Below are 111,703 nucleotides of genomic sequence, written 5' to 3'. Positions count from 1 at the left end.
TCACGGATTCCAAAGCCCCTTACAAACTATTACCTATTGATTGCATACTACCAGATTTGGGGTGAACAAGGGGAGGGCAGCCCGGCAGAACATCAGCTCAAAAGCAGGGCAAGGAAAGTAATTTTGTTTGTTTTTAACGAGGGCACTAGGCTGAAAGTATATTCTTCCAAAAAATCCTACCATCATGCAAAAGTAGACATCACACCCATTTTAAAGTGTTTTTTGAAAGAGCCTGCATCCCTCCATGTCAACTACATGGCATTCAGACACCCTTTTGTGCTATCCAGTTGTTTCTCAGATATTTGTCCCCAAATTTTTGTGCTGCTGAAATAGGTTTTCAAAGATTTGGTTACAAAGCATGTGCTTAAGTTCAGTGGAACTACTCACATGCTTGAAGTCGATATGTTTAAAGCTAAGCAGGAGTGCAGGTGCTTTACTGGATTGGGGCCATTGAGAACAGTTAAACAGAGCAGCTTCCCTCCTATTTAATGTGATACCCACTGTCCACATCGAAGCCTTTATCCACCATATGCAAGAAAAATTCAGCCGGATACTTCAGCGAGACAAATGACTTGGAGGGAAAAGAATTGTACCAGCAGGTTACATTATAGAAACCTCAAAAAGAAAACAGGGACTCGTAGCATTGTGAGCACCCATTGTACATGTATAAAACTTTTAGTAAACTGCAGCGAAGTGCATGGGGGACTCAAACAATAGGGTTACGAAGGCTGTTTCTGTATCCAATATGCTGTTCTCTGCTATAGACGTGTGCACTGCAAACACAGCAAGAGAAATGTGTTCACAAAGAAAAATTCAGCAGCAGGAGGTAATAGCTTGGCCTTTGCCCTCTTAGCCCACTGTGCTCTTGCTCTGGCCAACGGAGTGCTTAAGGAGGTCAGGGAGAAACAATCCGCAGTGGCATAACTAGCTGACACTTCTTCATCCTTCAGGATAATGAATGAGCCATGGATATCCACTGGATAGCTATGTAGCCTGTGCACAAAAGCATTAGTCTGACGTATGAAGAATGCATTTAGGGTTGCTGCTTTGTTTTTTAAACTTTACCTCACAAGTTATTTTCCTGCAGTCCTTGGTCATTATAAAAGCAGCAAGATAGATTTCACTTTCTGGGGAGATTATAAATCTGATCGCCTCTGATGTGCAGAAACCGATGAATTCTTGTGGTGCCTTATAGATGCTCCAGCAGGTGAGGACAATCAATGCCCTTTTTCAAGATGCTGATTCTATTGGTGGTGGCCTAATTTGTGTGCAGATGTATTCATCCTGCCTCCATGGGAATTGAGTTTTTAGGGGTTGCTAGGTAGGGGGTTTAAAATGTAGAGGTTGATCTTTCAGCTGGGGGTTTCTACTGGGTGTGGGTTACTACTCAGAGAGAATGAGGATTAATTCCAATCTCAGCTATAGGACCATTTAAATCCTGTGCTAAATGGCTGCATTAAGCTTAGCAGAGCTGTCCAAGTATTGATCCGCAACTAGAATTCCACCTGTTCAGCTTATTTCTGAAATACGAGTTTTTCTGACAGGAATGACAGGTGAGACTAAAGCATACCATAATCAACCTGGCCAATGAAATTTTTTCAGGGATTAATTGACTTGTGTTTTATGCCTGGGAGATGACTTTTATGAACGCTCTAACCATAAGAAAATACGAGTTGCCACTGATAAAGCACGACACCAGGGGTCTCAAACATGTGGGCCACATTTGGCGCACAGAGTTATTTCCTGCAGCCCGCCATAGGTGCCAACTCCACCAGCAGCCAAGCAACCCATAGCCCCTGTCCTCCCTCCCCCGAGCGCACCAGGTCCCCACTCCTCCGCCACCCTCCCAGTGCTTAGGATTTCCGAGGAGGAACCGGGGAGGAGCGGGGACGCAGTGTGCTCAGGAGAGGAGGCAGAGCCGGGGTAGGGATTTGGGGAATGGGTTGGAATGGGGGCAGGGAAGGGGTGGGAAGAGGCAGGACAGGACAGGCTTTAACTGAAGTAATTCTAAAAGTAAATGTGTGTTTTGCCATTTGAGTGAGGTGCATTACTGAGTGTTTATATTTTATTAAAACCCCTCTTCACATTACAGTTTTTAAAAAGTTAATACATTGACTTTTAATAGCACACTATTACTCTTCATTTTTTACTATACTTTTGTATCATTGTATGAAAAAGGTTTCAGTGATGCAGCCCTCGGGCCAATGTACTAGTCCTCATGTGGCCCTGGTGGTGATTTCAGATCTCTGCACTATGCTTAATATAGTCTGGAGAAGATACTCAGTTTTTAAGTACAATTTTTGGGATAGTATTTATCTGGGGTCCTATCAACAATGGTGGATCCATATTTTATATATGACACCTATTCGTCAACTTTTTTCATAATACAATTTCACAATATCAGCTTTCATAAATTGTACAAATATGGCTCCAATTCCTCACAGGGTGGGGATTGGCTCCTCATGACCTGACACTCATCCCCACAAAAGAGAAGTGTGATCGGTGTCTCCAAGCTTGAGAACTTGACTCAGTCTCAAAGTAAAACCTTTTTACTTCCTTTTCCTTAAAACAGAATTTTTTTTGTGGCCTGCTGACCTACGTGACTTACATCCTCAAATACAGGCTGCAAAACAAGAGCACACGTATAGTGCCATGAGGAGCGAGCTCTTCAGGTATTGAGCTCTGAATACTTCACACAGGATCTGCAAGAGTGAAAATAGACCCCAACTGCACCCTTTGGCTTTTCTGGGGAATCTGCTTCATCAGCTTCTTTCTCCTGCTCTGTGGTAAGACACTTCAGGTATGGCTACACTTGAGAGTTGCAGCGCTGGGAGTTACAGCGCTGGTCGTACGGCTGTGTAGGGAAAGCGCTGGTGTGTGGCCACACTCACAGCTACCAGCGCTGCAGTGTGGCCACATTTGCAGCGCTGTTGGGAGTGATGCATTATGGGCAGCTATCCCAGCGTTCAAGTGGCAGCAACGTGCTTTTCAAAAGAGGGGGGTGGGGTGGAGTGTGACAGGGACCAGGGGAGAGAGAGAGTGGATTTTTGGAGCTGACACTGTATCAGCTCCCTGCCTTGCAAAATCAGAAATTTTTCCCGACCTCTTACTCTTAACTGCAAACAGCCTGCAGACCAGATAAGCAGCTGCTCCAACAGACTCCCTTTCTCCCTCCTACCCCCGCTGTTTCTCTCCTCAAGCAAACACTCATCCCCCTGCCTGCCTCATTCACAGAAAGGTAGTGGGTTATCTCATTTGATTGTTCACAGTCAGTTACAGATTGATCACAGCAAACAGGAGCTGTGTTTGTTTTTTAGATAAGCAGCTCCCGGAGCCCCGAGTTCACAACAAAACAAAGAGGCATCATAAAACAAAGAGTAATTTAGTTAAAAGCATTCTGGGATATCTCCTAATACCCTGGAGGCCAATAACAGCGCTGGTGTGTGGCCACACTTTACGAGCAGCGCTGTAGCACCAGCGCTGCGATTGTTATGCCCCAAGCAAACCCAGGTGTACAGCCAGCGCTGCAGCCAGGGAGTTGCAGCGCTGGATGTGCCCTGCAGGTGTGGACAGTTACTAATTGCAGTGCTGGAAAGCCTCCACCAGCGCTGCAACTCTCAAGTGTAGCCATACCCTTCATCTGGGCTGCTGTTCGGTCATGGGAATTAAAGAAGAGGATCCCTTCAAAGCTGAAGTACAGACTACCTCTTTGCTCATCACTCCATCCTGAGAACAGAGATCCGCAGACAGCCACTTGCCAACAGTTCCTAGGATGGAGGCAGGGTGTTCTCACTGCAATGTGGGGACAAAGGTATTCATGGGTCCCTGGAATTAGCTTTCACCACTGGCCCATCAGAACCCAAGTTTGTTTATACTCCTGTGTGGAATGTTCCACCCAAGTTCTATATGGAACATCCCCTCAGACCAGCCAAGACCACTCTGAAGGCATACACAAAATACCTGCATGTATTTTAGGAAGTACAGAAAATAGGTCTCGATGACATCCATTAACCCCAATTCTAACCTCTTAGGGCAAGAATCAGTCAAAATGACTTCAGTGACTCTTAAAACGGTAGTGGCTGGCATCCTATTAGCACTGAACAGCTACATTCCCCCAACCCAGTTAGGCCAGTGGGTCCAAGAGCACGGCCTTCTATTTTTTACATTGTCCCATGTTGACAGGCCATTGAAACATGAAAGTGGTAAAAGGCCAATTCTAATGGGAAATGCCATAGGAAAGTGCCCACCCAAAAGTAGGAAACATCTCACTATCGGACACCTTCAAAGGAGAACATGTATGGGATAGTTGGACAGTGTGCAAAACCGATGGGAGCCAGCACCAAGGGAGCAGCCAGGTCCCACCACAAGAGCTGCAGACTCCCCTGTGCTTAGCACAGGCAAATGCAATTTTCCCCCCTTCTGTCCCAATGCACTTCATTCCATGGCAGAAGCTTACAATCTAAGGCTGTGTCTACACTACCCCGTAGTTCGGACTATGCGTAAAACCCAAGTAACTCCCCACTGTGGATGCTGAGGGCACAAACTAAAAGGTTCACATAAATGTAATCCTGTCTGAAGAGGACAATGTGAACTAGGAACCTTTCAGTTCACACCCACAGTTACAGCCTAGCACTTGGGCGCACACTTCTATTCACACCCCCACAGTACGGACCACAGGACAGTGTAGACAAGCCCTAAATTAAAATATTGAAGGGTTGAGACTGCGTGGCTTTCTCTACTCAGAAGTACACAAAAGGATTACATACAAAGGAAAACAGGGCAAGTCAGTCCACCTCCAAGTAACTTTGAAATGTGGACTAGAATGAACTATATACATAATAGATGAAGTAAAAGTCAACCCTCACTATGTGTAAGATTTCTTTTAGCAATGCATGTTATTCTGTAACAAGGATTCAGTACAAAAGAAACTGTAACGGGACTTTATCAGACTCCTAACCCTTGTTGAAAGCCTGAAGTAACTTGCCAAACTATGGAATTAATTTTTCAACATTAAATACAAACAAAACTAACAAATGATTCAGAAAAAAATGTGGGTAAGCTACAAAGCCATCATAATGAAAAGTAATTGCCATTCACTTACATGCAAAATGCTTTTGGATTCGTGTGCAGACAAGATCTGTAAGGATTATTTTTCAAAGCTTGTCTTATTTCAGGCTTTCATCTGCGGTTTACTTGTTAGTAGTTAACAAGAACTCTAAAAATAGCCAGAGCAAAGGCCTGCATTAACATGACCCTATCTCATATTATTCCTATACATTCACATATCATGTGCGTCTGAAAGGTAAGATAGTTTTCTTACTATAAACTTGCATTTAAGAGGCCATTGGTACTTAGTTCATAGAACCCGTACTGTATTCCTTTAATTTTTTTAATCAAATGCATGTGAAACTACAAATTTCACAGATGCATTGGAGATGGTTTGGTAGGAATCCTAAGGTGAATGGACAGCTAGCATGGATGATCTGTGATATTACAAAAAGTCAGAGTAGATGAACTGCTGATCCTTCGTGGCTTTAAATTCTATTAAATTAGTTAAGCCTAGAAAGATGTTCCAAGAGCTTGCACTAAACAGATTGTTCCATTCCAACAAGAGATGTTTAGAACACAACCTGAAAGCCTCCCACCTGACACATTACCTCATCAATCCCTTCTAGCAAATGTCTGAAACGTGCCCCAAAGGTCTGATGCAAACTCCTTGGAGCTGTATGAGAAGCCAGTTCCAGAGGACAAGGCTCCTGCTCCCACTTTCAAATCAGGAGCACCCCCATTTGATCTCAGCTGTTAAAGCAGTGAATAAACAGTGGTTCGTACCCAGGGTGCAAGCAATATGATAGGGCTTTAGAGATTACGGTGTGTAATTCTGCTTTGAGGTTGTGGAACACAGATAAGAGTACTAACATGCTATAATGAGAGTGTGTAAACTCAGAAGGGTACTTGCATGCAGCAGAATTCATGAATGATACATAGAAAAAAATACCTTAAGTGTAGGGTGACCAGACAGTAAATGTGAAAAACCGAGATGGGGTGGTGGGTAATAGGAGCCTATATAAGAAAAAGACCCAAAAATCAGGACTGTCCCTATAAAATCACGACATGTGGTCACCCTACTTAAGTGCTACCCCCCACATGTTGTGTCCCAATCTCAGCTCTGCAGAAGATGCCACCATGTTCTGCTGCAGTTCTGTGTATGAGAAGTCAAGGAATTAAGAAGCAAGATTATAAGGGGTTTGACAGGGCAGCATGGAGCTGGAATTCTTTTTTTTTTTCTTATTACACTGCACAGGTGCTGTGGATTTAGGAGACAAATTCAAAACAATAGGTTATATTGTAAACGTTACTTCTATGTAGGTCGTCTCACTCTTGGAGCAGCCAGTGCAGAAACATCTACGGGTCTTTTTATTGAGTTTCTCTTGTAGGTATGGATCCCAACCTCTAAAGATATTAACTTCTGTTTTATTCGGATTTTGGTTTGTCTTTTATCACTGCACAATACCGACTGACACTCCTGGTTCAGATGGCAACTTATGCTCTAGATCCTACACTTCTCTTGATATGGTGACTCGTCTGCCTCAAAACATGGTTCCCCCTGCTCCCCACAAAAAGGGGGGATATTGAGAGCTCCCAGCCCCATCAAAATGCAAACCAATAGGAAAACTCCCCCTAGAAACGGAGAACCTTCCCCCCCTCCAAAGAAGTTAGCATTAATAACTTTACAACAAGATTGGGCCTTTTTAGTACTGCATATAGGATTGTCTCTTCCTCCATGGAGCCAACAGGTCTTGCACAGGATCCAAACAACAAACAGAAGTGGCTGTAGTGGAATTTATATGCTGCCAGGAGAGAACAGAGTTGAGATTTGATGAGACTTTTACAAGGCAGCAGTCCCACAGGAGGAGACCAAACACGGTATGCATTACACAGAAACAAAAGTTGGCGGGGGGGCGTTCAGAATCAAGGGAACAGAATAAACAGTACTCTAATTCACCCCCTCATGTCAGGACTGTGTCTGCCTCCCAACCACCATCAAAAGGAAGAGGCGGTGAAGTGGGAAAATGTACCTTTCACCCAGGCCAGGCTTGCGCGTGCAACACACAAAACATTCGGTAAACCCCAAAAAAGGGAAACAAGAGAAAGTTAAAAATAACTACATCCCATGTCATGTCTAAGTCATTTTTAAGCAGTGCTGTATGATTCAACATTTACAACACTCCTTTCTAGTCATAATTAACATCAGGTCTGGAGTGCAAGACACTCCAATAGGTAATGAAGTCTTAAAACGTGAGACGTCATTAGATACTGCTGAGCTGTAGGTACAAGAGAATTGACTTTGGAGAGGGAAAGGCGTAAGGAATGGTGCTTGCAATATGCTGATCTTATAACTCATGCAGATAAGAGCAAGTTACAGACAGGGACCAGAAAGATTAAGGTGAAGGGCCTCTCCCACCAGTCAAGACTTCACCTCTTTCAGACCGTACAACTCTTGAACTTTGAGATATTTCAGTTATCTGGGGGTTTCCTGGATTCAGAGTTACTTCCAAATGGTACAGGGTAGGAGCTCCACTCAGATCTGGCCCAGCCATTCCTCCCTCATGACAGATAGGCAAGCTGGGCCAAATCTGAGCGAATATTGTAGTGACCTGGCACATGGGGTGGCAACACCACTCATGTCTGGCCCAGCGGCCCCTCCATCATGACTAGTTATGCTACAGATTTCCAGAGTGTGTTTAGAGCGTAATTCACCAACAGACCATGCAGGAGAACAGCTCCCCGGCTGTGGAGCAGGGAGGTCTGGTAAAAATCCAGGAGGCCCTTGAAGACTACACCTGGTGATCAATAGCCACATCCCTTAATCTAAAAGTTGGCCCTTGGTAACCAGAAGAACCACTTTTATTTGCAAATGTTAAAATGTTATTTTCATGGAACAGCTACCCAGTGATAGTGCCTCCTGAAAAGAGCAGCAAACATCATTTGGGCATCTTGGGCACCCGCATGTGGGAGCCAATCCCACAGTTCTCCGGGCTTTAGGCCCTTTCTCAATAATGGCGCAAACACTTTTGTCATTAAAAGATGACAAAGGAGTATAAAAATTGGGACAATCATTTTCAAACAAAGAAAGTTTACTCCAAGTTCTTCCATTATAGTCATTACAAAAAATACCAATGACATTTTCAGGTTTACTGAATTTTAAAGAATCATAATTTACAAAAAAAATAAATAGCTTTTATTCTAAGAAAAGACACTTGTCTAGTTTTAAGGTCGGCAACATAAAACTCCCAACAGTCCACATTTCCAGAGTGGTAGATATCTGGGTCCATCTGAACTCAAACTGCAGTCATTCAGCAATCTTTCTATAAAAAAAGACTGTATGGAACTTCTTTTCTTTTTCCTACTAAGTAAAAAACAGAAAACACTTGAGTTTCTTGGAACTAGACTCCATTGTGAATTAAGCTCTGTCAGGCTACTCTGGCATCCACGCATTAATAAAACTGTGTATATTTTGGGGAACAGTAAGAGCATTTTGCACAACAGTTAAGAATTAGCAGCAGCAGCAGCCTCTAAAGGTGGTTTCGCTGTTTCCGTAGGGCTAACAGTCCTGGATATGGCAGGGCTTCTGAATGAAATATGAGACAGTGAAATACAATAACCAATAATACTACAACCAAATGATAACTGACTCTGAAGCCTTCAATCAGGCAAATCGTTACTCAGAAGAATAACCCTTCCCCCCATTGGTACTTTTCACATAAATAAGAACCACTGAGTGAAGAGAGTACAGAATTGAGTACTTAATATTGAAATACATTAATTTTTGCATTCAAGCAAGAGTTTGGTGTTATAGTGACTGTTTTGATGATGATTGTGCTTTTTCACATCAATGAGATGGACACATTTCTGAAAACTTGCTGCTATAAAGTATAAACACATATGAAAACTTTAACATGATGCATAAAAGCACTGACCACATACAATAAGTGCCAAGACAAGACCTGGTACAGGACAGTATTTCTCAAGGAATAAAAACGTTGACTCATATTGCTATTCCATAAAATGCCCTGAGTGCATCCCACAGCAGATAGCTCTTAAAATGGTAAATCTCAACTGAACAAATTGTAAAATACTACCTAAGATTTTTCAAACAAAAAGGATCTTCAGAACATAAGCAACTCAAAAGGATTTTTCTTGCTTTCAGAAAACAAACATTTTTGGACTGCAGTTTCATCTTTTGCCTCAAATCTATCAAACAGGTCTAAGTTTGGTCTTTAACATAGTACATTCAGAACTTCTACTTCTTGCAAAATAAATCTTTAAGGAAAAAAAAGGCATTGCATTTATGTTACTTTTATCTTCTTCATGTTAAACTTATATTTTTCCAGGTCTGAGGTGGAAGCGTTTGGTTTGAGTAGCAGAACAAAGGAAGTCAGAATTCTCAAAATCCTCTCAATGTGTATAGTCAGTCAATTTCCACCCCTCTTTCCCATTTGTACAAGCTAAGTTCTTGTATTATACCAAGCCAGAATCTTTGGCCATACTATAGAAAATGCCTTTCTTCTGAAGTAGATTGGCTGGGGAATCACACTCCACAATTTCGCCTTTATCAAGGACTAGAACTCTAAAACAAAAGAAAAAAAATGGTCAAAATACTGACTTTTCTGGAATTTTAGCAATCTTAGCATAATACCTCAGCCACCAGGAAATAATGCAGGCTATTTGCAAGAGCTTTCACAAAAGGCAAAATTTATCCCCGACCTCACTAATCCTATCGCAGATACACAGATTTACTCTGTGCTTAGACTGCCTAAGCAAAGCAACCGTGTTACTGTAACATTAAGGCTGTGAAAGCAAGCACTAAAGTCAGGAAACCCAGCATTCAGAGTCGAAATGCTACCCCCAACTCGCTGACAGCTGGGAGAAAAATACTGCTAATGCCCCCAAGAGGGAGCACCAACCAAATGTGTGGGGCGGGTTCCGCTGCACGAATGGCTGGAGTGCCTGAATTAGTACTGAGTGACTGTTAACAGAGGTGCTGAACCCCTGCAAGTTTGGTGGGGGTATAATGCCCACTTCTCCCGCTTTGTCCCATCAACAGTGTGGCTCCCCAATCCAATTACAGGAGTCACAGAAAAAGTGGAAGAGTAAAACACCTGAGTCAGGGGCTTATCAAGTTTTGATTCCTACCCCGACTCAGAGAAGGAGGGAACATTATGAATCTACGTTTCAATTGTAAGAACAAGCGCTGCCATCAGCCACATCTGTGCAAGCATGTTGTAGACAATGGGGTTGCACAACATAACCAAGGACAGAACTTGACCCTCAGCATGCTTACGGAGGATACGGACACGCATGTGGTGATATGGACACACACAAAGAACTCATGAATTTCAGCTGATAACAGATCTAGCAAATATAAGGAAAAAATATTTGTAATAAGTTGATCAGTGTCCATTTTTGGTTAATATCGATTCCTATTCAATGTAAGATACGGACACTAAAGACCATTTTCCCTTTGCGACACTTTACCTTTCATAGTCCATAATAGTGTTTAGACGATGTGCTATAGTTAAAACAGTGCAGTCTTCAAATTGAGTCCTTATTGTTGACTGTATAAGGTCATCAGTTTCAAGATCAACAGCAGCTGTGGCTTCATCTAAAACCAAGATTTTGGACTTTCGAAGTAGAGCCCGAGCGAGGCACACCAGCTGACGCTGTCCGACACTTTGTAAAAAAAAAAAGCCGAAAAAGTTAACTGCAAGAAGAAACTTTATTTTGTTTCACATCCTAATTTTGTTACCTGCACAATCTTTTGTGAATTTTAGGTGCCAAGAGTCTAGCGAGCTTTAGATATGGAATTAACTTCAAATTCTGTGATTTCTTCTCTATAAACAGAGGGTGTCTTACTACAGCTTCTTAATGGTAAATTTTTTTTTAAGAGCTTTCGTTTTTAGGAAGATAAACATTACAAACAGTTTCCATGTAAGTACATCAGACTATAGCATTTAAACAGTGCAGACTGTAACGAAGTTTTGTATTTGAACTGGTTTGGTGGCCAATTTACAATCAGTAGATTGAATGTATTTATTTAGGATTAGTATCGCACTTATATTACAGCTGCATTATGAAACCTGCATTTGTTAGGTACAATTTTCTCTCCAAATTATAAGCAACTACAGCAGCCTGAAGTTAACCAAAAATTTCCCTACGATTGCCCAAGCCAATAAATATAAATCTAATATATTTAACTTACTATTTCTTAAGTATGTACTTTCACTTACATGGCTTAAAGCTTAAAATATTTTCAAAAACACCTGATTGTCTCGTTTGGCAATTTCACATTACAATTTCTCTGTTTCCTCAAGATAATCGGGTCTTATGCAGTGAATAAAAACTATGTTTGTTCATATTGTTAGGTCTGTTTTGATGTCTGAGATGGATTTTAAGATCCATGGGTCAGGGATCTCTCATGTTTGTACTGCACCAAATCACATCACAAGTAGTAATATTGACCCTGTAGTCTGAGGTAAAGTGGGAGGAACATACAAGCATATATTTCTCATATGCTGTCAAAAGTTTTAGCTCCAACAGTAAATTTTCACTGAAAAATAAGGCATTTTACTGTACCTTAGATTCTCTCCACCTTCAGAACACTCATGATTAAGTTTATTGGGAAGAGATGAAACAAAATTTTTCAAGTGAGCCAATTCCAAAGATGTCCAAATTTCTTCATCAGAGTATTTGTCAAAAGGGTCAAGATTCATACGCAGAGAGCCAGAAAATAATACTGGATCCTAGTCAGAAAATAACATGTACTCAACACTTCCACATACAAAGAATATGGCAAATGTTTAAGAGAGATTTCATTTAAATGGCAAAGGAAATGGTATATTTTGTAAGCAACCCAAGGAATAATTATAGCAAAAGATCTTTTGAGTTTAATTATTTTTAAATAAAGGTGACTCATTTCTTGCTTGGAAAATGCCTCAGCCTAGTTGCAATACCAAAGAATATATAGAAACATCTTCAATTTAAATGCCAAACCATCTTTTTCAAATAAAACGGCATGTGAAAAACAAACTTCAAAATACACTCCCACAAGATTCAAAGTCCAAACTGGCTGCATCAGTAAATGCATCATGCCCACAATCTACTTATTCCATTTCCTCTTATGGCAATCAGTGATAGCGAAGCCGAAATCTAATATGGAATGATCAAAAAAGGGCAAAAGTAATATAATCCCAACGTCAAACCTATTACCCAGATCCGAGAGAGATGAATTGCAGAACACCTTTTGCAATTATTTAAACCCAGTTCCTTCTTGCATTACTATAAATAGGCAGAAAAGCTTGTAGACTAAAAGCTAGTAACTTATAAACCCAATAGTTTTAAAAACTGAATTCAAAGACATTTGACCACCAAGCCTAGGGTGAGGAAGTGACTCAGTCATGTGGCAATTTGATAAGCAAACATCAAGCCCAAAACAATAACATGATCTTAAACCCTCAAAACTGGAGTGCCCTGTGCCATATCCCCATATGATTAATGTTGTTTCTTACTGTTCCTAAACATAAGTGAACCACAGAGACCAGACTTGATCTGCCAAGTTATTGTCAAAACAGTGTGAAATTTATTGAGTCTCAGTGTAATTCTAGTGAGACGTCTCCACCCTGTAATATGCAGTCTATATATGCCCTCTATTGGTCCAGAAGAGCTCGAGGCTCCTAAACCCACTAAAGTCTACATGATGCCAGCTGCACTACCTGGTCAGACCTCTGCACTCATGCTAAGTAATCTGCAGCATCAGGACCTAGGTGACTACTGGAAATCTATTATAAGGAGTTAACTAAATGAGTTCGTAATTTCAGAAGGCCCTGGATCCTGCCTCCATGGCAGCCAACCAATTCAGATCCAAGTTTGACTTGTTACATAAAGCAAGGGAAACATGCCTAAGCCGGCACAAAAGTCTGATCCAAAGTCAACTGAAGTCAATGGAAAGAGTCCCATTGACACCACCGGGTGTGGAATCAGACCCTAATAAAGTATATTAATAAAACACGCATCCAGCTGATTAAAGCCTCAATAGCCTTAAGAAATCAATTATGGTATTGGCAGGAACTTTGCACCTACCTGGGGAATAATGGTGATCTTGAACCGCAGGTCATGGAGCCCTATTTTTGCAACATTAATTCCATCAATAATAATCTCTCCCTCTGCTGATTCATTGATTCGAAATAAACCCAGAGTAAGGGAGGATTTTCCAGCACCTGTTCTTCCAACTATTCCCACCTATTAGAAGGCACACAGAAAGAAGTTATCATTTAATAATTCTGGGGAAAGGATAAAGTCAAAGTGCCACCGAGAATCTCCTGAAGTGGACAGAGTTTCAGACGTAATACATACATCTACCCAGTGCAAAGCAACTATGTTAAGAAAATGGAGAACTAGGTTGGCACAAGCAACCGATAGTGCATATATACCAAAAATGAAAATATCCTTCAAACGGCACATCAAAATTCCAATGCACCTGGAAAAGTTTTGGGACTTTTCTGGACAGGAAAATGGAATTGTGGTGAAAATGTGTAGTAGAGAAGTGCTGACAAAGTTCAGATCACACCTGTTCCTTTCTTTTGTGTGTGTTTTGTAGTTACAGTTGTGTTGCTATAGGTTTTGATCTTGTTTTTCCACCTGAATTTAGGATACAATTGTGCTCATTAACATAATACTCAGTTGCATGTCTGATTAGGAAGTTATAAAAACATGTGTCTTTTTTGTATTTGTGCTTGTATGGTTATATGTATATAAACTGCCCTGTATTTTATTTTTAAATAAAATAGTATATTAACCTACATAAAAAAGGATGCACAAGTCAGAAAAATGTGGTTTTTAGCAGTAAGTGAAATTTGAACTTCATAAATTTGCCATTTCATTTTGCTTGTGTTGAATAAAAAAGGAAATTGGTTAAGGTCACATATTCTCCAGTACACTCGTTTGTATTTTTACACCAAAAGAGCAAACGCTCAGGAAAACAGTGAGCACGTGTAACCCACAACGCACAGCAGGGGTCGTCCCACTCTAGCTGGCAGCTGTAGTGAGCTCTTAAAGACCAGCCACTAAAGGACTTATTCTTTTAGCTCCAATGGTAGAACCTCATCCTTTTAGTGCTGAAAGTCTCAGGGCTCAAATCTCATTGTCAGCTGAAGCATGCGGTTGCTAGCTTATAAAATGAAGCGCGGGTATAAACAGCGAGCCATGTTACTTACCTTCTCTCCTCCGTTTATGGTAACGTTTATGTTTTTCAGAACTAAATCCAAGTCCTCACGGTAACGTAAGCCATAGCCTCTGAACTCCACTTTGCCTTCATGAGGCCAGTTGTTTGGTGGAGCAGTTTGCTCAATACACCAGGGAGCCTGAAAGAACAATTGCCCAGCCATTCAGCTAGATCACTATTAACAGATCTATTACCCTTTTTGACCCATCTGCCTAAGCAAACGAAGAAATAGCTCCACCAGGAGTTGAATAAGGAAGGAGAGGCAGAAGTCTTTTTCAAAAAGGGCTGTACTGGAAAATCAAAAAAGGGCAAATTGGGCTGCATTGAAGACAATGAGGTTACAAGGTATAATCAAGGGCAAGATTTGACTCAAAAGTTGTGAAAAAATTGTGTCTTGACTAAAACAAGCCTCACCTCCCGGAATAAGTCTCTCTACAATTGTTGATGTGAGAATGACAGACAGCCAGGGCCGGTGTAACCATTTAGGCGACCTAGGTGGTCGCCGAGGACACTAGGATTTGGGGGGACGCCATTTTCTTCAGCAGCGACCGCGGCGGCTGGATCTTCGGCCGCCTGGGTCACCGCCGGCATTTAAGCGGAGGGAGCTGGGGCAGGGGAGAGCTGCCTGCAGCAAGTGGGGGGAGGCACGCAGGGGAACTCCTCACCCCAGCTCACCCCTGCCCCGCCTCCTCCCCGAGCATGCAGTGGCTGCTTCACTTCTCTTGGCACCGCAAGTCTGGGAGACAGGAAAAGTGAAGCAGCGACGGCGTGCTCGGGGAGTAGGTGGGGCAGGGGTGAGCTGCTTCACTTCTCCCGCCTCCCAGGCTTACGGCGCCAATCAGCTTAGGTGCCACAAGCCTGGGAGGCGGGAGAAGTGAAGCAGCGACGGTGTGTTCGGGGTGCTCGTGCACGGAGCAGGGGTGAGCTGAGGCCTCAGGGGTGTGCCTCAGGGCAGCGGGTGGGGGATGGGGAGCTGCCGCAGTGGGGGGCACCTCAGGGCGGAGGAGGGAATCTGCCACGGGGGGGGGGGGGGGGGAGCGGGAGCGGCTTAAGCCCGGGATTCGGGGATGGGGGAGGGTGCAAGGTGGAAGTTTCGCCTAGGGCGCGAAACATCCTTGCACCGGCCCTGCAGACAGCAAATATTATGACAAACTGGTCATGCAACAGTTACACACTGTGGGTTTATAACTATAAGAAGCTTGCCTGAGACAGAGAACACTGAACACTTTGCATGGTGGTCATGAACGAGTTCTGACTCAGACTTCAGTGGGTGTGTAAACAGAACAGGGTTTTCACCCTAATCAGCAGTTTTATTAAAAGCAGAGATCCCAGTGGGTTCATTGCTAGATCCAATTAAAACATTCTTAAAATTAGGAAAATTTTCCAACAGATTTTAGTTTGGAGGAAACACAAGTGGAAAGGAGTGAGGAACTCACTGGTTTGTACCCCACCCTAGACATGACTCAGGCTGGGCTGGGTTTTGATTTGGGCTTCCTATGAACACATTGCCGAAAATAAATAATGTGGGGGAAGAAGGTTAAGAGGAGAAACACACGACCAAAAGATGTTTACATGAGTCATCATCAGATTGAAAATGAATTTTGCATAGCTCCATTTGTTAATTTGGTACGGACTAGACAGAAGACAAAGGGTTCCCACAAATTAAGTGCAAATAGCGATAGAGGAAACAAATGCTTTAAGTCAACGGTTCTTAGCCTGGGGTGCACACACCCCCTGGGGGTGCGAGATGCCCTTTCTGAGGGTGTGAGACATGCCAGATTTTTTTAGAAGGTAAATCATCGAAAACACAAAATAAGCACAGGCACGTAAGTACAACTACTTTGTTTCATCAAACCTACGTATTTATTATTATACAGTTTTTAACTATTACTGTAATATACAAACAAAAATATATCTAGGTTTAAAGAACTGACCTACTTCAATTATTTTTTGATAAGGGGTGTGAGAACATATTTTGAGAACCAAAGGGGTGCAGGCTGCAGTACAGGTTAAGAACCACTGCTTTAAGTGAAGGAAAATACTTGCGAAGTTAACATTCTCCCACTAAGGGGCAATCTCAGCATTAAGTATGCAGAAAACAACTAGCTCTTAAAAAGCAAAGTCCAAGTACAAGTATCTCTGGATTCCTTTGTCAGTAAGGGCTAAGCAAATTCAGCCCACTAAGGAATGGCAAGAAACACCTTTGTGTAAATTCTTTTGTTCAGAAACCAATACTATAGTCTAGCCAGTTAGGAGGCAGCTTGACTGATTTGAAGGAAAGTCCCCCTCCTGTCCCATTAGAAAGACAATGACTGTACAATGCAAGCCTGCAGCATTGGTTAATAGCAAGGAAGATCTTTAGAGAGAAGTATAGAACCTACTAGTCACAATGTACCTCTTTTTCCATTTCAGAGTATTCTTGGACTCTTTCCACAGCAACAATGTTAGTTTCCAGCTCAGATGTCATGCGAACCAGCCAGTTTAAGTATGTTGTAACCTGCAAAAAGAATTCCTAAATGTAGCATTTACAATACAAATGGACATCAACATATAAAAGGACATTTAGCATGCAATACTGAGATGAAAACCCTAAGTGCCATCTGCTCATTAAACGCAGCACTTGGCTTTACCTGGGATGGGATGAGCCACCTCCTACAATTATCAAATACAACTGAGACCAAGTTCCACCCTCAGATACACAGCTCCCACTGCACATGTGTAAGTATAGTGCAGAACTTGGCCACTAGCGTGACCCCTAAAGCAGCTCCCCATTTGTCCTGCTAGTCAGTGTGTCTCATCACAATTTTGTTAAATTGGTTCAAAAGGTTTCTCCTTACAGCCTCTCCCACACAGGAAAGCCCTTGATCACCCCACCTGGACTCTAAATCTCTTTTCAAATCTCATCTGTAAACATATTCCCTATCACATGCTCCGCAAATTAGTTCTCTCTCCAAGACTTGTTTAGTTTCCTGAAGTATTTGGGGAGTCAGTTTGTAGTGACAAAGCCTATTTATTACTATAGTTGACAGATCAATTCTCAACTCTAATTCCATTGCAGATTTATATCCTGATACTGGGATGTGGTCTTAAAGTGCAGAAAGATTTCTGAAGTATATTACCTGCAATGAATAGGACACTGAGAGTCCAACTAAGCCAGGGCTGAGGCTGTGGCGAGCAATCACTGCAAACAGCGCCGCAAAGAGGACTATGCAGTTCCCCACACATTCCAGCCGGACAGCCAGCCACCTGTAAGACACAGACAAGTGATTCAATTTTCCAGCAATATCTGATTAAACAAACAAAAATTCATGGTGAACATGCTTAAATTCACATCTGTTTTGGTTTTTTAAAATATATGTTTATACTGAGGCATTTACATCTACTCATCCCCTTCTTTGCCAGTGACATGGGAACTGACACATTTGGAGCAATCTGATCATTTCCAGAAGCATGGGGTGCGGAAGCACATGAAACTAACTGTTAGAGGCAGAAAATCCTGTTTTAACCTTGAACGTGTTGGTTCTCAGGTACCCAACACAGCCACAGTTCAGGTAAATGAACAATGTGTAGAGCAAGTGAAGGAGGAGCAAAACCTTCTCTTGAATCAATGGGTTGTACCTGAGTAATGGAGCGAGGACTGCAGAACTGCACCCTCCCTATGCCACTGCTCTCCATGTGCTGACCCAACACTCACGCCCATCTACCTGTTTGCAACAATGCTGGGAAAGTACGCTTTCTGATTTTCGTCCACTTTTAAGTCGCTCTGCAGTTTGAAACGCGTCTGCTCCTCAAAGGCTCGAATGACACTGACACCCAAGAGGGTCTCATTAAAGTGAGAATACACTGGAGAGCGGCTGACAGATTCAAGACGTTTCAGCTGGCGAGAGGTGGCCACATAAAATCTCTGGAAATCAAGTTGAGTAGAACACTATGAGTTCAAAGGTGCAGCACAGCCTGGACATGACTTCAATTATTAACAACAACTACAGGGAGCCAACTCTCACTCAGACTTTTACTCTGGATAAGAGTACTACACATCACTTAGAGAAATCCAATTAGCTTTTATGAAAATTCACTGTTTCGTGGATTTTAAAACCAGAAGAGACTGTATGATTATCTAGTCTGACTGTGTTTTTAAGAAGCATGGTAAAAACAGCATTGTGGGTGCTCCTGTTTATGATCTTCAAATGGCTGAAGATCACATTTCCTCCCATCAGGAAGATGTATTTTCCCCTCAAATGCCGGTCCTGAAAGCTCAGTCTGAGATCTGAGAGTCATGCTGAGTTCTCTTTGGCTCAGCCACCACCACCAGGAAAAAAAGATCCCATAACCGGACTTGGTGGACAAACGCACTGATACAGGAGCCAAAAAAGAGAAGCCAATTCCCTTTCCCAGGGCTGTATTGGCTCTGCAGGGATCACCAGAGTAAAGCAGTGAAGTCTTTTTTAACCACTAAAGTAAGCAGACATGACAATACACACACAGAGCAAGACTGTAGAGTAAAAAGGTTGCTGTCAATCCTATTCTCTCCTTGTTTTAAGCTCACTTTTCTGACTATACCTGCACTTTCTACATCTGTGCCTCTCCGAAGCACACTCATTGTTTGAATTATAGGAGTTTCTTTCCCCAATATTTGAGCGCTGAATGAAAAATACTCTGTGTAATGTACCTTAGATTCCTAAGGAGGTTTTCTTTAAGTTCAGTTATATTAAAATATTCCCATTATCTTCTATGTAGTAGTTACAATTAAATGATCCATGATAGCAAAAATTATTCATGGTTTGACACAGTGTCCTATTCAGATGGTCAAAGTAGAGAATGCTCAGCTACTGGAAATCCAGCAAGCTGACGGGCGTGCCAGGCACAGTGCACTTCATATAGTATCCGAAAACGGTCAGTCAAACATGGACTCAAGTCACAATCACATTAAAATCTAAAACTGAAGTAACAAAAGGAGAGGAGAGAGAGAGAGAGAGTCTGGTGAGAGAGCTCAATGGCCGACGTTCCCTACCTGCACAAAGAAGTAGACAAGTCCCAGCGGTGGAATGACGATGGCAGCTATTGGCGTGGCCAAGAGAATGATGATGCAGGCCCCAATGACATTAAACAGTGAGCCCATGAACATTTTGATTATCTGAGGAATCACAGAGTCTATAGTGTCCATCTCTTTAGAGAACCGGTTCACTAAGTTCCCACTGGGTGTTCGTTCAAAAAAACTCATTGGAGACCTAAGGACATTGTGAAGCAGGCCAACGTGTAGGTGTCGTGAGGCAAATATCCCCCCTATTGACACAGCCATTGAGTAGCCAAACACAGCAATACCTGAAAGAGAAAACGGAGTGGACAACATTTTTCCTCCCTGAGCAGAAACATTTTTCCTAATTATGATTACAAACAAAGAACAAACAATGAAATCTAAACCATAGTAAATTTAGTCAACACAAATTCAAATCAATCAATCCTCACTGAAGAAGGCAGATGGTGATCTGAACTAGTCAGACTGAGTGGTAAAAGATTCTTCAGTGAAAAAGGTACGCTCATCTGAAGGAAGTGTTAGCCTTTCAACATGTGATTTCAGGGTATTTGGCACACATGGCCTGCTCACACACTGCTCCACTTTAAAAAGCTGTTTATTTCTTGTTGCAAGACTGGACGTGTCAATTCTGAAGAGAAGCGGGATACTGTGTGTTTAATTTCAGGTCAGACAAACCCTATTTATACACAGAACAGACCTAACAGGCAGCAACTGTGCAAGATTCTCCTGGACATTCTGTCAGCATGTCTGAATCCTGAGGTGGCAGGACCCATGTAGCAGTGAGAGGATAGCTTAGTAGTCCACATGGCTCAGGCAAACCTTGGCTGCTGCTCTAGAACTGCCAGTAAGGCTGCCAAAGAAGATCAAAAGGTGTGGTGGCAGCTCCTGACCACTGGGAACTGGATTGAGACTCAATTCATTTCATACAGGTCAAAGAGCCATCAGATGGCCGTAACTTTCAGTCACCACAGACCTGGGATGGATTTGAACCAGCCACCCAGAGGTTAAAGATTCCAGATCCCGTAACCATATGCATTCTAGCTTTGTTTCTTACGTTAAAAGAAAACCAAATTCACTAACTGAATAGTTTATTGCCATTATTTAAACCTTCCCATAAAAAGCAAAATAAAATTCATGGCAATAAAAGACTCCTGAGGAAGCCTTTGTACGGTGCCGGACACACCAAGTCACTGATCTTTCTAACATTTGGCTTAATATTTTGAACCAGTCAGTTAGTTTTAAAATAGTTTAACAGATAATTTCAGGCAAACCTTGAGACATTCCCAGTGCTCCATACACTCCTAGCCGGACGTGCGTGTGCTGCTGAGTCCCATTAATAACGGGATCGTCTGTCCATAAACTTAGCCAGTAATTGGAAGCCAGGGCGGCTATATGGTTACACATAAAAAGGAATATGCTCAGAAAAGAGATGAAGAGTCCAATGGATTTCATATATTCCCAGTACACTGTCGCCTTTACCTAAAGATACAAGAGAAAAAAACAAAAAACCCAGTCACTTTACACCAGAAGTGTAAGGCCTAGAACACTGATATATATAACCACCACCTACAGGATGGTGAAGTCAATATACCAGTTACACAGTTTACATGTTTATGGTGGGCCACAAAAGATACCTACTAGTCCTGTCCCAGAAAGATAATGCCTGGCAACACCAGTGTCACATTTTAACAGAATGCCTTGCAAAGGTTAGCTCAGTGACCCTCAACTGCCCTGGGATGCTGTTAGGCACTGCTGCCTTTACACACATGGAGAAAGCGAGACAGATTAAGCGACTTCCACGAGCTCACAGGAGATTTATGGCAGAGCCAGAAATAGAATTTCTGTTTCTGAGCGTTAGCCATAAGATCCTCCCATCTATTAACAGGAGGATCCAACCACAGGCAGATGGGGGTACTACAACCAAAGGAAAAATTGAGCCCAAGGTTACTGCCCAATACGTATGGATAGGACTTCATGTTATAAGCTACATTTAGAGAAAGATTCAAGTGAAATAGTTGACATCTATACTGCAGCAGAGAAGTATTTTCCCCTCAAAGTACTAGCTCACGGATCTCTTACAAAACCCCTTGGGTGTGCTGGGATTCAGCACTTGGATCTGACAGTGGAAACTTGGTTTTAATCCAGTTGTCAATTCCAATCCCTCTAGAGTGTGGCTCGGGTCACAGAGCTTGTCACAACCTTGTAGCCTTTTTCCAAGAAGTGACCGCAATAGAGTTATAATTAGCATCTGAAATTTTCACCTCATTTTTTCCAGCTTGCCAGGTAATAGTGCCAGCCACACCAGTGTAAGTGAAGCTCTCATTTCATCCCTCTCTGCCCTTCCTGCACCTACCTGTGACGCAGGTTTACTAGCACAGAGTCTATAAACAATCAATTAATGAAGTTACACATGGTCTGTCAACTCAAAAATGTGTTCACCTCCTTCCCCAAAGTAGTTACTTGCTCTTTGCAGGGGTGCTGGAACAATTTGTATAGTAGGGGGGCTGTGAGCCATTGAACCAAGACTGTAAACCCTGGATATGATGGAAACCTCCTCAAGCCAGTGGGTGCTGCAGCACCCCAGCACCGCTAGTTCCAGCGCCTACGTCACTTTGCTCCCACGTTTGAATGCCATTTTCTCCTGAATCACAGGGATTTCTGATAAGCTAAAATTTGGAAATGAAAAGAAATAATGAAATCTCACCCTCCCGGTCTTTGCTGTGTCAGCCTCCGTGAGTTTCCAAGCATTCTTTTCTGTTGGTGCTTTCTGAAGCTCTGTTGTACTAGTCTGGTTCAAAGACTTCCTTGTTTCTCCACTGTAAGTTGATGAGTTACTGAGTTGTCTGAAAAAACATATTTTTAAGCAAGCCATCAGAACAGGGACCAGTTGTTTCCTTGGCAAATGGATTTCTGTGACCCAGATCTACAAGTCTGGACACAATCTTACTCTGTGCTTCGCTGAGCCAGACAGAAACATCCCTAACAGGAGAATGCATGTGAGTATTCACCAACAACCCGCTCTTCTCTGCCTGAGTGCACTTCCTTAGCACCTGAAGACAAATGCTTCAGAGTAAGTACACAATGGACTGCCAAGCCAGAGAAGAGTTCTTGCTTGAGCAATCAAACTCCAGGAAGAACGATTCCTTTGTAAAAAAATAAAATAAAAATCTGCCTTTCGGGATCCTGCCCTTGTATTGAGCAGATGCAGGGACTCAAGAGTATTCCCATCAGCAGCAGGATTGGAAAATTAAATACATGACTCATCAGCCTTCAAAATTTGCAGTCAACTTACTTCCAGAAATGGGCATATTCATCTCTATGATGTTTAAAGAAGGAATGGACTGACTTGTGGGTATCCTGAACTGAAGCCTCCCCACAAAATGCAAACTCATGCAGTGGAACAGGCTCAGATTTTCATGGGATATTCAATTTTTGCTGGAACTTCCTTAGCACAAGGCTTACACTATGGAACTACAAAACAGCCTTAGATGTTCTCTTTGGGAAGCATGAAGGAGAGAGACTTTATTTTCCAAGTCTTTGCTCAGGTCAAAAGACATTTAAGACTTCTAATCATTTAAGGAAACTCATTCTCATGAGGAGCAGAAATACTGTACTTTGAACGGTAAGAATAGGCTGAAAACTGTCCAGCATAAAGCAGAAGGAAAAGACTAAGGGCTTGTCTAGGTGAAGAGAAAGTGCAGAGAATGCTGGGCTGTAAATGTATAGCATACTAGTGTGCTGCGCACTAACTGTCCGTGTAGACCCCACTACCGTGCACTAACAGTTCCCTAGTGCACTTTGACCTACTCTGCTTTGAAACAACTACACACCTAAGTATCGGTTTTCCTGTTGCTTCATTTGCGAGAACACCATTTTCCATATGCTTGCCTTCTTTCACAGTTGGGCTGTTTGCATCTGTAGGAAAAGCAAAAATGAACAAAGTTAGCCACAGCTAGAGAAGTCATAGTCAAAACCCAGTCAAATATTTGCATACCAAAATTGCTCCCAAAGGGGAGAACACAATTAAGCAATTAATACTCTATATGGTAATTACTTCTAATAGGTTTTAACAATTGTAGTAAGATGAAGCCCTGACAGGAGCGGTGCCAGAGCTTCTAGCGCCCTAGGCAGAATTTGGGGGGGGCATTTTGTGCGCTCCCCATGGGGCGCACGGGAGCTTCCGGTTCCGCTCCCATCGTGCCGCTGAAGAAGGACCCTCCACCGAAATGCCGCAGGCGACAGCGGCAGTCATTGAGCTGCTCAATTGCCTGCCGCTGTTTTCCGCGGCACATCGGCGGAGGGTCCTCCTTCGGCGGTACGACGGGAGCGGAACCGGAAGCTCCCACGTGCCCCGTGGGGAGCGCACAAAATGCCGCCCCTCGAATCCTGGCGCTCTAGGCGACCGCCTAAGGTCGCCTAATGGAAGCGCCGGCCCTGAGCCCTGAAACAAGCTCTTGTGTCAGAGGCCCAGTCTGAGGCCTGAAGCCTGAACCAAAGTACTTCCGGGCATTGCTAAGCAAAAGCTGGGCTGTGAGCTAGAGGCAGGCCTCACTCACAAAAGCTGGCAAGAAGAGGGCTGCTACAAGCAGGTGCATCCACATGTAAGTGCTAATAAGAGGAACTTGTGCCAAAATAGCATCAGAACACACCACAGAGATAACAAGGAACAGGCAGGTGCATATTAAAGACAAGGTCAAAAGAACAACATGATGGATAGATTTGTTTGAACCGACATGATCAAAGAGGAGATAGCACCCTAATAAGCCAAGGGGCTGTACTTCAATACGTCAGTAGGAATAAGTAATCTGTCCTGTAACTGTATAAAAGTAGGTCCTGAAGTGCACATCTTTGTCTGGCCTAGAGGGCAGTGGAAAGTCCCGCCACTGACTGAGCCAGTCCATTGCCAGGGGGCACAAATTCGTAGTATGTCTTGTAAAGTCTACGGAACACTATTACTGTGCTTCGTTTGACAATAAACCTGGCTCGAGTTCCTTCGTACCTTACTAAACTCTATGGCCTTTGGGGGGTTCTCTCGGGGTCTGCTGTGTCAGCTATCTGCGCAGAACTGGGGCAGCACACAGAGGGAACACACAAGCAGCCGACTGTTATCATCATCAAATAAAAGCAAAGCACCACACCAGTAGCTACTAACAACAACAATCACTTTTTAGCACTAGTTTGAATCTTAATCTTACTGAGCAAATGCACAGACAATAGAATATTATGCTCCTTTCCCTACTCAATGCACACTAATTTTAGTAGTTTGAAATAGAGTTATGAGAACTGTTTGACACTGAAGCACACATCAACTTCATAGCACAGAACATGCTATGGCTAATTTAGAGGATGCTCTAAGCTTTTTCTACTCTTCAAAAATTCATGCCTTGACTATTCATTAAAAAGGCAAAAAGTTATTTTTATTTTAGAGCAAACCAGAAACCACACAAAAGCTTTTTCTGGATTTTTAGTGCAGAGATAGAAGATACGTTCAGAATAACTTGGAGAATGCTGGCTTTCCTTCAGCACCCTAAAACACACAACAACAAACTTTCCAATAGGATTAATCAAGTACATGCTACTGAGGCTGAGTAACTAGAAAGGCCTTTCTATAAATCTAACATTAAGCAAAAAATAGGTGTTACGTTCCCCCTTAATACATCTATATAAATCCATTCGATTAACAAGAGGCAGTATTGCATTTAGGCAAGTTAACCCAAAATGCTTAGAAAACCAAATCAAAATTTGAAGTTTATGTAGTTTGTGAAACAGTAAAGATAAACAAGAAGAACTAAATTCAAAGCTTTCTCCAGACACTTTAATGAAACTCTATGAAACAGTGTCTAGTGTGGCTATCAGACCCTGACACATTTATATTTAATAGTTTTCCCACACACAAATCAAATGATTTTTTTCCCTTAAAGAAGTACCTTCTCTTAGTCTGGGCAATAATGTTTCCATGTATGCAGGGCTGTTCAGTGTTTAACCCAGAAGGAATTCTGCACACAAACATTCTTAAGGAGGCTGAATACAGCCAAAAATAGTCAGTTTGTATCTATTAAAAAAAAATAGCATTTAAACAGGGAGACAATTATTTATTTAGACCTAAAAACGTTTGTTTTGTTAAAAATAAAGATGTTCAATGTTTCCATGAACTATTTTTCTGAACAACCACCAACAAACTCCACTGAACTGCAGCTGTTTGACTTAAGGCATTATCTGCTGCGTTTGCAAATGAAACACAGACGCATCATGCTAATGCTGCAGACTCAGACAAGCTAAACTGATTGGTGCTGTTTCATTGTCCATGATGAGTGAAGTGCCAACAGTGAATAAAACAGCATAAATGAAAACATCACACTATTAAAACTAAGAAATTTACAAATAAGTTATTAAAAGTGAGAAACTATATTTAGGTTTTTACCCAGACAATATTTCTTTAGGAAAACTTCCAGATGAAGAACTTCAAGCATTCAATATTCTCTTGAACTGCAAACACTGAATTTAGTGGCAACCCTTATTCCACATTAAAAAAGCCCGCAGCTCCCAAACGTCTCTTCAAAGTCAGATTTAATTTTGTACGCGATAAATATTTCTGCACATGCTGAATACAGTATTTGAGAAACAAGGAAAGCTCTCAGAAGTATAGTTAACCTGGCATCATACCAGTGAGGATGCAAACTCACTAACAATTATCCTTATTTCATATCTTAGTATCACCACTGAAGAATTCCTTTTCAAATCATAAAGTCGTATAGTCATAACACTAAACAGGCATTAGAGAAAGGAAATGAAGGAATCATGAATGCACCAATCCTGCAAACTCTCATGCATGTTAGTGGTCTCGTTTAATTCAACGTGACTACTCACATGCATAAGCATCTGCAAGATTGGGCCCTCAATTTTTGTCTTCCTGACAGGTTTGATGTTTAAGAGACAAGACTCATCTCACCCTGTCAATGGGATATTCATTAAGGATTTCCATCTTTCATATTTATTTTCCCACCCTGCCAAAAAATTAGGCTGCACTGAACTAAACTTAAAAACCTATCAGTAAAAGTTTTCAGGACTTTTTACAGTGTTTACTCTCACCAGATCTAGGAACATACCAATCTTCCTCACAGTGAAATGGACTAAGAAGGGATGTTAACATCTGGAAGGGTGAAGACTGAAGACCCAACACTGCAGGACAACTGGTTTAGTCAGGAGAATTTTTCAGAATTTTTTTTTCTTGCATTACATTTTTTTTTTGGCAAGTTTCTCAATAAATACCAATTTGAATCTCACACCAGCAGATCTCAATTGAGTCAGTCCCATTTGGGATAGAATATCACATCTTGTGAAAAAAACCTACTGCACAGTAGAATGTAGCCAACTGTTCTGCAAGTTTTCAGTTGCCATAAAAATTTATTTTAAATATAATATTTAAGAAAATAAAACCTCTCGGTGTCAAAATGAACATTCCTTTTGTGGCTTCCAATTTCCACAAGTGACTTTAGTAACTGGGCAATATTAGTTTCACAAGGAAAAAAAAGTTTCTACATTGTATAAAAACTCTACATTTTGAACAGCTACAGGGAAAGTGTTCAGCTTTTTTGGACATTTTGTCCAACCTTAAAATTATTATAGATGAAGATTCGCTATTGTCATAAATTCTATTACTGAAAAGCCAGCGTACCAAATGCTGAAGTTTAAGCCACTATTTTCATGCATTGTACTAAAAAGCAATGAGCTCTCTCCCTACTGTTATGAAGCAAGAAGCTAACCAACACTATTTCTTCATGTAGTGTGAAACTTCAGCTGCCAGTGATGAAGCCACACGAGCGAACAAAACGCAGCCATGTCTATTGCCCTAATACGAAGAGTATAAAACAATGCAGCAAAAAAGGAGTTACCTGTGGCCAGTGAAGGAGGAATGGTAAATTATTATGAATATTTTGAGTTTAAACGTATACATTGACTTTTCCAAAACCATGCACATCTTTTACATCACAATCAACTATTTACACTATCTACATGCAGAAAAGCACCTGAGCAAACCAACACAAACCTTCCTTGTCTTCTCCTGTCTTTGGATCTGTGTTCAGGATTCAGGGGGGCAGGGGCGGAAGGAGAGAGAAAGGGGGAAGAAGGTGATGAAACAATTTAAAGACAAACAAAGATTGAATTCAAATGAAAAGGGCTATCAACTAAGAGTGCAACAAACCTTCTCCTTTCTTTGCAGCTGTATATTAATGGAAGCAAGAAGAGAATGGTAAAGTGTGGGATAAAAAAAATATCCAATGATTACTTGCTATGAAAGTTTACTAAGACTGCTGCCCTCCATCCCCCCACACCTGCCAAAAGTAGTTCCAGACTTAGAAAGAAAAATTAGAAGTTAATGCTGGAGCCCTTCATAAATATGTTCAGCTGAAAGTGCAAGACATTTATGCTATTCTAAATCAAGTTGGGAGGAAGAAACAAGTGAGGAGGTTAGACTAATGGATAGCCCAATGACTGCACCAACAGAGGAGAAGGAAACAGGTAAACTGGAAAAAAGCTGTGGGAGGGTGGACAGAAAGCTGTGTACAGTTGAGACAGCATTAAGATGACATGGGAGGACAGGCAGCCAAACTGAGCTTTGGAGGTGTGAGATGCATACTGAGGCCAGGGGAGTTTAGGACATTTGTTTAATATAGTGGTGACTCCTTTTTGTTAGTTTCCATAGACTATAAAGTCTGCTTATGTGACTATAGATATAGATGCACACAGTAATTTGACTTTAGAAGCAAAGACTTCTCATTTATATGGCCCCTTTAAATTAAATTAGTCCATGTGAACTAGATAGAGAGAGCAATACCCCCATTTTACGGCTAGGGAAAAATAAAAGCAGAGGTAAAGAGATTTGCCCAAAACGAAAGGGCAAATAGTAGTCAAACACTAGGATAATACATTGCATAAGTAAACAACAAAGGTGCCCAGTGTTCATCTGGGTCACAGTAATTAAGAAGAATTACATGCAATCATGGCAAATAAGTGCAGCATACTCAAAACACTGGATTTCTTTCCAAAACAAGATACCCAGCACACCAATGGGAAAAGACTTTCAAACAAAAGCAAGGGCATACTTGTCAAGCATGTTTACATGTACAAAGCCTTCAAAAAGCGAACAAAACCACCTAGGTGAGCTGACAAAGGCTAGAACTAGGCAACTTACAGGAAATAAATACCTGTTCAAATTGCAAAGTATTAAATTTTATCGAGACTACAAAAGAAAAAGGAAGATTAATCCTCCTCTCTGTGGAAGTAGAGAAAGAACTGACAGGGATTTGAAGGAGATTTCATATTCAAACAGTCCCCTTGTGTGAGCAAGAGTCAGGCTAGATATAACCCTAATAACGGGAGATTTGTAGAAGTGAGGATTGTGTGAGGCGAGTGGGACAGAACTGTCTGAGAAGTTGTTGTGACCTAGTGTTAGATATCAGGAGGACATATGTATAAACAAAATGCAGTTGTCGCCTATTATTGTATGTAACAAAAGGTATAAATGCTTGCTGTAATTGTTTACCTGGGGAGAGACCTGTTCTGCTCTCTCCCTCCACGCAATTGTTAGAGAAAATAAAGTATCTGACTTGCTGCACCCAACCTGAGAGTGAGACCTGTTTTTCTCCGACATCTCTGAAGTCTGCTCATACACTGAAGTCCGTATCAGATATCCTTTATCTAAGAGTACATCTAGCTGCTTCCAAACCCAAAGTATTATTTCTTTAATTCTATACAGTGTGCAAGTTAATCACATTTCTTCTATTGTAACGGCTTTTCTGTGGCACTTGTCCCAGTGGTAGGTGAGAACCTCACAATCCTTACTTTGCCCCACAGCTCTCCCAGTGAAGTAGGAAAATATTTCCATTTTGCAGAATGGGAATTGAGACAGAGATTAAGTGACATGCCCAAGATTATACAGGAAGCCTATGACAGGGACAGGAGACAGATCTTCAGAGTCTCAGCTCAGCGAGTTAGCCAGAGGACCATACCTCTCCCAGAATGCCAGTGCCTACAAAAGGACCAGTGGCGCTAGGGTTGCCAACTTTCTAATAGCACAAAAGTGAACACTCCTGCCACACCCCTTGCCACACCCCTTCTTCAAGGTCCCGCCCCTTCTCGGAGGCCTCCTCCCCACTCACTGCATTCCCCCCCCCTTCTGTCGCTGGCTGTCCCCCACCCTCACTCATTCATTCATTTTCAGCAGGCTGGGACAGGGGTGGGGGAGGGCTCCAGCTGGGGCTGCGGGCTCTGGGGTGGGGCCAGAAAAGAGGGGTTCAGGATGCAGGAGGGTGCTCCGGGCTGGCGCAGGGGGTTGGAGTGCAGGCTCTGGGATGGGGCTTGGGATGAGGAGTTTGGGGTGCAGGAATGGGCTCTGGGCTGGGGGATGGAGCCAAGGGGTGCAGAGTGTGTGGGGGGTTCCGGGCTCAGGAATGCAGTTGGGGTGTGGGATGGGGTACAGGCTCTGGGCTGGAGATGCAGGTTCTGGGTTTGGGCAAGAAAGGAGGGGTTCAGGATGTGGGAGGGGACTCAGGGCTAGGGCAAGAGGTTGGGGAGTGGGAGGCTCCGGGCGATGCTTAACTTGGGGCTTCCCTGGAAGCAGCGACATGTCTCTCAGCTCCTAGGCCTAGGGGTGGCCAGGTGGCTCCACGCAGTGTGCGCTGCCTCCACCCACAGGCACTGCCTATGCAGCTGCCATTGGCTGCAGTTCCCAGCCAATGGGAGCCGCGGAGCTGGCACACAGCGCAGGGGCAGTGTGCAGAGCTCCACAGGCTATTCCTCTGCCTGGGAACCAGAAGGACATGTTGCCACTTCTGGGAAGCACACGGAGCCAGGTAAGGAGCCTGACAGCCCCGCCAACCGGACTTAATGGCCCGGTCAGCCACTGACCGGAGCCACCAGGGTCCCTTTTCGACTGGACGTTCCAGTTGAAAACCGGACACCTGGGAAACCTAAGTGGAGCAGATTCAACAAGAACATTCAGAAGACAGGGTCAGCTCTTCTACACCACACATTAATACATGCTTTCACCAAGGAGGCACATTCTGCTCTGCTTTCTTCAATAATCAGAGGGGGACTGTCATAGCTTTCTATGGCTTGGGAAGGACAGGGCCTAAACAGGGCAACTCTGCTTCCTACCTTACAGACCCTCTCACCTGGCCTCACTCTCCACCCTGTTCCCTAATCATTCTCTTTGTCAGCCTCTCTCCACCTGTCATTCCCTTCCCACTCACCTCTCCCATTGCCAGAAGGGGGATGCAAGCACTGCACTTCCCTCTCCTGGCCCGTGGTAGAGGGCAAAATACTATTCTCACTTCTCTCCTGGCTGAGAGGACAGGCAGCAATTCAGTACAGTTCTATGGCTCCTTTGACAGCTTCGCTCATATTCTGCGGTTCAGTGCACTGCTCATGTTCTACCTGTAACGTTCAGGCAGGATGGAGTGTCAAGCACCAAACACTCATGCAGCACTCCAGGGGATAGGTGTGAATTATGCAAAGAATCAGCAGGAGCAATCCATTTCCTGCAAAATCTGCCATTTGTGTGCATCAGCAGAGGGTGCATGCCAAAGAACACGTCCTATGTGCACACAGAGGGAATATCAGCGTAACACCAGCCAAGCACACTAAAAACACTGCTTGTATTTGAGCATTAATGCAGGGAACAGAGCCAGAAAACAATTTGAGCAGGTCTTGTAAGAAATCAGACTGGGAGGCATTGGACCGTCTTCCACGATTTGCAGACAAGTTACAAAGATTCCCCGCGTTCTCTAAGTGTGGAAGTAGCTGTGTTGTAACAGGAAGAGCTGGGAAAAGAACAGCTGCTTTCAGATTAAATAAGGTCCCGTTTATGTGAGGGACTCACCAGGCCTGTGGATAAGAAGTCAGAGATTCCATGACTTTTAGAGATCTTTTTAGAGTAAACAGATGCCCAGCCTTAGACTGACTTCAGAGCTGTATTGGACAATCTGAAAGGATTAACGATTGGGCTTCCATAGGAGATTATTCTACAGCCCAACAGACCTTACTATTATGCTGAATACTGAATACCTGGTTTTCAATTCTACAAGCCAATCATGGATACCTTCATGAAACAAGGATCCCTGCCTATTTTGATCTACCATGGGAAAGGAAAGGCACTCAAGGAAGCATGCTACCACAAACCGACTAGCAAGCAGCACATCATCTTAGCTCAGTGGAGTTTCTTTGTAAGCTTACCTCCATTCTCCACATCCTGATCAGCATTAGCATATGTACGAAGAAACTCGGCAAAGGCCCCGTCTTGCGTTAGCAGCTCTTGGTAAGAGCCCATCTCAGATATTTTACCATCAGTCATCACTATAATTGTATCCATCAGAGGCAGATAACTGACCCCATGGGTTACCAAAACCCGAGTCTAGATGTTAAAAAATATAAATAGATATATATTGAGTACAAGGCTCTCTCTAAACAGTAACTAAGTGTTAAATTCTTGCAGTAAGTGTCGCACACCAGATTTTAATGATGTGCATAACAACACACGCAACAGGCACATGGTAATTGTTACAAAAGAATTAGTTCTCATTTTTTAATCGTCGTTTTCTCCAGCTGACCTGCATCTTAGGCCTTTGGAGTCACTGAACACTCTCATAATACTTTGTACTGATGCTACTGTACCTTTCATCAGAGGTGCTCAAAGCACTTTATAAACAGTAAGCCCAGATTTTTAAAGCTCTGGCTCTGCTCAACATTGCAACATCTGACTGACTTAGGAACATGTGTCATTTTCAAAAGTGACTTAGGCACTTAAGTTTCACTGAAAGTCATTGGGACTTAGGCACATAAGCATGTAAGTCACTTTTGAAAATAAGGTTTAGGCATTGCAATACTGAGATGAGTAGCGCCTAAATACTTTTTAATATCTGGGCCTACATCTTCACATCACTTCTCCATTTTACAAATGAGTAAAGCCAAGTCCAGTGTTTCATGTAACTTTCACAAGATCATGTAACAAGTCAGATCCAATTGGAAATAGAATTGAGGAATAAAAATGATGATAACCGGGAAGTAAAATGGATGAAGTTGTTTCAAAGGAGCTTTCTAGTTCTTGGAACCTTGTGAACCAAGCTTAAATCATAGAAAGGATCATTCCATGGAAAAGTCACCCTGATCTGAAGTATCATTTAAAAATACCTACTTTGTTTTTCAGGATTCCCTTTGGTCCAATAACTTTCTCAAAAATATGCTTCCCAACATGGGCATCAACAGCAGATAAAGGATCATCAAATAAATAGACATCGGTGTTACAGTAAACTGCCCGAGCAAGGCTGACTCTCTGCTTCTGACCTCCAGAGAGATTCACACCCTGGAGAAGGAGGAAATAAAGTGCTGCTGGGTTTTACAGTAAAATACGTTGTTTCAGTTTGTGAAGGAGGGTAAAAGTCATAGGAGGCTTCTGTGAAGGCATTAGAGGAGCTGCAGCTTCATGATAAACATTCCAAATAATAAACATTATTTCAGTAGCTTAATAGTGTTAAAAATCGCGGGCCAACGCCTTCTTTTCTGGTATGTATGGAAAAATCTAGACATTAATCAACGACTGTCCGGGCCTCTAAACACATGAAACACTATAGAGTGGCAGGGACCATATCTATCTATATGTTTCTATAGCACCTCCCACAAGAGAGAGGAGAGGAAGTTCCAGATTGGGACTTCTGGCACCACTGTAATACAATCATCTCTACTGCATGTCCTGTAACTTGTTACTTTCACAAGATTTCCATGAATTAAAGTGGGAATTCTGTGAATGGAATGCACCTCCTACATTTTGCCCAGTGTAAGGAAAGCATCTTAAACATGATTGTATTTAGTTTTCTTACTAAGCTGGGAAGCCACTTCAGTGTTGTACTGATAAACAAGCATTTAGTTTCCATGGTGAAAAGGGGAGTTCTTGATTGTATTTCATATTGCAAGTGAAAAATGGCATGCTTAATAAATACACTCTGAAATATAACTACAGACATGAGTTTGCAAATGGGTTATCACGAGAGCAAGCCAAGACAGAGCACGACTACCCCTAGGTTTTTCAAGGGCCTTATTAAGAGACAGAAGTGCAGAACTCCTCCTCTGTGGTCTGGCACTCTGGCTCTGCTATCTTGCACAATCTGGAACTATTTGGTTAGAGCACCCACCAGAACTGTGAGCCCTAGGCAGTATGGGAGCTCCTTCTGTGCAACTTACAAAGCACGCAGGTGCCTTCCCTCCACCACTGTATGCTTTGCATGTTGTGCAGGGGCTTAGTTAAGGGCTTTTCAAGGGCTCTCCTCCTGTTTTCCCCATTGACAAACAGCCCAATTCACCTAGCTGTCTGCTCCTTTCAGGTGAGGGGTGGCTGAACTTGGATGAGAGCTTAGCTTAGTTTGGTTGGAAAGTGGATTTGTACAGGCACTGGGGGCCTTTGGGGCCAATGAGGCAGCTGCTGGAAAGAGTCTGCCCAGTGAAGCATCAAGCCGTCTTCCTTAGCAAGTCCACAGCTATCGTCACTCCAGGCCAATTACATAGGTGATCTCAGTCCCTGTTCATAAGTCTTTACATTTTTCAGCACTTAAATTAAACATTCAGCAACGAGGGTGATTTCTATACTGCTTGTCAAGGTTCAGCTCTTGGACTGCTTAACAATAATAATGAAAATCCTTTTAATTACATCAATCTACTAATGGGGACAGGCTTTCTTCCCCAGCTTTCCTAGCATTAAAAAAGCACCACTTTTGCTCAGCTATATATTATATTAAAAGATAAAGAAAATTCTTTATGTACTAGACCTGGTCTGACAGATTTTTAACCAAAAAGATTTTCAAGTTCTGTACAATTCTAAAAAGAGAGTTAGGGTATGTCCATACTACCCGCCTGGGTCGGTGGGTAGCGATCGACTTCTCGGAGTTCGATATATCGCGTCTCATCTAGCCGCGATATATCGAACTCCAAACGTGCTCCCGTCAACTCCGGAACTCCAGCACCGCGAACGGCGGTGGCGGAGTCGACGAGGGAGCCGTGGACTTCGATCCCGCGCCATCAGGACAGGTAAGTAGTTCGAACTAAGATAGTTTGAGTTCAGCTACGCTATTTGCGTAGCTGAACTTGCGTACCTTAGTTCGAACCCCCCACCCCCAGTGTAGACCAGGCCTGAGAATGGAAAGTATGTATCTTTAACTCCAGTGACTACATCCATTATGATACGGGGTGTATCAATACCTTTTCCCCTATTTCTGTTCTGTCTCCACTAGGAAGAATCTCTATATCAGGTAGAAGTGCACAAGCCTCAATCACACGTTTATACTGGCTCTCTTTCATCTCCCTCCCAAAGCTAATATTGTCCTTCAGAGCTGCATTCTGTATCCAGGCTTGTTGAGGAACATAGGCAACCGAGCCCTATAAGAAACAAAAATTAGCTATTCAGTATTTCACTCTATTTAAATAACATCTCACAGACATCCTCAAAGCACCATGCAAACAATAATCACATTCAACATCCTTGTAAGAGATGTACGATGCCCATCGTACAATTGGGGAAACAGTGATAGTGTATGTATTACAGTGCAGCTGAGAGCATGGTTCCCAGTGCAGGCAGACAGATGCACTAGTTTTCATGCTAAAATAGCACATGGCTGTGGCAGCTCAGGTTAGCCATGCCCTCTCTTCTACAGCAATCATGTTGCAAGTATGTTTTGGGGAATGGCCTTCAAATGGAACATGCTTCCCCCAACATCGACCTTGCTGAATTCTCCATGCAAACACACATGCTCTATAGAAGTAGTGAATGCTAAAAAGTAGGGCTGTCATGCGATTCAAAAAAATCCACTGAATGATAAAAATATCAAAAATTTAAAAAAATTAAAAAAAAACCCGCACTGTTAAACAGAATACCATTTATTTAAATATTTTTGGATATTGTCCACATTTTCAAATATATTGATTTCAATTACAGCACAGAATACTAAGTGTGCAGTGCTCACTTTATAATTTTTAATACAAATATTTGCACTGTAAAACCAAAAGAAATAGTATTTTTCAGTTCACCTAATACAAGTGCTGTAGTGTAATCTCTATCATGAAAGTTGAACTTACAAATGTAGAATTATGTACAAAAATAACTGCATTCAAAAATAAAACAATGTAAAATTTTAAAGCCTGCAAGTCCACTCATTCCTACTTCTTGTTCAGCCAATCATTCAGACAAACAAGTTTGTTTACATAATGCTGCCGACTTCTTGTTTACAATGTCACCTGAAAGTGAAAACAGGCATTCTAATGGCACTGTTGTAGCCGGTGTCGCAAGATATTTATGTGCCAGATGCTCTAAAGATTCATATGTCCCTTCATGCTTCAGCATGGAAATGTCCTCTAAAATGGTGGTTGATGATGGTTTCTGCTTGATGACGATCCAAAGCAGTGCAGACCGACGCATGTTCATTTTCATTATCTGAGTGAGATGCCACCAGCAGAAGGTTGATTTTCTTTTTTGGTGGTTCGGGTTCTGTAGTTTTCACATCGGAGTGTTGCTCTTTTAAGACTTCTGGAAGCATGCTCCACACCCCGTCCCTCTCAGATTTTGGAAGGCACTTCAGATTCTTAAATCTTGGGTCAAGTGCTGTAGCTATCTTTAGAAATCTCACATTGATACCTTCATTGCGTTTGTCAAATCTGCAGTTAAAGTGTTCTTAACATAAAAAACATGTGCTGGGTCATCATCCGAGTCTGCGATAACATGAAATATATGGCAGAATGCGGGTAAAACAGAGGACATACAATTCTCCACAAGGAGATCAGTCACAAATTTAATTTACACTTTTTTTTTTTTTTAAATGAACATCATCAGCATGGAAGCATTTCCTCTGGAATGGTGGCCGAAGCATGAAGGGACATACGAATGTTTAGCATATCTGGCATGTAAATACCTTTCAATGCTGGCTACAAAAGTGCCATGCAAATGTCTGGTTTCACTTTCTGGTGACACTGTAAATAAGAGGAGAGCAGCATTATCTCCTGTAAATGTAAACAAAATTGTCTGTCTTAGCGACTGGCTGAACAAGAAGTAGAACTGGGTGAATTTGTAGCTCTGAAGTATTACACCTCTACCTCAAGATAAGGCTGTCCTTGGGAGCCAAAAAAATCTTACCGCGTTATAGGTGAAACCACATTATACTGGACTTTATTTGATCTGCCAGAGCGCGCAGCCCCACCCCCCCGGAGCGCTGCTTTATCCTGTTATATCCGAATTCGTGTTATATCGGGTGGCGTTATATCAAGGTAGAAGTATACATGGTTTTGGGTTTGAGTGCAGTTATGTAACAAAAATCTACATTTGTAAATTGCACTTTCATGACAGAGATTGCACTACAGTACTTGTCCAAGGTGAATTTTGATTTAGTTGGGGTTGGTCCTGCTTTGAGCAGATGGTTAGACTTGATGACCTCCTGAGGTCTCCATCTGATGCTATGAACTGAAAAATACAATTTATTTTGTTTATCATTTTTACAGTGCAAATATTTGTAATAAAAAAGAAGATACACTTTGATTTCAATTACAACACAGAATACTATTGTATATGAAAATTTAGAAAAACTAAAATATTTAACAAATTTCAATTGGTATTCTATTGTTTAACAGTGTGATTAAACCTGTGATTAATTGTGTTTCATTTTTTTAATCGCGATTAATTTTTTTTTAGTTAATTGCAGGAGTTAACTGCGATTAATCAATAGCCCTACAAAAAAGACATTCAGGCTCATACATCTTGACTAAGAATGCTTCAGAAATGCCTGTGTCACGCTGAATGATTAAATGAAAGATTGGAGTATTTCTCCCCCCTTTCCCGTCACATACAACAGGGTGTAAGGAAAAAAGATAGCTTGTGTTGAATATTTTTTTTTGTTAAAAAAAAAGTGGGAGGGGGGCGGGGGGGAGAGGAGAATGGGGGTTGCAACATGATAATTCATGTCTTGCCCACTTTGTTTTTCCAGGAAGATACAAAGGATGACAGAATTAATAAAACTCCATCATAGGCACAAAGGAAACGCAAGTCAATTTTTGAGAGGGGAAGTGATTTTTTTCAGATAATTTTAGAACGTTGGATTTTTTGACTGAAATCTGTATTAAGAACAAATGTACAGCTGGAAAAAAGGTCTTTGTAAGAGATTCAACCCTGCCCTCTCCCTTTCAATTTAGGGCTGAGAGAGCTTCCAAATCATTTCTTTAGGTCCTCCATAAAGACCTGCAAAAACAGGAACAAGATTTTATATTCCTGATATTTCTATGATAAACACAAAATTTTAATACACCATGCACACTTTCAGGCCTCTATGTACATCATAATGCAGCACAAGCACAATTCCTCCCCCATTTCCACCCATAAAAAAAACTTGTTAATTTGAGAGGCTTTTATCCCCCCTCATGCTATGGAAGTGTTATCACCTCAGAAGTACTCACAAACAACAGAACTGTTATCCAGACATTTCCTACCTTGACAGCCACATATCCTTCCCTCTTGTCCATCTCTCCTAGAAGGGCAGACAACAATGAAGACTTTCCACAGCCAACCTGTCCAACAATGGCAATCAGGGAGCCTTCAGGAACAGTGAAATTAATGCTGAAATAAATCACACACAGTTCAGCCTTGCTTGATACAGTACCACACACAAATAATGGTGAGCATTTTACTGTAGTATCAAATTCAGAGAAACACCAGATACAAATAGAACACCTGCTCTATAGCTGCTGACAATTGCAATACAGTCCATTGGTTCTTTAACAAGAACATGAGTCTGAGAATTCAAGCTTCTATATGCAGAATGTGCTCAGCTCTGCCTATACGTAAACAATCATATAGTCTCAGTATGTGATCAGGCCTCCAAAAAGCAGCTGCCAAGACCATCCTTCTTGCCCACCAGTCTGATACTCTCACCCTTTCTTGAAACTCTTTGCACCAGCTTTAACTCATATTGTCTATGCAGCACTATAAATATGCACTGTGTTTTACAAACACCAGCAATGTCTGCGTCCCAGAGAACATATGATAAAAAACAAGGGAGAGGATAGGGAGAAGGGAAGGCTTTCAGCTGCAACATCCTGCAGGTGCATTGGTTAGCACTGTGTGCATCCCAAGGATTTTGTAAGGTTCCTCTCCTACCCATCCCCAGTACTGGAACGAAGAGGGCTATAGATAAGATGTTTAAGGGGGAGACTTGGAGGATAGGGTGGAAGCATGGCAAGGAAGGGGATACACAGTTGTAAGGAGCCCCATGGATGAAGTCATAAAACAAAAAAGGGGCTGGTTAGTTGTATAGCTCACAGCTTCTACTAACTACAAGCTATTCTCATCACTTTGAGCCTCCAGAGAAGTCTGCTCCTATCTCCATCTTCTCTTATTCTCTTCCTCCACCCTAGCCCACTGCATATGCTCTACACCAGATTTTCTCCTGGCTATTCCTTTTGACTCCTTACCCCACTAATAATTTTGTCTTCTTTCATACCAACCTATATGCTTGAAAGAGACACTCCTAATTAGAGGATGCAAAAGCTCCCTTCCCATTCAATAGTCTCTCCCCCACCCCTCCCCAAAACAAAACCCACACACCTTATAAAGCATGAAACATCCTAGCTGTAACTAAGTGAAATGTGTTTGTATCGCTGTTCCTTTAAGGTTGTAAGCTCTTTGCAGCACAGACATACCATTTCAGCAGAGCTTATTTATTGTGCAGTGATGCACACACTTCAAGCTCTACAGAAACAATTATAAAAGTGATAAAGATTTAGTGCAATTATAGGCCAGAACTAATTAGGATACCAATTCTTACTCATTCAGTGAGGGAGGATCATTTCTTGACCAACTAAATGTTGCATTCTTCACAATAATGCTTCCTTCAGCTAGCAAATAATGAAAGAAAAATTATGTTCAGACACAGATCAGTAAGGAAACAGTTGTATGATGGCACAGTGCAGTGTACATGGAAAGTAAATCCAGGCACACACACAGAGGCAGGTCCAATGCTATTTTAGTAACAGAACTCCAGCACTCTGTTTTCGTTAACAGCTCACGCTCCATTTTGACTGAGTCTACGAACAGGGCTGGGATTCTCAAGTTACAATCATTTGCTGGCCATGGCACAGGTATGGCAAGAAAAGCAAGTATATCAAAATACTACCTTGATACACAACTGACAGGACTTTGAATACACACAGGGAGTCAATCTGCTTCCTTTCCCAACAAATTAGATTTTACTATTTATTCCTTTTACCACTGCAACAAAAAATCCAGTTGAGGAAGCTGGATTCTACTCGGACTTACGATTCAAAGGAAGCACTAAAGGCCGAGTTAACAAAACTGACATTAGAAAAAGCAGCCCTAACTTGTAAACAGAGCAATTTTGATCTGAAAATCAACAAGAGGCACTTTTCCTACAATGCCACATTGGACATTCACTTTTCAGATTTTAGAGCAGTGGTCAGCAACCGGTCAATCACGATCGACTGATCAATCCTGGGGACTCTCCCAGTCGATCGCGATCCACGGTAGTGCCACTGGGTGCCACTAAGGCAGGCTCCCTGTCTGCCCCACCCCCACACCACTCCCAGAAGTGGCCAGCGTGGCCCCATAGGGGGGTGGGCAGGGGCCTTAGCCATGCTGTTCCTGCCTGCAAGCACTGCCCCTGCAGCTCCTGTTGGCCAGGAACGGGAAATGTGGCCAACGGGAGCTGAGGGGCTGGTGCCGGCAAAAAGGGGCAGCACTCAGAGCCTCGTGCCCCCCAAGGGGCACAGGGATACATTGTCCCCTTCTGGGAACGGCATGGGGCTGGGGCAGGCAGGGAGCCTGCCTTAGCCTCACTGTGCCACTGACCAGGAGCTACCTGCGGTAAGTGCTGCTCAATGGGAGGCTACACCCCAACTCCCAGCCCCATCCCAGAGCCAGCACCTCATTCCCTCTCCTGCACCCCAAGCCCCAGCCCTGATCCCACACCCCATGCCTCCTTCTGCGCCCCAAAACCCAGCCCTGAACCCCTCCCACAGCTAGCACCTCAAACCCCCTCCTGAACCCTGAGCCCCCCCCGAGCCAGCACCCTCCCTCGCATCCCAACACTCTGCCCCAGTCCAGAGCCGCCCGCCCCCCCGTACCCAAAACTCCCTGACAGAGCTTGCACCCCATACCCATTCCTGCACCCCAAGCCCCGGCTCAGCCTGGAGCCCCCTCCCACACCGCGAACCCCTTGGCCCAGAGTCCGCACTCTCTCCCAAGCTCCACCCCCCTGCCCCAGCCTGGTGAAAGTGAGTAAGGGTGGGGGAGAGCAAGCCAACGTGGGTGGGAGGGGGCAAGGGGCAGATCCTGGGTTGCCCTTAAATTCAACAAGTGATCTTGGCTGTAAAAAGGTTGGAGACCACTGCTTTAGAGGGACACACTTTCATATCTACCGATCCCAGATGGGAATTTTTTTTTTTTTAAACACTATTTACTCCTTTTACCACTGTAAAGCCAACAAAGAATCCAGTTGAGGAAACTGGACTCTATTCGGACATGCGATTCAATTGAAGAAAAAGAAGAAAAAAAAAGGAAGAAGGTAGATAATGGTCATAGCAAGAAACTCTGCCGATAGGAAAACCAAGTGGATCTAGTAATGGAGAACTCACCTGAATGCATGAGAGCGAGAATATTGTATTGCCTTTATAAAAAAGGGTGACTAGGGAATCACTTATCAGGGTTTAAACCAGCTATAAGAGCAGCACATTTTACAACATGGGGCATTAAGATTCTACAAAACCCTACAGTTCTGTGATAAATCCACAGAGACATAAATTTATATTGCAGCAGCACCTAAAGGTCACTATCAGATAGGTCCCTGCTGTGCTAGATACTGCACAAATGTAATGAATGACAGTCCCTGCGTAGAATGGGAGGCTGGAGGACTGGAGCAGTATTAATTGTATTTAAGCAGAGTTGAATGACTACATGCAATTCCATAAATGAAGAGAGGTATGTGTCACTGTGCTGACTCTTTCTGGGCCTCAGGAGTGGGGTTTAGATGCTCTCCACAAAAGTGACTATGGGTTTTCTGTATGGGAGTGCTTTTGCTATCTTCTGACCTACACTGACTGCTACATGAAAACTACTTTTCTGCAAGGTGTCCACTGTGTCTATTTAAAGCTGGTTAATTTAAATTACAATAACCTTCCTTGTTTCTTACTGACACTGGACATGAGCATTTTATACTATAGACAAAAGGGAAGGGGGGGGAAAAAACTCGCAGAAATTGCACAAAAATTGAACTGAAAAAAACTCGGATTTCTCTTGCCAGATAAATTTTTGCAATTTGTGGGAGTTATGTATTACAGAGGCCCACAAAGACACTTTAGAACCCACCCAAAAAATGCTCTATTGGGCTTATAGTTTGTAGCACTGGAAATTAACAACAAACTAGAAGCAAATAAAAACTATACAAAATAAGGACTTACCATCTTTGATAGAACCTCTGATTATGCTATCTGGATCTAACTCTTCATGCGAGAGAAATAACCTGAGACGCTTTAAGGAAACACTTGCCTAAACATGAAACAATTGAAAAACTATTTTACACACAGCTTATAAAAAATCCTGTTTCATTTTGCTTTGTTAACTAGATGTTAAATCCGGTATATTCTTCCCACTACAACCACCACAAACCACTTCACCCACCCCCTCCTCAGAGTGGAAAAAACAGACAGGCATTTATTTGTAGTGCAGTAACATGCAGGGGGCACAACTAGGATTGGGGTCTGATGGTGCTAGGTGCTGTACAAAGGGTATATCTATGCTACAGAGGTTATACCAGCATGCCTACGCTGGCATTGCCTCCAGTGAAAATGCAGCCTACACCTAGGAAGGTGGTTTTCTGTCAGTGTAGTAATACCCCCTCTTTGAACAACATTGGCTACCTCGATGGAAGCAAGTCAATCGATGTAGCTACACCTCTACTGGGGGTTATGTTGGCACAGCTCTCTTGACCAACATAGCTATGTCAATGTAACTTTCAAGTATAGACCAAGACAAAACACACAGGAAAATAAGAGACCCAAAAACTTTACCTTCTAAGGTGACTGCATTTCAGTGGTGAGTAGAGAGAAGAGACTTCTGTGTGCACAGAGGACTGTAAGGCTTTAAAGCATTCACAGACCTCAAAAAAGCCACTATATATAGAAATAATCACTGAGTTAATCAGTCACTAATATTATTATCTTACCTGTACCATGCTGCTGATGACCATAGGAAGAATATTCAGTGGGAACCTGAGGATGTTGAATAAGGCTAAGGAAACAAAAGCTTTCTGAGCATCCAAGACATTGTTCTTATCTACCAGTACATAAACAGCAAAGGTGGATAAAGCAACCTAAAAACAAAGAGGGAATAATCACGGTCTGTATTCTTTACTCTTACATTTTTAAATTCAAAGACAATGTCTTCTCTAATAACTAATAACCACATTTACACACTGAAAGGCAATTAAACAAAAAAAACCCAAAACATTCCTAAGAACAAGAAAATAATCTTTGCTAAACAAATACTGGGTCTTAACAGTTTTGTTATTCAACAGCTGCTGGCTTCTCTTGGAAAACTTTGAGAAAGTGTCTCACTCTCTTTACAGAACAAAGTTGAAACATGGCAAAGCAGAAAAAGAAAATATGCTGATTAACTCAGGTGTACCAGGTTGCATGTTTATTTTTTGCTTCCTCTGCCTTCTAATCACCCCTTTTCCCTCTGCTAGTTACAACCACTGCACTGTACCACACTTCTGAACAGCTCTGAAGGTGGGCACACAGCTAATGTAACTAAGACGACTTAGATCTTGCCCACACTACATTTTGTAGAAGGCTACCAACAAGCCTGGTTTTCACAAGCATAGCTTCCATAACTGGGGGCAGAGGAATCATTTAAGAAATGTGTTCTTAAGCATACTAGAAAATAAAACTCTACAGTTAGATGGGGTGGGATCTGAGTTACTACAGAGAATTCTTTCCTGGGTGCTGGCTGGTGAGTCTTGACCACATGCTCAGGGTTTAACTGATCACCATATTTGGTGTCAGGAAGGAATTTTCCTCCAGGGCAGATTGGCAGAGGCCCTGGAGGTTTTTCACTTTCCTCTGCAGCGTGGGGCACGGGTCACTTGCTGGAGGATTCTCTGCACCTTGAGATCTTTAAACCATGATTTGAGGACGTTAATAACTCAGACATACGTTAGGGGTTTGTTACAGGAGTGGGTGGGCGAGATTCTGTGGCCTGAGTTGTACAGGAGGTCAGACTAGATGATCATAATGGTCCCTTCTGACCTTAAAGTCTCTGAGTACCCCACCCAGTTCAGGAAAAGAATCACTGTGCAAATATAGGTGCTGGAACGAGGGGTGCTAAGGGTGCTGCCGCACCCTCCGGCTTGAAGCGGTTTCCATCATATACAGGTTTTGCCATTTGGTTCAATGGCTCTCAGCACCCCCACTATACCAGTTGTTCCAGCACCCGTGTGCATACTTAACAAAGAAACGATATGCTTGACTAGGTCATCAATAACTACATTTAAACACTATGGCCAAGGCATTATGTACCGACAAAGAAAACAATAAGATAACAAAGACTAGCACAAAGCCAGGCATGGCTGCTACTAAAATTCCTCTATTAAGACTGCTCAGCTCACCTTTTAGCTCCTCTTCTCCCTAACAGCCACTCCCACATGCCTTATACCAAGTTGGTATAATAAATCATGTGCCTCAGTATATCAGCAGGACCCAATAACGCTTTCCCAGCAAAATCATCACCTGCTATCCAGTTTGAGGCATGAAAGTTCTAACTAAATGTAAGATTATTGGCAAGACTAAACCCCACTTTATTTACCTAATGCATAGTGAATGGATTGGTTTTCTTAGTTCTGCATGAGGTCTGTTTAAAAACTTATGTAAAAGCCTATTTAACTGCTAGGAAGGCATGTACTGTTTTTCTTATGCTTGCTGACTCAACTGTGCATGGTAAAGTAGCTTGTTTATATGTTCATTTATTCAGACAGATTACTACAGTGAAAAAAGCCCTCCTGCAGAGAGAATGAAAAACAAAGAAGGGTTCAAACAATAACTTTAAAGGCAGAAAGTTTGCACGTTCCTATGTTACTGGAATCTATACTAAAATGCAGTGTTATCAGCACACTCTGCCACAAAAAGGTACAATGAAGTGAGCAGTGTCATGAAACAGATACTGAACGATTTTATAAGGAGCCCTGGCCAGAAAAACTACAAAGCAGGGCAAAAAGGAAGAGGGTGCATGGGAAAGAAATGAACCAAAATTGAAAATCCTTTGTGCTTGCTATAGTTCTTTGTAAGTTGTTATCCTGACTGATAAAAATTGAGGAAAGAGAAAGTTATAAAATATCCCCTCCCTCAGAGTCAAATCTTGCTCTTGTAGAAGCTTGGGGATACCTCTCCCTTTAGCTTGTATGCGAGCAGGCCCACTGACAAACATTCATAACACACGGGCGTTTAGGGAATTGGCTATGGAAATTAATCATCTTGGCTTCAACAGAGCTAAATTGAAATAAGGAAAATCCCTCTAAGGAGCTGTATTTAGGAACCTAGTAAATCAACTTTTTAAAAAGCCATCTCAGCCTTTTTTTAGAAAAAAGATTCAGTAGAGAATGCTTCTGACATTTCCTACACAGGATGCTGCTTCTTCTGCCTTTTCTCATACCTATAATGTCATGTAAACATGAACAGCACTTGGAGGGAAGGAATCCATGAATGGAAAGAATTCTTAAATACCTTCAAACAGAACATACATATTTTACCCTAATGTAGGCAAGGTTTGTTTGCTTCTGCCAGATGACGATAACAACTGTGCTTTGTTCTATTAGGGCCACAAGCAATTTTAATACAATTTTTCTCCTCTCTTCCTTTTCCGTGTAAATTCAAGCCAGCCACAAATAGTCAGAGACAATATTTAAATGCGGAACAAAATCTCTTTAAAAGTTACAATGATCCCAGGCTACAGAACAGCCCTCTTCCACCAAATCAGCTTTACCAGTGTGGGTGGGAGAAAAGAGGCATCCACACACATCTGTGTAGGACTAGTATGTGGTGTGTGTGGAAATGCATAATATTCGTTTTGATCAACGCTCTCACTTGAGAATTTGTGTAGCATGCACTTCTATAATGTAATTTTTTTTCCAGAAAAATTACAAAAAGTATAAATGTTAATGTAAAGGGAAGTCCTAAGAGGTGCTTCCTAGGTAATCTTTATATAATAATGACCTCCTGGAGGGCATTTTGTTCCAGTTTGTGACCAAATTACTATTTACTCCTTTTAAGTTCCAACAACATTTGTAGTACTGGTGAAAATGAAAGCCTAAGAACTAACCAAGTCACTGCCTTAAAGTCAGGAAATGTTTAACTTGGAGGAGGTTGTTTATTTTTATTTTTTTTAAATATTAAGACAGAAGTGTAGAGAAATAGCTTTTCTAAAAAAGTGCTGAAAAGTTGACTGTTGAACTACATGTTGCAGTGGATAGAGTTCTGTTTACAAGACTGAGTTCTCTGAACAGTGAAAGACCAGTACAGTAACTAACAGGAAAGCAGGACTTCGCTCTCACTGTTTCTTTGGGCTTCTACCACCCAGCAAAGCACTACTTCAAACCTGTTTTACTTACCAGAAAAGGAGCGCACACCCAAGTGAACGTAGACACTGCTGCAAGGTAAGCAGACTTTTTAAGCACTTTCAGCTCTTCCTGTCTGATCCCCAATACTTTCTCTTTGAAGGCTAATTCCCAAGCATAAAGTTTCAGCACTTTAATCCCATTGAGAATTTCATTCATCAGCTTAATTCTGTTGTCTTTGCTCTTCATATGGGCTACCTAAAATCCCATTACAAAGAAACAGGTCATTAGGATAGCACAATACCTGGCATGTCTACAAAGCCGTTTGAATAAACCGATTTAGCCCATACAAAATATACAGTTAAGAAATTTGTGTTGGTGAATTATTATTGGGAAAGATCACTTACAAATGCAAGCGAACAACAAAAGTGCCGCCTTACCAACAAATACGGAACTGCAGAATTAAACATTTTAACTAATTAGGGGTGGTTTTGAGGAAAGGCAAAAAACAATTTCACACCAATAAAGTCATAGACATCTTTGTAGAATTTAGGGACTCGATGGTCCCTACTGGCCTTAAAAAGTCTGTGCGTTTATGTACAAAATGCAGTTTAAAAAAGTAACCCCATTATACCCTTGAGCACCAATGATATATGATTTGTATCTAGCCCTTGGCCACCCCCCACACTTTTCATTCTGTTCAGACTCCTGTTGGCTCTTAGCTCATGTCTTCCATTCAGCAGCAGGAACAAACCTACCTTCCCTTCTTATTACTTAAACTTCTGAGCATTTTTCTCCCCACTACACCATGAGGCTACATTTATATGTTCACTCCAGAAGCCTCCTTCCTCCTCGAGGCCTTTCCAAATTAAGGAAAAGAACCTTTGAAAAGAACCATCTAGGCACGGATGAAGTGTGATTCAGTATAAAACAGTCAGGAATTCCGAGTTCTAATCTCAGCTCTGCCACTGACTCATATTATGTCACCTTGGGCCAGTCACATATCACATCTGTGCCTTATTTATAAGTACATTATACAGGTATTACTTTCATTATAAAGGACATCTATACAATGGGGAAAATATCTACCTACTATTCCTCAAAGGAATGTGGGGAAGCTTCATCCGTGGAATGGGGCACTTGAAGAGGCTTGGATGAATGCACTATGCAAGTGCAAAATGCAAAGGAGTTTCACTTTATTTGGGTGGCAGCAGGGTCATATGATTCAATGCAATGGTCCCTATTAAGGGTCAACATTTAGGCACAGTAACCAGACTCTGATACCTGGGAAATCTCAGCTATTTCATATTCTGGGCTTAAATTTTCAAACTATAGTTCACAGAAGAAAAAAAAATAACCATAATCAAATGGATCTGTATACTTTGACCTGATTAGTTTGAAAACCAAAACAGAGAGTCAAGGAGTTTTGTGGGTATTCTAAGAAGTTTGTTAACAGACTGACAACAAACATAAGAAGAGTAATTATGCAATTCTGTTCAGCTTAACTTTGGGATGCTTGTAGGTGTCCCAAATTCAGTAATACACTTGATCCAAACACTCTGGTGTACACATTTCTTAGAAGAGTCAGCTAAAAGCCAGTTTAAACACTTAACAGCACGCATTTTATCCATCATCTCAGGCATTTTAGATGTGGCTTAAAAAAACCACACTGCAACACAACATTGCAGGACATTGGTGCATTTTTATTTTGGAAGAGTTTTGTGCAGTAGCTTTGCTAGTCACTGGTGGGAAGGTTACTGTCAGGCAGCACATACCCATTATAAAAACACCCTGGCACACAGGACAAGAATTTGAATAGTAAGCATAAACTTTCATGAATTGAATGGGTCACATAGAACAGTAAAATAGTAACATGTCTTAAAGCATATACACATACAAACAAACATGAAGTGTCATACCTGATATGTTTTTGTCTTCATTGCCATCACAGCATTTACTGGAACCAAAAGGATCATGACAGCCACACCTGCTAGGACAGAAGGGCCTAAATTCTAAGAGAGAAAAAAAACCAAACCATTTATAAACACACACACTTGTTATTTAGAAAATGTTAGCATACACCTTTAAAGATCTTATATCAAAGCATTCTATGTAGTCTAAACCCTATGTGTATATATAATTTTTCTATCCCTTTCCCCCCTCCTTTTTTGACTAAGGACATATGCAGATAATTATGATCTTTGCTTCTTCAAAGCTAAAATGCAAAGTCCTTCCCCATATGCCTCTCAACTTTTTGTTGGTGCTATTCTTTCAAAGTAGAATATAGGAGGATGAGTTTCTAAGATTCTGCCTTAGCTTCCTGGCTGTAAGCAGAACCGGGGCTGCCCTTCTGATAAGTGCCTGGACTAGAAACAGCAGGCATTATCCCAGCATGATGGGTGCTGGGATGATGAATCAAAGAGATCCTTCATCTGCCCACTTCTCCACCAAGTGACACAGGGTAAGCAGAGTCCCAACAGTTAACTAGGTGCTCTGGAAGCACAGGACGCCCAAATTCACATGGCACATGAAAGGGTTGCTTAGCTGGCCAGCCACTGGGGCCCAAGACTGCTGAGTGGAGGAAGGGCTGTTGTCAGGTTACCAACTTTCTACACAGGGAATGGGTAAGAGAAGGCTTTGCCCCAGCATGGTACTTGAGGAGGCTTGGGCTAGATTTGCAATTGAGAGCCCTCTGCCTCCCTCTCTTCCATCACAGTGGCAGCATACTGCCCTCAACGGTTCTCCATGCAGTAGCGCACTCTCACTCTCCCCCTGTTCTATACTCTCCAATGGTTTGACATTAGCTATCTATAGTCTTGAACTTCAGAGGAAAACACCTGGCCACTAGCTGCATTCACTTACCATAATTAAACAGGAAAACAAGAAGCATGACATAATTACCTGCCATAATAAATACAATGCTAATATAACTTGCAAAGGCGCAGACCAAATCATGTTTATATACGTAGCCAAGTCCATGAACCTCTGAGCATCCACAGACATTAGATTTACAATCTCCCCAACAGTAGAAGTCTTTCTTGCAGAATTTGTGATAACCAATGCCTGTGTGTAGATAAAAAGGAAGATACTGGACTATAGTAGGCAAAACAGCTTCACAATTTGCCTTTATTTCGTACTGCAGCATGAACAGGTTTTTCTGGAGTTTAATTTGTGGTCACAGGCAATGCTTCTCTTACATACAGTACTACTTTTTTCCTGCATGCCTAAAAAGCACTGTATCCTGAATACACAGTTTTAATCAGGGTTAAAAACCATGAGCCAGTTGTTTTTGTTTGGGGCTTGTTTGGTTTTAGTGGCGGGGGTTGAGTGCTGGCTTCTTGTCATGTGTTTTCCTGCCTCACCTCCTGCAGAGCAGCTAGTCTAAAGCTTTTTTAAATAGTTGCAGGTTGTTTCAGGCTGAGGTTGTGCAGACTGGTGCCTGCTTGGTTGCTAATAATCCTCTCATTTTACTGACGTCTGTCCCACTTCTGTGCAGACGGAAGTTTAGTTCCCATTCCAAGATAAGATGCAAAATAGGTTGGGGTTTTGTTGTACATGATCAATAAAAGCAGCTTCTTAACTGAAAGGATCTTTAATTTACAGCTGTGGGCTGAAGGAGGTCTCTGACATTCTGTTTACCATTAGATACCAGCCTGGGCAAAGCGTACTAACTAGTTAAAATTATGTAATTTACTCAAGTTCATCACTAAGATTTTATTGCAGCTCCCCCGCCTCAATTTTCAGAGGTACCGTTACTCTGGTGATGATATAACATTTCAAACATGCATACCTTGCGATAGACTGCACCAATGACAGCTGTCTTAAGCCTCATTCCAGTAACAAAGCAAATATGGAAGTACTGGTGGAGAATCAGAGTCTGCAGACAGGCACATGCAAATAGAAGCCCTGTGTACAGATAGCCTTGCCAATTTGGGGCATCTTTATCATTCACAAAGTTAATTAACAACCTGCAAAGAGAGGATTTAGCAAGGTTAATGCACACTGTCAGAGCTGATCAAATTTCCAAACAATGACTAGATTATTCCAGACATATTGGTCACAGGATATCGCAACAGAATGCAACAAACCGGTAATAGCAAACACACAGGAACACTAGGGTGTGGCCTCAGTCACGTCACAAGATTTTTACCCAGACTTTGTAACTGGAGAGGTCCCCCGAACTCCCCCACCTCACACCGCCTCCCTATCCCACCAGCATGGGGGACCCCATTCCCGAGTGTCCATAGCTATAATCTGGAATATTGAATTACCAAACTTTCTCAGAAACTTCTGTCAGTACATCCGAGATGACCTATATTAGAAGGTATCACTAGTAAGACACATGGCTATCTCAAAAAGAGAATGAGCAGAATACAGCACTGACTCCGAGCTAATGCCTCAGAATTGTTTCATCACCACTGAAACTAAAGGTACATCATCATTTCCTCTTAGCGTTCCACTTCTTCCCTTACGTTATACGAGCACACCTTTTCCCCTCACCCTTCCATTGCTTCAGCTACTGATTTTAAGCATTACTTTTCGCTTCAGGAGCCTTTTGACCTTTTCTGTGATCCCATGAACTGTTACAGATTAACATTAGCTTAGATGAATCAAGTTTCCTGCTGCATCTAAACTTCCATTGTCCGACCTTCCTAGCGTTAGAAAGGTCACTCTCAGAGCATCAGAAGGGAATTGGAATGCTAGATCCCAAATGGGAAACCAGTGAAGCAAAGTCATTTGCATGGAAACACTAGTGCAAAAGGAAGCAACTTGTCAGCTGTCGCAGCTAAAGGAAGAGTAGCCTGATGATAATAGCGAGAAGGAATCAAAGATCTACCTAGGTATTTTGTATAAACAGAGAAACTGAAGAAGGCATTAAAGGAAGTCTTACTTTAAGATTTCCGGGCCAGAAAACATCATAAGATCATGACAGGCTTTAAACAGGAAACTCATGAGGAAGTATGGTCCAAACGTTTTATACAACACTTTCAACAGAGAAGGGGCAGAGTTCCTTTGAGATGGTTTTACAATCAAAGCTTCAACTTCTTCTGTCACATCGCCATTTGAGTTGCTTGATTTCATTTGCTTTTTGGGTGAATACACCATTTTTATGGCTTGCCTACAATAATAATAAAGAAACATTTCTTTAAATCGTTAAGACATTCTACTAAATCGCACTGACAGCTATTTAAAATTAATGACGAGTCTTCTGTAAAATTGAACATAAGAATGCAGAGTCTTAAAATGAGAAGTCTACTCCAGTTGCCAAGAAAAAGTAGCTTAGGATATGTCTACATCCAGAGTACAAACACTGCATGCCCAGCTAGCACGGGTTTAAATAGCAGTGTAGTAAGTGAGGTGTAACTTAGATGGGTACAGAAGAGTAGAGTGCCCCACACAGCTGAATCCCAGGGTATATACCCTACACAGACTATCTACTTGCCCAAGGCATGCCTCCCATGTCTAACATTTTATTTTTTAACAGCATAACGTCCTGTTGCTGGAGCCTTTCCCACTGCAGTGAACGACTCCAGCAATGGGGAAAGGCTCTGGCAGGGGAGAGAGCAGAGAAGGCTCCAGCGGCAGGGAAGTAAGCAGGGAAATGCTCTGGCAGCTCCCTACAGCTGAAGCCTTTCCACTGCAGCATGTAACTGTGCATGTACTCTACATGTCACAATGAGTGTGGACATAGCCTTAGGCCTAGTCTACACTCTAGGGGTGGAGTGGGGGCGGAAGGGAGGGAGGAATCCTAACCTAACCCTAAGTTACGCAACTTCAGCTACATGAATAATGTAGCTGAGGTTGACGTGCTTAAATCTACTTACGGTGGTGTCTTCTCAGTGGTTGGATGATGGCTGACGATCTCCCGTCAACTCTGCCTCCACCCTTCATCCTAAGGGAGTACCAGAGTCGACGGGAGAGCGCTTGGCAGTCGATTTATCGCGTCTAAACTAGATGCGATAAATCAACCCCTGCTCAATCGATCACTGCCCATCGATCCAGCGGGTAATGCAGACAAGCCCTTAGATACTCACCACCACAGGGATTTGCAGTCATCATGATATTTGCCATCATTCCTTTCAGTAGCTCCAAGTGTCCCTGCATCAGAGATGGTAGTTTACCAGCCACTTTTGGGACTGGTAACCCAGTGTTTCACAATGTTATGGAGGGATCTGTTTATCAGAAGCTACTAGCTTCTGGTAAATTGAGCAGCACTTCAGAAGCCTAGTTTGTTTGTTTTTTCCTTGGGACAAATGTTTCTAAAAACCACATCCTATAGCTATGGAATACTCAGGTGTACAATTATATGTGAGTTGCAAAGTCAAACATGAGTTTATTATTTATGTTACTGTAGCAGCCCTAGATCCTAGTCAAGATTAAGGTCCCACTGTGCTAGACACTGTACAAATAGAGTTAGTAGACAGTTCCTGTTCTTAAGGGTTTACAACCTAAGAAATAATTATGCTAAATCATCCCTAATGAGTAGAACAAAACTATAGTTAAGTTGATGCATCTGGTGTATGCCAAACCATATTTCCCAGTATTTGAGAACAGGCTGTCTGCAAAACTATGTTTCTGTGCATACTATCTACCATGCGTGCTGTCGCACCCCCTGACTTGAAGTGGTTTCCATTGTTTACAGTTTGGGTCAATTGCTCTCAGCACCACCACTATACAAACTGTTCCAGCACTACTGTTATACACCTAACTAAATAGAGAACAACATATGAATTTAGAGCTTTTTCCTTCACTGGCCAGTCACTTCAGTGATGACGTAGGCATGAGAAAAATTTGTAGACAAAATGAACATTGGTTGAAAATTATACAAAAATAGAATACTGCAAAGGTTGTAGTCCATTTGCAAGCTGAGAAACAAACACTCACAAGGTTGCTCCTCCGTGTCCATGCACCTAAGGGCAAATCCTGAGGTCCATACTTGATCCTTATTCAATAAAGCGTCTAATGAGTTTTAATAATCTCAGATTATTAAATAATCTCAGATTTTAGCCACTGGTATCCTTGAGGCATTAATGGACAAGTGGATTCATTAGGCCCTTTATGATACTTTGATTGTCAAGGACTTCTGTAACATGTTCATAATAATATGCATAACAAGTGGAATTAACCAACTGGATAAAAGCACACTAGCATAATGTGTAATCAATCGGTTGTACTTCACTACTATTTCTCAGTGTTAACGGTTTATTTTACTTTCACTCGTATTATTTTACATATAAATAAAATTAAAAAATAGTTTCCCGTTTATATTCAGTTTTGACATAAATGAAATTTCAAGAAAAGTTTCCTGACTAAAATGGATCTTGACCAACGCCATCCAAGTTTTCTATATTCTATTAGCTACCACTTTGTATTAATAACTGTTAGCATAACTGAACTTACTTTTTTGTATTTGCACACTCCTTCTCCCAGTACTTAGCCAAACCTTGCACTACCTCCTCAGATGTGTCCTCTTTGTTTAATGACCACAAGTCTTTAGCTTCCAATGGTCGCCGATATCCCTGAATCATCAACCTATATTGGAAAGAATCAGCATCAGCATCTTTTAGAGAGTGCCAAAACAAGTTATACCCTGTATATCTAATTTCATAACACAGAGAACTGTTTATCCACCCCCAAAATGCAGCCAGCTGTGAAGTGAGATGCAGTAATTAGGATAAATAGCAATATAATGCTTAAGTGAAACTGCATGGAGAATTTAGGAAGCAGAATGAAATTATCCCACTTGGAATTTAGCAATGCAATTAAAACTCAAACTGAACAACAGAATTCATTTTACTCTTACCTAAAGGGCAATACTTTCACCTAAAGACCATGCTGAGACACTGGCCAAGTCCTGATTAAGAAAGAAGTTACCACCTGCTTAATCACCTATAATGCTTTTAGTGCTCTCCCATCCAAATAGTGATACCATGTAGCTTGATATAGCGGATTTGATCACAATACAAGGAAGCACAGTTGAAGATAAATAAAACGAAGCAACTACAGATAACCAGGAGAAATTTTTTAAAAGAAGATTATAGACTAATCTTCCAACAGTCAAAATGACACAGATACTATAAGAGCACGAAAGAATCCTGTGGCACCTTATAGATTAACAGACGTTTTGTAGCATGAGCTTTCGTGGGTGAATACCCACTTCTTCGGATGCAAGAAGTGTGTATTCACCCACGAAAGCTCATGCTGCAAAACGTCTGTTAGTCTATAAGGTGCCACAGGATTCTTTGCTGCTTTTACAGAACCAGACTAACACGGCTACCCCTCTGATACTTCACAGATACTATAAGTTTGTTTCCATTCCACCACTCCTATGCATCAAACATTAAAATGCATCATTTAATGATATATGTTTATGAGGCTAAATATGCAACATCAGCAGAATTCAAGAGACCTGTCATTAGAAAATAAAAGTAATTATCCACCTATCAGTTTCCTGTAGTTAAGTGTCTATTGAACAATCGTAAAACTCCACAGGTCAGGAGAGCCTTGAGTATCTTCTGAAAGCACAATAGGTTGACACTTGATAGCTGCATTATACAATGACTTATTCTCTTACCCTGTAATCCACCAGAATGTAATTTTGGAAAGGAACGAAGCACTAGACTCTGGGCAGAGATTCTAAAGGAAAGGAGGGAGACAGATGACAGTCATGTAAATAAAACCTATTGAAACAATTAAAAAAAAAACACTTATCATTATGAAATTTATAACTTTATTGTAAGAATTCCTCAGCACCACTGTGTCTTCCTTTCTTAACCTAAACATCCTTTCTGAAGCAGGTTATTCTTCACAGGGTACAGCACAACATCAAAGATGCCAATGGTTTACTGGAATGGAGCACAATAGCATTACCCTATTTCACTGATGCAGACGAATGCAAAATACACTCGCACAATATCAAGAAGTTGCATGAACTTCACAACACACACCTCTAGACCAGTGGTTCTCAACCAGGGATCTGGGGGCCCCTGGTGGGGGTGCCGCATACATATTTCAGGGGCATGGATCCCAGGCAACTGCCCTGTTTGCTACCCACTAATGCTAGCCCTGGCTTTTATATGAAGAAAAACAGTGGATGTAGCACAAGTGGGCCATGGAATTTTTACAGCATGTTGGGGGGGGTCTCGAAGAAAAAGGCTGAGAACTCCTGCTCTAGATAACCAAGTAGAACCTTATATTTTATTTCTCAGGGCTTGGCTACACTTACAAATTTGCAGCGCTGCAGCAGGGTGTGAAAACACACCCTCTCCAGCGCTGCAAATTGCGGCGCTGCAAAGTGCCAGTGTGGTCAAAGCCCCAGCGCTGGGAGCGCGGCTCCCAGCGCTGTCCGTTATTCCCCACAGGGAGGTGGAGTACGGACAGCACTGGGAGAGATTTCTCCCAGCGCTGGCACTTTGACTACACTTAGCGCTTCAAAGCGCTGCCGCGGCAGCGCTTTGAAGTGTAAGTGTAGCCAAAGCCTCAATAACTAGCAGAAGACAGGCTACCTAATGCTTAGACAGTCTGGTGATGGGGTGGAGCTGTAGGGAAAACCTACAACGGAATGATGGAACTGTGGTGCTTAGATGCTTCCATTTTTAAAAAACACATTTTAAAAATTAGGCAAATTGAATTGAAAACAAGGAGAAAGTGTATGTTTAAGCAGTTGCAGCGTTTGCAAAAGGTGTCAAAACTGATTGCCCTAGAGACTATAGGCCTTTATCAACAAGACATACAGCACTGGCCAGCAGCACAGAATCCTGACATTTGCCCTTAGAGGGCTGAGAGTTTAGTCTCTAAGGGTACGTCTACACTACGGGACTATTCCGAATTTGCATAAACCGGTTTTGTAAAACAGATTTTATAAAATCGAGTGCGCGCGGCCACACTAAACACATTAAATCGGTGGTGTGCATCCATGGTCCGAGGCTAGCGTCGATTTCTGGAGCGTTGCACTGTGGGTAGCTATTCCCTAGCTATCCCATAGTTCCCGCAGCCTCCCCCGCCCCTTGGAACTTCCGGGTTGAGATCCCAGTGCCTGATGGGGCAAAAATCATTGTCGCGGGTGGTTCTGGGTAAATGTCGTCAGTCACTCCTTCGTCTGGGAAAGCAACGGCAGACAAGCATTTCGCGCCTTTTTCCCCTGGATTGCCCTGGCAGATGCCATAGCATGGCAATCATGGAGCTTTTTTTGCCGTTTGTGACTCTCACCGTATGTGTACTAGATGCCGCTCACACAGGCGATTCAGCAGCGCTACACAGAAGCATGCTTTTGCTTTTGCATGACAGCAGAGATGGTTACTAGCCATATTGCACCATCCAAACCCTTCCATAAATTGGAACTGAGGATGATCATGGCTACCAGTCCTTTTGTACCATTTGCTGCTAGTGCCCCTGGTCAATCAGCCAGGGGCGCAAAAGCCAAGAGTGGTTACTAGCCATATTGTACCTTCCATCGTTTTGTACCATTGGCTGCTGTCATAAGTGCCCCTGGCCGATCAGCCAGGGGCGCAAAAGCAAAAATTGGGAATGACTCCCTGAGTCAATCCCTCCTTTTTGGTATCTAAAAATAGAATCAGTGCTGCCTAATATAGGCAAGTGTGCTAGAGAACCACCTGCTCTGTGTCAGAGCCCGCAGAAATTATTATCTGTATGCTATTCACAGGGGGTGCTCCTGTAACAACCCCACCTGTTGATTCCGTTCTTCCCCCAGCCTTTCTTGGCTACCGTAGCATTGTCCCCCCACTTGTGTGATGAATTAATAAAGAATGCAGGAATAAGACACACTGACTTGTTAGTGAGAAATGAGTGGAAGGCAGCCTCCAGCTGCTATGATAGTCCAGACAGGACATTAAGCAGTGTGGAGGAGAGAAGCCCAGCATCCCACTGCTAGTCCAGGGGCAACTGAATCTTTTCTTTACACATGAAGGGTGGGGGCTGATGGAGCTCAGCCCCCTGTTGCTATGATGAGGATGGTTACCAGCCATATTGCACCATCCATCCACCAGAAAAAATTAGGGCCAATAGGCTGATGACGAGGACGGTTACCAGTCCTTTTGTACCATCAGCTGAGGCTGATGATGAGGATGGATTTCCATCTTTTTGCACGATCAGCTTATGCTGATGATGAAGATAGATTTCCATCCTTTTGTACCATCAGCCGCCCATGGCGGGGGGGGAGCAAGGATGTTGGTGTTGAGTGCTGCACTATCGCGTCTATCTGCAGCATTCAGTAAAGATAGGGTGACATGTAAAAGAGTCAGAGGATTGTTTTACCTTTCGCTTCTGGGGGTGGGTGGGGGGTGGGTGAGTAGATTGTCAAGCTATGCCCTGACCCCCGGGCACTGTGTTTGACCCTAGAAGCATTTGGAGCTCAGCCAAGAATGCAAATAATTTTAGGAGGCTGCAGGAACTGTGGGATAGCTTCAGTCCTCCAGTCCATGCGCATCCATTTGATTCTTTGGCTTTCCGTTACGCTTGTCACGCTGCAGTGCGCTGAGTCCCTGCTATGGCGTCTGTCTGGAGATTTTTAAAAAAGGATTCTGAATTTCATCTTCTGTAACGGAGCGCTGATAGAACGGATAGAACGGATTTGCCTGCCCTTACAGCGATCACATCCGCATGGTCCATGCGGGAGCTCTTTTTTTTATTTTGATTTCGGACTGCATCGCCACCCGTGCTGATCGGAGCTCCACGCTGGGCAAACAGGAAATATTCAAAAGTTCGCGGGGCTTTTCCTGTTTACCTGACCACTGCATCCGAGTTCAGATTGCGGTCCAGAGCGGTCACTGGTGCACTGTGGGATAGCTCCCGGAGGCCAATACCGTCGATCAGCGTCCACACTAACCCTAATCCGATATGTTAATACCGATACTAGCGTTACTCCTCTCGTTAGGGAGGAGTACAGAAACCGGTTTAAAGAGCCATTAAAATCGATATAAGGTGCCTCCTAGTGTGGACGGTTTTGGCGTTAAATCGGTTTTACGCTCCTAAAACCGATTTAAACGCCTAGTGTAGACCAGGCCTAAGACTATCCACAAGGGTACTGCTCAGTCCAGCTTGTGATGATGATTTTGGTGGTGTGGTCTGAAACCCATCAACTCCTTTCAAACTAAGGCAGTCACTGGAGGATGGCCATTTTAAAGTCAACTATTCTGACTTGCATACACACACGGCCCTCCAGTAGCTAGCAGACTTTCATTAAGTCTGTGAAAACAAGAAGGGCTGGCTTCTTAGAATGAGAACCACATTAGAACATGGTTTTGCGCCCCCATAAGGCCCAAGCCTGAGGAATGAAAGAGGGCAATTGGTCAGAGAAAATTAAGTTACCCATGAAGAAAGTTTTCTTGTACACCACATATGCAAATTCCAAATAGAAATATCACAATTGGAGTTATGCTGGTCTCCACTCTCTAACTCATCACAAAGTCAGCACCAGATTCCTAGTTTGGGTTTTCTATCAGTTTATATTACGGTAAGTGTAACATTAGCCCTCACTAGTTTTTTTAAAAAAAATTGGATTAAGTTAAAAAGGAATCTTGGAAGAATTTCAAAGGCAATATTGTGGATTCAGTGCAAGATTCAAGAGGAGATTATACACTCCCCTCCCTCTATTCCCCCCCCACACCCACACAAGCATCAGCATATCAAGAATGCACAGTCTGCCACTCCTCTGGCACATGTAACTAATAACCATAATTATAAAATTATATTATATGTGTATTATAAAATTAGAGCAGCTCATGCACTTTCTCCTACGAAGTCATCTGTCACCATTACAGAGATGATGTAAAAAATACAGGAGTTGAATTTTTTCAGGATTAATATTTGTCTCATGTTTGTTTCACTAACTTTTCCATTAAATTGAATTCTAAAAATGTTAGAACAAAGTAGCATGAAACAGAACTGCATTTCTTCTCCCTTTCAAATGACTGAGCAGCTAACCTTTGGGGGGGGGGGGGTGATCTATTGAAGTTAACACAGGAAAAATTAATACTGTTAAGAAGCATACAGACAGAAATATAAAATAGCATATTTATGTATGAAACAGACAGCATTTGGGGGAGGGATAAGGAACTCGACAGTTCCCAAGTATTAAACACTTCTAGCACTTTGCCAGATCAAAAACAATGATACTTGCAAGCAATTGAAGCACTCTGCATTCCTGGAAAAAGGGCAGTTTTAAAGGAAGCATATGGAAAGTATCAGATTTTCTCTGTGTATCTCTGCAGTCTACTTATGTGTAAGACCACGGTTTTGTCACGGAGGTCGCAGAAGCCACCGTGACTTCCAAAGACCTCTGTGACTTCAGCTCTGGCAGCTTCAGGGTCCTGCTGCCTCCCACAGTGACAGGGAGCTGTAAGGTTCCCCCACTGCCTGAGGCAGTGGGCTGCAGGGCGCTCAGGGGGATCTCTGCCATCCCCAGCTACCACAGGGGAGGGGCAGGGGGACCCCTGCAGCCCCCAGATGCCACACAAGGGGGGAGTGGAGGAGCATGGGCAAGAGGGATTCTAGCAGCACTCCCACTGCTGGGGAAGGGGGACTCTGCAGCTCCCATTCTCTGCTGCTGGCAGGGGGACCCCAGAGCTCTGAGCCCACATGGGGTTGTGGGGGCCCCAGAGCTTCCAGCCACTCTGCTGATGCCCAGTCCCTTTTCATTTTCTCATGGATATTTTTAGTAAAAGTCACAGACAGGTCACAGCTTCTGTGAATTTTTCTTTATTGCCCGTGACCTGTCTGTGACTTTTACTAAAAATGTCCATGATAAAATCTTAGCCTAACGTATAAGTGGAAGTTCTGCATTAGACAGCTAACAAGGTCTCCTGCTATCAAGTGCTGAACTTGATTTGTAGAGAGAAGTCTAGAACACAATATAAACATTCGAGTATTGATGAAATTAGTAGCCCTAAAACATTTTTTCATATTTAGTATTAAATTCAAAACCATTCTAGGCTGTGAGCGCAGATGATGCATTATGAATTATATAAAGCACCCAAGGACTGTTACAATGGGTGGGTAACTTGCTACTATAGCAGAGTTTCTCAAACTACTCCAGGGGGTCTGCCAGCCCCGATGATCAACTCCTCCCGCTCCCTCCCAGTGCCTCCTGAACGCTGCAGAAGAGCTGTTCTGCGGCGTGCAGGAGGCACTGGGAGGGAGGGGGCAGAAAGAGGCAGGGAAGAGCAGGGGCGGGAAGAGGTGGAGTGGGGGTGGGGCCTGGAGCTGAGCGGGGTTCTTCGGGGTCCGTGCAAAATTTTAAATAAAAAAGGGGGTCCTCAGGTTGCCAACTTTTGAGAGCCACTGTACTACATAATATACAAGCACCGTAACAACTAAATTTCAATTGTTAAATGGATTCCCAGAGTTCATTTGTGATTGTATGTGCTACCCTTGCATCCCCCCCTCTCCCCCCACCTCCAAATTCCGAGCTTGTTCACAGAACCCAATTTTGTGCATGAAGTACTAGGCCCTCAGACTGCTCAGTGCTCTCACTGAGGCCAATGGGAGCTAAGGCACTCAGCAATTTGCAGGATTGGGCCCACACTCTCAACCATTAGTCTTAACTGGCAAGACGCTGTTTTATACTATTAACACACACAGGGAGGAAACTAAACTAGTCACAAACTACTGGAGAAACCCACATGTGTCTCTGAAGTCTTAAATTATATCCAATTTTAAAAATTAGCCTTCTGCCGCCAGATAGAACAAACAGGTATAAATCAACGATTAGAGCAAGGTATGTAAAAATGCTCAGTAGTCAACTGAGTTTTTCTAATAAATATGCACCTCACCCCACCAATGTTTCACCAGCTAAATATTTTATAAGAAACTTTGCTATCCATGCTGTAGTGAGGCAGTGTGGCCTCCCTCCGAGCAGGAGCGTGAGGGACCACTACACTCCCCCTGGTAGGCAGAACTAAATCCACTCCACCCCGCCCCCTCACCAGAAGTCACAGGGTGGACAGGACAGGAAGTATAAAAGGAGAGCCCGGCACTCATTTGGGGCTGAAGCACCGGAGGGAGCAGACAGCTCAAACAGGACCCTGAACTAGGCCCCGAGTGGAACTGTGCCCTGCAGCAGGAGGAGACAGAAGAGTGCCCTGAGGAGCTACCAGGACCATTGTCAGATGAATGCCCCTAGGAGCTGTGGGGACTGCCGGTGGCTGAGTACCCCCAAGGAGACAGAGGACCTTTGGACTGCAGAGCCTTACACCCAGACTGCAGTAGGAAGTAGCCCAGGGGAACCATAATCTGGTACCGTTCTGCTGCTGGAGTGTGAGTCAGTGTGTTGCAGGTGGATCCAGGCTGACCCAGGGGCGGAACACTCTGCCACTGGTTAGGGCCCTGGGCTGGGACGTGGTGGAGTTGGGTGGGTCCATGTCCCCCTACCCGCTGCCACCCCACATCTGGAGTGGCATCCTCCCCACCTGAGGCTCAAGAGGCCTGTGTTCGTCTGCTGTCCATTGGAGCCAGAACGCCAGACCCCAGACTGCTTTGTCTAGTGTGTGCCCTGCCCAGGGAGCTGAAGCTCCCTTATAGACTGTTAATTACTGTTGGCCCCAGCCAGAAAGGGTGCTTGTGGCTCTGCCCCTCCCAAAGGGGCGGTGTTTCCCCTACAAACTGTGACTTACTGTCTGCTTGTAGTGAAGCAGAGTGGTCTCCCTCCCCAATTTGAGAGCAAGGGACCACTACACATGCTTACAGATATCTTCCAATTTCAGTATTGTCAATTATTCAACGGACGTACGAACCTTTCCCTTCAATGAATGCTGGACAGTTAGAAATAAATATTGTATAAAGATAAAAGTGATTTACTTATATGCACAATGCATTACAGTATTTCAAAAAGAGAATAGTCTTTAAAAATAGGCTTACGTTTTAACACCTATTGCACACTAATTACCATGTACATTCTTAAAGTGCTTGGATTATGAGAAAAGATTTTGAAAGTATTATACACATGACAACTGTGACCAAAGCAGAGAAGAAAATATTTCCACAATTCCAAGGCACAGTCTGTCAGATATTCAAGTTGACAAGAGAACAAAATTATGGCATTTAGTCCTTCGGTTAGACACAATTCATGCTCACCATCTAGTGCTACAATTTCAGCCTTTTACAAAACCTAATGGCAACAGACATTTTATCCACCTGTATTACTCTACCCTGATCTCTTTTTCTGAAGTGGTCACAGTGACTAAAAGACCTGGATAGCTGGTCTGTTTAGGAGACCTCAAAAGATCAGCAGCATGTCCCCCATCAAGACATATGAAGTCAGCACTTGCCAAGGGTGGTACCTGAGATACCAGTTACACCCTGCATTTAAAATAAAAAGTAATTGTGGTAACCTGGTAAATGGCAACTTTTAAAGATGGCAACTGCTGTAGTTTGCAGCTAAAACAGTAAGCTGTGATATCAATTCCTTCTTTCACCAATTTCAGACGTACTACATCAGCCATTACCAGCTCAAGGACGGCAGCACTTCCATTCACAGAAGAGGCCTGTAGTATTTCCACTTTACAAACACATAACAGTCTCCAGTAGCTGGAGCCACACTGTTAACCTACCTCCTCCCTCTCTCAAGTAGGCCTATATCTTCAGAGTCACCACACAAAGTGCTGCCAAAACCAGGGCAGCAAAAGGAAGAAAATGCTCTTTTATCATTGAAAATCCATTTTGGGTAGCTGACATGTAGAGTTAGACTCAGAGTTAAACATACGTGAAACTGTTGTTCAAGTAACAAAAAGCAAGCGCTGGGTAGAGTTAAAAAAAGTACAGACCACCCCAACTATATTTATCTACTCTTTCCATGGAGGGGTGACATTTTAAACTGAGGAATCTTTCAATTTATGTGCTGCAACAGATGCAAATACATTCATCGCCTATATTCACCTACCTCATTTTACACATCGTTGTAGAATATTTATCTCCTGTAGGCAGAATGCAGGCTTATCATACAAAAGATAAAAAGTAAATAAACCTTTACACCACAGCAGCTGTGTCAATGCAGTATTTCTTAGAATCAAACCCGGTGCCTACCAGAAAAAAATATTACCTCTACCATCCATGTTCCAGGATAGCTAAAGCAGTCTCCTCTCATTTAGCCATCACCACCACCAGCCTGTCTCAAACTGTTGACATGGTTTACAAAAATCCATCTAATCTTTGCATGCTGTGGACCTAATCCTGCATGGTGTCAAATGCCCTCACTCACAAATCAACTCAATAGTGAACAGCAAGTGCCTTCTACTGCAGTTTAATTCAATGGGAATTGAATTAATCAACATCCTCCAAAATCAGGCCCAATGACTCACTGTAAACAGTATTACAGGTAGGACACTTTAAATTCCAGTCTATTCCTCCTGGGTAGAAACATTACTGAACACTTACAGGATCATTAACGGTTTCAGAAAACAGAGGTGGTCGTTCTGCGAAGCAGGACAGCATAAGCTGTATTAGCACCAGGACGAAGTAGCTGTAGAAGGTAACGTAACGAAATACATCAACTTCAGCACCCTAAAAAAGATTTGATATTCTGGTTAGAAGATGTTGTACATTAAGCAGTTGCTTTACAAGTGACCATGTACCAAATGCCTTTATTTGGAAATAAGTATCCAAGCATCAGCAGAAGTAAATATTCTTATCAACCAAGCAAAAGGTGGGTTCTGTGCAGCAAGCATTCCTCAGGAGAATATTGGGCATTCTAGGCTAAATGCATTGCTGACAACATTCTAGGACTCGCCTGGATAAAATAGAACGTCTGGCCATCTCTATGCAATGCTCTGTTGTTATAACCATGTCGGTCCCAGGATATTAGAGGGACACGGTGGTTGAGGTAATATCTTTTACAGGCCCAACTTTTGTTGGGAGATTGGGGGCGAGAGAAACACACACACACACACACACCCTTTCAAGCTTATACAGAGCTCTTCTTCAGGTGACCTGTGTAAAGCTCAAAAGCTTGCCTCTCTCTCACCAACAGAAGGTGGGCCAATAAAAGATACTACCTCATCCACCTTGTCTCTCCACGTCTATGCAAAACATTACAGGAGAAACAGTTTCATCTTTGTGGAGGAGAGAGGAGAAGAGGGGAGCTTTTTTGCACCAGGTTCATCTGAGGACACCACAAACAGAGTTCCTGAGCTTCTCACTCTTTTTCTTCCAAGGCCTTGTCTACACTGGAGTTTTCAGCCACTGGTGTAGCCACACATACAATTCCCTAGTACACATGTGGTATTTAAGCCATGACCTGCACCTGTGCAATTCACTCCAGTTTAAAGCTAGGATCAAATCACAAGAGATTTCATGGCATAGTAATAAGTGATTTGGCCAAGCCCGCAGAGGAAGAAAAAGTGTCAGAGCCCGGATTAAAAATTAGTCCACTACACAATGATGTGTTCAGACACTACAGCCTCCTCTTCCTATGCTTGTGCACAAAACAGCTCAATCCAACAGTCCCAAAGAAAGTAGAGACAACCTAGGCTGAAGAAAGCACAGGGCCACTACTAAACCCAATACCAATTTAATAGGAGCCAGTCAAAAGTTTTCCAAAAACCTCACAAAGTTTAGGAACTTTTCAAGAAAGTTACATTCCATTTTCAGCCAGCACTACAATTTAATGAATTAGCCAAGGGTAACTTCTTTATTAAAAACCCAACCCCAGCGAGATCTAAAATAGTCTAACTATACAAGGGAACACTTTGACCAAATGGGCGTATGAAACCGAGCTACCATCAAAGCAAGTGCTTCAGGAAATCCTCTGTATAATCAACAGGAAAAAGAACTAAACTTTAGCCTGCATTGTTTCAGATGTAACCATACATTCCTTCATTCTATTCAAATAGGTTTTGAATGTTTCTAGACGTTCCAGTAAAACTGTTTTGCTTTTAAACTTCCTTGCCAACATTTATAAGACCATCAAACCTTTGATTAGTTTCAAACATGGAAAACTAAATAAAAAGTAAATCAAGCATGACTTAATGGCCCTTAAAAGCTCAGGAATGAAGGTACACTTAATGGATCATCAACTCATTCAGTGTCTTAAGAAGCACTGATGGGCACTACAGATTACATCATTAAACAAGTAGCCACTGCTATTGCAGCACTTAACTCACCTCAATTGAAAAGTCATCACTTACCGGGTTTAAGGCGTGCAGTATTTTGGACCTGAAAATTATTGTGGCACACAACAGTGCAGTGAACCAGAAAATCAACATTACGCCTGAAGACTGGACTCCTTTCATTCGCTCAAATTGTATTAAAAATGTGGCGAGCAACTAGACAGATAAAAAGATAGCATAAGCAGGTTATGCTCGTAAAGGTTAAAAAATAAAATGATACACAAAGCAAGCGCAATATACGAAGCACAAGCATGTCTATCCCAAACCATGTTTTAGTGTTTCTATTCCAGTATCACCCAGAAGTTCCAACTATGTCTCAATGTCTTCGGTCCTGTACAAGCTAGTTCCTACTCCAAAGGGCATCAGTTTAAAAAGCACAATACAGAGAGGGGAAAAGCAGAGCACCAGACAAAATATGTTCACAAATCAACAAACAGCCATGTCTAATTTGAAGATGTTTAACCTTTCCAAGGGATTTCCCAGGGCTAAGCACTTGAAAGCTGACTTAGCAAGGAGTTCATCTTTAAATAATCATCTCTTTCATACTTGTTAAAATAAAGTGACACTAACAGATGTGATTTATGTTTGTCTTTTCCATTTCCACACTCTATTTAGAGGAACTTTTGTACACTTTAGTATCAGAGGGGTAGCCGTGTTAGTCTGGATCTGTAAAAGCAGCAAAAGAATCCTGTGGCACCTTATAGACTAACAGACGTTTTGCAGCATGAGCTTTCGTGGGTGAATACCCACTTCGTCGGATGCAAGTCTATAAGGTGCCACAGGATTCTTTGCTGCTTGTACACTTTAGGAAACTCATGTAGCCCTCATGTGGCATAAAGCACGTTTACAACGGGTCCAGGGGTTCTCATTTTAGTCACATCATTAACCTTGCATGAAATTATGGTCAGGTATGGGCCTGAGTTATTCTTTTCAAGTGTGTTGTTTTAACTGGGTTTTAAGTTTGTATTACTTCTAACCTGGGCTGAAGAAAAAAAAATCAACTTGCTGATTACTGAAGAGAGGTTTTCCTGAAGCAGCACAATGTAGTCAGCTTTTTAAAAAAGCTAACAGGATAGTACCTGCACTTCCCAGCAGGCAGGCAGTCTGGGACATCTAGCACCTAGTCCACAGAAAACTAACTTTTAACACTTTCCATCACAGCGTCAAGAGTTTGAGCATAAACACCACATGTAGTTCACTCAGACCCAGAGAACTCAAGGGTCTTTACAAATACGCATAACAATTTGAAGTTTTGTTTTTAAAATTCAGTAATGTTGGCAACTCTTGACTTATTTTAATGGTTTTAAGAACTTCTATTTAGAGTTACTGGTCCACAGAATTAAATCAAGTTCTCAAGCATGTGCATGAGTAAATGGAACCTCTAACCTCCAAAGAAATGTAGATGTCTTAGAACTAGCCTGTATGCTTCTCAATATGCTGATATGCAGTTTTCAGCACAAAGTTTGCTTGACATAAATAAAAAAAAAAAATCAGCATTTCAGTTCAGCAGCAAGTGAAATCTGTAAATGATGATTGTACCTAATGGAATGAAAATGCTAAGCAGCCACAAAAAAAGGCAATATGTACAGTTGAGAAAGATAGATTAGTGGTCGAGTTTTTGCATCACAGAAGGACTCTGAGTAGAATGATTTATACTTACCATTGTTATGCCCAAAACTGTAGGGCTAATGACAAAAACTGGAGGTCGGAAAACATTTTGACTTCTTTCCCAGAAAGAGTAGAAAAGATCTGACCAGCAGATTATCCACAATAGTAAGCCCAAGGCCTGGAACATAAAAGTATGAATAAATATTGAAAGTGAACTCTTACCACGTGTAACAAAACGTCTTTTGGTACAACAAATTAATACATACACAGTCCAAATTAATACATGCACAGTCCCTATGTGTGTGGTCCTATTAGGCAATTAAAGTTAGTCCAACTGTATACAACATACGTAGTACATGAGGTAAAAAGATAATCTCTCTGTAGGTTCCCAATGAAGAGAGAGAATTTTAGACTACTGTGTTATATAGTTGAGGTTTATTCTAAATATCATATCACACACTAACATTTTATGAAGGAAAGATTGGCGTATATCTCAACTTAGGCTGGAAGAAACTCTTAAATTGAAGGTTTATAAACTGGGCAGAAATCCTCAAAAATATACATTAATGTACCACAACTCCTCTCAGAGGCTCTTGTTTGTTTTACAGAGGAACAAACTCTGTTAAAAGATTGTTAAATGCCAGTTGGTCAAGAGAAATGGAACAGGATGAATACAATTACTCTAAAAAGAGAGAGACTATTTCACATACTTTAAGAGATGGTCAAAAACCTGATTAGTTTAATAAAATCCTTTCATTTCTAGGGTTGAAGCTTCAGGATCAAGTTGGCCAACACAATGTGGTACTTCCCAACTTCAGGACACAGGGCACGCTGTGGGGCTGTATCCAAGAGCCAGTAACATGTATCAGCACACACGCAAGGACCTTGAAGGATATGTGGTTTTTTACACCTGACAAACTTATTCTCAGGCAGCCCATTGACATGACAGCATAAGAATTGGAAATTAAATTCAGGTGAATCATATGCATGGACCCCATCCCAATACAAACATTTCATGGAGTAAAACCATTTAAAAACAAAAAAAGTCAATTTAGTATACACACCTCTACCTTGATATAGTACTGTTCTCAGGAGCCAAAAAATCTTACCGTGTTCTAGGTGAAACCGAGTTATAACGAACTTACTTTGATCCACTGGAGTGCGCAGCCCCGCCCCGCGGAGCACTGCTTTACCACATTATATCTGAATTAGTGTTATATCGGGTCGCATTATATCGAGGTATAGGTGTATTTGAAAATAAAACCAAAAAAATCCAAATACATGGCACAGACTCTGAAGTAAGTCACTTACTGTTTTGGCTTTGTTAAGATGCGACATTTGGATATAGCCCCTGTCATGACGACGGAGGTACAGGAAGTATATTGGGAAGCAAACCCACAGATAAATGCAAGGCACCCAGACAAGGATGGTGTTCTGAAAGCACTTCGTGAAATCTGGATTTTCTGTGTGCCAGGTCAGGTTCCAATCCTGAGGAAACAAAATGGATAAGTAGTGAATGAAAAAGCAAAATTCACCACACAAAACAAAAACAAAAAACCCAAAACCAGCCCAGCCCAAACCAACCAACCAAAAACAGGTCACTGTTCTCTGTGCTGGTTTCACAACAGCTACCACAGCCATCTTCTCACTCAACTGGCATACTGAGACCTTTAACTTCACTAACTAGTTATTTTAAAAGTATCTCTGCAGAAAAATGCTGCAGTTTCCTGTCCCCATTACATCTGTTTCAGAAATGTTACTTAATATTTAGTGTGAAAAAGATATGTAAAGATTAAAAATCTAAGATTAAAGAAGAAATCTTGAAAGTGCTATTGTAAAGCCAGCTTCACGAGGCATCATTAAATAGCATGAAAATTCTCTCAATCCTTGAGAATTCACCAAGATAATCTGCACAACTAAGGGGGAAGAGCCTTCCCCTTTTGGCGTGATTCCTGCTCCCGCTATGAAGCTGACAACTTCTAAACAGGAGGAGGATCAAACTTAATGTATCTGATGCCTGGTCTACACTACGATTTTAGGTCAAATTTAGCAGCATTACTTTGATTTAAGCCTGGATCCGTCCACACAACGAAGCCCTTTTTCCGACTTAGAAGGCTCTTTAAATCCATTTCTTTACTCCACCTCCGACGAGGGGATTAGCGCTGAAATCAGCCTTGCCAGGTTGAATTTGGGGTAGCGCGGATGCAATTCGACAGTATTGGCCTCCAGGAGCTATCCCAGAGTGCTCCATTGTGACCGCTCTGGACAGCATTCAACTCAGGTGCACTGGCCAGGTAGACAGGAAAAGGCCTGCGAACTTTTGAATTTCGTTTCCTGTTTGGACAGCGTGGCGAGCTGATCAGCACAGGTGACCATGCAGAGCTTATCAGCATGATGTGTACATTGCCGGGTCAATTTCTTATTTTGATCCACTCCATCTATCTTTTACATCTTAGGCTGGCAGCAGACGGTGCAGTACAATTGCTAGCCATCGTCATCTCCTGGGTACGTGGGAAGATGACTGAGTCACTCCCATGTCTGCCCAGGTGCCCCTGACCAACCTCACCAAGGTCAACTAAAAGAGCACCCAGGAATACGACGACGATGGCTACCAATCATAATGCACTGTCTGCTGCCAAAAGGCAATGAGCTGCTGCTGTGTAGCAATGCAGTCCCACGTCTGCTAGCACCCAGGAGACGTACGGTGATGATGAGCTGAGCGGGCTCCATGCTTGCCATGGTATGGCATCTGCTCAGGTAACCCAGGAAAAAAGGTGTGAAACGATTGTCTGACGTCACTTTCACAGAGGGAGGGAGCAGGGGGCCCGACAACATGTACCCAGAACCACCCGCGACACAGTTTTTGCCCCATCGGGCATTGGGATCTCAACCCAGAATTCCAATGGGCAGCAGAGATTGTGGGAACTCTGGGATAACTACCCACAGTGCAACACTCCGGAAGTTGACGCTAGCCTCGGCACTGTAGACGCAGTCCGCCGACTTAATGCACTTAGAGCATTTTGTGTGGGGACACACACAATCTACTGTATAAAAACGATTTCTAAAAAACTGACTTCTATAAATTCAACCTAATTTCGCAGTGTAGACATACATAAGAGTTTGTCCACATGGGACACAAGCCAGAGTGTTAATCGACAGTGTGCTAGCTTGCCACATAGTAATGTCTCAGGTGGCTACTACATGGCTGCTACAGTGTGCTAAAAGTTCGGTTGTGCACTTTGATGTTACTTTTCCTATGCTCTGAACATGGTGCATAAACCGAGTCTAATCTAAAGCTATCATGTACAGAAGCCAAAAGAATACTGACCATCACAGTATCTGAAGTATAATCACCATTTCCATTACTGGCCACAAAGCTATATACAGTGACACATACTCACTACCAAAGGAAATCCTATCCCAGGAGAACTCATTAGTTTGAATTAAGGAAAAGAGACTACAATGCAGGAAATCATACATGATTATCACTACCGAGATGAGAATATAATTTTAATCAAACTCAAGTATTGCGATAGTAAATAGCTACATTAGCATTATAAAACTGAAAATAGGATGTAGTTCAGCAGCAAATAGTTTCTCTTCAAATATTTGAAGAGACCAGTTACTTCCTGTTTAGAAAATCGATTTTTTTTTCATATATAGAATGATATAGCAGGATAAAAATGCTTATGCCAAAAGTAAAGCAGAGTATGCTACAGTAAAAGACACTTGCCCTCTAGAGTTTTAAGGACCATAGTCAATTAAAAAAAAATCAGATGTGTGAAATAAACTTAACACTTAAGATTATTACAACTAATGTTTAGAGAAAACACACTTTTTTTTCTGTTGACTTCACATTTTACAGTATTGTGTAGAAAGTAACTATAGTCTCATTCAATAATAACACATAGCATTTTATCTGTAAATTTCAAAGCACTTTACCTCCTTCCTAAAACATGGAGAAACTGAGGCACAGGGAGGTGAAGTGACCTGCCCAAGGCCACCAAGCAATCTACTGGCAAAGCTGGGAACAGAATTCAGCCCTCCTGAATCCCAGGCCTCTATCCAACAGCCCACACTACCACCTTGAAATTCTTCCCTATCCACACAGGTGTCTCGCAGACAGACAGTAATTTATAAATACATTCTGAAAGATAAGAAAACTTGGTTGCACAGTCACAAAAGTTGGCAGAAGGAAAACAGAGGCTGATGTAACCTTGGAAATATTTTTAGTTCATTTTTTTTTTAAGACTAGCTAGATATCAGGTTGACAGTGTTCTAGTTTCTATCATTTTAAGTGCCATGTCATATATTATATTGCTGTTTTATGAACTTTCTTCTCCTCCAGGAAGTGTTCTACCGGGGGGGGGGGGAAACCGATCAAGCATAGAGGTATTCTGGTTTAAACCAAAAACAATTATCCTAATTCTTCAGGAACTAGTGTTTAAAAAAGACAAACAAACAAAAAAACCCAACAAACCAAACATGGAGCTGGAGAGAGAGAGCAGAAGGAAGCAAGGCTCTTTTGAAAGACATTCAACATTTGTACCCTTTTCATGTTGTCTGCTGTAAGTCAGAGCCTGCAAGATTTTGTTTTTTTCAGGGTTCAGTTCTTGGTTACACATAGTAAGTGATATGTTTGGCTGTCACACAGCAGGACTATAGGATACAAGTAATAAAACAATTTTTTAAAAAAAAAATTCTTATTAGCAGTGTGTAGCGAGTCGGTGTGGCTCCCCTCCTGCCCAGCAGAGGGCGCTCCCCACCCAGAAGCCCAGCTGGGCTGAGCCACCACTTCCTGTCCCCGCCCCCCGGAAGTCAAGGGGCGGGACAGGAAGTAGAAAAGGAGAACGCCAGACCTCAGTCAGGAGCCAGCCACCGCCGCGAGCAGACGTGCCGGCAGGAGCTCCGGACTGGGAACCCTCCAGGACCCGAGGTGGCGATCCGGACTGGCCCCCACTGCCCCGCGCCCGGTACGAAGAGGAACCTGCGGAACTTCCCCAGGATTGGAACCCGGAGCAGCCGCCAGGACTTCCTCCCGCCCGGTACGAGGAGGAGCCGCCGCCGCCGCTTCCGCCCTGCTGTTACCCGGAGGAGCCGTCGGAGGCAGCCGGGCCGGACTTCCAGCAGGAGTTGCCGGACCTGCCCCCAAGCCCTGGTCCCGAGGAGCCCATGCAGATGGACTGGCCCGACCTCCCAGCGACCGAGGAGCAGGTACCCACGGAGGGGGAGATGGACTGTAGCCCGGGGATAGCCGACCCCTGTCAGGCTATAGGCACTGAGGTGCCCATGTCGGTGTGTTTCGGTCAGGACCCCACTGACCAGCGGCCGTGCTAGCCGCTAATAGGGCCCCGGGCTGGGACACAGTGGAGTGGGTGGGCCTGTGTCCCCCCTGCCACCCCATGCACGGGTGGCAGTCTCCCCCTCTCCCCAGCGCTCAGGCTTAGGCTTACCTGAACTGCTGCTCAGCCCTGTAAAAGGGTCTGAGCCCTCTGTGTGTTGTTGCCCCGCCCTGAGCTAGGGCCTGCTGCTCAGCCCTGTAAAAGGGTCTGAGCCCTCTGTGTGTTGTTGCCCCGCCCTGACTGTGGGCCTGGGCTTCCACTAACTGACTGGGTGCCTTGTGTTCAGCCCCTGCCTGAGGGTCTGAACCTGTGAACCTTCTAATGGAGACTGATCGCTGTTGCCCAGCCCCCCTGTTCCAGAGGGCCTGGGTTTATTGGGACTGATTGCTGTTACCCAAGCCCCTGTTCCAGAGGGCCTGGGTTTATTGGGACTGATTGCTGTTACCCAAGCCCCTGTTCCAGAGGGCCTGGGTTTATTGGGACTGAGTGCTGTTACCCAAGCCCCTGCCCTGCTCCAGAGGGCCAGGGCTTATCTGGACTGTTGTTGCCCTGCCCTGCTCCAGAGGGCCAGGGCTTATCTGGACTGTTGCTGCCCTGCCCTGCTCCAGAGGGCCAGGGCTTATCTGGACTGCTGCTGCCCTGCCCTGCTCCAGAGGGCCAGGGCTTATCTGAACTGCTGTTGCCCTGCCCTGCTCCAGAGGGCCAGGGCTTATTTGAACTGCTGTTGCCCTGCCCTGCTCCAGAGGGCCAGGGCTTATTTGAACTGCTGTTGCCCCGCCCTGCTCCAGAGGGCCAGGGCTTATTTGAACTGCTGTTGCCCCGCCCTGCTCCAGAGGGCCAGGGCTTATCTGTGCTACTGTTGCCCAGCCCCTGCTCCAGAGGGCCTGGGCCTATTTGAACTGCTGTTGGCCAGCCCCTGTACCAGAGGGCCTGGCGGTCTAACGTTGTTCCCTGTGACTCCTAAAAGACCAGCAGAAGAAAAGAAGCGAGTCGGTGTGGCTCCCCTCCCGCCAGCCGGAGAGTTGAGCCCCGACCAACAGCTTACACAGTGAAATAAAAGGTTTCTGATCAAATACATAAACAAAACAAAGATTTTCCTAGGAAGTATCTGAAAAGAACAGGCACTGACAGTAAGTATCAGAATGGTAGCCGTGTTAGTCTGTATCAGCAAAATCAAGGAGGAGTCCTTGTGGCACCTTAGAGACTAAGGTGTCATAAGGACTCCTCGTTGTTTTGACAATAAGTAAAATCTCAACACTGGAAAACCTGAATCCCTAATTATATTTCCAGTGTGTGTATGTGTGTGTGAAGAGATCTCCCTGCACCACTGGGTCAAACAACTCCTTTGATGATTCTGCAGAAGCTATAATGAGAATGCAGTTGCTATATGTGAAAGTCATTGAGCTAGCATGCTTACACATTCCCTTATCCCTGAAGGACCCCATCTGGATTATATCTTTTATTGGAGCAATGTGTGTTGGTGAGAGAGAGAAGCTTTCAAGCCACACAGAGCTCTTCAGGTCTATGTGGCTTAAAAGTTTCTCTCTCACCAACAGACATTGGTCCAATTAGAGGTATTACCTCACCCACCTTGTCTTTTTAATATCCTGGGACCGACATGGCTACAATTACACTGCATACCATTAGGATTTTCAGCTTAGTCATGCTTACATTTCGCCACTACACAATCGTTTCCTGCTTTAAAGATTTCAATTTCGCTGCTCCCCATACAACAGTCAAGAGAATATATCTCATTAAACTGGATAGCAATTTACAGACCTTATAACAGCTGACACAGTTACAGCAGTACCTGATATTATGAACATCAACCTCACACACGATCAGTTATACAAACCATTTTCCCAGTGGGGAAAAATAAAACCTACCACTTTCATTATGTGATGCCGATGAACGACAAGTCAACATCCCTTCACATTCTTAAGCCTTCTGTGTATTGGAAGTCGCTTTGCAGTGGTTCAAAGGACAAGAATAAAGTGATGCAGTGCACTAGACTACCACTTGCACATCATGCTTATTGTAATTTTGAGATGTTCCATTTTATCAACTCTTCAGTTCCCAATTAGTCCGTAAAATAGGGGTTCTACTGAAAACCCCTTCAGTTCTAGAAGTGCTCTCTGTGCACGTGTCATACATAAACTACTTTAATTAAGGGTATGTTTAATTAAGGATTATGTAAATTACATTTACATGATTAATTACATAATTAAGGATTAAGTATGTAAAACTGACATTGACATCTACTTCATGCCTCAATAACACAATTTCTGAAACCAATACTCAACTATATGACGTGGAGGGACAAAAAAGGAGGGAGGTATAATCTGTACAAATCTGACCTTTCTCCTGCCACAAAACATACCGGGAAAGTGGTTTCTTAGCAGCCAATCATTGTACTGTTGCTATGTCCCTGAACAGACAGAGAGAAGTGCTCTATGCATTATTGCTGTATAAACTGGCAGGAGGTTACCCTGAAATCATACATGTAATTTTCAGTTCAACTGACCTTTATATTTTCATTGGTCTTTCATATAGCTGTACCTCAAAATATCTTGCAGAAGGATACAAAGTATGACAGTCATAGCCCAGAGACTCCACGGGGAGAACAGGGGGTGCATTCGCCAAAAACTGGGCAGCTAAACCAGTAGTTTTCAAACTTTTGCACTGGTGACCCCTTTCACATAGCAAGCCTCTAAGTGCAACCCCCCTTATAACTTAAAAACACTTTTTTATATATTTAACACCATTACAAATGCTGGATGCAGGGCAGGGTTTGGGGTGGAGGCTGACAGCTCGCAAACCTCCCATGTAATAACCTCGCGACGCCCTGCAGGATTCCGACTCCCGTTTGAGAACCCCTGAGCTACACCAACTGATTGTGTACTGCATTATTCTACTATAAAAATATATCAAGTAAGATATTTTATTAACTTGTACTAGTCTGAACTTGGTCATTATGAGACGTATACACACTGATTATTAATGCATGTGTTTGTGTATACAGAAAACTATGCTCAAAACTTGTGGTGCAGTCAAGCAGGGCAGGCTGCCTCCCTAGCCAGACGAGACTAGTTCCAAGCACCTAGCATCATACAAACCAGGAGTAGACAAATGATGGGCCATTAGAGTGAGTGGAAAGAGATAGACAGGATAGCTAAAATATCCCACTCTGAATAAGCATGAATCACCACCCGAGAGAGAAGGGAAAAAAGGAAAAAGCCCTTTAAAAAAGTGAGCTTGAAACTGAGGTCTTCATCCAGAAATTGAGGGACACTCACTTGGTGGGGGCTGCCTCTGAAGCGCTCAATCTCCTCTAGGATAGGGGTTATGATGGAAAACTGTTCCACGGCAATCGGTAACTTGTATTAGAAAAGGGATTTTCTCCAGTATAGAGATGTAAAGCCTAAGGTTGCATCTTTATGTTTGTTTTCCTTACTATTCTACCTTTGAAGTCTCTGGTGTGCAAACTGAGCAGAATGCGCACGCCAAAGAAAGCTGGTGTCCATGGGGCTGATTTCATGCTTTCGGGGGTGCCGACCAGATGGGAAATGTTCAAATTGTCTGGTAATTAACAACATGGGGAGACGGATTTGGGGAGACTCTGAACGGCGGGACTGTCAGTGTCACCCTGCAAGGAGTCACTGAGCTGGTGGAAACCAGGGTGAGACCTTGCATTTGTGGACAGGAAACTGGTATCAAGGACTCTGAACTAAAGCTGCAGAGTAAAGGGCACCTACAGTTACATGGCACGCAGAGACAGAACCCCTTACTTTAGCGATAAATACAGTTGGTGAGAGTCAAGCAAAGGCATAAACAAGAAAGGCGTAGGCAAGACAAGACAGTTCAGAAAAGAGCTAGACTGCTACTAGAAGTTATCAGCTGTAATAGCAATGCATTTTCCAAGGCTGGGTTCAAAGCCCGTAGACTCCCATTGACGTCATGCCCACAGTGAGGGAGAAAATGAAAGTATTTTCAGAAAATTATCCAACAGGGATATGGCTATTAAAAGACCCTTGTAATCAGTTTGGTTCAGAAAGAAAATACAAGATAGGCAAAATAAAAGATTTAGAAAAAGATAGGGCAAAAGGCACAGAGGAGTCAGGAAAATGAGGAACTAAGCAGACAAGTGTAACGAAGCATACTGGATTATGGGAAAACCTTAACACTTTACATTTGTGAAATAAGGAAACCCCAATTTGTTTCTTCTTCACTCCTGAAGGCTTTTCCCAGCCACAAAAATCAGGAAAGTCCTTAATACAGAGGCCAGTTTTAAAAAGCTGAGCAAAAGGAAGGCTCCATAATGTCACTGGGGACATCCAGTCCTTGGGAGGTTCAACGGGGACAGTAAGTCTAGCCTGTTTCCTCACTAATACTAGATCATCACTGTGGTTTGAGGGTGAATGAGTGCTGCAATACCACCAGCTAAAGGTTTGGGTGCGAGGACGGGAGCAATACAGCATGAGAATTTAATAATGTGGGGAAGAGGATGAAAAGGAAGCAAGCAGCTGATTTAAATTAAACACATTTAGGTTAGTTAGGCAATAAAAAAAAATATCTATACCTCCTGCAGTCCATGTCAGTTTCATAGTTTCACATTCTTAGAGTCTTGATTTGTACTAAGGAAGTCAGGAAAAGTGTAGCAGAAAAAGAAAACTTAGTGGTATAAACTGAAGTTAAAGACAAATGAAGTTAGTAATCGTGGTGAAATATGACAAAATGGCATTTCTACTGCTGGATTCAGAAAAGCAATGAGGCAGTAGCTACTCAAAAACAAGTCACATGCAGGTACCACCAAAGATCTTGTTAGCATAACAAACAAAGAGCTCCACATGCATGTTGAATTAATACTTCATAAAAACAGCAACTTCGTAGATTGCAGTGCTCTGACAGAAGCTGTTGGCAAGTGGTTTGCAAATTAAAATTACTGTCCCATGGAAAAATTTGGGGCGGAAGGGACCCATTGTTCACAGGAGAAGGAAGTCTAGTGTGGAACTTCACTTTTTTAGGTCGCATTGGGCACTGAATTTTGCAGCAGTTTTTCTGGAGATGGCTGTTGGTTTTGTTTTTATTGTATTATTTTAATAAAATGTCAATGTCCCAGCAAAGCAGCAGATAAATATTTCTTATATATTGATTTTTAATAAGTCTACCACCAATTTCTCCAGAATCTCAGCTTTAATTTGTTTTAAAAAAGAGGTTACATTTTTAGCTCTATGGTTACCGAGCACAATATGCAGGCGGAGACTGAAACAACAGGTCTTGGGGCCAAGTAATAGCTCCTTCCACAGGCACAAAAGGCCTCAATAAAATAAATAAATAAAATCACCATTTAAATAAAAAACACTGGCACCAGGTACTCAGCATTCACATGGACCCACTGAAAAACTAACTACTAATCAAACCTGGAACTGCGTAAGGTTTGGAAAAGTGAGGGTCAAACATTTCCTCAGAAGTGTCCTGTATTTCCATTCAGAATGGAGTGTTGAACTCTTCCTTCTGATAGTTGATTCCCCCATAAAGCCTATGCATATAATACCAACTCACTTGAAAGCAATTCCTGTCTGAACTTTCCTAGACTGATAAGATGGTGGTGCTGGCAGCAAGACTAAGGGCATGGCTATACTTGCAGATGTAGAGTTAAACCAGCCTTCGTAGATCACAGTAGGGAAAGCACTGCAGTCTGTCCTCACTGACAGCTTCAAGCACAGTGGCGTGGCCACATCTGCGGCACTTGCTGTGACATTGGGAGTGGTGCATTATGGGCAGCTATCTCAGCATGCAAGTGACTGCAACGTGCTTTTCAAATGGGGAGGTGGAGTGTGACAGGGAGTGTGTTGTGTGTATGTGGGAGGGAGTGGTTTTTTGGGGGGCTGAGAGCATGTCAGCATGCTGTCTTGTAAGTTCAGACAACAGCAGACCTCCCCCTTTCCCCCACCTCTCTCTCTCACCCACAGTATTCCACACTAATGGTTGCTTTGTCTCGGAGCAGATAAGCAGCCGGATGTAAGAAACGGAGCTTTCAAAGGGCATATCCACATTCCTACAGTGATTCAAAACAACAACAAGAGTGGCCACTTAAGTTAAGGGGATTATGGGACATTTCTGGAAGCTGATCAGAGCGCAGTAATGCAACACCTCATCCACATTGACACCCAAGTGTTGTAGCCAAGGCACAGCAAATGTTATTCCTCTCGCCAAGGTGGAGTACCAGGAGCACTCTAGCTGCGGAGTCAAAGCGCTCTACGTGCCTTGCCAGAGTGGACGGGGAGTGAGCTAGTGGGCTTGGGGCTGCTTTAATGAGCACTAACTCACAAGTGTAGCCAAGCCCTAAGGGTATGTCTACTCTAGCAAGTTTGGAATTAAACTGCTGATGCATGTCCACACTGTGCTCCTTGTGACGGCATCTACATTAGCAGCTCTTGCAACAGCACAGATGGCAGTGCCTTGTGGTAGCTACCCCACTGTGCAACTGCCTGCAGGGTGCTTTGGGAAGGGTTTGCAATGCCTCATGGGGCAGGCACAGCATTTCCCAATCCCATTGTTCCATGGGCATCCTACTACATTGCCAGCTGCTTTTCAGCTGAAGGGGGGGGAGGAGTGTGTGTGTGCATGGAGGTGGGGAAGCAAGACTGTGTTTTGGGGGACAGTGCGTCAGCATGCCGTCTTGTAAGTTCAGACAGAGGCAGGAAGCAACCAGTCCTGAGGCAGAAGGAGAGGGGGAAACCCCAACATCAGCCCTGCCTCCTTCCCTGAGCACACTCTCTCTCTCACACACACACACCTGCCTGTTTTCAATAGCATGAACATTCCACATTAATGGTTTGTGTCCCATGTGTGTGTCCCGGAGCAGATCAGCACAGCACTCAATGGCTATCAAAAATGGTGCTTTGAAAGGGGAGGAGTGTGTGTCTCCAGGGCAGCCGAGTTCAAAACAATGATCAGAGCGGTCACTTGAGGCGTTATGGGACAGCTCCAGAGGCCAATTACAGGGCAAAAAGCAATCAAGTGTCAACACTGGCAATAGAGCGCTGGAGCCTCTGTGCAAAAAGCCTTACCCTCGTCAGGGTGGTTTTTTTGCAGCGCTGCAACAGAGAAGTTTCTGTGCACTAAATGGCTTGGCCGTGTGTACAATTCTGCAGTTTTGTGAGCGCAAAAAGCTGCTTTACTGCGCAGAAACTTGCCCGTGTAGACAAGCCCTATGAAATGTTAATCTGCCTCCATAGATGAGAGGGAAAAAAAATAAGGAAAGTTGTGTCCTAAACGTCTAATTTTGGGAATAAACATTCAAAACTATGTCTGACTTTGTAGCTGGCTGACTTCGTCCCTGGCATGCAATAGCTGCTGTTAACGGAGCAGCCACATGCCTACTGTTCTCATGTCAATAATCCTTTTAAAAATATGCTGTGGTTCAAGATTTCCATTGTCAGAGGGGAAAAAAATTAAACTTGCACACAGCAGGCTTGAAAGTGAGCTAGTGCTCTGGAGGTGCAGGCTGCCAGGTACGTTATCAATGCGGTGTTTCATGAGCTCCTTAAATGGAAAAAACATTTTAAAACTACTGAAATTCCACATTAGATAAATCTTTGTGATGAACACAGATTGACATTTAAATATCTAAAGCCACCACTGTTTAAAGCCAGTTTAAACTGGACATGCAGTGTTTTGTAAACAAACATTTACACACACACACGCTAAATCTGAGTTCTGATACCTCAAGTTTAATTCTGAACAATAAAAACAAAGGGCATTTTAAACTAAGGCAGCATTCCTATGCAACACCATGCCAATTTAAGCATTAGACCTCAATTTACGCATCATCGTACTCCACTCTACCAGCATACTTATATCCTCTCCAACACATGCATAGAAGATGATAGTATTGTTGAACTGAAAGTGAGTGTATCAAAGATCTGAAACAGTTACACTGCAACCCAAAAGCTTTGAGAGCTAGACATATAAATTTCAACACTGGATAAAGCTCTCCTTTGCCTGAAGGATATTGGCACTGTTGGTGGGTTGGTTCAACAGCTTGCCTTAGGCCTGGTCTACACTAGGAGGGGGGTTCGAACTAAGGTACGCAAGTTCAGCTACGCGAATAGCGTAGCTGAACTCGAAGTACCTTAGTATGAAGTACTTACCCGTCCTCACGGCGCGGGATCGAAGTCCGCGGCTCCCCCGTCGACTCCGCCACCGCCGTTCGCGGTGGAGGAGTTCCGGAGTCAACGGGAGCGCGTTCGGAGTTCGATATATCGCGTCCATGAGACGCGATATATCGAACTCCGAGAAGTCGATCGCTACCCGTCGATCCGGGCGGGTAGTATGGACGTACCCTTAGTCCCGCTTCCTGAACAACTCCACTCCAGACACCAGTTGGGTGAAGTGCAGAGTCTGTGCCAACTACTAAGCTTAACTAGTTTAAAACTTTAACAACATATTGTCCTAAAATTTTCTTATCACCTTAATTAAGCATAAAGCATAAGTAAACAAAGAGCAGGATCAATGATTCTGTCTTGGGGGCAGATAGGCTGTTTCTAGCATCAAATCCATGCTGATCTGGTGGGGGTTCCTGCATTGCTTCACCTTCCCTTTGTTAAACACAAATCCTTTATACCTTGTCTCCATAGGCACAGATTATTAAAACTATTAAAACATTCTATTCTAAATATACTCACACACCCCCTAATCCCTTTAACTGATACCGTCTAAAACTCTAATTGGTACCTCTATCTTTTTTTAACCCTCGCTATCCTCCTCCTCATTCAATCCAGCTGTCCTTTCATTGCTTTCAGATTTTTCCTTTATTTCTTACAACAGTTGACTTATTTTAGTTATCTGCTATTTGTGGCCTTGGAGTTACGGGTTGGCTAGCTCTGTTCAGTCAGTATCCTTCCTCCCTAATCTGCTGTTCCTAGGAGATCTACAGCTGGCTAGTAAATCACATTGTCTGGTTTGTTTTGCCCAGCTTTCTACACAGACCAAGAATCCATAGTAGATAAGACTCCAACCAATTTTGAGATTTTTTTTTTTTTTAAACACAACCTTTGAAATCTGCGTCAACAAGAAAAGTTCCCTTTTACATTTTCTTATATTTAATATATCATATCTACTTCATGATTATTTAATATACATTTATCTAAGTTCATTATCCATTTCTTTACACACCCATGGTTAGTCTTCACCCATGCCTACATCAGCTCAGCTACGATGCTGCAGCTGTACCACTGCAGTTCAGCTGCAGCTGTACCACTGCAGCTTCCTTTGTCGACAGAAGGGGTTTTTCCATCAATGTAGATAATCTTCCTATCTGAGACACACTAGCTAGGTCGATACTGGAAGAATTCTTCGAGCAGTCTAGTTGTGTCTACAGTGGGGGTTAGGTAGACCTAATGACATCATGCCCAGGGCACAAAATTTCTCCCATCTCTGAGTGATATAGCTAGGTCAATGTAATTGATGTGTAGACCAGGCCTCAGGCAGAGCGCTGTTTTCAGCATCCTCACTACTCAATCCCCCATTCAGTTTTCTTCTTGTTAGCTCTAAGCCTAAGTGTTTTGTTGTTTTGGGTGTATGATTTACACTTTCAAAAATTACACACAAGTGTCTAAAACGTGAGCTTACAAGTCATAAGTAAACTGGACAGGGAAGCACGAAGGTGCAAAGGGCAGCAGCAGCAATGGCGAGAAGAGGAAGTGAGCAGGGAGACTGAAAGGCCAAGACATGAGCTTCCACCCCATGTGCTGGAACATTCACGTGAGGTTTAATACTGGCTTTCTATTACAGTATCACCTAGTGGTCCCACTTAAGGATCAGCATCCCATCAGGCAAGATGCTAGAAACTAGAGTAAAGTCCTTGCCCTAAAGTGATTATTTGTTTAGGTTAATTATAAGAGGCTACAGGTGGATAGATATTAAATTTAATCATGTTTTGATAGAAAAGGCCCCAGACATAGAAGAGAAAAAACTCCATACAATTTGCTAACCCATATCTGCTGCCTACAAAGGCTCTGCTGTTTCATTACTAGTACTCATGTGTAAGAAACAGACATTCATCCCATAAGCAGCACAAATCTCTGCATGTCACACTACAGACTACCATGGCTCTTCCCTCTCCACCACACCCTCCCCTTCACATTTTCTTGTACAGTTGTCATTATAGACACTTAAAAATGATCACATTCAACAAAAACTGCAACAAAAGTTAAAGTGATTTATCTTCCAAGTGTATTAAGCATTTATATTAGCTCCCTCCAGCAGCACCAGAATCAGTGCTAGGCGTGGTACTAACACACAAAGACAAGTTCCTCATTCCAAGTCAGTTGGGCACCTAACGGCCCTAGGATCTTTCAAAAATTCCCGTTACCTTATAATGCAGTGACCTCAATGCCATAACAAACATGATCTGGATGTTCTCAGTCTTGCAACTGGAAAGCCCTTGACAACAGATGCCCGACTGGATGTGTGTTGCCCGACTGGATCTGATTCCATCAAGCCCCCAAACACACATGTAAACCAAAATTGCTTCTTCCAGACTGTGTGTGAAAGGTCACACTGCATGGAGGATGCCATTTTTTAGATCATGCCTTCCATGCAAAATCTTGTTGCATGCTTTACTTAAAATGCCAGACAGAAGTTCAAATTTCTAAAGACAATAGTGTGAATTAAGCCAATGGTGTCTCATTTCATCTTACCTGAACACGATTTTTAATTTTAAAATTTTAAATTTACGGAGTGAGAAAATCATCATAATCAGAATTAAGGGAATGCTTGAAAATGCTGAAGGAGGAATGTAAAAATCTGATGTAACAACTCCATAATTAATTTTTATATATCTGAGTTCTCTGGAAGAGGTAAAAGCAGAGAAAGCACATAGAGAGGTGCTTCCCCTGCCTTGGCCTTGTAATAGACCCAAAGATCTAATTGTGAAATGTCATGATTAGCAGCAGAAATAATTAATTATGAAAAAAAGCCAGAGAACATTCAGAGCTCATACTCAAAGGCCACAAGCCAGTGCTCAAGTCCTTAAAAAAAGAATGGCCAGAACACACGATTTCAGACTGACAGGTCGAGTCACTGCCCAAAGCATGCCAGCCAGGCACACCACAAGGTAAAGGTAAAGACAAATCATCAGAAGTACATAAAGGCCTTTCTGATTCCCCAAAAAAGTGCCAGAATGGCATTCTGGAGCAATCTAGTATGACAAGTGCTACCACAAGCTGCAATTTTTCCATGAATTCTGTCCTTCCTTCAAAAGAAAAAAAGAGCAGAGGGAAATTACAGCAGCACTCAAGAAGGCAAATATCCTCTACAGATGGGGGCTTAAACACTCTCTCAGCTTCCAAAAATCAGTATTATACAGTAAGAGACTTTAAATAAGCAAAAAATACACTCCAGTCACTTTGAATATAAATTCAAATCTCAGACATGCATTTGGATACGCCAGAGGTAGTTAACTAAAGACAAGCTGCTGAAAAATTCTAGGCAGACTATGAAACCTAGGAAGAGAGAAAAAGAAAAAAAACCAAATGATTCTAGAGACAGTACTGGCAGAGGCAGAAGTGAAGCTGAACAAGAGAACTCAAGATACCTGAGAAGTAACCTAAAGATTAACTAGAAGGGAATTCCCGGAAGTCAACAAGAATGACCAGGCAAAGAGTAACTATGTTAACGTCATAAAGAAAATAGTATGAAGTGTGTTTTAATTGCGGGTGATCACAACTCTGTGATAGCTAGATTCTGTATTTTAAAAAGTAGAGGGGGAAAAAAGGACAATAAGGTGGAGTCTGAGAGATGGATGAGATTGGAGAAAATAAAGAGATGAGGAAGATCCCTTAGTGGTTCTGTGGAAATCCTCCCCATGGAACTCAAATGATCAGATGCTAATCTACCCCTAGGAACGGGGGTTAAGGTCCCAGAGGTGGAGAATACACCTTTTGGGTTGTGAGAAGATGTCCAAGTGTTCATGGGAAAGTACAGGGGAGTTTGGGGTTCAGCAAAGCATAACAACATGTAAATCAGACCCCAAATTATGTCAGTATTTTATTTTTGGATTTAAAAGCCAGATACATGCATGGTCACATCAGTTATAAGAAACTGGTTTCTGGTGTCAGCTGCAGACTCATCATCCATAATGCCTGGTCAAAAAAAGACATTTATTTTGTTCTCACTTGACACAGAGAAAGCCTTTGATACAACAGACTGAAACTTTCTGTTTCAAGTCCTATTCCATATGGACATTGCCTTCTAGACAAGTAGAGGAAGTGTTCAAGATACTTATACAGTTTAAAAATGCATTTTTGTAGCTACATATTATGTATAAGAAGGGTATGGAAGCGGATGCTAGGAGTAATTTGCATCATTCTTGTTTTTAAAAACATCCAGAAAAGAATTCTATTCACCCAAACACTAGAGTTTGCTCCTTGATTTCCAAAAGATTCTGTATTGTTTACTCTATTACTAATGATCAATTATGTAGAACTGTAGTACTGATCACATACAGTAAACCTGTGGACCAACACTCCATCTGATTAGCTGCTGATTTGATGGTGAGAGACTTTTTGTAGGGCCCTCCTTTCTTTCTGAAATATGCAGATTGCTTCTTCCACATATGCTCGCTCACGCACACGCAGAGTGCCACACTACCATCAAATTATCAAACAGCTCATCAGGCTGGTAACAGCCTGCCTAGATAAACCTAATTCTCCCTGTTCACTCGCCAGCTCCCAACAAGTGAGATTGCCATGAATGTTTCTCATTTTAAGTAATTAAAAATAGGGTGATGCTCTAATGGCACAGGGGGTTTCAAGTTTAGGCCTCCATGAGAGTTTCAGACCATGTCTTCACTGATCAAAATAAAATAAAAATAGATGCATTTTTACCACATGATAACTAATGCACTTTGGCCATCTCATGCTGAAAACATAGTGGAGACAAGGCACTGTAGTTTTACCCAGAGGAAAAACTAGGTGAGGTCAGCCACGGTTGGGGGTACAGTGTTGGCCTTACCTAGGTACTTGTCCTGTTTATTGCAAGGTAGCTAAGTCACCATTTAGTGTTTTATGGTAATAAGGCAACTAATCTGTGATAGTTATCTCACCGTCAAAAACAAAAACCAACTTTGTGTCAGTGAAGACAAGGCCTGTGTTACTTATGAGCAAGCCCTCCAGCTGATTCTCTAATGTCACTGATCGGCATGTTGGGTGCGATTTTTCAGGAGCCGCAGACAGAGAGAAGGTGTTGAGGGATGAGCTTCATCCCATCCACCTCCACATTCCTGAGTCACTCTGAACTCAAAGTCTAGAGACTTCTATTGTTTATTTTCACTGTTTTTGAATATTGTGACTTGACTACAGAGTGTCTCTAAACACATAAACAAGACTCATCATTAATATCTTTCAAAATAAAACTAAAATGCTTAAGGAAAACAGATAAATATCAGCCATACTCCAACAGAAATATAAAATGGGGTTTGGCAAGAGATAAGAAAAAATAATCCATCTGGTTTATTACAGTTTACTTTCACTACAAGTGTTCCAAGGAACAGGAGATTTATAACAGACTCTACCCTTATGGGTTCCCTTATTGCATTTTGAAGATTATAAATGAAGATGTAAGTATACACTTCTAGAACTCCTTTCAGCAAAAGGATCTCTAAAGCACAGACTTGCATAATTCTAACACAGCAAGTATGCAGCACAGCCAAGAGTAGAACACGCATCTCCTGACTCCTAGTCTTGTGCTTTGACCACTAGATCATACTTCCTTTCATGAAGATCCCAAACATCAAGGTCTCCTCATACTCTGCTTTGATCCTGATGTAGGGCCCAAGAAATAAGGATTTAAAAGTTCCTGTGACAGAAAATATTGCATCCACTGAAATAGTAACTAATAATTAAATGTAAACAGAGCAACAAGCCAAGCTGAAAAAAATGGGAAGTAGATGCCTAAAAAGTTCCAGAAAGAGCAAATTTCCATGATTTTACATGCCACTAAAATTAGCCATTGTAATCCAAGAATCAAAAAGCCTCTGGTTCACTGTGTGTTCTTAATTTCAGGGAAATTGTGACAAAAAGACACAAACTTTCAAAATATAAATACTTATCCTCCATCTATGTACAGTTTAACAGCCTCACATCCTGCTGTCTGATGGTACAGCTAGATGAGACACTTGTCATTCATGTGTCATTTAAGACCCATATTTTAGAAGCAAAAGGACTTTCTTTTAATTATTCTGGGAAACTCTCTTTGATTTTAAAACCATGATCAATTAAAGACATATGGAATTAAGTTGTGCCTTCATTACTTTGCATCTAAGACAGTCTTTTGTGTTAGCCTCCCTGATATCGTAAAGTGACAGCGAAGATACCAAGTCTTCAGGTCAGACTATACAGAGGGCTTCAAGTTTTTGTAGCTTCTTGTGACAAATGATCTATTACCAGACCAGTGTTATCTTCCCCTCCTCTTTCCAACAGATGCTAATGTGAGCCCATCAAAAGTAAGCAAAAGGTCAGGCCTTGTTGCAAGCTTTTTTGAGACATGTCCCAGAACAACTTCACTGCCACCTAGATTAACCTTCACACAAGCCAGAATTAGCAAGGCTTTTTAAACACACACAGCACCAGCAGCTAGAGAGAGAGAGACAGCGCGCGTGCAAGCCCACGCCAAGACAAGTTTTTTCCTTATAAATTTTTGGAGTGAGCTTGAAAGTGCTTATTTGAACTGAAGGCCATAAAGACTGATCTCCTCTACTTAAAACAGTACAGATGGAGGAAGGGCATCAAGCTACACTTTCCCCACTTCTGTCCTGAAGTAATCTACCTCTAGATTGACAGAGATATGGTAACAATTTCTTTGCACACTCAAATCTTTGGTTTCTCTGCTGAGGCTGCTCAGATGGGTGTGGTGGTGATATAGCTCTCAACTTTTCCCTCATTTAAACCTAAATTTGCTTCCTTCCCACACTAATCTTTTATCCTGCTTCTGGCTTTCATTACTGTAAAAAACAACAACTGAGTCATGAGAATGGGGTTATAAAAACTTATTTATGCTAAAGGTAGCCCCACACTGTTTAAAGCTTCCTCTCTCTCTCTCCACCCCCCCCCTTTTTTTTTTTTTTAAATAATGTCCTGTATTTGTTCTTGTTCACAAGTTATGGACACATCTGATCCTCCATGGTCAGCTGAAGTAAATGGTGTAACAGCAGAGTTCCCAACCTTTTTCTTTCTGAGCCCTCACCCCCATCCCCCCGCTATAAAAATTCCACAACCCATCTGTGCCACAGCAACTGTTTTTCTGCATATCCAGCAGATTAAAAGCCAGGGCCCATGTTAGGGCATAGCAAGCAGTACACTATAGCCAAATCGCTGCCCCACTGACAGACCTAACCAAAAAAGAAACAGTCAAATGCAGTTCAGTGGACTGAAGAGTGTCAGAAGGCCTTTAACCAGCTTAAAGCAACACTCATGTCTGACCCTGTGCGAAGGGCCCCAGACTTTGACAAACCTTTCCTGGTAACTACAGATGCATCCGAGTGTGGTGTGGGAGCAGATTTAATGCATGAAGGACTGGATCAAGAATTCCATCCTGTCGTGCTTCTCAGCAAAAAAAAACTGTCTGAGAGGGAAAGCCACTGGTCAATCAGCTAAAAGGAATGTTACACCATTGTATACGTGCTGGAGAAGCTACGCCCATATGTTTGGGGATGGTGTTTCCACCTGCAAACCGACCATGCTGTGCTGAAGTGGCTTCATATCGTCAATAACAAAAAACTCCTTCGGTGGAGTTTAGCTCTCCAAGATTTTGATTTTGAAATACAACACATTTCAGGAGCTTCAAACAAAGTGGCTGATGCACTCTCCCGTGAAAGTTTCCCAGAATCAACTGGTTAAAATCGTCCTTGAAATGTGGAAAATATTGTTAGGTTTTATATACTCAGTAGTATATCTAGACGTGCATGTGTCTTATTAATTCTGTTTTCTCCTAGAGCTCCTGGAAGAAATCACAGCCAGTGTGGAGCAGGCTGTCCAGCACCATCTGTGATTTGGGGGGCATATCATAAACGTACAGCTAAATCCCTCCTTTACCTGTAAAGAGTTAATCCCTCTTTTACCTGAAAAGGGTTAAGAAGCTCAGGTAACCTGGTTGGCACCTGACCAAAAGGACCAATAAGGGGAGAAGATACTTTCAAATCTGTGGCGGAAGGTTTTTGTTTTTGTGTTCCTTTGTTCTCTCCAGGTCAGGAAGGAACCAGGGCAGGGAAAATATATCTCCCTAAGCCATATCTGAACTAAGCATCTAATATTACAGAAATAGTAAATAATAGCAAGGAAATGTGTTAGATTATCTTTTGATTTAGCTTGTGAATTTTCCCTGTGCTAAGAGGGAGGTTTATCCCTGTTTTTGTAACTGTAAAGTTTTGCCTAGAGGTGAAATCCTGTGTTTTGAATCTGATTACCCTGTAAATTACCTTCCATCCTGATTTTATAGAGGTGCTTCTTTTACTTTTCTTTATAATAAAGTTCTGTTTTTTAATAATCTGATTGGGGTTTTTAGTGTCCTAAAAACCCAAGGGTCTGGTCTGTACTCACCTTAGTTACTCTCAAGCCTTCCCAGGAAAGGAGGTAAAAGGGGTTTGGGGGGATATTTTGGGGAAACAGGAACTCCAAGTGGTCCTTTTCCTGAATCTTTGTCTAACTCATTTGGTAGTGGCAGCATACCATCCAAGGGCAAGGAAGAATTTGTGCCTTGGCGAAATTTTTACCCTAAGCTGGTAGAAATAAGCTTAGGGGGTCTTTCATGTGGGACCCCACATCTGTACCCTAGAGTTTAGAGTGGGGAGGGAACCCTGACATCTGCAAACAAGTGTGAACCGAAATGACACAAAAAAAATCACTGAGACAAGTGAAAACAAATAAAAACAAGAGAGACAAACTCAATCTCTAAGTGCTCTCATTACTTTATGTCCTCTTACATCAAACATTACGAAAGAAACCATCATAAATTAGCATACACAGGAACCACCATGGTACAAAGTAAGCAGTACCTTACTACTACTAAAATTAAACAAAACCTTGAGGCATCTTTTTGCAGGAATTGCCTCCATTAAGTAGAATTACTAGCTCTTCCAGTCTGTTTGCCTTTCACAATCTAATTGAGACCAAATATTCATTTTCCAGACCATTACTACTAATGCACTAACGTATTATTACTATTTCACTTAGACATATTGCCAAATAATGATATAGAAAGTAAATTCGACATCTCCAGGTTATGTTCCCTCAAGAAAGTGTCCAAATTTTAGCAGCCATTGTTTTATATTTCCATTCATTCCATATAATGATTTTTTGTTTCCAATAACTAACTAGTGGTATCTAGATCTGCAGTGTTGTTTACATTAGCCAGAGTTTAATAAAATCAAGTTACTAAATTTTCTGGTCGAAGACTGTAGGATATAATCCAATTTTATGTAGTCAAGGGGAAAAAAAAAAAGGCAAGTGAATAGGAACAGGAAGTTTCTCCATGAGTTGATACAATTATTCTGTCAAGAAAACATCAGTGTGAATTCTTTTTCCACTTTGAGTTCTCTACAGCTATCACATATTAGTCTATAAAAAGGTACATGTACCTCTCCATTCAGATATCTTTATGCATCTCTTTTACTCTCTAATTCTTCCTCTGCCTTGATACCTGTCTACCTTCATAACCCACAACACACAAGTAGACCAGCACTCTGGATACATAGGTTTTATTCCCAGTTCTGCCAATGGCCTCTTGGGTTACCTTTGGCAAGTCAATTTTCAATACCTGTGCCTCAGTTTCTCCATTTATAAAATTAAGATAATGATTCTGACCTTCTGCATAAAGCACATTGAGATGATTCTGATGGAGAGCTAGGTATGATTACTATTTACATGTATTTTTGCTTAGGACTCCTTTTATCGTTCCAGTATGTCGAACAAGTTTATTGTAGAGTTGTTGTAGCTTTGTTGGTCCCTGTATATGAGAAATGAGGTACAGGACCAACTTCTATTGGTGGAAGAGACCAGCTTTCAAACTCCACAGAGCGCCCAATGAGCAGGAAAGACAGTAAGTATGGTTAGAGACCACTCAGGCTTAAACAGGAGATCTTCAACCACTTGAAACTCAAGAGTCATACCAGAAAAGTAGAAACTGGGTCAGGTTATATGTAAAAAAGAAAGAAAAACTAACACAAGCATGCAGGGACAAAATTAGGAAGGCCAAGGCATAAAACAAGATTAAACTAGCTAGGGACATAAAAGGTAACAGAGAAACATTTTACAAATACATTGCAAGAAGAGGAAGATCAAGGACAGGGTAGGCCTATTATTCATTGTTAAGGGAAAGACAACAACAGAGCAATGGCCAGAATGTTAAATGCCTTTTTTGGTTCAGTTTTCAACCAAAAAGGTTAGCAGTGGTCAGATGACTAACATAGGGAACATCAGGGTAAATGGGGTAGGATCTGAGGCTAAAATAGGGAAAGAACAAGTACCATAATTTTTAACAAGTTAGATGTCTTCCAGTCAGCAGGGCCTGACAAAATACATCCTAGAATACTTAAGGAACCAGCTGAAGAGACCTCTGAGCCATTAGCAATTATCTTTGAGAACTGATGGAAGACAAGGAGAGATCCCAGAGGACTGGAAAAGGACATGTATAGTACCTATCTATAAAAAGGGGATAGAGAATAAGACTGAGAATATATTATTGCCCTTATATAAATCCATGGTACGCCCACATCTCGAATACTGTGTACAAATGTGGTCTCCTCACCTCAAAAAAGATATTCTAGCACTAGAAAAGGTTCAGAAAAGAGCAACTAAAATGATTAGGGGTTTAGAGAGGGTCCCATATGAGGAAAGATTAAAGAGGCTAGGACTCTTCAGTTTGGAAAAGAGGAGACTAAGGGGGGACATGATAGAGGTATATAAAATCATGAGTGATGTTGAGAAAGTGGATAAGGAAAAGTTATTTACTTATTCCCATAATACAAGAACTAGGGGTCACCAAATGAAATTAATAGGCAGCAGGTTTAAAACAAATAAAAGGAAGTTCTTCTTCACGCAGCGCACAGTCAACTTGTGGAACTCCTTACCTGAGGAGGTTGTGAAGGCTAGGAATATAACAATGTTTAAAAGGGGACTGGATAAATTCATGGTGGCTAAGTCCATAAATGGCTATTAGCCAGGATGGGTAAGAATGGTGTCCCTACCCTCTGTTCGTCAGAGGATGGAGATGGATGGCAGGAGAGAGATCACTTGATCATTGCCTGTTAGGTTCACTCCCTCAGGGGCACCTGGCATTGGCCACTGTATCCACATCCGATCCGCAAACATGGTCTACAGATATAAAGCAGCTGTCCTGCAAATCAGATTTGCAGGACTCTACATGTCAAAGCCACTTAATCTTCTTTAACAGGGTAACAAGCCTTGTGGATGGGGGGGGAGGGGGGGAGAGTAGTAGATGTGGTATATCTCAACTTTACTAAGCCTTTTGATACTGTCTCACATGACCTTCTCAAGCAAACTAAGAAAATATATCCACCCTAGAAGAAACTAGTATAAGGTGAGTGTGCAACTGGTTGGAAAACTGTACTCAGTAATTATCAATGGTTCAAAGTCAAGCTGGAAGGGCATACTGAGTGCGATCTCACAGGCATCTCTCTTGGGCCCAGTTCTATTCGATATCTTCATAAATTATTTGGATAATCACATAGAGAGTACACTTATAAAGTTTGTGAACAATACTAAGCTGGCAGGGGCTTAGAAGCTCTGGAGGACAGGATTAGAATTCAAAATGATCTTGACAAACTAGAGAAATGGTCTGAAATAAATAGACTCAAATTCAAATAAGGACAAATGCAAAGTACTACACTTAGAAAGGAATAATCAATTGCACAAATACAAAATGTGAAATCATTGCCTAATGCCTAGGAAGGAACACTAAGGAAAAAGGATCTGGGGTTATAGTGGATCACAAACTAAACTTGAGTCAACAATGTAATGCAAGTCTTCTACTCCACTCAGCACTTGTAAGGCCTCAAGTGGAATATTGTGTCCAGTTCTTGGCACCACACTTTGGGAAAAATGTGAACAAACTGGAGTATGCCCAAAGGAGATCAACAAAATTATTCAAGGTCTAGAAAACATGACCTATGAGGAAAGATTGAAAAAATTGGATTTGTTTAGTCTGGAGAAAAGAAGACTGAAAGGGGACATGACATTTCTTCAAGTATGTAAAAGATTGTTATGAAGAGAAGGGTGATAAATTGTTCTCTTTAACCACTGAGGATAGGACAATAAGTAATGGGCTTAAATTGCAGTGAGGGATATTTAGGTTAGACATTAAGAAAAACTTCTTAACAATAAGGGCAGTTAGGCAGTGGACCAAATTACCTAGGGAAGTTATGGAATCTCCATCATTGGAGGTTTTTAAGAGCAAGTTAGACAAACACCTGTCAGGGATGGTCTAAACAATATTTAGTCCTGTCTCAGGGAACTGGACTAGATGACCAGGTCTGGGAAAGGTAATCAGTATCACAGCTAAACACAAAGTGGAAGAGATTTTTAGGCATGAGTTGACACATGTTGCATTCAAAATGAAGTGGGCAATTAACACCCCTGCTGTCATATGACAAAGAATTTATAGATTGTTGGCTGGGTTACAGATTGTTGAAATGAAACAAAACCAGTATCTATACTGAGCCCATAATTTTTGGGCTCTAGCAAAATTATTAAATTAAGCTCCGAGGCTCGTCTTTTGAAGGTGTTGTGCGGGTTTCCTTGGAAGGCGAGGACTAAGAGGTAAGATATGGAGTGATCATTTTGTGAAAAACGTTCACACAGATAATAGGGCGTTTTTGTCATTTTTCTGTGAGAGTTCATTTGAGAGCGCAGTGATTGTCCAGTTTCATCCACATAGTAGTAGTTGGGGCATTTGATGCACTGGATGAGGTACACCACATATTGTGATAAGCATGTGTAACAGCCATGGATCTTGAAAGGAGTGTTGTGGGTGGTATTGATCATCATAGCTGAGGAGATATGGCTGCAGGTTTTGCATCTGTTCTGGAAGTGTCTGGTGCCACTTTGTATTGGTGTGTAATGGTCTCTGGGGAGTCTGCTTCTGACTATGAGCTTGGTGAGGTTGGGGAGAAGGCCAAAAGAGGAAGTTTGGGAAAGATTTCTTTCAGGATGTACTCCACATTGAGTAAGTCTCCCCATCAGGTTGTAATTCTTTGATAATACCCATACAGGTACCCATATACCCATATAGGGTGGGTAGGTAACAGCTAGGGGTGTGTAGTCCGTCCCTTCCCCCTCCCACCCTATATTGAAGCAGGAACTAGGGTGGCCCATTCCACAATAAACACTGATTTTTCCTAGAAGACTAAAGCCAAATGTACTTCACGTATTGTGCACATATTTGCTTTGGACATTTAGTTATTTATTTTAAATTCAGCATTTGCTATGGCTGTTTTAAACCACAGGGGTTTTTGTGCCTGAAAGTTTGACATTGGCAGCCTACTATCATGAGTGCATTCACACGCTTCACTGTGCAATAGCTGCTTAAACAAACATTATTATCTGATATGGGCAGACACATTATCTATTTCTACAAGTAATACAAGGTTATTGCTATGCACCAAGAGCAGCTCACTTATCTTGGAACCCTAGTATTGAACATAGCTAATTAAACTATTAATTATTACAAAATACAAAAACAAATATTTTCAATTTATATCCACCAAGAAATCTGATTAAATAAGATAAAAAGTGAAGACATTCCTTTTTCCTTTATGGCAATATTTATCAGGAAAATTCTTCCCTCTCTTATCCAGTGGTCCCTACATGAAGAATGGGAACAATACCCACCTACCTCACAGAGTTGTTATGAAGCTTTGCAAACTTCAACTAATCACTCTTAGAGCCCCCACTCATAAGAGAAGCCATACTGAGTCAGACCAGTGGTCCATCTAGATCAGTACCCTGTTTACTGACAGTGGCCAATACCAGGTGCTTCAGCAGGAAGAAAAAGAACAGGGAATTTATTGCATCACCCAACCCTTCCCAGCTTCTGGCAATCAGAGGCTCAGGGACACCCAGAGCATGGGGCTCCAACCCTGACCATCTTATCTAATAACCACTGATGGACCTATCCTCTATTAATTTATCTAAATATTTTTTGAACCCAGTTATACTTTTGGTCTTCACAACATTCCCTGGCAATGAGTTCCACAGGTTGACTATTGTGTGAAGAAATACTTCCTTTTGCTTGTTTTAAACTTGCTGCCTTTTAATTTCATTGGCTGACCCCTGGTTCTTATGTTATGTAAGGTGTAAATAATAATTCCTTATTCACTTTCTTCACACCAGTCAAGTTTATAGACTTCTATCATATCTCCCTTTAATCATCTCTTTTCCAAGATGAACAGTCCTGGACTTTAGTCTATCCTCATATGAAACCCATTCCATACTCTATTATTTTTGTTGTCCTTCTCTGTACCTTTTCCAATTCAAATATATATTTTTTGTGATGGGGCAACCAGAACTTGTACACGCACATCTTAAATAATGTGTAATCTTATTGTGGCAAAACTGGGTTACTGGGCAACAAAATGGCAAATGAAATTCACTGTTGATAAATGCAAAGTAATGCACTTTGGAAAACATAATCCCAAATATACATATAAAATTACGGAGTCTAAATTGGCTGTTACCACTCAAGAAAGATCTTGGAGTCATCGTGGATAGTTCTCTGAAAATATCCACTCAATGTGCAGCGGCAGTCAAAAAAAAGTGAACAGACTGTTGGGAATCATTAAGAAAGGGATAGATAAGACAGAAAATATATTCCCTTTATATAAATCCATGGTACATGCATATCTTGAATACTATGTGCAGATGTGGTTGCCCACCCCAAAAAAGATGTATTGGAATTGGAAAAGGTTCAGAAAAGAGCAAAAAAAATGACTGGGGTATGGAACGGCTGCCATATGTGGAGAAATTAATAAGACTGGGACTTTACAGCTTGGTAAAGAGACGACGAAGGGGTGATATAAGAAAGATCTATAAAATCATGACTGGTGTGGAGAAATTAAATAAGTTAGTGTTACTTACTCCTCATAACACAAGCGCTAGGGGATCACCAAATGAAATTAATAGGCAGCAGGTTTAAAACAAACAAAAGGAAGTATTTCTTCAGACAACACACAATCAACCTGTGGAACTCCTTTCCAGAGGATGTTGTGAAGGCCAAAACTATAACAAGGTTAAAAAAAAATTAGATAAGTTCATGGAGGATAGATCCATCAATGGCTATTAGCCAGGATGGACAGGGATAGTGTCCCTATCACCTGTTTGCCAGAAGCTGGGAATGGAGGACAGGGGATGGATCACTTCCCTCTGGGGCACGTGGCATTGGCCTGTGTCGGAAGACAAGATACTGGGCTAGATGGACCTTTGGTCTGACCAAGTATGGCCGTCTTTATGGCATTATGATTTTTCTTCCTTATTATCTATCCCTTTCCTAATGGTCCTTAACACTGTTAGCTTTTTTGACTGCCACTGCATATTCTCAGAAAACATCCAGTCAACTATCCACAATGACTCCAAGATCCCTTTCTTGAGTGGTAATAGCTATTTAAATCCCAATTGTATATACAAAATGATTGGGGTCATGTTTTACAATAAGAATTACTTGGCATTAATCAACCTTGAATTTTATTGACCACTTTGTTGCCCAGTGATGCACTTTGTGAGTTCCTTTGTATCTCTTCACAGTCTGCTATGAAGTTATCTATCTTGACTAACTTTGTATGATCTGCAAACTTTGCCACCTCACTATTTACCCTCTTTTCCCAGATCATTTATGAATATGTTGAATAGCAATATGGTCCCAGCAGATACCCAGAGGAGACCACTATTCACCTCTCTTCATTCTGAAAACTGATCATTTATTCCAATCCTTTTTCCTGTCTTTTAACCAGTTACTGATCCATGAGAGGACCTTCCCTTTTATCCCAGGAATGCTTACTTTGTTTATAAGCCTTCGGTATGGGGCTTTCTAGAAGTCCAAGTATTTTATATTGACTGGATCACCCTTGTCCGCATGTTTGTTGACCCCCTAGTAGATTGGTGAGGCATAATTTCCCTTTACAAAAGCTGTGTTTTGACTCTTCCAACATATCGTGTTCATATAGGTGTCTGATCGTTCTGTTCTTTGCTATAGTTTCAAGCAATTTGCCTGGTACTGAAGTTAAGTTTACCAGCCTGTAATGGCCAGGATCACCTCTGGAGTCTTTTTAAATATTGGTTTTCCATTAGCTATCCTCCAGTCATCTGATACAGAAGCTGATTTAAGCAATAGGTTACATACCAGTTAGTAGTTCTGCAATTTCATATTTGATTTTCTTCAGAATGCTTGGGTGAATACTGTCTGATCCTGGTGACTTATTACTGTTTAATTTATCAATTTGTTCCAAAACCTCCTCTACTGACACCTCAATCTGAGACAGTTCCTCAGATTTGTCTCCTAATAAGAATAGCTCAAGTGTGGGAATCTCCCTCACATCCTCTGCCATGAAGATGGATGCAAAGAATTCACTTAGCTTCTTCACAATGGCATTGTCTTCCTTTAGTGCTTCTTTAGCACTGTGATCATCCAGTGGCCCCAATGACTGTTTAGCAGGCTTCATGCTTCTGATGTCCTCAGCACAGGATTGAGTTCTCAAAATACAAACTGTGGTGGAGGACCCACTATATTCAGAGATATTGTATTTCCGGGAAGTTCCCACCAAAGTAAGAAGAATTAGAAATAATTTCTGTCTTTAATCAAAAAAAAAAAAAAGAATACTTTTGGCTGTGAATAACCTAAGTAGTCCTTACATAAAATAAGCAATGTTTCCTTTTTCCTCTCCTAAATTCAACCTAGGAAACCAGCAAATTATCAGATTCTACCTCTCAACAGAAAAGCTTCTCAGGATGGATAAGTTGAGACTCCAGCATTGTTCCTGGCAAAAGCAGAAGAGGAGATATTGGGGAAAGGCTCAGGTTAGCAGTCACCCTATCCACCATTTAATTTTTCAAACAATATTAAAGTGAGGCAGGCATGAGAAGGCCAGAGATAATTTTTTTACCCTTCCCTTCCAATACACACAGACCAAATGCAAGACCATTTAAAATGTAAATAGTTTGACTTAAATGATATTTGATAGATCACAACAAAAATGTAAAGAAAAATTAAACTGTGTTAAACTAAAATTGGAGACAATAATTTTGGAGGCAATTAAACATACACCTCTAGCTCAATATAATGCGACAACACGAATTCGGCCATAACGTGGTAAAGCAGTGCTTGGGGTGGGAGGGTGTCTGTGCACTCCGGTGGATCAAAGCAAGTTCGATATAACACAGTTTCACCTATAATGCTGTAAGATTGTTTTGGCTCATGTGGACAGCGTTATATCGAGGTAGAGGTGTAAGTAGCTATTTAAAAATGTAACTGTACTGAGGCTGTCTCAACTGTGTGAATTCCCACTTACCATACACACAGAGCTAGGTCAGCGGCTACACAGTGCACAGTAACTTCTAGATCTGCTTTGATAATACTGCTGGTATTTTACATCTAAAAGCAAAGGGGAGCTGCTGTTTTGCATTATAAAGTAAAAGTTAAACTGCATTCATAAATTAATGACACTATAGAAAAAACCATCTCAAATCACAAATGGGATTTTCAGTTTAACAGGACCCTTCAAAAAAATGACACTGAGCTGAAACTTGATTAAATTCACACTCCAAGCATGTTTTAAGTTCTTAATGTACTGTAACCCTTTTACTCCAGTGTAGAATTATATAAAATGAGTAGCAAAATTATCTGTTGCAAACATAGTCTTGCCTTCTTATATTATTCATTGCGAGCTCTGAAACGCTGACTGAAGGAAGAGAGCGAGGAAGAAACAGTGCCCTTATGAAAAGGGAATTTGGTCTGAGGGGAAGTGAGGGAAAAACATTGAGTTCTGCAAACTAAGTTAGATACAAGTAAAAATTAAGATGCTGAGTAGTTGAACAAAGAAGAGTTAAACAACAAAAAGGCAAAGAGTAAACAGGAAGATAAAGAACGGGTATGATCTGGAGAAGTTTCAAAGATGGAACATGAACTGAAAACTGATCCCGTTTAAAACACTACTTGAAAGTACAGAAAAATATCTGGCAAGATTTAGAAGGATTATTAGCATGCAAATTAAGGAGGACACTTGCTTACTTAAAAGTGCAGAAATTCCAAGATATTTAGATCAGAATTCCTCTATTAACAAAGAAGCAAACACTGCTGAAATCTTGCCTGCATCAGCAACTTGACAGGACTCCTCTCAGGCTCCTAATTTTCCACACAATGAAGCAGTTTACAGCTGCTCTCATCTTTACTATTGAGGCATACCCTACAGAGAATGCTGTAACCTGAAAGGCCTTCAGAGACTGCTCAGATCAAACTGAAAGCAAATGTTGGGACCTACACAAAATTTAAGAAAAACAAAAACAAACCACAGCCTGAGGTAGACATCCAGCTGCAAAATTTCAACACACATTTTAAGTTTGGCAAAGCAATCAAACACATGGCTTCATAATGGTAAGTGTTGTATAACCTTATTATCCGGTACTACCAGCTCTGCCTGTAACACACATTAATCCAATTTAAATGGAGAGTAGACAAAGGCCTGGTCTACACTAGGCGTTTAAACCGGTTTTAGGAGCGCAAAACCGATTTAACGCCACAACCGTCCACACTAGGAGGCACCATATATCGATTTTAATGGCTCTTTAAACCGGTTTCTGTACTCCTCCCTAACGAGAGGAGTAATGCTAGTATCGGTATTAAAATATCGGATTAGGGTTAGTGTGGACGCTGATCGACGGCATTGGCCTCCGGGAGCTATCCCACAGTGCACCAGTGACCGCTCTGGACAGCATTCTGAACTCGAATGCACTGGCCAGGTAGACAGGAAAAGCCCCGCGAACTTTTGAAATTCATTTCCTGCTTCCCCAGCGTGGAGATCTCATCTCATCAGCACAGGTGACCACGCACAGCTCATCAGCACAGTTAACAATGCAGTCTCCTGAGAATCGTAAAAGAGCCCCAGCATGGACTGCACGGGAGGTACTGGATCTGATCGCTATCTGGGGAGAGGATTCAGTGCTAACAGAACTGCGTTCCAAAAGACGAAATGAAAAAGTATTTGAAAGAATTTCTAAGGCTATGACGGATAAAGGCCACAGCCGGGACTCAGTGCAGTGCAGAGTGAAAGTTAAGGAGCTCAGACAAGGCTACCAGAAAACCAAAGAAGCAAACGGAAGGTCCGGGGCAGGTCGAAAAACATGCCGCTTCTATGCTGAGCTGCATGCAATTTTAGGGGGCTGCGCCACAAGTACCCCACCCCTGATCGTGGATTCCGAGGTGGGGGTTGTAATCTCTTCCATGGCTGAGGATTATGCAGACGGGGAAGATGAAGATGAAGAAGAGGAGGAAGACCTAGCAGAGAGCACACAGCACTCCGTGAGCCCCAGCAGCCAGGAGCTTTTTCTCACCCTGACGGAATTACCGTCCTCCCAGCCCTCACAAGCGGAATTACCGTCCTCCCAGCCCTCACAAGCCACTATCCCAGACAATGACGCCATGGAAGGGAGCTCTGGTGAGTGTACCTTTGCAAATAGCAAACATTGTTTTTTTTAAACCAAGTCTTTTTTAATGACTGATTTGCCCTTAGGACTTGGGATGCATTCGCAGACAGTATAGTTACTTAGAAAAGTTTGTTAACATGTCCGGGGATTGAGAGGAAATCCTCCAGGGACATCTCAATGAAGCGCTCCTGTAGGTACTCCAGAAGCCTTTGCAGAAGGTTTCTGGGCAAGGCAGCCTTGTTCCGCCCACCATGGTATGACACTTTACCACGCCATGCATGTAGCAAGTAATCAGGTATCATTGCGTGGCAAAGCATAGCAGCGTATGGTCCCGGTGACTGCTGGCATTCAAGAAGCATCCGTTCTTTATCTTGTTCTGTTATCCTCAGCAAAGTGATATCGTTCAGGATAACCTGTTTAAAAATCAGGAATTTAAGTAAGGGGGGTGGCCATTTTTCTACTGGGTTCGTGGAATGCATCAGCTTAAAAAAAAAACTTTCCTGCACGTAGCGAAGCGGGGGGAGGGGAGGAGTCAAATGCCGATGATCTTTTCTGTGTTTGGTCACCGGCGATCTTCCCCAAGGTACCAGACACACAGGGGGTGGGAAGGGTGTTGATTAGCAGGGAGCTAGCGTGGTATTAGCCATGCGTTGGGAGGAGGGGTAAAGCACTGCAGAAGCCGAAAGACAGTGGCTTACCATGGCCGCATGCAAGCTGAATTCTGATGCCTGGACCTGTGTCTGAGAGATGTGTAACAGCAGAGCTGCAGGCACTCACTATTAAGATGAAAAATGCGACCTTGTAGGGAAATCACATGTGCTAGGTGAATACTGCTTTTCACTGTGAAAGAGTATAACCATTGTTCTGTAAAATGTATCTTTCTAAATATTTATCTCCCTCATGCAGCTGCAAATTTTTCAACCATCCCTCCTCCATCCCAAAGGCTAGCACAGATAAGGCGGAGGAAAAAGAAGACGCGAGATGAGATGTTCTCAGATATTATGGAAGTTACACGCAATGAAAGAGCTCATCTGAATGAGTGGAAGGACGTGGTTTCAAATTACAGGAAAGAGGCCAGTGAACGTGAGGACAGGAGGGATGAACGTGAGGACAGGAGGGACAACCGAGATGAGAGGTGGCGGCAGGAAGACCGGCAGGAAAATCAGCGGTGGCGGCAGGAAGATCAGCGGTGGCGGGATGCAACTCTGGGGCTGCTGCGTGATCAAACTGACATGCTCCGGCGTCTTGTGGAGCTTCAGGAACGGCAGCAGGATCACAGAGTGCCGCTGCAGCCCCTGTATAACCACCCTCATCCCTCACCATGTTCCACATCCTCCTCACCCAGACGTGTAAGAACGCGTGGGGGGAGGCTCCGTGCACCCGCCCACTCCACCCCCGTGGACAGCCCAACCAGAAGGCTGTCGTTACTGTGAATTTTTTTTAATGGCCTTCTCCATTCCTCCTATCCTCCTCCCAAACCACACCCTTACTTCTCTATCTTTTTATAATGAATCAATAAAGAATTCATGCTTTTTAAATGAGAGTGACTTTATTTGCATAAGTAAGCTGTACTCGAAGGGGGTGGGGGAGTTGCTTACAGGGACTGAGTCAATCAAGGGGGTTGGGTGTTCATCAACAAACACAGCAGTCACACTGTACCCTGGCCATTGATGAAGCTCGTTTTCAAAGCTTCTCTGATGCGCACCGCTTCCTGGTGTGCTCTTCTAATCTCCCTGGTGTCTGGCTGCGCGTAATCAGCGGCCAGGTGATTTGCCTCAGCCTCCCACCCCGCCATAAAGGTCTCCCCCTTACTCTCACAGAGATTGTGGAGAATACAGCAAGCAGTAATAACATAGGGGACATTGGTTTGGCTGAGGTCTGAGTGAGTCAGTAATGTCCGCCAGCGCGCCTTTAAACGGCCAAATGCACATTCCACCACCATTCTGCACTTGCTCAGCCTGTAATTGAACAGATCCTGACCACTGTCCAGGCTGCCTGTGTATGGCTTCATGAGCCATGGCATCAAGGGGTAGGCTGGGTCCCCCAGGATAACGACAGGCATTTCAACATCCCCAACTGTTATTTTCTGGTCTGGGAAGTAATTCCCTTGCTGCAGCCGTTTAAACAGAGTAGTGCTTCTGAAGACGCGAGCATCATGAACCCTCCCTGGCCATCCCACGTGGATGTTTGTGAAACGTCCCTTGTGATCTACCAGTGCTTGCAGCACCATTGAAAAGTACCCCTTCCGGTTTACGTACTGGGTGCCCTGGCGCTGCGGTGCCAAGATAGGGATATGGGTTCCATCTATCGCCCCACCACAGTTAGGGAATCCCATTGCAGCAAAGCCATCCACTATGGACTGCACGTTTCCCAGAGTCACAACCTTTCGTAGCAGCAGCTTAGTGATTGCTTTGGCTACTTGCATCACAGCAGCCCCCACAGTAGATTTTCCAACTCCAAACTGATTCCCGACTGACCGGTAGCTGTCTGGCGTTGCAAGCTTCCACAGGGCTATCGCCACTCGCTTCTCTACTGTGAGGGCTGCTCTCATCTTGGTATTATGGCGTTTCAGGGCAGGGGCAAGCAAGTCACAAAGTTCCATGAAAGTGCCCTTACGCATGCGAAAGTTTCGCAGCCACTGGGAATCGTCCCACACCTGCAACACAATGTGGTCCCACCAGTCAGTGCTTGTTTCCCGGGCCCAAAATCGGCGTTCAATGGATAGAATCTGCCCCATTACCATCAGGATCTCCAAAGCGCAGGGGCCCGCGGTTTGAGAGAATTCTGTGTCTACGTCCTCATCACTGTCATCGCCGCGCTGCCGTATCCGCCTCCTCCTCGCCTCGGATTGAAGGTCCTGGTTCACCATAGACTGCACGAGAGTGCGCGAGGTGTTTAAAACATTCACGATTGCGGTATGGAGCTGAGCAGGGTCCATGCTTGCTGTGCTATGGCGTCTGCACAGTTCACCAAGCAAAAAAAGGCGCGAAACGGTTGTCTGCTGCTCAGGGAGGGAGGGGTGAGGCTGTACCCAGAACCACACGCGACAATGATTTTTGCCCCATCAGGCACTGGGATCTCAACCCGGAAATGCCAAGGGGCGGGGGAGGCTGCAGGAACTATGGGATAGCTACGGGATAGCTACCCACAGTGCAACGCTCCAGAAATCGACGCTAGCCTCGGACCATGGACGCACACTACCGATTTAATGTGTTTAGTGTGGCCGCGCGCATTCGATTTTATAAAATCTGTTTTACAAAACCGGTTTATGCAAATTCGGAATAGTCCCGTAGTGTAGACGTACCCAAAGTTGTGACAAACCAACATAACAAAAAAATTCCTTCAGGTTAGTTAACAAGGTCCTTAAATAGTGTCTTTATGAGGGAAAGATTCATGATCTGCTGTCTTTTTGTTGGTAAAAGTTATCTGAACTGTTTAACATTAAGATATCCAATGTATTCAAAGCAATTTTCAAGTGTGTTTTCAGAGTTACAAATGTGGAGATACAACCACATGTAAAAGTATATTTCTATATTCTTCTTCCAACTAGCACTGACCTTAAAGTCCCTCTAGTAATCCTTTACCCTTGCGACTCTGGCTATCTTTTCAATACACCATTATCTGTCTTTCCATGTTCATTTTTTAATTTTAGCTTTGCGATTCTATTACTTCATTTTCAAGGAATATGTAGGCTACCTGATAAGATTAAAAACCTGACAGAATCAATTCAGGCTTTCAACCTTTCATGGAAAATAATGCAGTTACAATTTATTAATGCATAATATTTTCTGTAATATCATCCCTCAAGTTCTTGTTATTTAGTAACAACTGAACCACAAACCTCACTTAGGACAGTCAGATTTCAGATTCCCAGGAGCCAAGAAATATAAACTTGATTAAGATAAAAAGATATGTTAATACCATTTAAGCTGCAATTAAACAATGGTTAGAGAGAACTTTAGTTATGCCATTTAGGGAGGCCATCTCTAAACTTACAAGGTTACAGCGGCACAGCTATATCAATATGTAGCCGCATTATGCCAATGGAAGAGGGCTCTCCTGTTGACATAATAAAACCAGCTCAACGAGCAGCAGTAGCTATGTCGGAGGGAGAGCTTCTCCCGCCGACAAAGCGCTGTGCACAAGAGCGCTTATGCCGGCAAAACTTGTGTCGCTCAGCAGGTGTTTTTTCACACTCCTGAGTGACAAATGCTTTGCCAACACAAGTGCTAGCGTAGACATGGCCCCAGTTTACCAATGGAAATGCAAGAAAGCCAATTTTCTAACTAAGAACAGGCTGAGAGTATGTATAATCAAGCAATGAAAAAAAAACCTAGAATTTAGAAGTATGAGTTTAAAGTGGCAGTATTTGAATATTTACAAAATGTTATATGCATGTTTCCAATATGGTTGCTGTGAACTGCTATGTATTAATATATGAATATTGATATGTATTTTTTTAAATTACTTTGGTCAGTGAGGTAAAGTTACTGTCTAACTATGGTGGGTTATTAGAATTTCCTGTATGACTACTGATCTGACTTAATAGGGGGCTCTGGGAAGAAGAAAGAGAAAAGCAACACAATAGATCTAGATAAGGATTCCTGGCAATACACTTGAAAGACAACAGGACAAGCTGTTAGCTTCAAGGATCTTGTCTCCAAGGAAGATGCAAGTTTGGTTTGCCAAACTAGCAACCTGGAGAAAAACAAACATTAAAGATTTAAAAAGTGCTTTTCAGAAGAAGAGGTCTCTTGTCAAACGCTATGTAGGGAGACTGGCAGAGAAAAAAAGACATGGCAGAGTGAGTCTAAACAAGTAGGATCTTCCCATTTCCAGCACAGGGCCAGCCTTAAGGAAAAAGCTAGATATACATACATTATGTTTTATTGTTTTAAGATCTGCTTGTCTGTTAAATGTTTTTGTTCTAAATAAACAACATCTTCCTTTAAGGAGTCTGTCTGGCAACTGTATTAACCCTGTCATTGCTCTGTGAAGGAACAGAACTGCCGGGTGTTAGCCTAAATCTGACCTGCTGATGTAATCACAGTTAGTACCAGGGGACTGCAACCCAGGGCACAGTCAGAGTGGAAGAATCTGTAATTTCATCTGGAGCCAGGTGACAGTTAAGATACGTCTAACCAGCAAGCACGGGCGCCGACAGCAAGTCTTGGAGCCTGGGTCTATAGATTCAGGCTTGCAGTCCTCAGGAGCTGTGTAGACATTCAAGGCTTGTGATCTAAAGCTCAGCCCCCCTTCGTAGGCTTCAGAGTCTTGTCTACACAGTTATTTTTAGTGCTGCAACACAAGCACGAGCCTGTAGACCCATGCTATGAGACTCACTGACACAGGCTGATGTATGCTGTGCACATGTAACCATAAAGAATAGAGACCTACGAGGGACGCATTCAATGAGAGCAAGAGTGATCAGAGGTGCAGTTTGCTCAATAACTGAGACAGTTACTTACAAATCCTCTACACTAGTGTTTTTGGGATGTTTCCCAGAGTTGCACTACTGTACCACCATTTCAGCTTCATGGGTGGCAACAGTAGTGTATTCAGAGCCCAGACATTTTTACCATGAAGTAAAACAGAGCAGTGAAAATACCTGTCAAGTGACTACCCTACTCTTACACTATTGTCAGTGGGTAGCAATGAGGAGAGATTTTCTGAAAATAGCTACTGAAGCCAAGTGCAAAAGGGAGATAAAATGGAATTCTAAGTGGTTTATTGCAAAGAGTACTGAATATCCCTGTGACTGGTGCTCTAGTCATCACGTTATGGCGCCTCCTCCTGGTCATTCTGGGGAACAGCTCACCAGGTCAAAGCCATCCCTGCACCTTTGTCTTTCCGTCTGCAGCCCCCTCTCACTCCAGGAGCTGCTTCGGCCTCTTCATTACGCAGCCCACAGGCTAGGGCACTATCATGGTTTCCCCCCCTCAACTGAAAGGGAGGGGGGAAGAGGTCTCTTCTCCCAAACAGGCTCAGGCAGTCTTCCTATGCACTGCCCCACCAGTGCCACTTCCCCAGTTGCTGGTTGGGGAACCCAGGCCTGCCCTCTACTCCTGGTTCCAAGGGTTCTCAACCTTTTTCTTTCCGAGAGTCCCTCCTCTCCCCCCGCCCCCAACCTGCTACAAAAACCCTGTGCCACAACAACTGTTTTTCTGCATATAAAAGCCACAGCCAGTGTTAAATGGCAGCAAGCAGTGCAATTGCCCAGGGCCCCACATCACGGGGGGCATTGCAAAGCTAAGTTGCTCAGGCTTCAGCCTCAGCTTTGGATGCTGGGCCTAAAGGCCTTGGGCTGCAGTCCCGCGCAGTGGGGCTTTGGCTTTTTGTCCTGGGCCCCAGTGAGTCTAAGGTTGGCCACACTTGGAGGACACCCTGAAACATGTTCGTGGCCCCCGGACCTCAGGCTGAGAACCACTGCAAGTCTGTTCCACCCTGAACCTTTCTGCATTTCCGAGCCCTTTCCTAACCTTCTGGCTCTCCCTTCCTTCTCTGGGTCTCCCAGCTTCAGCACTCCCTCCTCCCAGGGAGCAACTACAAGCTACATGTCTGTGCAGCCTCCAAATACTCCTCCCTCTTCCCAGAGACCAACTGCAGCCTGTCCCAGCAGCTCCTTCTGTTGTCAGCTTCCTGTTCCTGCAGATGTGAGCTACTTCTAATGAAGGTTTCTCTCTGAGTCTTAATTCCCCCAAGCTTGCCGCTTAATAGGCTAATTGGCCCCTCTGGCCTGCCTTAATTCTTTCAGTGCAAGTGTGGAGAGGACACCCCATCACAGCAGCCACTGAAGTCAACTGAAGCTGAGGGCACATAGTCCTTTGCATGATTAGGCTCTTCTATATGAGAAGAATCCAAAAAGCAGGTGACCACACCACAGAAATGGATGGTGCAAAGTTAGGAAGACTGCAAGGGATTTCTAATTCTCAGGAAGAAAGAAGATGGTAATGAGCTACCTATCTCCATGTTTCTAGAGCATCCGTCAGCTTGGACAAAAATTCCCCTCCAATACCTTGTGGCATCCACTAGTGACTTATAGCCTCTTCTTCCCAAGAAGTGGCTACATTTCAGAGAAGTTGTATGATCTCCATATACAGTTTGAAATACTTTAGAATCAGAATCGCTATTACTAATTGTTTGTATGAAAGACATTACATTTTAAAAACTACTTTTTTTATATAAAGCCATGGAACAAAGATGTTGTTTAAAAATATATTACACATCTTTTGTTTCTTGGTGATGCAATGTATTTATAAAAAGGGGCATGACTCACTTGGCCACCTAACCTGTTGATTTCAGTTTTCACTCCCTGAAGTAACTGAAGAAAAAAATGTGACAGACTGTTTCACAACAGATAAGCGCACGGACAGGGCTCATGTTTTACCAGAGCTTTCAAACAGAAAGGATGTAACCTATAATCTTTTGAGTTTTTTTCCTAAAAATTATCTGATCCACAAATTCTATTCAAGTAGGATTCTTTTTAATGGTCAGCCCCAAGGATCAACCTTTCCACATTGGCAATTGTATTTTTTGAAAAATACTGAAATGACTGCACATTTTTTTCAAGTCAAGGATTTCACAATATGGACAGAATTCTCACCAAAGAAACATATCAACAGCAGAGTTTACCAATAAAGAAATCTGCCTTTATTCACAAAAAGAAAAAATATTTAACTATTCATAATTTATTATTCATCAATCAATATTAATTTTTAAAGGACTGCAAATTAACTCTAAAAAGGATATGATCACAAGCAACCTTTACCTTTTTAATTAAGGCCACCAGATCACAGCTTAGAAGACCAAGCAGAAAAAGAATTTGTCCTAGTACTTATGCTTTGGAACAAATCCAAGAACCATGGGAGTCTGAAATCCTCCAAGTGATTGCATGTTACCCAACTAATTAGTAAAAAGTGATACAAAGGCATACCCGTCAATCCTGAAAATAAGCGCTATAACTGAATTTTTCATTTTGCATTTGCAATATTTTAAGTTATGAGAAAAGTCAACAGGTAGTTACAAACCTGAAAAAGAAAAAGTTCACACACTGTATGCATGTGCCTATTTCTAACCAAATCAGGTAACAAACTCTAAAAATGTACCCAATATCTATTTGCTCAAATATAATAGATGGGGGGGGGGATAAATACCCCCCCCACAGCTACTCCCTTTCTTTGCCACCAAACAACATCTCCTGCTATTTAAACAAAACAGTTGTGTGCTGTTTATTATGTATATGCTTAACTGTAAAAATGTCAAACTTTTTCTAATGTAACAATGTTTGGATAGCTGAGCAACAAAACAAGATATTTGTTGAATATCACCAATATTGATAGATAATGTATTTGCTGAATAGTTTTTGAACAGCTATTGAGCAAGACAAACACCACTACAGAACAAACAAATTTCATCAGTATTGTTGAATTATTTATCTTACAAATTCTCTCTTGAAGTATCCAATCAGCTTATTATCTGTTCAAATACTATTTGGCTGATACGTGAGTTGACAAATATGTGAAATTAATGGATTTTTATTTTAGTTCTAGTCACTTAGCCCTACTTACTAATGTATCTTGCTTTTGTTATATTTCTCTTCTCTTTGCTTTAATAGTCAATATATTTTCCTTCATTTCTTTCACTGTTTTCCTCTTTCCTTAGTCTCTCCCTGCATTGCCACTTCTCTCTCCCTTTATTTTCTTACATTGTCCATTCTAGCGCCACCTTTCCACATTCTCTATATATTGTACTTCACTTCTCCAATTTATACCCTTCAGTATCTTCCCCACCCTTTCTGACCAAATCCATGCACTGGGCTTGAAAACTTTACCAGACACCCAATAGCCAGAGCAATAGCAATAACAAAGCACGGCAAAAGCCAAAGGCCAATATTTTTTTTTCCCCCACTGGTCCTGGAGACACTGCAATACCAGGTCAATGCATGGGGTGGACAGAGCAAGCTCCTATTCCATCCCCTTGTTTTAAAAATCAATTTAACATACAGTCCTCAAATAAAGGACCTATCAGATATTAAACTGATAAGAACAGACACTACACTTTTATCTTAGCTCCAAGGTAGATTCCTAGCTACTACAAGGGCATGGGTGATGAGTCTCTGCTTCTCAACCCTTCTCTCCACTCACTCTCTGCTGCAATGGAAATTTACAAGCTGCAGAAAAGGCACTGAAGTGGTATGTCTGCAGATATATCAAGATATGCCCCATACCTACACACTGCATTGTACACAAGTGGCTCACATGTGGGAGGCTACCTTCACAACCATAAGGACTAGAGACTTTTTTTAAATGAAAACTTATGTTCTGCAGAAGTTGAGGGCACACACCAGGGAAAGCTTCCTACTTGCCATGGGAGAATGGATTTTTCAAGCCCCACTCACAATTTTAATACCTCTTGAAAATTTCAGGAAAAGTAGAAATAAAAGCAAACGCTCAATAGCTACTACAAGTCAGCCCAAAGAAAGTCCTCTGAACTCATCTACAAACAATCTAATGCACTTAATGCAAACTGGTAACATTTTCAGCAATCATTAATGTTACCATTATAACCTGATGAGTAACACAGATTACTACCTCAGAAGGGTGTATCTTCCCAGGAACTCTCTCTCACTTCAAGCAGGTTGGTTTAGCAACTGCTCCAGCTTGCACAAGAACTGTTTTTCAGTAAGCAAGGCAAGTTCCCAACTTGCAAACTCCCAATGAACTACAAGTTCAACACTAGTAAACCCTTAACTATTTACAAACCTTCAACAAAAAGCATGTCAGTTATATCTATTTATATGACTGAAGGTGAGAATTCAAAGCTGTGATTTATCTGAACAAAGCAGGAAACAGTTATTACAATGGCCACATGTACACACCACTCTATTTTGTGGCTAGTACCCTGAATACTTATCGAGTCTACAAGATACCACATAAATTGGAATCATAGAAAGATAGGTTGAAGTGCCACTAGAACGGGGTTTCTCAAACAGGGGTCGCCGCTTATGTAGGGAAAGCCCCTGGCAGGCCAGGCCGGTTTGTTTACCTGCCCCGTCCGCAGGTCCAGCCGATCGAGGCTCCCACTGGCTGCGGATCGCCGCTCTGGGCCAATGGAAGCTGCTGGAAGCGGCGGCTAGTAAGTCCCTCAGCCCGCCCAGCTTCCAGCAGCTCCCATTGGCCCGGAGCGGCGATCCGTGGCCAGTGGGAGCCGATCGGGGCAGGTAAACAAACTGGATGGCCGTCAGGGGCTTTCCCTACACAGAGACCCCTGTTTGAGAAACCCTGCACTAGAATCTAGGATTCTATATTTGCAGTAGCAATTGAAAGTCCCATTCAGGATTAGGGCTTCACTTGATCCACAAAGCAAGTGTTTTCTTTATTATCTCTGGTATAAAGAAGAACATTCCCATAAACTTCTATTCACACCCAAAGTTGCTTTGTTTACATTACATTCAAAGTGACATCAGGCAAGTGAACTGTACATGTCTGATTAGATCAAGAGACCAAATGAAAGCAAAACCAGAGAAAAATTCATTAACAGCAGCTTTAAGGGCAGGGACCATATACATATAAGTGTTTGTACACTTAGCACAATGGAGCCCCGATTCTGACTTGCTACCAGAATATTAATATTTAAAAAACAATACATAGCAGAGAACTATGTAACCAACCATACTGTAATGATTTGGAGAACGGAATGTAGCCCATGTCCTAATTACTCAAATATCCAGACTGAAAGTGCATTTCAACATAAAACAGTAGTATAGAGAAAGGTGGAAGGAAAATCAGAGTTTGGGGCATGAAAACCACAACAATAAAGATAGAGGAACCTTTGCTACTTAACTTTTGAGATACTACCAAGCGCCACCCATTCTAATATACTTACTTAACACACACACAATCTAATCTCGATGAGACAGGTAATAATTAAAAGCACTTTTTTCTCTTAATAGATATCACAATTACGGTAGCACAGAACAGGCAGCTACTCAATAAACGTGCTCTGGGCATCATAATCTCCTTAGGTGAGGGCTTGTTATTCCATAAGCCTTATGTATGTGATGACTGGCACAGGCTGCTTTACCGGCAGAGCCTGAGAATGCAAGTGCACTCACCACCCCCTCATGCAGCCAGAGCCGCCCTTGGCCTCCTAGGAGCTACCTAAACTGAAAGTAGGCTTAGCCTGGGTGAAATTACCAAGCTCCTGCAATGAGTAAATACGTTTAGCAGACAGTCCTATGCCATCAAGAAAAGCACAACCCCCCCTCCCCACTAATCAGTCACAACCCCATTTACCACCACCACCACCACCCCAACCCTTTACATAACTATTGACAGGGCGAGGGAACAACAACAGGCATCAGCCAAGCTCTTGATACCCCGCGCTCCCGCTGGATGGGTGGGGGGAGCCTCTCCCCTTTCTTGGGCCAAGGGCCTTGCACCTGCTCCCGCTGGGGCCCTGCAACCCCCCGTGCACCCCCTTCCTGTAAGGGAAGAGGGGGCTGCACCCTCCCAGAGAGGGCCTGACCCGGGGGAAAGGCTGCGCCCCTTCCATGAGGGCGGGGACCCGCGGCGGGCGGGAGCCCCGGGCGCTGGGTCCGGCCCCGGAGCACGCGGCGGCAGGGGACGCGCGGCCGCTCTTACCCAGAAGGGCTCCGAGCCGCCCTCGCCGCACAAGCCCTGGATCGCCATGGAGCGCGGCGGCGGCTGGGGCTGCCCCCACTCCACGCTCTCCCTCCTTCCCGGGCGGCGGCGACTGAGGGAAGTGGGGAAAGGCGGCCGGGCGCGCCGCTGCCACGCTCCCTGATTGGCTCCTCGGTCACGGGGATGCCGGGCCTGCTGTGCCGGCAGATCGCCGCGCTGGCCGGCCGCTGGGGGCGCCCCACGCGCCGCGGGAGCCGCGGTGTATCTGCCCGGTGGGGGCAGTGCGCACGCGGCCGGTATGGGTTCCCTAGGGTGCGGCTTGTAGCGT

General features: G+C 42.6%; 1 protein-coding gene and 1 non-coding gene across 2 annotated transcripts; both read right to left on the bottom strand.

The window, feature by feature from the left end:
• Positions 1–8,130: 8,130 nt before the first annotated feature.
• Positions 8,131–111,487, bottom strand: ABCC1 (ATP binding cassette subfamily C member 1). Its single transcript, XM_044980593.1, has 31 exons — positions 111,376–111,487; positions 67,996–68,172; positions 66,737–66,862; positions 65,095–65,232; positions 63,347–63,472; positions 54,534–54,595; positions 53,360–53,491; positions 50,850–51,077; positions 49,749–49,926; positions 48,860–49,021; positions 47,878–47,970; positions 46,013–46,216; positions 42,575–42,721; positions 41,811–41,898; positions 39,164–39,233; positions 37,830–37,956; positions 34,563–34,739; positions 32,509–32,676; positions 31,551–31,728; positions 23,147–23,231; positions 22,021–22,159; positions 20,588–20,795; positions 19,293–19,603; positions 17,986–18,185; positions 17,401–17,527; positions 16,677–16,778; positions 14,274–14,420; positions 13,141–13,299; positions 11,638–11,804; positions 10,540–10,734; positions 8,131–9,631 (listed from the first exon to the last, which is right to left on the bottom strand). Exons 1-31 carry the CDS (start codon positions 111,421–111,423, stop codon positions 9,523–9,525), a joined length of 4,578 nt encoding a protein of 1,525 aa, XP_044836528.1. The 5' UTR covers positions 111,424–111,487; the 3' UTR covers positions 8,131–9,522.
• Positions 108,630–108,815, bottom strand: LOC123344771. The gene has a single exon (XR_006572652.1). It is a non-coding gene; the product is annotated as a U2 spliceosomal RNA (small nuclear RNA).
• Positions 111,488–111,703: the final 216 nt, after the last annotated feature.

Source organism: Mauremys mutica, chromosome 11 (assembly GCF_020497125.1).
Source record: "Mauremys mutica isolate MM-2020 ecotype Southern chromosome 11, ASM2049712v1, whole genome shotgun sequence".
Taxonomy (NCBI): Eukaryota; Metazoa; Chordata; order Testudines; family Geoemydidae; genus Mauremys; species Mauremys mutica.
This window is presented reverse-complemented; position numbering and strand designations above follow the sequence as displayed.

Excerpts from the sequence above, each read along its gene's own strand:
- ABCC1 (XM_044980593.1), bottom strand. The coding sequence starts at position 111,423 with ATGGCGATCCAGGGCTTGTGCGGCGAGGGCGGCTCGGAGCCCTTCTGG. Across the intron at positions 32,677-34,562 it reads GAACAGAAATAGGGGAAAAG|GGTGTGAATCTCTCTGGAGG; the intron begins GTATTGATACAC and ends CTCCTTCTCCAG. Across the intron at positions 13,300-14,273 it reads CCATAAACGGAGGAGAGAAG|GTGGGAATAGTTGGAAGAAC; the intron begins GTAAGTAACATG and ends GCCTTCTAATAG.